Source organism: Salmo salar, chromosome 15 (assembly GCF_965601325.2).
Source record: "Salmo salar chromosome 15, fSalSal1, whole genome shotgun sequence".
NCBI classification, from domain to species: Eukaryota; Metazoa; Chordata; class Actinopteri; order Salmoniformes; family Salmonidae; genus Salmo; species Salmo salar.
Genome location: NC_138305.1, coordinates 109,757,501 through 109,865,000, shown reverse-complemented (window position 1 = coordinate 109,865,000; position 107,500 = coordinate 109,757,501). Strand labels below are relative to the sequence as shown.

At 42.9% G+C, this 107,500-nt stretch overlaps 1 protein-coding gene across 1 annotated transcript; it reads right to left on the bottom strand.

Moving 5' to 3' along the window:
- Positions 1-5,303: 5,303 nt before the first annotated feature.
- On the bottom strand, positions 5,304-56,495 carry LOC106572915 (transcription elongation factor A protein 1). Its single transcript, XM_014147499.2, has 10 exons — positions 56,266-56,495; positions 49,118-49,180; positions 48,845-48,950; positions 39,967-40,063; positions 39,482-39,636; positions 31,972-32,028; positions 31,656-31,810; positions 30,737-30,883; positions 25,264-25,335; positions 5,304-7,453 (listed from the first exon to the last, which is right to left on the bottom strand). Exons 1-10 carry the CDS (start codon positions 56,332-56,334, stop codon positions 7,445-7,447), a joined length of 930 nt encoding a protein of 309 aa, XP_014002974.2. The 5' UTR covers positions 56,335-56,495; the 3' UTR covers positions 5,304-7,444.
- Between the last annotated feature and the right edge of the window lie 51,005 nt (positions 56,496-107,500).

The window sequence follows — 107,500 nt, the reverse complement described above, 5'->3', positions numbered from 1 at the left end:
ACAGAGAGCAGTAGATGTGATAACAGAGAGCAGTAGATGTGATAACAGAGAGCAGGATAACAGAGAGCAGTAGATGTGATAACAGAGAGCAGTAGATGTGAACAGAGAGCAGTAGATGTGATAACAGAGAGCAGTAGATGTGATAACAGAGAGCAGCAGATGTGATAACAGAGAGCAGTAGATGTGATAACAGAGAGCAGTAGATGTGATAACAGAGAGCAGTAGATGTGCTAACAGAGAGCAGTAGATGTGATAACAGAGAGCGGAATAACAGAGAGCAGTAGATGTGAACAGAGAGCAGTAGATGTGATAACAGAGAGCAGTAGATGTGATAACAGAGAGCAGTAGATGTGATAACAGAGAGCAGTAGATGTGCTAACAGAGAGCAGTAGATGTGGTAACAGAGAGCAGAATAACAGAGAGCAGTAGATGTGGTAACAGAGAGCAGTAGATGTGACAACTCCTCACAGAGAACAGAGAAGAGAGGGAGGGCACTTGGCAGCTTCACTGTGTAACCCAGTAATGCTCTCTTACTGTTACCCTGGAACCCAGGACTCCTTGGAAAACAGTGGCAATTTTAACTGAGTGGACTATCCTAGCTAAATACAATTACATGAAGTGTCACCTTTAACTGTAGCAGCTTTGCAACATACAACGGTTTTACTGAATGTAAATTAACCAAGTGTCACAGTTGAAAGTAGGCCCAAGACCTTTATCTAATATTCCATTTGATGTTTTTGGTAGAGATGACAGAGTTCATCTCCTCAGCTTCTGTTGTCAGAGGGCCATCTGTTGGATGCTAGAGGGACAGGACAGGAAGGAGGACAGGCTGGACAGGAAGGAGGACAGGCTGGACAGGAAGGAGGACAGGCTGGACAGGAAGGAGGACAGTCTGGACAGGAAGGAGGACAGGCTGGACAGGAAGGAGGACAGGAAGGAGGACATGCTGGACAGGAAGGAGGACAGGCTGGACAGGAAGGAGGACAGGCTGGACAGGAGTCAATCCTCACATATCTAGATTGAAAAATATATATAAACGCAACATGTAAAGTGTTGGTCCCATGTTTCATAAACTGGAATAAAACATCCCAGAAATGTTCCATGTGCACAAAAAGCTTATTTCTCTCAAATTTTGTGCACAAATTTGTTTACATCCCTGTTAGTGAGCATTTCGCCTTTGCCAAGATAATCCATCCACCTGACAGGTTTGACATATCAAGAAGCTGATTAAACAGCATGATCATTACACAGGTACACCTTTTACTGGGGACAATAAAAGGCCACTCTTACACAACACAATGCCACAGATATCTCAAGTTTCAAGGGAGTGTGCAATTGGCATGCTGAATGCAAGAATGTCCACCAGAGCTGTTGCCAGAGAATTTAATGTTCATTTCTCTACCGTAAGTCGCCTCCAATGTTGTTTTAGAGAATACGGCAGTACGTCCAACTGGCCTCGCAACCGCAGACCACGTAACCACACCAGCCCAGGACCTCCACATCCGGCTTCTTCACCTGCGGGATCAACTGAGACCAGCCACCCCTGACAGTGGATGAAACTGGGGGTTTCGCACAACTGAAGAATTTCTGCACAAACCGTCTCAGGGAAGTTCATCCGTGTGCTAATAATCCTCACCAGGGTCTTGACCTGACTGCAGTTTGGCATCATCACCGACTGCAGTGGGCAAATGCTCACCTTCAATAACCACTTGCATGCTGGAGAAGTGTGCTCTTCGCCGATGAATCCCGGTTTCAACTCTACCGGGCAAATGGTAGACAGCGTGTAGGGTGTCGTGTGGGCAAGTGGTTTGCTGATGTCAATGTTGTGAACAGAGTGCCCCATGGTGGTGATGGGGTTATGGTATGGGCAGGCATAAACTACAGACAACGAACACAATTTAATTTTATCAAAGGCAATTTGAATGCACAGAGATACCGTGCCATTCATTGTCGTGCCATTCATCCGCCACCATCACCTCATGTTTCACTATGATAATGCACAGCCCCATGTCGCAAAGATCTGTACACAATTCCTGGAAGCTGAAAATGTCAGAGTTCTTCCATGACCTGCATACTCACCAGACATGTCACACATTGAGCATGTTTGGGATGCTCTGGATCGATGTGTACGACAGCGTGTTCCAGTTCCTGCCAATATCCAGAAACTACGCACAGCCATTGAAGAGGAGTGGAACAACATTCCACAGGCCACAATCAACAGCCTGATCAACTCTATAAGAAGGAGATGTGTCGCGCTGCATGAGGCAAATGGTAGTCACACCAGATACTGACTGGTTTTCTGATCCACGCCCATATGTAACCGAAGTGAAATGGCTAGCTAGTTAGCGGTGGTGCGCGCTAATAGCGTTTCAATCGGTGACGTCACTCGCTCTGAGACCGTGAAGTAGTTGTTCCCCTTGCTCTGCAAGGGCCGTGGCTTTTGTGGCGCGATGGGTAACAATGCTTCGTGGGGTGACTGTTGTCTGTGTGAGGAGGGTCCCTGGTTCAAGCCCAGGATGGGGCGAGGAGAGGGACGGAAGCTAAACTGTTACACATACCTCTTCTTGGTATATGTGACCAACAGATGCACATCTCTATCCCCAGTCATGTGAAATCCATAGATTAGAGCCTAATGAATTTATTTCAATTGACTGATTTCCTTATGTGAACTGTAACTCAGTAAAATCGTAATTTTTGGTATTCAGTGTAAATGCTTAATGTTATCACCAGAAAGGACGGGGGAATATGTGTCCAGAGAGAGAAAGCACGGAGGAATGTGTCCAGAGAGAGAAAGGGAGGAGGGGAGGGGTAGTGTCACCAGAGAGAAAGACGCTGAATACTTCACCAAAACAAGAGACAGGGGCTAACTGAATATATACACTGAAACCTAATTAAGACTACGGTAATTAAGCATCTAGTCTTGCAGCTCTTTAGACCAAGAAGTCACGTTTCCTCCGAGTGTCTTGTCAGGAGAGGTTGTGTCTAGACTTGACAGTTCATGCAGCTTTACTATTCTGATCATGTTATTCTGTCTACACCTACATTTAAATGTCTACCATGTACACAGTGTGGCCTTTTTCCAGCGCTATATTCAAATGCCAGCATGCATTCCACAAACGGTGGAATAGGCAAAATATCACAAATAACAACAATGACTGATGGTAATAGCTACCTAGCAAACTAACCTCTGTAGCTAGCCAACAACGCTAAAGGGAATGCAAAAGGGTTTAGCATAACTCTGTTAGCACGTTCTTCACACACTAGGCCAAAACACATTTTCAGGAAACTTGTGGGAGGAGTGCTGATAACTGTCATCACTTTCAGTAGCCTGATTACATCCAGACTGAAGTGAAATCTGCACAGAATTTTTAGTTTAACTCAGCAAGTCAGTTAAGAACAAATTCTTATTTACAATGACAGCCTACCAGGGAACAGTGGGTTAACTGCCTTGTTCAGGGTCAGAATGACAGATCTTTACCTTGGCAGCTCAGGGATTCGAACCAGCAACCTTCACACTTACTGGCCCAACACTCTAACCACTAGGCTACCTGCCACACCCGTCGTACCACCCCCTGAAGTGTTCAGGCAGATCTGAATATAATCGGATCACAAAGCGACCTTTTAATGCGATCTTTGTATTCTGAAGTCACATGTAAGTGTCAAGTGTAGACACAAGGGATTTGAAAGGCTGGCCTGGTCCTGCTCCCCGATCCACAGGTATGGAAATAACCTGCTATTGCCAAAATAAACATAGCACTCCACACACACTACCACGAAGCACTCACATTTCAAGTGTAGACACGACCTCACAATCGTGGTCATTGCGGTACACCGTAGCAAAATGTTTTGCAATGTTGTGGAACATAAAACCAAAAACTCACCTCCCACTCTGTTTTGAAGCATTTTGGTCTGTTTCCTACATTGTGAACAGGACTCTAGTCTCGGGCCGGGGAGAGATGGCAGCTGTACCAATCCAAACCCGCTGCGACTACCTCATGACCTCGATGACACTGAACTACAACATTCAGTCATTTATAGATGTTTACAAGTTAATTACAATTAGGTTTCTATTCAAGGATAAGGTCAGCAGCAGATGGACTTTTAGGAATAACTAGTAAGTGCCATGCAAAATGTAGTCGAGCTGAGATATACAAAAACCAAAAAAAGGCAAGTGAATTGGCTAGAGGTTTGTTCCTCTTTTGGGTTTTTCCACAGCAAACTTTTCAGTTGATCTTGTGAGAAGTGATGGGAAATGTACATCAACTTTTGGAAGGTTTTATAATCTATGATGAAGTTAGATGCAGATCTCTAGCACTCTAAAATATTTTATAAGAAAAAGGGTGAGATTTCAGGCGTAACAAGTCAGGTAAAATTGTCAAAAGGGGATACTTCCTTTTTGGGGGGGGGGGGGGGCTTTTCCACAGCAAACATTCCGTCATGTAGATGGACCATCCTTGATTCTTTCACCTTGTTTGAATTGGCGCGTGTTTAGTGGGACATAACGTCGTAGAACGTTCAGACAGAAATATGCTATGTAGAACAAACATGCTTCTCTGACATGGTTCCTTATTCTACATATCTGCTCTAGACAGCTGATTTACTGAACTTCACGTGGCCCAGTTGATTTACTGAACCGCACGTGGCCCAGTTGATTTACTGAACCGCACGTGGCCCAGTTGATTTACTGAACCTCACGTGGCCCAGTTGATTTACTGAACTTCACGTGGCCCAGTTGATTTACTGAACTGCGCATGGCCCAGTTGATTTACTGAACTGCACGTGGCCCAGTTGATTTACTGAACCTCACGTGGCCCAGTTGATTTACTGAACTGCGCGTGGCCCAGTTGATTTACTGAACCTCACGTGGCCCAGTTGATTTACTGAACTGCGCTTGGCCCAGTTGATTTAATGAACCTCACGTGGCCCAGTTGATTTACTGAACAGCACGTGGCCCAGTTGATTTACTGAACTGTACGTGGCCCAGTTGATTTACTGAACCGCACGTGGCCCAGTTGATTTACTGAACTGCACGTGGCCCAGTTGATTTTGGGCTCCCGAGTGGCTTGCGGTCTAAGGCATTTCAGTGCTAGAGGCGCCACTACAAACCCTTGTTCGATTCCAGGCTGTATCACAACTGATCGTGATTGGGAGTCCCATAGGGCGGCGCACAATTGGCCCAGCGTCGTCCGGGTTTGGCCTGAGATAGGCCTTCATTGTAAATAAGAATTTGTTCTTAACTGACTTGCTAGTTAAATAAAAAAGTGTTTTACAAAATGCTAACAAGAACTTACCAGGACCCCCAGTCTCGTTCCACACTCCCTACATCTGTTTTTAATTCAATTGACACAAGTTCCCATTGGGAGGACAAATGTTTACATACAAAATAAATCACTTGCATGACAAAACTTTTCAAACCAGTCGACCGTTTTTGTCAGGATGCCCTCTTCTCCGGTAGCCTGAAATCCAACCAACAGTTTTGATACGTTTTATAATTGTTTCAACAACGGAGAAAGTAGGTTTGGATGTCAGGCTACTTCTCCAGTCCCCGCTAACCCCTTTACTAACATACGATCAGGCTACTTCTCCAGTCCCCGCTAAACCCTTTACTAACATACGATCAGGCTACTTCTCCAGTCGCCGCTAACCCCTTTTACTAACATACGATCAGGCTACTTCTCCAGTCCCCGCTAAACCCTTTACTAACATACGATCAGGCTACTTCTCCAGTCCCCGCTAAACCCTTTACTAACATACGATCAGGCTACTTCTCCAGTCCCCACTAAACCCTTTACTAACATACGATCAGGCTACTTCTCCAGTCCCCGCTAAACCCTTTTACTAGCGTACGATCAGGCTACTTCTCCAGTCCCCGCTAAACCCTTTACTAACATACGATCAGGCTACTTCTCCAGTCCCCGCTAAACCCTTTACTAACATACGATCAGGCTACTTCTCCAGTCCCCGCTAACCCCTTTACTAACATACGATCAGGCTACTTCTCCAGTCCCCGCTAAACCCTTTACTAACATACGATCAGGCTACTTCTCCAGTCCCCGCTAAACCCTTTACTAACATACGATCAGGCTACTTCTCCAGTCCCCGCTAAACCCTTTACTAACATACGATCAGGCTACTTCTCCAGTCCCCGCTAAACCCTTTACTAACATACGATCAGGCTACTTCTCCAGTCCCCGCTAAACCCTTTACTAACATACGATCAGGCTACTTCTCCAGTCCCCGCTAAACCCTTTTTACTAGCGTACGATCAGGCTACTTCTCCAGTCCCCGCTAAACCCTTTACTAACATACGATCAGGCTACTTCTCCAGTCCCCGCTAAACCCTTTTTACTAGCGTACGATCAGGCTACTTCTCCAGTCCCCGCTAAACCCTTTACTAACATACGATCAGGCTACTTCTCCAGTCCCCGCTAAACCCTTTTTACTAGCGTACGATCAGAGAAGGACAAGAGGAGAAACTGACAACTGTCCCGTCTCCTCCTCATCCCATTTCTCATTCCACTCCTCTGCAACTCTACATCTTCTAGCAGAACCTCCAGCTTCATTCATTTGTTCGTTTTAACAGAAGAATTTAAACCTAAATGGAAGTCTTTAAGAACCTGCGCAGCGTGTATGTAAGACAGTAGATTCAGAATATCTCCAAACAACGGCCTGTTCTATATACAGCAGGTGTCTATCCCAAACGGCACCCTATTCCCTTTATAGTGCACTACTTTTAGTGCCCTATATAGTGAATAATGTGCAATTTTGGGACACACATTAAGAGTGCATATACTCTATCTACAGCAAGTGTATAAAACTAATAGCAAAATAATCATTTGTGGCACAGAGAGGCAAAGAAAGGCACCACTATGTTCCCTAATGCCAAAAACAAAAGCTTTTTTTTGTTTGTTAGTTATATAGCTTAAACTAATAAACATCAAACCAAAACCTTGTTTTTAAGAATAAGTCCTTAACTTCAGCCTGGTACCGGGTAGTGCTCTTGTCAACTCGTGTCAAACATGACATTCAATAAGAGGTTGTAGTAAGAGAGCAGAAACAGAAAAGTTACCCAGACTAGCTCCATAATCATAGAAATTAAAATACTAGACTAGCTCCATAATCATAGAAATTAAAATACTAGACTAGGTCCATAATCATAGAAATTAAAATACTCGACTAGCTCCATAATCATAGAAATTAAAATACTAGACTAGCTCCATAATCATAGAAATTAAAATACTAGACTAGCTCCATAATCATAGAAATTAAAATATTAATACACGTCAAACATTTTCTCAAAATATATTCCAGATTTATGAGGATATCAAAACAAAATAAAAACAACAAAAGGAAGAAAAGAAATGAACAATTTGCAGTTGTAACAAAATAGGTCCCAGTTCTTCTTTATCCGTGTCAGCTCATCCCGTAGCAAATCATCTTCTCCTCAACAGAACTGGAGTGGAAGAGACAAAAGGTTTCAGTGAAGGTTATACATGTGGTTGATTTACTTTAGTTGAATGCACTGATTGCAAGTCCTTCTGGATAAGAGCTAAATTACTAAAATGTGAGAATACGTGAGAGATTTAAAAAAAAAAAAAAACGATCTAGTAGGTGTGTTGTATTATCCTGATGTGAGAGAATGTATAACTTCATTAAAAATCTGCATGGTTACCACTACATTAGTAACCAGTAAAGTCACCACTTTTGCTTGACAATGTCTGCTGCCATCTAGTGGTGACACTGTGGTACTGCAAAAAGGGGCTGAGCAGCCAAGCCACAACCATATCACCCTGATTCCACATCCCCTACATCTCCTAGCCCTTATTTACAAATCACAACAAGTCAAGGTTAGGTACCTCTCATTAGTCATATGTTGGATTCCAAATGAACCCCTTACCTCTACCCCTATTCACATGACTACAGATCTGACAGAAGCAAATATGGTCAACATTCCACCTAACCAAATCAGAACGTGAACCACCATACATTCAACTACCGTTCCAATCGTTTAACATCTAGAGAAGAGGGTAGAGGTAAAGGGTCCGTGTGGAACTCAGCAAGATGCCCAAAAACCCTTATCAATCCTAATTCCAACAAGAAAAAGTTGGACCCGTTCCAAAATAGACCCGCTGGTTCTTGGTGACTTCTGATTGGCCAACAACGACAGGCTACACGACTCCACTCTCGTGAAAAGCAAAGAGCGAGAGCAGAAACATAAACGATTAAATGTATCTCGCCGTGTAGCTACTGCAAGTGGTCGCGTTCAGATCTGTACTGGTTCCTTACAGTTAAAATTACACCCGATACCAGTAAAAAATCACATCAGATCAGAACCAGACCCGTGAAATTATTTTGAATTTTTTATTTGGACCCAGGCGGGTCCAGGATCGGGTCTCGGGTATTCAGGAAGACCTCTAACTCCACCACCACTCCAGATCAAGTAAAGAAGGTACTCCCTACTGGGTAGTGTCTATAACTAGGGAGCAGGGTAGTGTCTATAACTAGGGAGCAGGGTAGTGTATATAACTAGGGAACAGGGTAGTGTCTATAACTAGGGAGCAGGGTAGTGTCTATAACTAGGGAGCAGGGTAGTGTCTATAACTAGGGAGCAGGGTAGTGTCTATATCTAGGGAGCAGGGCAGTGTATATAACTAGGGAGCAGGGTAGTGTCTATATCTAGGGAGCAGGGTAGTGTCTATAACTAGGGAGCAGGGTAGTGTCTACAACTAGGGAGCAGGGTAGTGTCTATAACTAGGGAGCAGGGTAGTGTATATAACTAGGGAGCAGGGTAGTGTGTATAACTAGGGAGCAGGGTAGTGTCTATAACTAGGGAGCAGGGTAGTGTCTATAACTAGGGAGCAGGGTAGTGTCTATAACTAGGGAGCAGGGTAGTGTATATAACTAGGGAGCAGGGTAGTGTCTATAACTAGGGAGCAGGGTAGTGTCTATAACTAGGGAGCAGGGTAGTGTCTATATCTAGGGAGCAGGGTAGTGTCTATAACTAGGGAGCAGGGTAGTGTCTATAACTAGGGAGCAGGGTAGTGTCTATAACTAGGGAGCAGGGTAGTGTATATAACTAGGGAGTAGGGTAGTGTATATAACTAGGGAGCAGGGTAGTGTCTATAACTAGGGAGCAGGGTAGTGTATTAACTAGGGAGCAGGGTAGTGTCTATAACTAGGGAGCAGGGTAGTGTATATAACTAGGGAGCAGGGTAGTGTATATAACTAGGGAGCAGGGTAGTGTATATAACTAGGGAGCAGGGTAGTGTCTATATCTAGGGAGCAGGGTAGTGTCTATAACTAGGGAGCAGGGTAGTGTATATAACTAGGGAGCAGGGTAGTGTCTATAACTAGGGAGCAGGGTAGTGTCTATAACTAGGGAGCAGGGTAGTGTATATAACTAGGGAGCAGGGTCGTGTCTATAACTAGGGAGCAGGGTAGTGTCTATGACTAGGGAGCAGGGTAGTGTCTATCTAGGGAGCAGGGTAGTGTATATAACTAGGGAGCAGGGTAGTGTCTATATCTAGGGAGCAGGGTAGTGTATATAACTAGGGAGCAGGGTAGTGTCTATATCTAGGGAGCAGGGTAGTGTCTATAACTAGGGAGCAGGGTAGTGTCTACAACTAGGGAGCAGGGTAGTGTCTATAACTAGGGAGCAGGGTAGTGTCTATAACTAGGGAGCAGGGTAGTGTCTATATCTAGGGAGCAGGGTAGTGTCTATAACTAGGGAGCAGGGTAGTGTCTATAACTAGGGAGCAGGGTAGTGTCTATAACTAGGGAGCAGGGTAGTGTATATAACTAGGGAGTAGGGTAGTGTATATAACTAGGGAGCAGGGTAGTGTCTATAACTAGGGAGCAGGGTAGTGTATTAACTAGGGAGCAGGGTAGTGTCTATAACTAGGGAGCAGGGTAGTGTATATAACTAGGGAGCAGGGTAGTGTATATAACTAGGGAGCAGGGTAGTGTATATAACTATGGAGCAGGGTAGTGTCTATATCTAGGGAGCAGGGTAGTGTCTATAACTAGGGAGCAGGGTAGTGTATATAACTAGGGAGCAGGGTAGTGTCTATAACTAGGGAGCAGGGTAGTGTCTATAACTAGGGAGCAGGGTAGTGTATATAACTAGGGAGCAGGGTCGTGTCTATAACTAGGGAGCAGGGTAGTGTCTATGACTAGGGAGCAGGGTAGTGTCTATATCTAGGGAGCAGGGTAGTGTCTATATCTAGGGAGCAGGGTAGTGTCTATAACTAGGGAGCAGGGTAGTGTCTATATCTAGGGAGCAGGGTAGTGTCTATAACTAGGGAGCAGGGTAGTGTCTATGACTAGGGAGCAGGGTAGTGTCTATAACTAGGGAGCAGGGTAGTGTATATAACTAGGGAGCAGGGTAGTGTCTATAACTAGGGAGCAGGGTAGTGTCTATAACTAGGGAGCAGGGTAGTGTCTATAACTAGGGAGCAGGGTAGTGTCTATATCTAGGGAGCAGGGTAGTGTCTATAACTAGGGAGCAGGGTAGTGTATATATCTAGGGAGCAGGGTAGTGTCTATAACTAGGGAGCAGGGTAGTGTCTATAACTAGGGAGCAGGGTAGTGTATATAACTAGGGAGCAGGGTAGTGTCTATAACTAGGGAGCAGGGTAGTGTCTATAACTAGGGAGCAGGGTAGTGTATATAACTAGGGAGCAGGGTAGTGTCTATAACTAGGGAGCAGGGTAGTGTCTATAACTAGGGAGAAGGGTAGTGTATATAACTAGGGAGCAGGGTAGTGTCTATAACTAGGGAGCAGGGTAGTGTCTATAACTAGGGAGCAGGGTAGTGTATATAACTAGGGAGCAGGGTAGTGTCTATAACTAGGGAGCAGGGTAGTGTCTATAACTAGGGAGCAGGGTAGTGTCTATATCTAGGGAGCAGGGTAGTGTCTATATCTAGGGAGCAGGGTAGTGTCTATAACTAGGGAGCAGGGTAGTGTGTATAACTAGGGAGCAGGGTAGTGTCTATAACTAGGGAGCAGGGTAGTGTCTATAACTAGGGGGCAGGGTAGTGTCTATAACTAGGGAGCAGGGTAGTGTCTATAACTAGGGAGCAGGGTAGTGTATATAACTAGGGAGCAGGGTAGTGTATATAACTAGGGAGCAGGGTAGTGTCTATAACTAGGGAGCAGGGTAGTGTCTATAACTAGGGAGCAGGGTAGTGTCTATAACTAGGGAGCAGGGTAGTGTATATAACTAGGGAGCAGGGTAGTGTCTATAACTAGGGAGCAGGGTAGTGTCTATAACTAGGGAGCAGGGTAGTGTCTATAACTAGGGAGCAGGGTAGTGTCTATAACTAGGGAGCAGGGTAGTGTCTATAACTAGGGAGCAGGGTAGTGTCTATAACTAGGGAGCAGGGTAGTGTCTATAACTAGGGAGCAGGGTAGTGTCTATAACTAGGGAGCAGGGTAGTGTATATAACTAGGGAGCAGGGTAGTGTCTATAACTAGGGAGCAGGGTAGTGTCTATAACTAGGGAGCAGGGCAGTGTCTATAACTAGGGAGCAGGGTAGTGTCTATAACTAGGGAGCAGGGTAGTGTCTATAACTAGGGAGCAGGGTAGTGTCTATAACTAAGGAGCAGGGTAGTGTATATAACTAGGGAGCAGGGTAGTGTCTATAACTAGGGAGCAGGGTAGTGTCTATAACTAGTGTGCAGGGTAGTGTCTATAACTAGGGAGCTGGGTAGTGTCTATAACTAGGGAGCAGGGTAGTGTATATAACTAGGGAGCAGGGTAGTGTCTATAACTAGGGAGCAGGGTAGTGTCTATACCTAGGGAGCAGGGTAGTGTATATAACTAGGGAGCAGGGTAGTGTCTATAACTAGGGAGCAGGGTAGTGTATATATATCTAGGGAGCAGGGTAGTGTCTATAACTAGGGAGCAGGGTAGTGTTTATAACTAGGGAGCAGGGTAGCTATAACTAGGGAGCAGGGTAGTGTCTATAACTAGGGAGCAGGGTAGTGTCTATAACTAGGGAGCAGGGTAGTGTATATAACTAGGGAGCAGGGTAGTGTCTATATCTAGGGAGCAGGGTAGTGTCTATAACTAGGGAGCAGGGTAGTGTCTATATCTAGGGAGCAGGGTAGTGACTATAACTAGGGAGCAGGGTAGTGTATATAACTAGGGAGCAGGGTAGTGTATATAACTAGGGAGCAGGGTAGTGTCTATAACTAGGGAGCAGGGTAGTGTCTATAACTAGTGAGCAGGGTAGTGTCTATAACTAGGGAGCAGGGTAGTGTATATAACTAGGGAGCAGGGTAGTGTCTATAACTAGGGAGCAGGGTAGTGTTTATAACTAGGGAGCAGGGTAGTGTCTATAACTAGGGAGCAGGGTAGTGTATATAACTAGGGAGCAGGGTAGTGTATATAACTAGGGAGCAGGGTAGTGTCTATAACTAGGGAGCAGGGTAGTGTATATAACTAGGGAGCAGGGTAGTGTATATATATCTAGGGAGCAGGGTAGTGTCTATAACTAGGGAGCAGGGTAGTGTCTATATCTAGGGAGCAGGGTAGTGTCTATAACTAGGGAGCAGGGTAGTGTCTATAACTAGGGAGCAGGGTAGTGTATATAACTAGGGAGCAGGGTCGTGTCTATAACTAGGGAGCAGGGTAGTGTATATAACTAGGGAGCAGGGTAGTGTCTATAACTAGGGAGCAGGGTAGTCTCTATAACCAGGGAGCAGGGTAGTGTATATAACCAGGGAGCAGGGTAGTGTATATAACTAGGGAGCAGGGTAGTGTATATAACTAGGGAGCAGGGTAGTGTCTATAACTAGGGAGCAGGCTAGTGTCTATAACTAGGGAGCAGGGTAGTGTCTATAACTAGGGAGCAGGGTAGTGTCTATAACTAGGGAGCAGGGTAGTCTCTATAACCAGGGAGCAGGGTAGTGTCTATAACTAGGGAGCAGGGTAGTGTCTATATCTAGGGAGCAGGGTAGTGTCTATATCTAGGGAGCAGGGTAGTGTCTATAACTAGGGAGCAGGGTAGTGTCTATAACTAGGGAGCAGGGTAGTGTCTATAACTAGGGAGCAGGGTAGTGTCTATAACTAGGGAGCAGGGTATGTTCTATAACTAGGGAGAAGGGTAGTGTATATAACTAGGGAGCAGGGTAGTGTCTATATCTAGGGAGCAGGGTAGTGTCTATAACTAGGGAGCAGGGTAGTGTCTATATCTAGGGAGCAGGGTAGTGACTATAACTAGGGAGCAGGGTAGTGTATATAACTAGGGAGCAGGGTAGTGTATATAACTAGGGAGCAGGGTAGTGTCTATAACTAGGGAGCAGGGTAGTGTCTATAACTAAGGAGCAGGGTAGTGTCTATAACTAGGGAGCAGGGTAGTGTATATAACTAGGGAGCAGGGTAGTGTCTATAACTAGGGAGCAGGGTAGTGTTTATAACTAGGGAGCAGGGTAGTGTCTATAACTAGGGAGCAGGGTAGTGTATATAACTAGGGAGCAGGGTAGTGTATATAACTAAGGAGCAGGGTAGTGTCTAAAACTAGGGAGCAGGGTAGTGTATATAACTAGGGAGCAGGGTAGTGTATATATATCTAGGGAGCAGGGTAGTGTCTATAACTAGGGAGCAGGGTAGTGTCTATATCTAGGGAGCAGGGTAGTGTCTATAACTAGGGAGCAGGGTAGTGTATATAACTAGGGAGTAGGGTAGTGTATATAACTAGGGAGCAGGGTAGTGTCTATAACTAGGGAGCAGGGTAGTGTCTATATCTAGGGAGCAGGGTAGTGTCTATAACTAGGGAGCAGGGTAGTGTATATAACTAGGGAGCAGGGTAGTGTCTATAACTAGGGAGCAGGGTAGTGTCTATAACTAGGGAGCAGGGTAGTGTATATAACTAGGGAGCAGGGTCGTGTCTATAACTAGGGAGCAGGGTAGTGTCTATGACTAGGGAGCAGGGTAGTGTCTATATCTAGGGAGCAGGGTAGTGTCTATATCTAGGGAGCAGGGTAGTGTCTATAACTAGGGAGCAGGGTAGTGTCTATATCTAGGGAGCAGGGTAGTGTCTATAACTAGGGAGCAGGGTAGTGTCTATGACTAGGGAGCAGGGTAGTGTCTATAACTAGGGAGCAGGGTAGTGTATATAACTAGGGAGCAGGGTAGTGTCTATAACTAGGGAGCAGGGTAGTGTCTATAACTAGGGAGCAGGGTAGTGTCTATAACTAGGGAGCAGGGTAGTGTCTATATCTAGGGAGCAGGGTAGTGTCTATAACTAGGGAGCAGGGTAGTGTATATATCTAGGGAGCAGGGTAGTGTCTATAACTAGGGAGCAGGGTAGTGTCTATAACTAGGGAGCAGGGTAGTGTATATAACTAGGGAGCTGGGTAGTGTCTATAACTAGGGAGCAGGGTAGTGTCTATAACTAGGGAGCAGGGTAGTGTATATAACTAGGGAGCAGGGTAGTGTCTATAACTAGGGAGCAGGGTAGTGTCTATAACTAGGGAGAAGGGTAGTGTATATAACTAGGGAGCAGGGTAGTGTCTATAACTAGGGAGCAGGGTAGTGTCTATAACTAGGGAGCAGGGTAGTGTATATAACTAGGGAGCAGGGTAGTGTCTATAACTAGGGAGCAGGGTAGTGTCTATAACTAGGGAGCAGGGTAGTGTCTATATCTAGGGAGCAGGGTAGTGTCTATATCTAGGGAGCAGGGTAGTGTCTATAACTAGGGAGCAGGGTAGTGTGTATAACTAGGGAGCAGGGTAGTGTCTATAACTAGGGAGCAGGGTAGTGTCTATAACTAGGGGGCAGGGTAGTGTCTATAACTAGGGAGCAGGGTAGTGTCTATAACTAGGGAGCAGGGTAGTGTATATAACTAGGGAGCAGGGTAGTGTATATAACTAGGGAGCAGGGTAGTGTCTATAACTAGGGAGCAGGGTAGTGTCTATAACTAGGGAGCAGGGTAGTGTCTATAACTAGGGAGCAGGGTAGTGTATATAACTAGGGAGCAGGGTAGTGTCTATAACTAGGGAGCAGGGTAGTGTCTATAACTAGGGAGCAGGGTAGTGTCTATAACTAGGGAGCAGGGTAGTGTCTATAACTAGGGAGCAGGGTAGTGTCTATAACTAGGGAGCAGGGTAGTGTCTATAACTAGGGAGCAGGGTAGTGTCTATAACTAGGGAGCAGGGTAGTGTATATAACTAGGGAGCAGGGTAGTGTCTATAACTAGGGAGCAGGGTAGTGTCTATAACTAGGGAGCAGGGCAGTGTCTATAACTAGGGAGCAGGGTAGTGTCTATAACTAGGGAGCAGGGTAGTGTCTATAACTAGGGAGCAGGGTAGTGTCTATAACTAAGGAGCAGGGTAGTGTATATAACTAGGGAGCAGGGTAGTGTCTATAACTAGGGAGCAGGGTAGTGTCTATAACTAGTGTGCAGGGTAGTGTCTATAACTAGGGAGCTGGGTAGTGTCTATAACTAGGGAGCAGGGTAGTGTATATAACTAGGGAGCAGGGTAGTGTCTATAACTAGGGAGCAGGGTAGTGTCTATACCTAGGGAGCAGGGTAGTGTATATAACTAGGGAGCAGGGTAGTGTCTATAACTAGGGAGCAGGGTAGTGTATATATATCTAGGGAGCAGGGTAGTGTCTATAACTAGGGAGCAGGGTAGTGTTTATAACTAGGGAGCAGGGTAGCTATAACTAGGGAGCAGGGTAGTGTCTATAACTAGGGAGCAGGGTAGTGTCTATAACTAGGGAGCAGGGTAGTGTATATAACTAGGGAGCAGGGTAGTGTCTATATCTAGGGAGCAGGGTAGTGTCTATAACTAGGGAGCAGGGTAGTGTCTATATCTAGGGAGCAGGGTAGTGACTATAACTAGGGAGCAGGGTAGTGTATATAACTAGGGAGCAGGGTAGTGTATATAACTAGGGAGCAGGGTAGTGTCTATAACTAGGGAGCAGGGTAGTGTCTATAACTAGGGAGCAGGGTAGTGTCTATAACTAGGGAGCAGGGTAGTGTATATAACTAGGGAGCAGGGTAGTGTCTATAACTAGGGAGCAGGGTAGTGTTTATAACTAGGGAGCAGGGTAGTGTCTATAACTAGGGAGCAGGGTAGTGTATATAACTAGGGAGCAGGGTAGTGTATATAACTAGGGAGCAGGGTAGTGTCTATAACTAGGGAGCAGGGTAGTGTATATAACTAGGGAGCAGGGTAGTGTATATATATCTAGGGAGCAGGGTAGTGTCTATAACTAGGGAGCAGGGTAGTGTCTATATCTAGGGAGCAGGGTAGTGTCTATAACTAGGGAGCAGGGTAGTGTCTATAACTAGGGAGCAGGGTAGTGTATATAACTAGGGAGCAGGGTCGTGTCTATAACTAGGGAGCAGGGTAGTGTATATAACTAGGGAGCAGGGTAGTGTCTATAACTAGGGAGCAGGGTAGTCTCTATAACCAGGGAGCAGGGTAGTGTGTATAACCAGGGAGCAGGGTAGTGTATATAACTAGGGAGCAGGGTAGTGTATATAACTAGGGAGCAGGGTAGTGTCTATAACTAGGGAGCAGGCTAGTGTCTATAACTAGGGAGCAGGGTAGTGTCTATAACTAGGGAGCAGGGTAGTGTCTATAACTAGGGAGCAGGGTAGTCTCTATAACCAGGGAGCAGGGTAGTGTCTATAACTAGGGAGCAGGGTAGTGTCTATATCTAGGGAGCAGGGTAGTGTCTATATCTAGGGAGCAGGGTAGTGTCTATAACTAGGGAGCAGGGTAGTGTCTATAACTAGGGAGCAGGGTAGTGTCTATAACTAGGGAGCAGGGTAGTGTCTATAACTAGGGAGCAGGGTATGTTCTATAACTAGGGAGAAGGGTAGTGTATATAACTAGGGAGCAGGGTAGTGTCTATATCTAGGGAGCAGGGTAGTGTCTATAACTAGGGAGCAGGGTAGTGTCTATATCTAGGGAGCAGGGTAGTGACTATAACTAGGGAGCAGGGTAGTGTATATAACTAGGGAGCAGGGTAGTGTATATAACTAGGGAGCAGGGTAGTGTCTATAACTAGGGAGCAGGGTAGTGTCTATAACTAAGGAGCAGGGTAGTGTCTATAACTAGGGAGCAGGGTAGTGTATATAACTAGGGAGCAGGGTAGTGTCTATAACTAGGGAGCAGGGTAGTGTTTATAACTAGGGAGCAGGGTAGTGTCTATAACTAGGGAGCAGGGTAGTGTATATAACTAGGGAGCAGGGTAGTGTATATAACTAAGGAGCAGGGTAGTGTCTAAAACTAGGGAGCAGGGTAGTGTATATAACTAGGGAGCAGGGTAGTGTATATATATCTAGGGAGCAGGGTAGTGTCTATAACTAGGGAGCAGGGTAGTGTCTATATCTAGGGAGCAGGGTAGTGTCTATAACTAGGGAGCAGGGTAGTGTATATAACTAGGGAGCAGGGTAGTGTATATATATCTAGGGAGCAGGGTAGTGTCTATAACTAGGGAGCAGGGTAGTGTCTATATCTAGGGAGCAGGGTAGTGTCTATAACTAGGGAGCAGGGTAGTGTCTATAACTAGGGAGCAGGGTAGTGTATATAACTAGGGAGCAGGGTCGTGTCTATAACTAGGGAGCAGGGTAGTGTATATAACTAGGGAGCAGGGTAGTGTCTATAACTAGGGAGCAGGGTAGTCTCTATAACCAGGGAGCAGGGTAGTGTATATAACCAGGGAGCAGGGTAGTGTATATAACTAGGGAGCAGGGTAGTGTATATAACTAGGGAGCAGGGTAGTGTCTATAACTAGGGAGCAGGCTAGTGTCTATAACTAGGGAGCAGGGTAGTGTCTATAACTAGGGAGCAGGGTAGTGTCTATAACTAGGGAGCAGGGTAGTCTCTATAACCAGGGAGCAGGGTAGTGTCTATAACTAGGGAGCAGGGTAGTGTCTATATCTAGGGAGCAGGGTAGTGTCTATATCTAGGGAGCAGGGTAGTGTCTATAACTAGGGAGCAGGGTAGTGTCTATAACTAGGGAGCAGGGTAGTGTCTATAACTAGGGAGCAGGGTAGTGTCTATAACTAGGGAGCAGGGTATGTTCTATAACTAGGGAGAAGGGTAGTGTATATAACTAGGGAGCAGGGTAGTGTCTATATCTAGGGAGCAGGGTAGTGTCTATAACTAGGGAGCAGGGTAGTATCTATATCTAGGGAGCAGGGTAGTGACTATAACTAGGGAGCAGGGTAGTGTATATAACTAGGGAGCAGGGTAGTGTATATAACTAGGGAGCAGGGTAGTGTCTATAACTAGGGAGCAGGGTAGTGTCTATAACTAAGGAGCAGGGTAGTGTCTATAACTAGGGAGCAGGGTAGTGTATATAACTAGGGAGCAGGGTAGTGTCTATAACTAGGGAGCAGGGTAGTGTTTATAACTAGGGAGCAGGGTAGTGTCTATAACTAGGGAGCAGGGTAGTGTATATAACTAGGGAGCAGGGTAGTGTATATAACTAAGGAGCAGGGTAGTGTCTAAAACTAGGGAGCAGGGTAGTGTATATAACTAGGGAGCAGGGTAGTGTATATATATCTAGGGAGCAGGGTAGTGTCTATAACTAGGGAGCAGGGTAGTGTCTATATCTAGGGAGCAGGGTAGTGTCTATAACTAGGGAGCAGGGTAGTGTATATAACTAGGGAGTAGGGTAGTGTATATAACTAGGGAGCAGGGTAGTGTCTATAACTAGGGAGCAGGGTAGTGTCTATAACTAGGGAGCAGGGTAGTGTCTATAACTAGGGAGCAGGGTAGTGTATATAACTAGGGAGCAGGGTAGTGTCTATAACTAGGGAGCAGGGTAGTGTATATAACTAGGGAGCAGGGTAGTGTCTATAACTAGGGAGCAGGGTAGTGTATATAACTAGGGAGCAGGGTAGTGTATATAACTAGGGAGCAGGGTAGTGTCTATAACTAGGGAGCAGGGTAGTGTATATAACTAGGGAGCAGGGTAGTGTATATATATCTAGGGAGCAGGGTAGTGTCTATAACTAGGGAGCAGGGTAGTGTCTATATCTAGGGAGCAGGGTAGTGTCTATAACTAGGGAGCAGGGTAGTGTATATAACTAGGGAGTAGGGTAGTGTATATAACTAGGGAGCAGGGTAGTGTCTATAACTAGGGAGCAGGGTAGTGTATTAACTAGGGAGCAGGGTAGTGTCTATAACTAGGGAGCAGGGTAGTGTATATAACTAGGGAGCAGGGTAGTGTATATAACTAGGGAGCAGGGTAGTGTGTATAACTAGGGAGCAGGGTAGTGTCTATAACTAGGGAGCAGGGTAGTGTCTATAACTAGGGAGCAGGGTAGTCTCTATAACCAGGGAGCAGGGTAGTCTCTATAACCAGGGAGCAGGGTAGTGTCTATAACTAGGGAGCAGGGTAGTGTCTATAACTAGGGAGCAGGGTAGTGTCTATATCTAGGGAGCAAGGTAGTGTCTATAACTAGGGAGCAGGGTAGTGTCTATAACTAGGGAGCAGGGTAGTGTCTATAACTAGGGAGCAGGGTAGTGTCTATAACTAGGGAGCAGGGTAGTGTCTATAACTAGGGAGCAGGGTAGGTTCTATAACTAGGGAGAAGGGTAGTGTATATAACTAGGGAGCAGGGTAGTGTCTATATCTAGGGAGCAGGGTAGTGTCTATACCTAGGGAGCAGGGTAGTGTCTATATCTAGGGAGCAGGGTAGTGACTATAACTAGGGAGCAGGGTAGTGTATATAACTAGGGAGCAGGGTAGTGTATATAACTAGGGAGCAGGGTAGTGTCTATAACTAGGGAGCAGGGTAGTGTCTATAACTAAGGAGCAGGGTAGTGTCTATAACTAGGGAGCAGGGTAGTGTATATAACTAGGGAGCAGGGTAGTGTCTATAACTAGGGAGCAGGGTAGTGTATATAACTAGGGAGCAGGGTAGTGTATATATATCTAGGGAGCAGGGTAGTGTCTATAACTAGGGAGCAGGGTAGTGTCTATATCTAGGGAGCAGGGTAGTGTCTATAACTAGGGAGCAGGGTAGTGTATATAACTAGGGAGTAGGGTAGTGTATATAACTAGGGAGCAGGGTAGTGTCTATAACTAGGGAGCAGGGTAGTGTCTATAACTAGGGAGCAGGGTAGTGTCTATAACTAGGGAGCAGGGTAGTGTATATAACTAGGGAGCAGGGTAGTGTCTATAACTAGGGAGCAGGGTAGTGTGTATAACTAGGGAGCAGGGTAGTGTCTATAACTAGGGAGCAGGGTAGTGTATATAACTAGGGAGCAGGGTAGTGTATATACCTAGGGAGCAGGGTAGTGTCTATAACTAGGGAGCAGGGTAGTGTATATAACTAGGGAGCAGGGTAGTGTATATATATCTAGGGAGCAGGGTAGTGTCTATAACTAGGGAGCAGGGTAGTGTCTATATCTAGGGAGCAGGGTAGTGTCTATAACTAGGGAGCAGGGTAGTGTATATAACTAGGGAGTAGGGTAGTGTATATAACTAGGGAGCAGGGTAGTGTATTAACTAGGGAGCAGGGTAGTGTCTATAACTAGGGAGCAGTGTAGTGTGTATAACTAGGGAGCAGGGTAGTGTATATAACTAGGGAGCAGGGTAGTGTATATAACTAGGGAGCAGGGTAGTGTCTATATCTAGGTAGCAGGGTAGTGTCTATAACTAGGGAGAAGGGTAGTGTATATAACTAGGGAGCAGGGTAGTGTCTATAACTAGGGAGCAGGGTAGTGTATATAACTAGGGAGCAGGGTAGTGTCTATAACTAGGGAGCAGGGTAGTCTCTATAACCAGGGAGCAGGGTAGTGTCTATAACTAGGGAGCAGGGTAGTGTCTATATCTAGGGAGCAGGGTAGTGTCTATATCTAGGGAGCAGGGTAGTGTCTATAACTAGGGAGCAGGGTAGTGTATATAACTAGGGAGCAGGGTAGTGTATATATATCTAGGGAGCAGGGTAGTGTCTATAACTAGGGAGCAGGGTAGTGTCTATATCTAGGGAGCAGGGTAGTGTCTATAACTAGGGAGCAGGGTAGTGTATATAACTAGGGAGTAGGGTAGTGTATATAACTAGGGAGCAGGGTAGTGTATTAACTAGGGAGCAGGGTAGTGTCTATAACTAGGGAGCAGTGTAGTGTGTATAACTAGGGAGCAGGGTAGTGTATATAACTAGGGAGCAGGGTAGTGTATATAACTAGGGAGCAGGGTAGTGTCTATATCTAGGTAGCAGGGTAGTGTCTATAACTAGGGAGAAGGGTAGTGTATATAACTAGGGAGCAGGGTAGTGTCTATAACTAGGGAGCAGGGTAGTGTCTATAACTAGGGAGCAGGGTAGTGTCTATAACTAGGGAGCAGGGTAGTCTCTATAACCAGGGAGCAGGGTAGTGTCTATAACTAGGGAGCAGGGTAGTGTCTATATCTAGGGAGCAGGGTAGTGTCTATATCTAGGGAGCAGGGTAGTGTCTATAACTAGGGAGCAGGGTAGTGTCTATAACTAGGGAGCAGGGTAGTGTCTATAACTAGGGAGCAGGGTAGTGTCTATAACTAGGGAGCAGGGTAGTGTAATAACTAGGGAGCAGGGTAGTGTCTATAACTAGGGAGCAGGGTAGTGTCTATATCTAGGGAGCAGGGTAGTGTCTATAACTAGGGAGCAGGGTAGTGTCTATAACTAGGGAGCAGGGTAGTGTCTATAACTAGGGAGCAGGGTAGTGTATTAACTAGGGAGCAGGGTAGTGTCTATAACTAGGGAGCAGGGTAGTGTATATAACTAGGGAGCAGGGTAGTGTCTATAACTAGGGAGCAGGGTAGTGTATTAACTAGGGAGCAGGGTAGTGTCTATAACTAGGGAGCAGGGTAGTGTATATAACTAGGGAGCAGGGTAGTGTATATAACTAGGGAGCAGGGTAGTGTGTATAACTAGGGAGCAGGGTAGTGTCTATAACTAGGGAGCAGGGTAGTGTCTATAACTAGGGAGCAGGGTAGTCTCTATAACCAGGGAGCAGGGTAGTCTCTATAACCAGGGAGCAGGGTAGTGTCTATAACTAGGGAGCAGGGTAGTGTCTATAACTAGGGAACAGGGTAGTGTCTATATCTAGGGAGCAAGGTAGTGTCTATAACTAGGGAGCAGGGTAGTGTCTATAACTAGGGAGCAGGGTAGTGTCTATAACTAGGGAGCAGGGTAGTGTCTATAACTAGGGAGCAGGGTAGTGTCTATAACTAGGGAGCAGGGTAGGTTCTATAACTAGGGAGAAGGGTAGTGTATATAACTAGGGAGCAGGGTAGTGTCTATATCTAGGGAGCAGGGTAGTGTCTATAACTAGGGAGCAGGGTAGTGTCTATATCTAGGGAGCAGGGTAGTGACTATAACTAGGGAGCAGGGTAGTGTATATAACTAGGGAGCAGGGTAGTGTATATAACTAGGGAGCAGGGTAGTGTCTATAACTAGGGAGCAGGGTAGTGTCTATAACTAAGGAGCAGGGTAGTGTCTATAACTAGGGAGCAGGGTAGTGTATATAACTAGGGAGCAGGGTAGTGTCTATAACTAGGGAGCAGGGTAGTGTTTATAACTAGGGAGCAGGGTAGTGTCTATAACTAGGGAGCAGGGTAGTGTATATAACTAGGGAGCAGGGTAGTGTATATAACTAGGGAGCAGGGTAGTGTCTATAACTAGGGAGCAGGGTAGTGTATATAACTAGGGAGCAGGGTAGTGTATATATATCTAGGGAGCAGGGTAGTGTCTATAACTAGGGAGCAGGGTAGTGTCTATATCTAGGGAGCAGGGTAGTGTCTATAACTAGGGAGCAGGGTAGTGTATATAACTAGGGAGTAGGGTAGTGTATATAACTAGGGAGCAGGGTAGTGTCTATAACTAGGGAGCAGGGTAGTGTCTATAACTAGGGAGCAGGGTAGTGTCTATAACTAGGGAGCAGGGTAGTGTATATAACTAGGGAGCAGGGTAGTGTCTATAACTAGGGAGCAGGGTAGTGTGTATAACTAGGGAGCAGGGTAGTGTCTATAACTAGGGAGCAGGGTAGTGTATATAACTAGGGAGCAGGGTAGTGTATATACCTAGGGAGCAGGGTAGTGTCTATAACTAGGGAGCAGGGTAGTGTATATAACTAGGGAGCAGGGTAGTGTATATATATCTAGGGAGCAGGGTAGTGTCTATAACTAGGGAGCAGGGTAGTGTCTATATCTAGGGAGCAGGGTAGTGTCTATAACTAGGGAGCAGGGTAGTGTATATAACTAGGGAGTAGGGTAGTGTATATAACTAGGGAGCAGGGTAGTGTATTAACTAGGGAGCAGGGTAGTGTCTATAACTAGGGAGCAGTGTAGTGTGTATAACTAGGGAGCAGGGTAGTGTATATAACTAGGGAGCAGGGTAGTGTATATAACTAGGGAGCAGGGTAGTGTCTATATCTAGGTAGCAGGGTAGTGTCTATAACTAGGGAGAAGGGTAGTGTATATAACTAGGGAGCAGGGTAGTGTCTATAACTAGGGAGCAGGGTAGTGTCTATAACTAGGGAGCAGGGTAGTGTCTATAACTAGGGAGCAGGGTAGTCTCTATAACCAGGGAGCAGGGTAGTGTCTATAACTAGGGAGCAGGGTAGTGTCTATATCTAGGGAGCAGGGTAGTGTCTATATCTAGGGAGCAGGGTAGTGTCTATAACTAGGGAGCAGGGTAGTGTATATAACTAGGGAGCAGGGTAGTGTATATATATCTAGGGAGCAGGGTAGTGTCTATAACTAGGGAGCAGGGTAGTGTCTATATCTAGGGAGCAGGGTAGTGTCTATAACTAGGGAGCAGGGTAGTGTATATAACTAGGGAGTAGGGTAGTGTATATAACTAGGGAGCAGGGTAGTGTATTAACTAGGGAGCAGGGTAGTGTCTATAACTAGGGAGCAGTGTAGTGTGTATAACTAGGGAGCAGGGTAGTGTATATAACTAGGGAGCAGGGTAGTGTATATAACTAGGGAGCAGGGTAGTGTCTATATCTAGGTAGCAGGGTAGTGTCTATAACTAGGGAGAAGGGTAGTGTATATAACTAGGGAGCAGGGTAGTGTCTATAACTAGGGAGCAGGGTAGTGTCTATAACTAGGGAGCAGGGTAGTGTCTATAACTAGGGAGCAGGGTAGTCTCTATAACCAGGGAGCAGGGTAGTGTCTATAACTAGGGAGCAGGGTAGTGTCTATATCTAGGGAGCAGGGTAGTGTCTATATCTAGGGAGCAGGGTAGTGTCTATAACTAGGGAGCAGGGTAGTGTCTATAACTAGGGAGCAGGGTAGTGTCTATAACTAGGGAGCAGGGTAGTGTCTATAACTAGGGAGCAGGGTAGTGTAATAACTAGGGAGCAGGGTAGTGTCTATAACTAGGGAGCAGGGTAGTGTCTATATCTAGGGAGCAGGGTAGTGTCTATAACTAGGGAGCAGGGTAGTGTCTATAACTAGGGAGCAGGGTAGTGTCTATAACTAGGGAGCAGGGTAGTGTATATAACTAGGGAGCAGGGTAGTGTCTATAACTAGGGAGCAGGGTAGTGTATATAACTAGGGAGCAGGGTAGTGTCTATAACTAGGGAGCAGGCTAGTGTCTATAACTAGGGAGCAGGGTAGTGTATATAACTAGGGAGCAGGGTAGTGTCAAAAACTAGGGAGCAGGGTAGTGTCTATAACTAGGGAGCAGGGTAGTGTCAAAAACTAGGGAGCAGGGTAGTGTCTATAACTAGGGAGCAGGGTAGTGTCTATAACTAGGGAGCAGGGTAGTGTATATAACTAGGGAGCAGGGTAGTGTCTATAACTAGGGAGCAGGGTAGTGTATATAACTAGGGAGCAGGGTAGTATATATAACTAGGGAGCAGGGTAGTGTCTATAACTAGGGAGCAGGGTAGTGTATATAACTAGGGAGCAGGGTAGTGTATATATCTAGGGAGCAGGGTAGTCTCTATAACCAGGGAGCAGGGTAGTGTCTATAACTAGGGAGCAGGGTAGTGTATATAACTAGGGAGCAGGGTAGTGTCTATAACTAGGGAGCAGGGTAGTGCATATAACTAGGGAGCAGGGTAGTGTCTATAACTAGGGAGCAGGGTAGTGTCTATAACTAGGGAGCAGGGTAGTGTATATAACTAGGGAGAAGGGTAGTGTATATAACTAGGGAGCAGGGTAGTGTCTATAACTAGGGAGCAGGGTAGTGTCTATAACTAGGGAGCAGGGTAGTGTATATAACTAGGGAGCAGGGTAGTGTCTATAACTAGGGAGCAGGGTAGTGTCTATAACTAGGGAGCAGGGTAGGACAGCCTACCTTCCAGCGGTTGCCACAGCCGTTGCACAGTACGAAGGTTGTCATGGGTTCGTCAGCACTGCGCGTCTGCACCTAGGAAACACAGAGAACGACAGCGTGTACAGCAGGGGTAGGCAACTCAATTCAGCCGCGGGACTATTTTTGTCGGAGCAGATGGTCAGGGGGGAGCGGAACATAACGATAATAATTTGACTACAACTACGCTTAAAAAGAGATTGTATTTGAAAATAACATACATTAAATTTCATTGAGACACGATCACATATTTCTGATGATTTTACAGTCATTTTTTAACCCAAAATAAATATCTAGATCCACACATGTACAATACCAGTCAAAAGTTTGGAAACACCTACTGATTCAAGGGTTGTTCTTTATTGTTACTATTTTCTACATTGTAGAATAATAGTGAAGACATCAAAACTATGAAATAACACATATGGAATCATGTAGCAACCAAAAAAGTGTTAAAACAAATCAAAATATATTTTAGATTCTTCAAAGTAGCCACCCTTTGCCTTGATGACAGTTTTGCACACTCTTGACATTCTCTCAACCAGCTTCATAAAGGTAGTCACCTGGAATGCATTTCAATGATCAGGTGTGCCTTGTTAAAAGTTCATTTGTGGAATGTCTTTCCTTCTTAAATGCATGTGAGCCAATCAGTTGTGTTTTGCCAAGGTAGGGGTGGTATACAGAAGATAGCCCTATTTGGTACAAGTGCATACTGCGCATTCGGTATTCAGACCTCTTGACTTTTTCCACATTTTGTTATTTTACAGCCTTACCCCACAATAACAAAGCGAAAACAGGTTTTTAGAAATGTTTGCTAATTTCATCAAAATAAAAAACAGAAATACCTTATTTACATAAGTATTCAGACCCTTTGCTACAAGACTCCAAATTGAGCTCAGGTGCATCCTGTTTCCATTGATCATCCTTGAGATGTTTCTACAACTTGATTGGAGTCCACCTGTGGTAAATTCAATTGATTGGACATGATTTGGAAAGGCACACACCTGTCTATATAAGGTCCAAGCCATGAGATCGAAGGAATTGTCCGTAGAGCTCAGAGACAGGATTGTGTCAAGGCACAGACCTGGGGAAGGGTACCAAAACATTTCTGCAGCATTGAAGGTCCCCAATAACACAGTGGTCTCCATCATTCTTAAATGGAAGAAGTTTGGAACCACCAAGACTCTTCCTAGAGCTGGCCGCCCGTCCAAACTGAGCAATCGGGGAGAAGAGCCTTGGTCATGGTGGTGACAAAGAACCTGATGGTCACTCTGACAGAGCTCCAGAGTTCCTCTGTGGAGATGGGAGAACCTTCTAGAAGGACAACCATCTCTGCAGCACTCCACCAATCAGGCCTTTATGGTAAATTGGCCAGACGGAAGCCACTCCAGGACTCTCAGACCATGAGAAACAAGATTCTCTGGTCTGATGAAACCAAGATTGAACACTGTGGCCTGAATGCCAAGCGTCACATCTGGAGGAAACTTGGAGGAAACCTCCCTATGGTGAAGCATGGTGGTGGCAGCATCATGCTGTGGGGATGTTTTTCAGCGGCAGGGACTGGGAGACTAGTCAGGATTGAGTGAAGGATGAACGGAGCAAAGTACAGAGAGATCCTTGATTAAAACCTGCTCCTGAGCACTCAGGACCTCAGACTAGGGCGAGGGTTCACCTTCCAATAGGACAACAACCCTAAGCACACAGCCAAGACAACGCAGGAGTCTTGGCTGTGTGCTTATCCAGGGACAAGACTCTGGATATACTAAGACAACCGTGAAGAGGGCACGACAACACCTTTTCCCCCTCAGAAGACTGAAAAGATTTGGCATGGGTCCCCAGATTCTCAAAAAGTTATACAGCTGCAACATCGAGAGCATTCTGATGGGTTGCATCATCGCCTGGTATGGCAACTGCTCGGCATCTGACCGTAAGGCGCTACAGAGGGTAGTGCGTACGGACCAGTACATCCCTGGGGCCAAGCTTCCTACCATCTAGGACCTACATACTATGCTGTGTCAGAGGAAAGCCCCAAAAATGGTCAAAGACTCCAGTCACCCAAGTCATAGACTGTTCTCTTTGCTACCGCACGGCAAGCAGTACCAGAGAGCCAAGTCTAGGACCAAAAGGCTCCTTAACAGCTTCTGCGCCCAAGCCATGAGACTGCAGAACAATTAATGGCCACTCTGACTATTTACATTGACCCCCCTCCATTAGTTTTTCACAGTTCTGCTACTCGCTGTTTATTATCTATGCATAGTCACTTCACCCCTACCTACATGTATAAGTTATCGCTAACCTGTATCTACGAACACTGACTTGGTACCAGTACCCCTGTATATAGCCTCCACATTGACTCTGTACCGGTACCCCCTGTATATAGCCTCCACATTGACTCTGTACCGGTACCCCCTGTATATAGCCTCCACATTGACTCTGTACCGGTACCCCCTGTATATAGCCTCCACATTGACTCTGTACCGTAACACCCTGTATATAGCCTCCACATTGACTCTGTACCGGTACCCCCTGTATATAGCCTCCACATTGACTCTGTACCGGTACCCCCTGTATATAGCCTCGGCATTGACTCTGTACCGGTACCCCCTGTATATAGCCTCCACATTGACTCTGTACCGGTACCCCCTGTATATAGCCTCCACATTGACTCTGTACCGTAACACCCTGTATATAGCCTCCACATTGACTCTGTACCGGTACCCCCTGTATATAGCCTCCACATTGACTCTGTACCGGTACCCCCTGTATATAGCCTCGGCATTGACTCTGTACCGGTACCCCATGTATATAGCCTCCACATTGACTCTGTACCGGTACACCCTGTATATAGCCTCCACACTGACTCGGTAATGGTACCTCCTGTATATAGCCTCCACATTGACTCTGTACCGGTACCCCCTGTATATAGCCTCGGCATTGACTCTGTACCGGTACCCCCTGTATATAGCCTCCACATTGACTCTGTACCGGTACACCCTGTATATAGCCTCCACACTGACTCTGTAATGGTACTCCCTGTATATAGCCTCCACATTGACTCTGTACTGGTACCCCCTGTATATAGCCTCCACATTGACTCTGTACCGGTACCCCCTGTATATAGCCTCCACACTGACTCGGTACCGGTACCCCCCTGTATATAGCCTCCACACTGACTCTGTACCGGTACCCCCTGTATATAGCCTCCACATTGACTCTGTACCGTAACACCCTGTATATAGCCTCTACACTGACTCTGTACCGGTACCCCCTGTATATAGCCTCCACATTGACTCTGTACCGTAACACCCTGTATATAGCCTCCACACTGACTCTGTACCGTAACACCCTGTATATAGCCTCCACATTGACTCTGTACCGTAACACCCTGTAATATAGCCTCCACATTGACTCTGTACCGTAACACCCTGTATATACCCTCCACATTGACTCTGTACCGTAACACCCTGTATATAGCCTCCACATTGACTCTGTACCGTAACACCCTGTATATTGACTCCACATTGACTCTGTACCGTAACACCCTGTATATAGCCTCTACACTGACTCTGTACCGGTACCCCCTGTATATAGCCTCCACATTGACTCTGTACCGGTACCCCCCTGTATATAGCCTCCACATTGACTCTGTACCGTAACACCCTGTATATAGCCTCTACACTGACTCTGTACCGGTACCCCCTGTATATAGCCTCCACATTGACTCTGTACCGTAACACCCTGTATATAGCCTCCACATTGACTCTGTACCGTAACACCCTGTATATAGCCTCTACACTGACTCTGTACCGGTACCCCCTGTATATAGCCTCCACATTGACTCTGTACCGTAACACCCTGTATATAGCCTCCACATTGACTCTGTACCGTAATAGCCTGTATATAGCCTCCACATTGACTCTGTACCGTAACACCCTGTATATACCCTCGTTATTGTTACGTTATTGTGTTACTTTTTATTATTTTCTACTATAGTTTATTTGGTAAATATTTTCTTAACTTTTCTGAAACTGCACTGTTGGTTAAGGACTTGCATGTAAGCATTTCACAGTAAGGTCTACACTTGTATTCGGCGCATTTGACAAATAAAGTTTGATTTGATTTTAATGTCCTTGAGTGGCCCAGCCAGAGCCCGGACTTAAATCCCCATCGAACATCTCTGGAGAGACCTGAAAATAGCTGTGCAGCAACGCTCCCCATCCAACCTGACAGAGCTTGAGAGGATCTGCAGAGAAGAATGAGAGAAACTCCCCAAATACAGGTGTGTCAAGCTTGTAGCGACATACCCAAGAAGACTTGAGGCTGTAATCGCTGCCAAAGGTGCTTCAACAAAGTACTGAGTAAAAGGTCTGAATACTTATGTAAATGTAATTTCAGTAGTTTTTTGTATTTTTTATAAATTTGCAAACATTTCTAAAAACCTGTTTAGGTTATGGTGTGTAGATTGATGAAGAAAACTAACAATTTAATTAATTTTAGAATAACTGTAACGTAACAATGGTGGAAAAAGTCAAGGGGTCTGAATACTTTCTGAATACAATGTATATATAGATATCAAAAAAATTCCCACTAAAATCTTTGGCGGTCCAAATAAACAATACTTTCAGTCCAGTTTTGGCCCGCGGGCCGCCAGTAGCCTACCTCTCGTCTACAGTATCTGTTAGGTGTTTGAATACTTTCTGAAGGCACGGTATGTAAGTACCTGTGTAGAGGTCCAGTTCTCTATGTCAGTACCTGTGTAGAGGTCCAGTTCTCTATGTCAGTACCTGTGTAGAAGTCCAGTTCTCTATGTCAGTACCTGTGTATAGGTGCAGTTCACTGTCAGTACCTGTGTAGAGGTCCAGTTCTCTGTCAGTACCTGTGTAGAGGTCCAGTGAGGTCCAGTTCTCTATGTCAGTACCTGTGTAGAGGTCCAGTTCTCTATGTCAGTACCTGTGTATAGGTCCAGTTCACTGTCAGTACCTGTGTAGAGGTCCAGTTCTCTGTCAGTACCTGTGTAGAGGTCCAGTGAGGTCCAGTTCTCTATGTCAGTACCTGTGTAGAGGTCCAGTTCTCTATGTCAGTACCTGTGTAGAGGTCCAGTTCTCTATGTCAGTACCTGTGTAGAGGTCCAGTTCTCTGTCAGTACCTGTGTAGAGGTCCAGTTCTCTATGTCAGTACCTGTGTAGAGGTCCAGTTCTCTGTCAGTACCTGTGTATAGGTGCAGTTCACTGTCAGTACCTGTGTAGAGGTCCAGTTCTCTGTCAGTACCTGTGTAGAGGTCCAGTTCTCTATGTCAGTACCTGTGTAGAGGTCCAGTTCTCTATGTCAGTACCTGTGTAGAGGTCCAGTTCTCTATGTCAGTACCTGTGTAGAGGTCCAGTTCTCTATGTCAGTACCTGTGTAGAGGTCCAGTTCTCTGTCAGTACCTGTGTAGAGGTCCAGTTCTCTATGTCAGTACCTGTGTATAGGTGCAGTTCTTGCCCCTGCATTTGCCACATTGAAACATGTCCGTCTCGGTCCCGCCCACTTTAGACAGCTGGTGCTCTCTGATGGCGTCCTTGGTCAAAGTCTTCCTCATCTCTTTCAGCTCCGCGCTCGCCATCTCCTGGATGGGTCACACACAGACAGAACCTTACAGGACGGTCTCAGTGTCAGATATGAAACACTATTTTAGAGTAAACCCTTAATATTTCAACGTGTGTAAAAAGGGCGTCCGAATGCTTCGCATCGTTTTTATTATCTCGTGCTGAGCCTTCGTTCTGTGATTGGTCATTAGTAGGGATTCTACAATGATGTTTTTGTTGTCCTTCAACGAGAAGACGACTCGCTTTCATGTAAAAAAAAAAAAAAAAAGAATCCATTGAGAAATACTGCACCAAACATCTCTGTTAGATGTAAAAACTGAATTATCTTAGATTAGTTTGGCTACGGCGTCTTTGTTTTTCAAGCGAAGGTCTGAACTGAAGCATGATGCTTTACTATTAAAACATGAAACACACAGACACCTCTCTCTCTCTCTCTCACACTACACACCCACTCCCCCACACACACACTCCCCCACACACACCTCCCCCACACACACTCCCCCCCACACACACTCCCCCACGCACACCTCCCTACACACAACCCCCCCACCCATTCCCCCACACACACACTCCCCCCCACACACTCCCCCACACACACACTCCCCCACACACACCTCCCCCACACACACCTCCCTACACACAACCCCCCCACCCATTCCCCCACACACACACTCCCCCCCACACACTCCCCCCACGCTCCCCACCACACACACTCCTCCACCCCCCCACTCCCCCACGCTACCCACACACACCTCTCCCCCGCACACACACAGACCCCCCCCCCCCATTTACCTCAGCGGCCATGTTAGCGATGCGGTCAGCTGAGATGTTTCCAGCGAGGACATTGCGTCGGAGGTCTGGGTTCTTCGGGTCCTTCAGGTTGGAGATACGGCTCCTCAGTCTGGACTTGTACTTCTGGTCTGTAGACTTAAACTCCTGGTAGATACGTGGAGCGGGAAAGTAAAGGAGAACGACGCAGAGAAGAAGAAGAAAAAAACCTTTTTGCCACCCAAAAGCACAACCCTGTCCTCACACTATTACAATGTGTCTGGTCCTCACCACACCACTAGAAACAGAACAACAACAATAACACAGGTGGAAAGGATATAGTCCTCAATCTGAGCAGCCAAATTCTCCGTGTCTGCTCCAATGGGCTTGTAGTCATCTGGAATATCAAACAGAATGGTCAGCGTAGGCCAGTGGCCAATCCTCAACAACAACAAAAAAGGGCTTTAGTTTGAGATATCGTTACTCGAGGTATAACAAAACACTACCATGTTTTCCCATCTATCTAAGGTCTCCCTTATATTAAAACGGTGGTTGTATAAAAATATTACACTACAAAAGTGGTTAAATGAATAGATTGTGACACATGTTTAACTTATAAAGTGCAGAATAATAGTTTCTGGCTGAAGAGGGGGCACGGCACATAAGGTCATGTAACCATAGCCTGGTTCCTCTCTAGGTTTCTTCCTAGGTTTTGGCCTTTCGAGGGAGTTTTTCCTAGCCACCGTGCTTCTACACCTGCATTGCTTGCTGTTTGGGGTTTTAGGCTGGGTTTCTGTACAGCACTTTGAGATATCAGCTGATGTAAGAAAGGCTATATAAATAAATTTGAAACCAATATTGCAAGTTGGGATGTTAGCTAAAATGTGGAATACAAGTAGTCATTTGTTTGCACTACACACACAAACAACCAACATTAGGATAGCTTAACGGATCTAGGAAATAGAGACCTGTAAACACAGATAAAAAAAATTAGGTTGGAAATATCAACTATGAATGTTTATGATGAAAGGTAAACTTCACTCTTTGGTAGCTGTTCAATAGACAACTTTCTAAATGTTGCTTTCATTCAGTGCTGTATGGTCCTGCATGATATAAATGCATACAGATACATTATATTTGTTTATGTTGTGGTTATTGTAATCAGCTTTAAGGCAAGTGGGCTCAGACACTTAAAACTGACATTTTTTTCTTCAGTTTTCAGTCAAAAGTTCCTCTGTGGATTTTATATGTTTATCCCCTACTCTTGCAATTACGTTATGGGGCCCCCCGTAGATTTGACTCCAAATCCATTATGGCCTCCAAAATCCAATATGGCTGCCAAACTACCGTTAAAAAGTGGTTTAATCATCTGTGTACACTGAGTATACAAAACATTAAGAACACAAGGCCGCAGACTCAGAGCATACCAGCTGACCAGCTGTCTTCACTGTCATGTTCAACCTCTCCCTGACCGAGTCTGTAAGAACTACATGTTTCAAGCAGACCCACCATAGTCCCTGTGTCCAAGAACACCAAGGTAAACCGACTAAATGACTAGCGACCCGTAGCACTCACATCTGTAGTCATGAAATGGTTTGAAAGGATGATCATGGCTCACATCAACACCATCATCCTAGACACCCCTGGACCCAATCCAATTCTCATATCGCCTCAACACATGAACAGATGACACAATCTCTATGGCCCTCCACACTGCCTTCTTGACGGGCCGCCCCCAGGTGGTGAGGGTAGGCAACAACACATCTCCCACGCTGACCCTCAGGGGCCTCCTTAAGTTTGCTGACGACACAGAGTTGGTAGGCCTGATCAGAGATGACGATGACAGCCTATAGGGAGGAGGTCAGAGACCTGGCAGCATGGTGCCAGGACCAACAACCTCTCCCTCAACGTCAGCAAGACAAAGGAGAGGATTGTGGACTACAAGGAAATGGAGGGCCAAGCACGCCCCTATGGACATTGACGGGGCTGTAGTGGAGCTGGTCGAGAGCGTCAGGTTTCTCTGTGTCCACATCACTAAGGATCTATCATGGTCCATACAGTCGTAAAGAGGGTATGACAATGTTTCTTCCCCCTAAGGAGGCTGAAAAGATTTGGCCTCAGATCCAACAAAAAAAATGTAACTCGATTGAGAGAATCTTGACTGACTACATCACTGCTTGGCATCTGACAGCAAGGCGCTTCAATTGCACCTCTCCAATGTCAATGCCATCCTAAACATCTCCCAGAACTCTCCTTGATATTCCCCCTTCCATCATCAGTCCTCCTCTCAGCCCGTTACTACAGACAGAGACACCGTGGAACTGGACCGCCACATTTTAGGAGGCCATTCAAAAGACAAAAAGCTGTCTAGAAATTGGTGGTGTACATTGTCCTCCTATATATCCATGTACCAACCATGGCTGCCCAGCCCATGTGACACCTGAACTGGACGAGAGCTTATGCTAGGGTGACTCATGCATTGGTCTGTGCAGTAATCCCAACATCCCTAAAAGGACATATGCCATTTATGACAAATAAGAAGCACCCTTAGGATGGTAGAACTTTCTGTATGTGATCGTTTTATGGTGATCGTTTTATGGTGGCTAGGGATTGACTGTGAGAAAGTGGTCTTTATGCATCATGCTTGATCTTCCCTGCGCTTGTCTTCCCGTGTGGCTCAGTTGGTAGAGCATGGTGTTTGCAACGCCAGCATGGTGTGCGCAACGCCAGGGTTGTGGGTTTGATTCCCACAGGGGGCCAGTACAAAAAATAACAAAAAATGCATGAAATGTATGCATTCACTACTGTAAGTCGCTCTGGATAAGAGCGTCTGCTAAATGACTAAAATGTAAATGTGATACACCTCTTCTGCAACTCTTTTACTGTCCAGGGATCATCTTCAGATGTATATGTGTGGAGTTGTACTATGTACCCCACAACCAACACTTCTTAGTCATAGTCTCTGACTTAGCTACACTTTAACTAGCCTCTAAGTAATCTGAGGTCACCTTCCCCCATGTCCTGCTGGCCGTGCCCCCGGTCCATAATCACCCACACTTAATATCGGTCAAATTATCATTATGTAAAGGTACTTCTGTTTTATATTTGTAATACAATTGCAAAACTTTTTTTTAAATCCTCTTTTTTCGCTTTGTCATTATGGGGTATTGTGTGTAGATTGGTGAGGGGGGGGGAATTATTTAAACCATTTTAGAATAAAGCCGTAAGGTAACTGTCACGTCCTGACCCTCGTAAGATGTTATTTTCTATAGTAGAGTAGGTCAGGGCGTGACAGGGGGTGTTTTGTGTTTTTCTATTTCTATGTTTAGTTCTAGTTTTTCTATTTCTATGTTGGGGTTGTTTGGGGTTGATCTCCAATTGGAGGCAGCTGGTCCTCATTACCTCTAATTGGAGATCATATTTAACTTGGGGTTTGTCTATGGGGTTTTTGTGGGTAGTTGTTTTGTGAGTTTCACTTGACGGAACTGTTGGCTGTCGTTTAAAATTATTATTTTTTTAAGTGTTATAATTAAAGTAAATATGAGCACTCTACTCGCCGCGCCTTGGTCCCCTTTATACGACCCGCGTTACAGTAACAAAATGTGGAAAAAAGAGTGAAGGGTCTGAATACTCTCCGAATGAACTGTGTGTGTTTACAGGTCTATATTTCCTAGACGCATTAAGATTTTCTTAATGTTGTTTGTTTGTATTTGTAAGTCAGACAATTGACTATTTGTATTCCAAAGTTTTTAGCAATATCAGAGCTTTCAATATAGGGTTACATGACCTTAATGTTGACCACGGTCCCTCCAGCCAGGCATTATTTGTACCGTTTGAGTTAAATGGGTGTCGCAATATCTATTGAATCACTTTTACAGTAAAATATCTTTACACAACAACATTTATACCTCGGGAAGAGGGGTATCTCAACATTTAACTGGCCTACAGTGCCTTGCAAAAGTATTCATCCCCCTTGGCGTTTTTTCCTATTTTGTTTCATTACAACCTGTAATTTAAATTGATTTTTATTTGGATTTCATGTAATGGACAGACACAAAATAGTACAAATTGGTGAAGTGAAATGAAAAAAATAACTTGTTTAAAAAAATTCGAAAATAGTAAAAAACTGGAAAGTGGTGAGTGCATATGTATTCACCCCCTTTACCATGAAGCCCTAAATAAGATCTGGTGCAACCAATTACCTTCAGAAGTCACATAATTAGTTCAATAAAGTCCTCCTGTGTGCAATCTAAGTGTCACATGATCTGTCACATGATCTCAGTATATATACACCTGTTCTGAAAGGCCCCAGAGTCTGTAACACCACTAAGCAAGCGGCACCATGAAGACCAAGGAGCTCTCCAAACAGGTCAGGGACAAAGTTGTGGAGAAGTACAGATCAGGGTTGGTTATAAAAAAATATCAGAAACTTTGAACATCCCACAGAGCACCATTAAATCCATTATTAAAAAATGGAAAGAATATGGCACCACAACAAACCTGCCAAGAGAGGGCGGCCCACCAAAACTCACAGACCAGGCAAGGAGGGCATTAATCAGAGAGGCAACAAAAAGACCAAAGATAACCCTGAAGGAGCTGCAAAGCTCCACAGCAGAGATTGAAGTATCTGTCCATAGGACCACTTTGAGCCGTACACTCCACAGAGCTGGGCTTTAAGGAAGAGTGGCCAGAAAAAAAAGCCATTGCTTAAAGAAAAAAATAAGCAAACACGTTTGGTGTTCACCAAAAGGCATGTGGGAGACTCCTCAAACATATGAAAGAAGGTACTCTGGTCAGATGAGACTAAAATTGAGCTTTTTGGCCATCAAGGAAAACGCTATGTCTGGCGCAAACCCAACACCTCTCATCACCCCGATAACACCATCCCACAGTGAAGCATGGTGGTGGCAGCATCATGCTGTGGAGATGTTTTTCCATCGGCAGGGACTGGGAAACTGGTCAGTATTGAAGGAATGATAGATGGTGCTAAACACAGGGATATTCTTGAGGGAAACCTGTTTCAGTCTTCCAGAGATTTGAGACTGGGACAGAGGTTCACCTTCCAGCAGGACAATGACCCTAAGCATACTGCTAAAGCAACACTCAAGTGGTTTAAGGGGAAAAATGTAAATGTCTTGGAATGGCCTAGTCAAAGCCCAGACCTCAATCCAATTGAGAATCTGTGGTATGACTTAAAGATTGCTGTACACCAGCGGAACCCATCCAAATTGAAGGAGCTGAAGCAGTTTTGCCTTGAAGAACAGGCAAAAATCCCAGTGGCTAGATGTGCCTGGCTGACAGAGACATACCCCAAGAGACTTGCTGCTGTAATTGCTGCAAAAAGTGGCTCTACAAAGTATTGAGTGTGCAAAGTATTATGCACACTCAAGTTTTCTGTTTTTTTTTGTCTTATTTCTTGTTTGTTTCACAATAAAAAATATTTTGCATCTTCAAAGTGGTAGGCATGTTGTGTAAATCAAATGATACAACCCCCCCCAAAATCTATTTTAATTCCAGGTTGTAAGGCAACAAAATAGGAAAAATGCCAAGGGGGATGAATACTTTCGCAAGCCACTGTATTACTTTTTAGCACAAATTTCACATTCATTTAAAATTGGCCCTCCAGCCACCCCATACCTCAGATCCCCCTTGTGATTGGGCTCTGTTACGCCCACAGAATGCCTTCAGAAAGTATTCATACCCCTTGACTTATTCCACATTGTGTTGTGTTACAGACTGAATTCAAAATGGATTCCATGTTTTATAATTCTACACACGGTGAAAACATGTTTTTATTAACATTTTCAAATGTATTGAAAATTAACTGAAGATCGATCTAATTTCCATGTATTCACACCCCTGAGTCAATACATGTTAGAATAACCTTTGGTAGCGATTACAGCTGTGAGTCTTTCTGGGTAAGTCACTAAGAGCTTTGCACACCTGGATTGTACAATATTTGCACATTATTCTTTTAAAAATTCTCACAAGCTCTGTCAAATTGGTTGTTGATCATTACTAGACAACCATTTTCTGGTCTTGCCATAGATTTTCAAGATGATTTAAGTCAAAACTGTAACTAGGCCACTCCAAAACAGTCAGGGTCTTCTTGGTAAGCAACTCCAGTGTAGATTTGGCCTTGTGTTTTGGGTTGTTGTCCTGCTGAAAGGTGAATAAATCTCCCAGTGTTTGGTGGAAAGCAGACTTTCAGTCTTTTTTCCTCTAGGATTTTGCATGTGCTTAGATCTATTCAGTTTCTTTTTATCCTAAACTCCCTAGTTCTTGCAGTTCTTGCCAATGACAAGCATACCCATAACATGATGCAGCCACCACCACGCTTGAAAATATGACGAGTGATGTGTTATATTTGCCTCAAACATCTTTCTATTCTGGACATAGAGATAATTTCTTTGCAATATTTTCTGCAGTTTTACTTTAGTGCCTTATTGCAAACAGAACGCATGTTTTGTATATTTTTATTCTGTACAGGCTTCCTTCTTTTCACTGTCATTTAGGTTAGTATTGTAGACTAACTACAATTGAACTATGTAACTGTTTTAAAGTCACCATTGGCCTCATGGTGAAATCTCTGAGCGGTTTCCTTCCTCTCCGGCAACCAAGTTAGGAAGGACGCTTGTGTCTTTGTATTGACTGGGTGTATTGATAATGCATCCAAAGTGTAATTAATAACTTCATCATGCTTTTTTTAACCAATAGGTGCCCTTCTTTACGAGACATTGGAAAACCTCCCTGGTATTTGTGATTAAATCTGTGTTTGATATTCACTGCTCGACTGAGGGACCTTACAGATACTTGTATGTGTGGGGTACAGAGATGAGGTATTCGTTAAAAAAATCCTGTTAATCTCTTATTGCGCACAGAGTAAGTCCATGCAACATATGGCCAAAAGTATGTGGACACCCCTTCAAACTATTGCTGACAGGTGTATAAAATCGAGCACAGTCATGCAATCTCCATAGACAAACAGCAGTAGAATGGCCCTACTGAAGAGCTCTGTGACTTTCAAAGTGGCACAGTCCAACAAGTCAGTTCCTCAAATTTCTGCCCTGCTAGAACTGCCCCCGGTCAACTGTAAGTGCTGTTATTGTTAAGTCGAAACGTCCAGGAGCAACAACGGCTCAGCCACAAAGGGGCAGGCCACACCAGCTCACAGAACGGGACCACCGAGTGCTGAAAAATCATCTGTCCTCAGTTGCAACACTCACGACAGAGTTCTAATCTGCCTCTGGAAGCAACATCAGCACTAGAACTGTTCGTCATGATATTATAGACGATTCTGTGCTTCCAACATTGTGGCAACAGTTTGGGGAAGGCCCTTTCCTGTTTCAGCATGACAATGCCCCCTTGCACAACGCGAGGTCCATACAAAAATGGTTTGTCAAGATCGGTGTGGAAGAACTTAACTGGCCTGCACAGAGCCCTGACCTGTAGTGTATACGACTTGTTAAGCACACTTTTACTCCTAAACTTATTTAGGCTTGCCATAACGAAGGGGTTGAATACTTATTCACTCAAGACATTTCAGCTTTTAATTTTTAATTTAAGTGTAAACAATTCTAAAAACATTATTCCACTTTGACATTATGAGGTATTGTGATGTTATTATGGGGTATTGTGATGTCATTATGGGGTATTGTGATGTCATTATGAGGTATTGTTTGTAGGCCAGAGACACAAAATCTCAATGTAATCCATTTTAAATTCAGGCTGTAACAACAAAATGTGGAAAAATGTCAAGGGGTGTGAATACTTTCTGAAGGCACTGTATAAACCTATACAGCTCTGGAATGTGCCGATAATGGCAGCCATCTTGGTAGGGTCTGTCTCACCGTCGGTCTGCAGGGCAGCCACCAGCAGCTCTCTGCACTTTGTGCGTACGCTGTCAGTGGTGACGGGAGTGGGAGGGAAGGAGGTGAACTTTAGGGTGGTGGGAGTCGTAGGTGTGGTGGGAGTCTTCGGGGGCTCTGGCTGTTCTTGTTTCTTACTAGAGGGTAGACAAGAGGGTGACAGCGAGAAGAAAGTGTTACATTGTGTTATGAGTCACCCTGATCCTTCCATTTATTCTGACTGGGTATCAAACCGCCGTCGTCTTACCTACCTGACCCAAGTCTTTTGGGCTCAAGCTAGATTACCCATCACCAACGAGTAGTTCATTGAACCACCTATGCAACATATGACTCCACATTAGCCCGCTGAGCTAAAGCCTAGGCATTAGTTCATGGAGCTCACACAAGTCTTCAGAGCTCAGACAAGGTGATTCACAGGAACTACCTCTGGTAAAGGACTGACACTCGGGTTGGGCACGGCGTCTCACCTCCGGTCGCTGGATCCAGGACTGTCCTTGGACGTCGATGACCTCAGAGGAGAGCCCTCCCTCCTCTTCTCCTCCACAGCTTTCCCCTCAGCACCGTCTGTAGACACACACAGTCAGCTGATTCATATCTCTATAGGTGATGCTTCAACATTTACATAATGGGTACCTGGAGGAAAATTAGGGAGGTTTTTGCTTTTTTAAATTGAAGGTTTAGTATTTTATTTATTTTTTATTTATCATCTAGTCCAATTAATTTGTAATAGATGAAATTTCAAAATGTCAGTGTTTTAGTACTTTAGTTGTTTATGAGGTTATTTATCAATGTGCATAATGCCGCCCTTCTTCTCTGATTCTCCACTGGGCAATATCAAGTGTGCCTATAGGCTAGTTAGAGTGGTCTCAGTCACATGATCCACGGCCTATAGGCCAGTTAGAGTGGTCTCAGTCACGTGATCCACGGCCTATAGGCCAGTTAGAGTGGTCTCAGTCACATGATCCACGGCCTATAGGCCAGTTAGAGTGGTCTCAGTCACGTGATCCACGGCCTATAGGCCAGTTAGAGTGTTCTCAGTCACGTGATCCACGGCCTATAGGCCAGTTAGAGTGGTCTCAGTCACATGATCCACGGCCTATAGGCCAGTTAGAGTGGTCTCAGTCACATGATCCACGGCCTATAGGCCAGTTAGAGTGGTCTCAGTCACATGATCCACGGCCTATAGGCCAGTTAGAGGTAGGTCCTACTCTGGGTGGAAAGGTGGAAAGGTAGGTCCTACTCTGTCTGGGGTGGAAAGGTAGGACTACTCTGTCTGGGGTGGAAAGGTAGGTCCTACTCTGTCTGGGGTGGAAAGGTAGGACTACTCTGTCTGGGGTGGAAAGGTAGGTCCTACTCTGTCTGGGGTGGAAAGGTAGGTCTACTCTGTCTGGGGTGGAAAGGTAGGTCCTACTCTGTCTGGGGTGGAAAGGTAGGACTACTCTGTCTAGGGTGGAAAGGTAGGCCCTACTCTGTCTGGGGTGGAAAGGTAGGTCTACTCTGTCTGGGGTGGAAAGGTAGGTCCTACTCTGTCTGGGGTGGAAAGGTAGGTCCTACTCTGTCTGGGGTGGAAAGGTAGGACTACTCTGTCTAGGGTGGAAAGGTAGGCCCTACTCTGTCTGGGGTGGAAAGGTAGGTCTACTCTGTCTGGGGTGGAAAGGTAGGTCCTACTCTGTCTGGGGTGGAAAGGTAGGTCCTACTCTGTCTGGGGTGGAAAGGTAGGTCCTACTCTGTCTGGGGTGGAAAGGTAGGCCCTACTCTGTCTGGGATGGAAAGGTAGGCCTACTCTGTCTGGGGTGGAAAGGTAGGCCCTACTCTGACTGGGATGGAAAGGTAGGCCTACTCTGTCTGGGGTGGAAAGGTAGATCTACTCTGTCTGGGTTGGAAAGGTAGACCTACTCTGTCTGGGGTGGAAAGGTAGACCTACTCTGTCTGGGGTGGAAAGGTAGACCTACTCTGTCTGGTAGTGGAAAGGTAGGCCTACTCTGTCTGGGGTGGAAAGGTAGACCTACTCTGTCTGGGGTGGAAAGGTAGGCCTACCCTGTCTGGGGTGGAAAGGTAGGCCTACTCTGTCTGGGGTGGAAAGGTAGGCCCTACTCTGTCTGGGGTGTAAAGGTAGATCTACTCTGTCTGGGGTGGAAAGGTAGACCTACTCTGTCTGGGGTGGAAAGGTAGATCTACTCTGTCTGGGGTGGAAAGGTAGACCTACTCTGTCTGGGGTGGAAAGGTAGACCTACTCTGTCTGGGGTGGAAAGGTAGGCCTACCCTGTCTGGGGTGGAAAGGTAGACCTACTCTGTCTGGGGTGGAAAGGTAGACCTACTCTGTCTGGGGTGGAAAGGTAGACCTACTCTGTCTGGGGTGGAAAGGTAGGCCCTACTCTGTCTGGGGTGGAAAGGTTTTTGCTTTTTTAAATTGAAGGTTTAGTATTTTATTTATTTTTTATTTATCATCTAGTCCAATTAATTTGTAATAGATGAAATTTCAAAATGTCAGTGTTTTAGTACTTTAGTTGTTTATGAGGTTATTTATCAATGTGCATAATGCCGCCCTTCTTCTCTGATTCTCCACTGGGCAATATCAAGTGTGCCTATAGGCTAGTTAGAGTGGTCTCAGTCACGTGATCCACGGCCTATAGGCTAGTTAGAGTGGTCTCAGTCACGTGATCCACGGCCTATAGGCCAGTTAGAGTGGTCTCAGTCACGTGATCCACGGCCTATAGGCCAGTTAGAGTGGTCTCAGTCACGTGATCCACGGCCTATAGGCCAGTTAGAGTGGTCTCAGTCACGTGATCCACGGCCTATAGGCCAGTTAGAGTGGTCTCAGTCACGTGATCCACGGACTATAGGCCAGTTAGAGTGGTCTCAGTCACGTGATCCACGGCCTATAGGCCAGTTAGAGTGGTCTCAGTCACGTGATCCACGGACTATAGGCCAGTTAGAGTGGTCTCAGTCACGTGATCCACGGCCTATAGGCCAGTTAGAGTGGTCTCAGTCACGTGATCCACGGCCTATAGGCCAGTTAGAGTGGTCTCAGTCACGTGATCCACGGCCTATAGGCCAGTTAGAGTGGTCTCAGTCACGTGATCCACGGCCTATAGGCCAGTTAGAGTGGTCTCAGTCACGTGATCCACGGCCTATAGGCCAGTTAGAGTGGTCTCAGTCACGTGATCCACGGCCTATAGGCCAGTTAGAGTGGTCTCAGTCACGTGATCCACGGCCTATAGGCCAGTTAGAGTGGTCTCAGTCACGTGATCCACGGCCTATAGGCCAGTTAGAGTGGTCTCAGTCACGTGATCCACGGCCTATAGGCCAGTTAGAGTGGTCTCAGTCACATGATCAACGGCCTATAGGCCAGTTAGAGTGGTCTCAGTCACATGATCCACGGCCTATAGGCCAGTTAGAGTGGTCTCAGTCACATGATCCACGGCCTATAGGCCAGTTAGAGTGGTCTCAGTCACATGATCCACGGCCTATAGGCCAGTTAGAGTGGTCTCAGTCACATGATCCACGGCCTATAGGCCAGTTAGAGTGGTCTCAGTCACATGATCCACGGACTATAGGCCAGTTAGAGTGGTCTCAGTCACATGATCCACGGACTATAGGCCAGTTAGAGTGGTCTCAGTCACATGATCCACGGCCTATAGGCCAGTTAGAGTGGTCTCAGTCACATGATCCACGGCCTATAGGCCAGTTAGAGTGGTCTCAGTCACATGATCCACGGCCTATAGGCCAGTTAGAGTGGTCTCAGTCACATGATCCACGGCCTATAGGCCAGTTAGAGTGGTCTCAGTCACATGATCCACGGCCTATAGGCCAGTTAGAGTGGTCTCAGTCACATGATCCACGGCCTATAGGCCAGTTAGAGTGGTCTCAGTCACATGATCCACGGCCTATAGGCCAGTTAGAGTGGTCTCAGTCACATGATCCACGGCCTATAGGCCAGTTAGAGTGGTCTCAGTCACATGATCCACGGCCTATAGGCCAGTTAGAGTGGTCTCAGTCACATGATCCACGGCCTATAGGCCAGTTAGAGTGGTCTCAGTCACATGATCCACGGACTATAGGCCAGTTAGAGTGGTCTCAGTCACATGATCCACGGCCTATAGGCCAGTTAGAGTGGTCTCAGTCACATGATCCACGGCCTATAGGCCAGTTAGAGTGGTCTCAGTCACATGATCCACGGCCTATAGGCCAGTTAAAGTGGTCTCAGTCACATGATCCACGGCCTATAGGCCAGTTAGAGTGGTCTCAGTCACATGATCCACGGCCTATAGGCCAGTTAGAGTGGTCTCAGTCACATGATCCACGGCCTATAGGCCAGTTAGAGTGGTCTCAGTCACATGATCCACGGCCTATAGGCCAGTTAGAGTGGTCTCAGTCACATGATCCACGGCCTATAGGCCAGTTAGAGTGGTCTCAGTCACATGATCCACGGCCTATAGGCCAGTTAGAGTGGTCTCAGTCACATGATCCACGGACTATAGGCCAGTTAGAGTGGTCTCAGTCACATGATCCACGGCCTATAGGCCAGTTAGAGTGGTCTCAGTCACATGATCCACGGCCTATAGGCCAGTTAGAGTGGTCTCAGTCACATGATCCACGGCCTATAGGCCAGTTAGAGTGGTCTCAGTCACATGATCCACGGCCTATAGGCCAGTTAAAGTGGTCTCAGTCACATGATCCACGGCCTATAGGCCAGTTAGAGTGGTCTCAGTCACATGATCCACGGCCTATAGGCCAGTTAGAGTGGTCTCAGTCACATGATCCACGGCCTATAGGCCAGTTAGAGTGGTCTCAGTCACATGATCAACGGCCTATAGGCCAGTTAGAGTGGTCTCAGTCACATGATCAACGGCCTATAGGCCAGTTAGAGTGGTCTCAGTCACATGATCCACGGCCTATAGGCCAGTTAGAGTGTGGTCTCAGTCACATGATCCACGGCCTATAGGCCAGTTAGAGTGTGGTGTCAGTCACATGATCCACGGCCTATAGGCTAGTTAGAGTGGTCTCAGTCACATGATCCACTGCCTATAGGCCAGTTAGAGTGGTCTCAGTCACATGATCCACGGCCTATAGGCTAGTTAGAGTGGTCTCAGTCACATGATCCACGGACTATAGGCCAGTTAGAGTGGTCTCAGTCACGTGATCCACGGCCTATAGGCCAGTTAGAGTGGTCTCAGTCACGTGATCCACGGCCTATAGGCCAGTTAGAGTGGTCTCAGTCACATGATCCACGGCCTATAGGCCAGTTAGAGTGGTCTCAGTCACATGATCCACGGCCTATAGGCCAGTTAGAGTGGTCTCAGTCACATGATCCACGGCCTATAGGCCAGTTAGAGTGGTCTCAGTCACGTGATCCACGGCCTATAGGCCAGTTAGAGTGGTCTCAGTCACATGATCCACGGCCTATAGGCCAGTTAGAGTGGTCTCAGTCACGTGATCCACGGCCTATAGGCCAGTTAGAGTGGTCCCAGTCACATGATCCACGGCCTATAGGCCAGTTAGAGTGGTCTCAGTCACATGATCCACGGCCTATAGGCCAGTTAGAGTGGTCTCAGTCACATGATCCACGGCCTATAGGCCAGTTAGAGTGGTCCCAGTCACATGATCCACGGCCTATAGGCCAGTTAGAGTGTGGTCTCAGTCACATGATCCACGGCCTATAGGCCAGTTAGAGTGTGGTCTCAGTCACATGATCCACGGCCTATAGGCCAGTTAGAGTGGTCTCAGTCACATGATCCACGGCCTATAGGCCAGTTAGAGTGGTCTCAGTCACATGATCCACAGCCTATAGGACAGTTAGAGTGGTCTCAGTCACATGATCCACGGCCTATAGGCCAGTTAGAGTGGTCTCAGTCACATGATCCACGGCCTATAGGCCAGTTAGAGTGGTCTCAGTCACATGATCCACGGCCTATAGGCCAGTTAGAGTGTGGTCTCAGTCACATGATCCACGGCCTATAGGCTAGTTAGAGTGGTCTCAGTCACGTGATCCACGGCCTATAGGCCAGTTAGAGTGGTCCCAGTCACATGATCCACGGCCTATAGGCCAGTTAGAGTGGTCTCAGTAACATGATCCACGGCCTATAGGCCAGTTAGAGTGGTCTCAGTCACATGATCCACGGCCTATAGGCCAGTTAGAGTGGTCTCAGTCACATGATCCACGGCCTATAGGCTAGGAAGGCCTAGTCCACTAAACTCATTATTTTACAGACGGACTAGCCTGTAGCCTATGTTCTGTTCAGTATGAGAATGAGAGCGCGAAGACGAGGAGGGCCGAAGGTCAACTTTGATAGCTTGCTACTACTATAGTACATTTTTATTAAAAACAATGTTTCTTTCCCATGATGTATTTATCATAGTTATTGACCTCACGATAAAGCCAGATACTTTACACTGAGTATATAAAAACATTAAGAACACCTGCTCTTCTATGACATAGCTTTCACCTGGTCAGTCTGTGATCCCTTACTGATGTCACTTGTTAAATCCTCTTCAAGTCAGTGTAGATGAAGGGGAGGAGACAGGTTAAAGAAGGATTTCTAAGCATTGAGACAATTGAGACATGGATTGTGTATCTGTGCCATTCAGATGGCGAATGGGCAAGACTAAATATTAAAGTGCCTTTGAATGGAGTATAGTAGTAGGTGCCAGACGGACCAGTTTGTGTCAAGAACTGCAAAGCTGCTGGGTTTTTCACGCTCAACAGGTTCTCATGTGTATCAAGAATGGTCCACCACCCAAAGGACATCCAGCCAATTTGACTCTGGGACGCATTGGGAGTCAACATGGGCCAGCATCCCTGTGGAATGCTTTCGACACTTTGTTGAGTCCATACCCCGATGAATGGGTTGTTCTGAGGGGGGTTGCAACTGAATATTAGGAAGGTGTTCCTAATGTTTGGTAAACTCGATCTATATTGTGGTGAAGGAAACTTAAAGCAGCAGCCACGGCACAATCAATCAGAAATGGACAGCTCATGGTGCTGAAAGTAGACATAATTACATTTCGGCAGTCCTCATTTTAACGAAGACTTTACTAAACAACAAGAGGGCTTTTGTGTTGGAGGCTATTTATTTCTACAGGAGAAATAAGAGGAAGTCCGACCCGTTAAAACAGATGAAACTAGGCTATAGGTTGATATATCCATAGATATGTTAGTCAATTCCTCCACCCACCGTGCATTCTTTAACTAGCCTACCTCTGTGTCAGCGAAGGGCTGTAAGTTAAAACCCAAGACTGGTATTGAGGGGGTATGTGGGGGTATGAGGGGGTATGAGAGGGGTATGTGGGGGTATGCCATAGGTCTACCTTTTATCAAAGAAAATGTCAACAAGTACAGGTATAAACCTTGCTAGCGTAAGATTTTTTAAGAAAACAAAAAACAGATCCGATAAATGTATAAAGTGATCTATAACAGTGACTTGGTCCGCGATGCTTCAAGGCTACAAAACAAGTTGTAAAATACCCGGGAAAGACATGACTCCAATGCATATGGGGATATCATTGTTTGGTTTGACATCGAGGCTGAGCTTTACAACCCTTCTAGAGCCAAGGAGACAAAACACGGACTAATTCTGTCACTATCAATTGATTAAAAGCTATTCACTTCCTGTACAATAGAAAACGTTGTGACTGTCTCTCGTTGGGTTAAACCACGGAAGAAGAGTAGCCAGCAGTTAAAGCTGACATTTTCCTGCGTCGGTAGGCCTACCCTGTCTGGGGTGGAAAGGTAGTTCTACTCTGTCTGGGGTGGAAAGGTAGGCCTACTCTGTCTGGGGTGGAAAGGTAGGCCTACTCTGTCTGGGGTGGAAAGGTAGGTCCTACTCTGTCTGGGGTGGAAAGGTAGGCCTACTCTGTCTGGGGTGGAAAGGTAGGTCCTACTCTGTCTGGGGTGGAAAGGTAGGTCTACTCTGTCTGGGGTGGAAAGGTAGGTCCTACTCTGTCTGGGTTGGAAAGGTAGGACTACTCTGTCTAGGGTGGAAAGGTAGGCCCTACTCTGTCTGGGGTGGAAAGGTAGGTCCTACTCTGTCTGGGGTGGAAAGGTAGGTCCTACTCTGTCTGGGGTGGAAAGGTAGGTCCTACTCTGTCTGGGGTGGAAAGGTAGGTCCTACTCTGTCTGGGGTGGAAAGGTAGGCCCTACTCTGTCTGGGGTGGAAAGGTAGGCCCTACTCTGTCTGGGGTGGAAAGGTAGGCCCTACTCTGTCTAGGATGGAAAGGTAGTCCTACTCTGTCTGGGGTGGAAAGGTAGACCTACTCTGTCTGGGGTGGAAAGGTAGGCCTACTCTGTCTGGGGTGGAAAGGTAGGCCCTACTCTGTCTGGGATGGAAAGGTAGGCCTACTCTGTCTGGGGTGGAAAGGTAGATCTACTCTGTCTGGGTTGGAAAGGTAGACCTACTCTGTCTGGGGTGGAAAGGTAGACCTACTCTGTCTGGTAGTGGAAAGGTAGGCCTACTCTGTCTGGGGTGGAAAGGTAGACCTACTCTGTCTGGGGTGGAAAGGTAGGCCCTACTCTGTCTGGGGTGGAAAGGTAGGCCCTACTCTGTCTGGGGTGGAAAGGTAGGCCTACCCTGTCTGGGGTGGAAAGGTAGGTCTACCCTGTCTGGGGTGGAAAGGTAGGCCTACTCTGTCTGGAACACACAGGCCTCTCTCTCCCTCTATTCTTAGCCTGGAATTTCAGTCATTTGTGTGGTATTAAAAAAAGTTTCTGCTAATATGTAAAATGACGTGGAATTGCATGAAATGTTTATAAAAAGCAATTGGGCCTGCAAATACTATGATAGTAAAAGCATTGCATGAATCTATCAAGGAGATCTTTCCAACCTACTCTTGTCCACGGTGGTCTGCAAACCCACAACCTTCTGGCTCTCAGCCATGTGTATTATCAAAATCCCTGTGTTGCCACGTAATGCTTAAAGGACGAAGGACAGTTTCTAAAACTGCATATCCAAGGCTCTAGTCTGTTCAAGAAGTCAGGTTAAATGAAAGACATGTTCTCTGCCATCCACTTTATGTTTTAATTAAAGGGGAGGGTCACTTTGTTTTACCCCAATGCGTTCAGAGAGGATTCAGGTTAAATATATATTGCTGAAGGGAGAGACATCCATTTCCATTTCAGAGAGGTCAGACTTTCTAATCAAGTTCACTCCCTTAGAAACATGCTTCCTGTTTGGACTTCTTAAACTATAGTTGTTGTATTACTGTATTATAATAAGTATCCATCACGGTCTCTCTAGATCAGACAGGATCCCACCTGTCCAGTACAGACACACCAACAGACAGACACCACGTTTCACAGGTATAAGGCAGACCCTACAGGTGTGAGGTAGACCTGCAGGACAGACTTACCCAATAGTTTCTTCCAGGACTTGATGAGTGACTTGGCCAGGGTCTGGACCTCTTCCTCTGAACTCTGCTTCCTCACAGCGTTCACTGACATACCGATCCTGGTGGACTAACAAACACATTGTGTATTAGCTTCATCGTTACAGTTCGTCACAGCGTTCACGGATCCTGGTGGACTGACACCGGCATTGAGGAAAATAGTATTGATCATAGTAATACAATATTATTTTCTTCAGACAGAGGCCTACAGCAAGAGGAGAACAAGCGTAGGTCTACCTGTAGGGTCTCCAGAGACATGTTGGTGATCTGTAACTCCCTCAACAGATATATGGCACCGTCCTGTGAAGAAAGGAGATATTGACACCTGTTGAATTGAATGGATACCGTCTACAATAATGTAAATCTATTTTCAGTGAGCAAGCAGTATGCATATTCCAACACAATATTAGGCTAGAAACTATGATTACAAAAATAAATTAAATCGTTCAGGCCTATTGTGATACGGAAATACGGGAAATAATAATAATAATTTTTTTAAAGGCGGGTGGGGCTTAATTTGTTCCGGTTAATGGTCAGCGGTAACGGCAGGTCATCCATGAGGCAGGACTGAATGTGTATGGATTTATGAGGTTTATCTCCAGGTAAAATATTCTGGTTTCGCCTCCAGGCAGGGGTTGACAGAAGAGGTAGTGGCCTGATAAAAAAATATCCAGGCTCAAGATTAGCTTATACACAGGGCAGCCTTTATGTGCCGGCCTTGGAGGGCTGTCCCGCTTCAGCGTACCTCCTTGGCCTTGGGGGGGCCTGTCCTGCTCCAGCGCACCTCCTTGGATGGCCTGTCCTGCTCCAGCGTACCTCCTTGGAGGCCCTGTCCCGCTCTACCGTACCTCGTTGGAGGGCCTCTACCGTACCTCCTTGCCCATCCAAATAAAATATGTACATTTATTTGTTTGACGGAGATGCGAAGCAGACAGAAAGATACATCAATCTCAGACAAAGCGAAACAGCACCTCTCTGTCTCAGTATGTGTAGGCAGCCCATGAATCTGTATTACTCTGCCATTCTTAAAGACATGCCCCCCTCCATCCTCCATCCTTGACTTTTTCTAAAACAAGTCTAAAAAGACACGGTCATTGTTATAATTGTAATATCACAAACAGTGTTATAACCAGTTATAACCAGTTTTAGGAGGGAATGTCATTTTTTTTATGGTTGCCCCCCTCCTCCCAACAGTAGGGCCTGCTCCCCTCCTCCTCCCAACAGTAGGTCCTGCTCCCCTCCTCCTCCCAACAGTAGGGCCTGCTCCCCTCCTCCTCCCAACAGTAGGGCCTGCTCCCCTCCTCCTCCCAACAGTAGGTCCTGCTCCCCACCTCCTCCCAACAGTAGGGCCTGCTCCCCTCCTCCTCCCAACAGTAGGGCCTGCTCCCCTCCTCCTCCCAACAGTAGGACCTGCTCCCCTCCTCCTCCCAACAGTAGGGCCTGCTCCCCTCCTTCACCCAACAGTAGGGCCTGCTCCCCTCCTCCTCCAAACAGTAGGTCCTGCTCCCCTCCTCCTCCCAACAGTAGGGCCTGCTCCCCTCCTACTCCCAACAGTAGGGCCTGCTCCCCTCCTTCACCCAACAGTAGGGCCTGCTCCCCTCCTCCTCCCAACAGTAGGGCCTGCTCCCCTCCTCCTCCCAACAGTAGGGCCTGCTCCCCTCCTTCTCCCAACAGTAGGGCCTGCTCCCCTCCTTCACCCAACAGTAGGTCCTGCTCCCCTCCTCCACCCAACAGTAGGGCCTGCTCCCCTCCTCCTCCCAACAGTAGGGCCTGCTCCCCTCCTCCACCCAACAGTAGGGCCTGCTCCCCTCCTCCTCCCAACAGTAGGGCCTGCTCCCCTCCTCCTCCCAACAGTAGGGCCTGCTCCCCTCCTCCTCCCAACAGTAGGGCCTGCTCCCCTCCTCCTCCCAACAGTAGGTCCTGCTCCCCTCCTCCACCCAACAGTAGGTCCTGCTCCCCTCCTCCTCCCAACAGTAGGGCCTGCTCCCCTCCTCCTCCCAACAGTAGGGCCTACTCCCCTCCTCCTCCCAACAGTAGGGCCTGCTCCCCTCCTTCACCCAACAGTAGGAACTGCTCCCCTCCTTCTCCCAACAGTAGGGCCTGCTCCCCTCCTTCACCCAACAGTAGGGCCTGCTCCCCTCCTCCTCCCAACAGTAGGGCCTGCTCCCCTCCTCCTCCCAACAGTAGGGCCTGCTCCCCTCCTTCTCCCAACAGTAGGGCCTGCTCCCCTCCTTCACCCAACAGTAGGGCCTGCTCCCCTCCTCCACCCAACAGTAGGACCTGCTCCCCTCCTCCACCCAACAGTAGGGCCTGCTCCCCGCCTCCACCCAACAGTAGGTCCTGCTCCCCTCCTCCTCCCAACAGTAGGGCCTGCTCCCCTCCTTCTCCCAACAGTAGGGCCTGCTTCCCGTCCTCCTCTCTACAGTAGGGCCTGCTCCCCTCCTCCTCCCAAAAGTAGGGCCTACTCCCCTCCTCCTCCCAACACTAGGGCCTGCTCCCCTCCTCCTCCCAACAGTAGGGCCTGCTCCCCTCCTTCACCCAACAGTAGGCCCTGCTCCCCTCCTTCACCCAACAGTAGGGCCTGCTCCCCTCCTTCTCCCAACAGTAGGGCCTGCTCCCCTCCTTCTCCCAACAGTAGGCATGCTCCCCTCCACCTCCCAACAGTAGGGCCTGCTCCCCTCCTCCTCCCAACAGTAGGGCCTGCTCCCCTCCTTCACCCAACAGTAGGGCCTGCTCCCCTCCTTCTCCCAACAGTAGGGCCTGCTCCCCTCCACCTCCCAACAGTAGGGCCTGCTCCCCTCCTTCTCCAACAGTAAGGCCTGCTCCCCTCCTTCTCCCTACAGTAGGGCCTGCTCCCCTCCTTCTCCCAACAGTAGGGCCTGCTCCCCTCCTCCTCCCAACAGTAGGGCCTGCTCCCCTCCTTCTCCCTACAGTATGGCCTGCTCCCCTCCTTCTCCCAACAGTAGGGCCTGCTCCCCTCCTTCTCCCAACAGTAGGGCCTGCTCCCCTCCTTCTCCCAACAGTAGGGCCTGCTCCCCTCCTCCCAACAGTAGGGCCTGCTCCCCTCCTTCTCCCAACAGTAGGGCCTGCTCCCCTCCTTCTCCCAACAGTAGGGCCTGCTCCCCTCCTTCTCCCAACAGTAGGGCCTGCTCCCCTCCTTCTCCCAACAGTAGGGCCTGCTCCCCTCCTTCTCCCAACAGTAGGGCCTGCTCCCCTCCTCCCAACAGTAGGGCCTGCTCCCCTCCTCCTCCCAACAGTAGGGCCTGCTCCCCTCCTTCACCCAACAGTAGGGCCTGCTCCCCTCCTCCTCCCAACAGTAGGGCCTGCTCCCCTCCTCCTCCCAACAGTAGGGCCTGCTCCCCTCCTTCTCCCAACAGTAGGGCCTGCTCCCCTCCTTCACCAAACAGTAGGGCCTGCTCCCCTCCTCCACCCAACAGTAGGACCTGCTCCCCTCCTCCACCCAACAGTAGGGCCTGCTCCCCTCCTTCTCCCAACAGTAGGGCCTGCTCCCCTCCACCTCCCAACAGTAGGGCCTGCTCCCCTCCTTCTCCAACAGTAAGGCCTGCTCCCCTCCTTCTCCCTACAGTAGGGCCTGCTCCCCACCTTCTCCCAACAGTAGGGCCTGCTCCCCTCCTCCTCCCAACAGTAGGGCCTGCTCCCCTCCTTCTCCCAACAGTAGGGCCTGCTCCCCTCCTTCTCCCAACAGTAGGGCCTGCTCCCCTCCTCCCAACAGTAGGGCCTGCTCCCCTCCTTCTCCCAACAGTAGGGCCTGCTCCCCTCCTTCTCCCAACAGTAGGGCCTGCTCCCCTCCTTCTCCCAACAGTAGGGCCTGCTCCCCTCCTTCTCCCAACAGTAGGGCCTGCTCCCCTCCTTCTCCCAACAGTAGGGCCTGCTCCCCTCCTTCTCCCAACAGTAGGGCCTGCTCCCCTCCTCCCAACAGTAGGGCCTGCTCCCCTCCTTCTCCCAACAGTAGGGCCTGCTCCCCTCCTCCTCCCAACAGTAGGGCCTGCTCCCCCCCTCCTCCCAACAGTAGGCCCTGCTCCCCTCCTTCTCCCGATAGTTGAAAGTGCAGTGGCCGGTTCAAATCAAACCTAGTTTTATTCGTCACATGCCTTGTAAACAACAGGTGCAGACTAACTGAAATATAGAGAAATAATAGAAAAGTAAAACACGTGACAATAAAAGACAATTAAAGTAATAATAAATACACAATGAATAATATGTGTACCAGTACTGAGTCAATGTGCAGGGGTACGAGGTAATAACATGGCTATATACCTGGGCTACCAGTACTGAGTCAATGTGCAGGGGTACGAGGTAATAACATGGCTATATACCCAGGGTACCAGTACTGAGTCAATATGCAGGGGTACGAGGTAATAACATGGCTATATACCTGGGCTACCAGTACTGAGTCAATGTGCAGGGGTACGAGGTAATAACATGGCTATATACCTGGGCTACCAGTACTGAGTCAATGTGCAGGGGTACGAGGTAATAACATGGCTATATACCCAGGGTACCAGTACTGAGTCAATATGCAGGGGTACGAGGTAATAACATGGCTATATACCTGGGGTACCAGTACTGAGTCAATGTGCAGGGGTACGAGGTAATAACATGGCTATATACCCAGGGTACCAGTACTGAGTCAATGTGCAGGGGTACGAGGTAATAACATGGCTATATACCCAGGGTACCAGTACTGAGTCAATGTGCAGGGGTACGAGGTAATAACATGGCTATATACCCGGGGTACCAGTACTGAGTCAATGTGCAGGGGTACGAGGTAATAACATGGCTATATACCTGGGGTACCAGTACTGAGTCAATGTGCAGGGGTACGAGGTAATAACATGGCTATATACCCAGGGTACCAGTACTGAGTCAATGTGCAGGGGTACGAGGTAATAACATGGCTATATACCTGGGGTACCAGTACTGAGTCAATATGCAGGGGTACGAGGTAATAACATGGCTATATACCCAGGGTACCAGTACTGAGTCAATGTGCAGGGGTACGAGGTAATAACATGGCTATATACCCAGGGTACCAGTACTGAGTCAATGTGCAGGGGTACGAGGTAATAACATGGCTATATACCCAGGGTACCAGTACTGAGTCAATGTGCAGGGGTACGAGGTAATAACATGGCTATATACCTGGGGTACCAGTACTGAGTCAATGTGCAGGGGTACGAGGTAATAACATGGCTATATACCTGGGGTACCAGTACTGAGTCAATGTGCAGGGGTACGAGGTAATAACATGGCTATATACCTGGGGTACCAGTACTGAGTCAATGTGCAGGGGTACGAGGTAATAACATGGCTATATACCTGGGGTACCAGTACTGAGTCAATGTGCAGGGGTACGAGGTAATTAAGGTAGATATGTAACATATAACTAGGATTAAGGCATTAGGATAGATAATAAACAGTAGATAGTAAAGTTGATAACCAGCCCGTATAATTGCCTGAACCGAAACTAATTTTACGCATATAAACAAAATGAAATAAATAAAGGGGATGATGATGATGATGATGGGGGAGAAAGGGGGAGTTGATGACCCAGGGGAAGCAAACAATGTATAATTATGTAATCACCAATTGTGAATGGAAAAACATGGCGGGCCATTCTATTGTAACGAGCCATTGAAATGATTATCTCTATGTACCCTCTATCAGTCCACCAAATCCAAGTAGTCTTGGATGCCCATATGACCCCCCACCAAATTAAACCTTGAGACAGGAGAGAAGAACGGACTGCTTTGGGCTGATCATCAGCACAAAATGTCATCACTGAGAGCGCAGGATCAAATAATAACAAAAAAAAAACGAAATCAGCAACGCATCAGCTTTCGTTGTTTATGTGACATACTCCAACCGAAAACGGACTATTTTTGACTGCGGTCATATCGACACGGTTATAATGATGTTTAGTCTACTGATGTTTTTATCATTTGACTGGGCGTCTTGCTGACCTGGCGTCTTTGTGGTCGGTGCATTTTATTTTGTGTCGTTATAGAAAGAAGCTGTTACCGCGTTCCAACACATAACACTTTCGCTTTCATAGTTGTAACTAATGCACTCCGCGAATGTAATGTTTTTACATGTCCTACAGTGAAATAAACGAATGAAAATACTTGTGATTTTTAAAATATGTATTCTAATGTTACCTAAGACCTTCAAACACAACCAAATTATATGTTTTTTTTGTTGCTATAGCATATATGAAATGCATTAATTATACTATTAGCTTGAATGTGGGAGCTCCTCTTAGTGTTAATCATTTGATTTGCTTGCACGCATAGGAGTTCCGTGACATGGAAATAAAATGCCCATCCAACTGATTCTTTCCGCTCTATACAGACATCATATCATCCCACTGATTAGCCTGCTTAGCCAAACGCTACACCCATGGACTTTAGTTTATTCTTGAAGTAGGCAATGTAGCGAACAATACAGCAAACGAAATAATTCAGTTTGAGTCGTCAAAACAACGATTGGGCCTGACTAATTCTGAGCACACGAGAGAGGCCGTGGATGTGTTGGTCAACCACTCATAAACAAATCCACCCCGTTAATGTAACACGGTTTCAATATCTATCTATTATTACAACCCACGCTGCAACACCGTAGCAACGTGCAACAATTCATTTTCATTTCAAATCGACCGAGAAAAGAAAATCTGCTTTTTTTTTTTTTTTAGTTCAAAACAACCCGAACAACAAATAGCCAACACCTTTCAGTCGCTTTCCAGAATGTTCGATGGCTACAAATGTGCATCACACCAACACCACTATACTCCTGCTCTACACCTGCTCTACTCCTGCTGTACCCCTGTACCCCTGCTGTACCCCTGCTCTACTCCTGCTGTACCCCTGCTATACCCCTGCTGTACCCCTGTACCCCTGCTATACCTCTGCTCTACTCCTGCTCTACCCCTGCTGTACCCCTGCTGTACCCCTGCTATACCCCTGCTGTACCCCTGCTCTATTCCTGCTCTATTCCTGCTATACCCCTGCCATACCCCTGCTATACCCCTGCCATACCCCTGCTATACTCCTGCCATACCCCTGCCATACTCCTGCCATACCCCTGCTATATCCCTGCTATACTCCTGCTATATCCCTGCTATACCCCTGCTATACTCCTGCTATATCCCTGCTATACTCCTGCTATACCCCTGCTATATTCCTGCTATACTCCTGCTATACCCCTGCTATACTCCTGCCCCTGCTATACTCCTGCCATACCCCTGCTATACTCCTGCCATACCCCTGCCATACTCCTGCATTGCCTGGCCTCTACCTGATGTCTGATGCTGGCTGGGGGCGTTGGTCCAGTGTCCACTACCGCGCTAACTAGCAAACTCAACTTACCGTGTTTTTCTTGTGCACCATTTTGTCCAGCTTTTTAGCAATGCGTTCCACCTCGTGGTCTTTCGCCATTTTGCTTGTATTTTTTTGTTGTTGCTTTTTTTGTATCTGCTCTTCTCTGCCGTTACGGATGAACCTCCATTTATGTTGAGAGACAAAAACAACCTCTACCGTGTCTTTCTTTTCCCTCTCAGCGGCGCTGGTTCCGACGTCTGCTTCTTCTTCTTCGAGGTTTTATGGCAGACTACACCTATTGGTGTATTGCAGCGCCACCTACTGTACGGGGTATTGAAACAACACATTCAGTAATGAATGATCCAATATTCGACATCATACAACAACAACAAAAAATCCCACTCATTCAGTCACAGTTGAAATCACGTCTCTAAATAGACTCAGGATTCCTCCGCTTAGCCGCGCTCACAAATGACACCTGTTTTCTCAGACGTCCTCTCTGTTTGTGTTGTGGAGTTGATAGCCAATGTCATAAAACGCTACAAAATCCACCTTCTTAATAACATGCAACATGTCAGGATCCCTCTGTTGACATGGAAGATTATCTGGTGTATTTACTCCGACTACCATTACTTCCTCAACTTCTCTCCCTTCTTACACTCTTATCACAGCATCTGGATATGAATCATGCTGGACAACGCTTATTCTCAACACCTGTCACCTTCACCCTAACAGAAAACTTCAGAAATTTGGGTACCCATGTGACAGTGTTCGTGCCCAAACCCATGCAGTGTGATAAATGCTATGGTTCCATGACGACCTTGACACATTGTACACTTGACACATTACCAACTATTTAGCATTTATCACACTGCATGGGTTTGGGCACGAAGACTGTCACATGGGTACCTCTCAAAAAAACATAAATACAAGTGAGAAGGGAATGGATGGAGTGGGCGTCCTCAATCCACCCACCATGCAGGTAAGTCAGTGCGCAACAAACACTTGATCCAATAATTTGAATATATCCTTTGCTTTTACTTCTAAAGCCAAACCAACTCTTAGGCGCCCTGCTTCGAAGATCAACACACAACATTGTCACGTCCTGGCCAGTATAAGGGTTAATTGTTATTGTAGTTTGGTCAGGACGTGGCAGAGGGTATTTGTTTTATGTGGTTCGGGGTGGTGTGTTTGTTAAAGGGCGTTTGATTTATTATTTCCGGGTTTTGGTTTATGTTCTATGTTTAGGTATTTCTATGTTTAGTCGAGTGAGTGTATTTCTATGTTTAGGTTAATGGGGGGGTTGGGACTCTCAATTGGAGGCAGGTGCTTCCTCGTTGCCTCTGATTGACAGTCCTATATATGGGTAATTGTTTGGAGTAGGTTTTGTGGGAGATTGTTTCTTGTCTAGCGTGTGTGAGCCTGAGAAGACTGTTTAGTTGATCGTGAGTTCGTTTTGTTATTTTGGTGTTCATTTTGAGTTAATAAAAGTTCAAGATGAGCAACCACATACCTGCTGCATTTTGGTCCTCCTTTCCCAATGACAACCGTGACAAACACGTTACAAACCGATATCTTCTTACACACACAAACAAAAATAAAAAATGAGCCCGCTTCTCTTCACTCTGATCAACGCAGCCTTATTCAAAGCATTCACAATATTTAACAAAGACTTCGATCAGATATCTCAGGTAACAACATCGACCCAAAAGGTTAAATGAATAGAGAAAGTGGGAAAAAATGCAACACCAACCACCATCTATATACCACCATAACATACCACCAAATAACATCTATATACCACTATTACACGCCACCATCTATATACCACTATTACATACCACCATCTATATACCACTATGACACACCACCATCTATATACCACTATTACACACCACCAACTATATACCACTATTACACACCACCAACTATATACCACTATTACACACCACCATCTATATACCACTATTACACACCACCATCTATATACCACTATTACACACCACCACCTATATACCACTATTACACACCACCACCTATATACCACTATTACACACCATCAACTATATACCACTATTACACACCACCACCTATATACCACTATTACACACCACCAACTATATACCACTATTACACACCACCAACTATATACCACTATTACACACCACCACCTATATACCACTATTACACACCACCTATATACCACTATTACACACCACCAACTATATACCACTATTACACACCACCATTTATACAACACTATTACACACCACCATGTATATACCACTATTACACACCACCATCTATATACCACAATTACATACCATCATCTATATACCACTGTTACACACCACCACCTATATACCACTATTACAGCACACCAACTATATACCACAATTACATACCACCAACTATATACCACTATTACACACCACCAACTATATACCACTATTACACACCACCAACTATATACCACTATTACACAACACCATCTATATACCACTATTACACACCATTATCTATATTCCACTATTAGACACCACTATCTATATACCACTATTACATACCACCATCTATATACCACTATTACATACCACGATCTATAAACCATTAATACATACCACCATCTATATACCACTAATACATACCACCATCTATATACCACTATTACACACCACCATCTATATACCACTATTACATACCACCAACTATATACCACTATTACACACCACCAACTAAATACCACTATTACACACCACCAACTATATACCACTATTACAAACCACCATCTATATACCACTATGACACACCACCAACTATATACCACTATTACACACCACCATCTATATACCACTATGACACACCACCAACTATATACCACTATGACACACCACCATCTATATACCACTATTACATACCACCATCTATATACCACTATTACACACCACCATCTATATACCACTATTACATACCACCATCTATATAACACTATTACACACCACCAAATATATACCACTATTACACACCACCAACTATATACCACTATTACACACCACCATCTATATACCACTATTACACACCACCATCTATATACCACTATTACACACATCCAACTACCATCTATATACCACTATTACACACCAACATCTATATACCACTATTACACACCATCCAACTACCATCTATATACCACTATTACACACCACCATCTATATACCACTATTACACACCACCATCTATATACCACTATTACACCACACCAACTATATAAAACAATTACATACCATTATCTATATACCACTGTTACACACCACCACGTATATACCACTATTACACACCACCAACTATATACCACTATTACACACCACCATCGATATACCACTATTATATACCACCATCTATAACCCACTATTAAATACCACCATCTATTTACCAATATTACACAGCAACACCCTGCATCTATATACCACTATTACACACCACCATATATATATCACTATTATACACCACCACCTATATACCACTATTACACACCAACCTGGATCTATATACCACTATTACACACCACCATCTATATACCACTATTACACACCACCAACCTGGATCTATATACCACTATTACACACCACCATCTATATACCACTATTACATACCATCATCTATATACCACTATTGCACACCACCATCTATATACCACTATTACATACCCCCATCTATATACCACTATTACACACCACCATCTATATACCACTATTACACACCACCAACCTGCATCTATATACCACTATTACACACCAACATCTATATAACACTATTAAACACAACCATCTATATACCACTATTACACACCACCAACTATATACAACTATTACACACCACCATCTATATACCACTATGACACACCACCAACTATATACCACTATTACACACCACCATCTATATACCACTATGACACACCACCATCTATATACCAGTATTACATACCAAAATCTATATACCACTATTACACACCACCATCTATATACCACTATTACATACCACCATCTATATACCACTATTACATACCACAATCTATATACCACTATTACATAGCATCATCTATATACCACTGTTACACACCACCACCTATATACCACTATTACTGCACACCAACTATATACCACAATTACATACCATCATCTATATACCACTGTTACACACCACCATCTATATACCACTATTACATACCACCATCTATATACCACTAATACACACCACCAACTATATACCACTACTACACACCACCAACTATATACCACTATTACACACCACCATCTATAACCCACTATTATATACCACCATCTATTTACCACTATTACACACCAACACCCTGCATCTATATACCACTATTACACACCACCAACTATATACAACTATTACACAGCACCATCTATATACCACTATTACACACCAACCTGGATCTATATACCACTATTACACACCACCATCTATATACCACTATTACACACCACCATCTATATACCACTATTACACACCACTATCTATATACCACTATTACATACCACCAACTATATACCACAATTACATACCATTATCTATATACCACTGTTACACACCACCACCTATATACCACTATTACACACCACCATCTATATACCACTATTACACACCACCAACTATTTACCACTATTACACACCACCATCTATATACCACAATTATATACCACCATCTATAACCCACTATTAAATACCACCATCTATTTACCAATATTACACAGCAACACCCTGCATCTATATACCACTATTACACACCACCATATATATATCACTATTATACACCACCAACTATATACCACTATTACACACCACCAACTATATAACACTATTACACACCACCACCTATATATCACTATTACACACCAACCTGGATCTATATACCACTATTACACACCACCATCTATATACCACTATTACACACCACCAACCTGGATCTATATACCACTATTACACACCACCCTCTATATACCACTATTACATACCATCATCTATATACCACTATTGCACACCACCATCTATATACCACTATTACATACCCCCATCTATATACCACTATTACACACCACCATCTATATACCACTATTACACACCACCAACCTGCATCTATATACCACTATTACACACCAACATCTATATAACACTATTAAACACAACCATCTATATACCACTATTACACACCACCAACTATATACAACTTTTACACACCACCATCTATATACCACTATGACACACCACCATCTATATACCAGTATTACATACCACAATCTATATACCACTATTACACACCACCATCTATATACCACTATTACATACCACCATCTATATACCAGTATTACATACCACAATCTATATACCACTATTACACACCACCAACTATATACCACAATTACATACCATCATCTATATACCACTGTTACACACCACCACCTATATACCACTATTACAGCACACCAACTATATACCACAATTACATACCATCATCTATATACCACTGTTACACACCACCATCTATATACCACTATTACATACCACCATCTATATACCACTAATACACACCACCAACTATATACCACTACTACACACCACCAACTATCAACCACTATTACACACCACCATCTATAACCCACTATTACATACCACCATCTATTTACCACTATTACACACCAACACCCTGCATCTATATACCACTATTACACACCACCAACTATATACAACTATTACACAGCACCATCTATATACCACTATTACACACCAACCTGGATCTATATACCACTATTACACACCACCATCTATATACCACTATTACACACCACCATCTATATACCACTATTACACACCACTATCTATGTACCACTATTACATACCACCAACTATATACCACTATTACACACCACCATCTATATACCACTATTACACACCAACCTGGATCTATATACCACTATTACACACCACCATCTATAAACCACTATTACACACCACCATCTATATACCACTATTACACACCACTATCTATATACCACTATTACATACCACCAACTATATACCACTATTACACACCACCATCTATATACCACTATTACACACCAACCTGGATCTATATACCACTATTACACACCACCATCTATATACCACTATTACACACCACCATCTATATACCACTATTACACACCACTATCTATATACCACTATTACACACCACCAACTATATACAACTATTACACACCACCATCTATATTCCACTATTACACACCACCAACCTGGATCTATATACCACTATTACACACCACCATCTATATACCACTATTACATACCACCATCTATATACCACTATTACATACCACCATCTATATACCACTAATACACACCACCAACTATATACCACTACTACACACCACCAACTATCAACCACTATTACACACCACCATCTATAACCCACTATTACATACCACCATCTATTTACCACTATTACACACCAACACCCTGCATCTATATACCACTATTACACACCACCAACTATATACAACTATTACACAGCACCATCTATATACCACTATTACACACCAACCTAGATCTATATACCACTATTACATACCACCATCTATATACCACTAATACACACCACCAAATATATACCACTACTACACACCACCAACTATCAACCACTATTACACACCACCATCTATAACCCACTATTACATACCACCATCTATTTACCACTATTACACACCAACACCCTGCATCTATATACCACTATTACACACCACCAACTATATACAACTATTACACAGCACCATCTATATACCACTATTACACACCAACCTGGATCTATATACCACTATTACACACCACCATCTATATACCACTATTACACACCACCATCTATATACAACTATTACACACCACTATCTATGTACCACTATTACATACCACCAACTATATACCACTATTACACACCACCATCTATATACCACTATTACACACCAACCTGGATCTATATACCACTATTACACACCACCATCTATATACCACTATTACACACCACCATCTATATACCACTATTACACACCACTATCTATATACCACTATTACATACCACCAACTATATACCACTATTACACACCACCATCTATATACCACTATTACACACCAACCTGGATCTATATACCACTATTACACACCACCATCTATATACCACTATTACACACCACCATCTATATACCACTATTACACACCACTATCTATATACCACTATTACACACCACCAACTATATACAACTATTACACACCACCATCTATATACCACTATTACACACCACCAACCTGGATCTATATACCACTATTACACACCACCATCTATATACCACTATTACATACCATCATCTATATACCACTATTGCACACCACCATCTATATACCACTATTACATACCCCCATCTATATACCACTATTACACACCACCATCTATATACCACTATTACACACCACCAACCTGCATCTATATACCACTATTACACCCCAACATCTATATAACACTATTAAACACAACCATCTATATACCACTATTACACACCACCAACTATATACAACTATTACACACCACCATCTATATACCACTATGACACACCACCAACTATATACCACTATTACACACCACCATCTATATACCACTATGACACACCACCATCTATATACCAGTATTACATACCACAATCTATATACCACTATTACACACCACCATCTATATACCACTATTACATACCACCATCTATATACCACTATTACATACCACAATCTATATACCACTATTACATACCATCATCTATATACCACTGTTACACACCACCACCTATATACCACTATTACAGCACACCAAATATATACCACAATTACATACCATCATCTATATACCACTGTTACACACCACCATCATTATACCACTATTACATACCACCATCTATATACCACTAATACACACCACCAACTATATACCACTACTACACACCAGCAACTATATACCACTATTACACACCACCATCTATAACCCACTATTACATACCACCATCTATTTACCACTATTACACACCAACACCCTGCATCTATATACCACTATTAAGCACCACCATCTATATACCACTATTACAAACCACCATCTATATACCACTATTACACACCACCATCTATATACCACTATTACACACCACTATCTATATACCACTATTACATACCACCAACTATATACCACAATTACATACCATTATCTATATACCACTGTTACACACCACCACCTATATACCACTATTACACACCACCATCTATATAACACTATTACACACCACCAACTATTTACCACTATTACAAACCACCATCTATATACCACTATTATATACCACCATCTATAACCCACTATTAAATACCACCATCTATTTACCAATATTACACAGCAACACCCTGCATCTATATACCACTATTACACACCACTATCTATATACCACTATTACACACCACCAACTATATACAACTATTACACACCACCATCTATATACCACTATTACACACCACCAACCTGGATCTATATACCACTATTACACACCACCATCTATATACCACTATTACATACCATCATCTATATACCACTATTGCACACCACCATCTATATACCACTATTACATACCCCCATCTATATACCACTATTACACACCACCATCTATATACCACTATTACACACCACCAACCTGCATCTATATACCACTATTACACCCCAACATCTATATAACACTATTAAACACAACCATCTATATACCACTATTACACACCACCAACTATATACAACTATTACACACCACCATCTATATACCACTATGACACACCACCAACTATATACCACTATTACACACCACCATCTATATACCACTATGACACACCACCATCTATATACCAGTATTACATACCACAATCTATATACCACTATTACACACCACCATCTATATACCACTATTACATACCACCATCTATATACCACTATTACATACCACAATCTATATACCACTATTACATACCATCATCTATATACCACTGTTACACACCACCACCTATATACCACTATTACAGCACACCAAATATATACCACAATTACATACCATCATCTATATACCACTGTTACACACCACCATCATTATACCACTATTACATACCACCATCTATATACCACTAATACACACCACCAACTATATACCACTACTACACACCAGCAACTATATACCACTATTACACACCACCATCTATAACCCACTATTACATACCACCATCTATTTACCACTATTACACACCAACACCCTGCATCTATATACCACTATTAAGCACCACCATCTATATACCACTATTACACACCAACCTGGATCTATATACCACTATTACAAACCACCATCTATATACCACTATTACACACCACCATCTATATACCACTATTACACACCACTATCTATATACCACTATTACATACCACCAACTATATACCACAATTACATACCATTATCTATATACCACTGTTACACACCACCACCTATATACCACTATTACACACCACCATCTATATAACACTATTACACACCACCAACTATTTACCACTATTACACACCACCATCTATATACCACTATTATATACCACCATCTATAACCCACTATTAAATACCACCATCTATTTACCAATATTACACAGCAACACCCTGCATCTATATACCACTATTACACACCACCATATATATATCACTATTATACACCACCAACTATATACCACTATTACACACCACCAACTATATAACACTATTACACACCACCACCTATATACCACTATTACACACCAACCTGGATCTATATACCACTATTACACACCACCATCTATATACCACTATTACACACCACCAACCTGGATCTATATACCACTATTACACACCACCATCTATATACCACTATTACATACCATCATCTATATACCACTATTGCACACCACCATCTATATACCACTATTACATACCCCCATCTATATACCACTATTACACACCACCATCTATATACCACTATTACACACCACCAACCTGCATCTATATACCACTATTACACACCAACATCTATATAACACTATTAAACACAACCATCTATATACCACTATTACACACCACCAACTATATACAACTATTACACACCACCATCTATATAACACTATGACACACCACCAACTATATACCACTATTACACACCACCATCTATATACCACTATGACACACCACCATCTATATACCAGTATTACATACCACAATCTATATACCACTATTACACACCACCATCTATATACCACTATTACATACCACCATCTATATACCACTATTACACACCACCATCAATATACCACTATTACACCACACCAACTATATACCACAATTACATACCATCATCTATATACCACTGTTACACACCACCACCTATATACCACTATTACAGCACACCAACTATATACCACAATTACATACCATCATCTATATACCACTGTTACACACCACCATCTATGTACCACTATTACATACCACCATCTATATACCACTAATACACACCACCAACTATATACCACTACTACACACCACCAACTATCAACCACTATTACACACCACCATCTATAACCCACTATTACATACCACCATCTATTTACCACTATTACACACCAACACCCTGCATCTATATACCACTATTACACACCACCAACTATATACAACTATTACACAGCACCATCTATATACCACTATTACACACCAACCTGGATCTATATACCACTATTACACACCACCATCTATATACCACTATTACACACCACCATCTATATACCACTATTACACACCACTATCTATGTACCACTATTACATACCACCAACTATATACCACTATTACTCACCACCATCTATATACCACTATTACACACCAACCTGGATCTATATACCACTATTACACACCACCATCTATATACCACTATTACACACCACCATCTATATACCACTATTACACACCACTATCTATATACCACTATTACATACCACCAACTATATACCACTATTACACACCACCATCTATATACCACTATTACACACCAACCTGGATCTATATACCACTATTACACACCACCATCTATATATCACTATTACACACCACCATCTATATACCACTATTACACACCACTATCTATATACCACTATTACATACCCCCATCTATATACCACTATTACACACCACCAACCTGCATCTATATACAACTATTACACACCACCACCTATATACCACTATTACACTCCAACCTGGATCTATATACCACTATTACACACCACCATCTATATACCACTATTACACACCACCATCTATATACCACTATTACACACCACCATCTATATACCACTATTACACACCACCAACCTGCATCTATATACAACTATTACACACCAACATCTATATAACACTATTACACACCACCAAATAACATCTATATAGCACTATTACATACCACCAACTATATACCACTATTCAACACCACCACCTATATACCACTATTACACACCACCACCTATATACCACTATTACACACAACCATCTATATACCACTATTAAGCACCACCAACTATATACAACTATTACACAGCACCATCTATATACCACTATTACACACCAACCTGGATCTATATACCACTATTACAAACCACCATCTATATACCACTATTACACACCACCATCTATATACCACTATTACACACCACTATCTATATACCACTATTACATACCACCAACTATATACCACAATTACATACCATTATCTATTTACCACTGTTACACACCACCACCTATATACCACTATTACACAACACCATCTATATAACACTATTACACACCACCAACTATTTACCACTATTACACACCACCATCTATATACCACTATTATATACCACCATCTATAACCCACTATTAAATACCACCATCTATTTACCAATATTACACAGCAACACCCTGCATCTATATACCACTATTACACACCACCATATATATATCACTATTATACACCACCAACTATATACCACTATTACACACCACCAACTATATAACACTATTACACACCACCACCTATATACCACTATTACACACCAACCTGGATCTATATACCACTATTACACACCACCATCTATATACCACTATTACACACCACCAACCTGGATCTATATACCACTATTACACACCACCATCTATATACCACTATTACATACCATCATCTATATACCACTATTGCACACCACCATCTATATACCACTATTACATACCCCCATCTATATACCACTATTACACACCACCATCTATATACCACTATTACACACCACCAACCTGCATCTATATACCACTATTACACACCAACATCTATATAACACTATTAAACACAACCATCTATATACCACTATTACACACCACCAACTATATACAACTATTACACACCACCAACTATATACCACTATTACACACCACCATCTATATAACACTATGACACACCACCAACTATATACCACTATTACACACCACCATCTATATACCACTATGACACACCACCATCTATATACCAGTATTACATACCACAATCTATATACCACTATTACACACCACCATCTATATACCACTATTACATACCACCATCTATATACCACTATTACACACCACCATCAATATACCACTATTACACCACACCAACTATATACCACAATTACATACCATCATCTATATACCACTGTTACAGACCACCACCTATATACCACTATTACAGCACACCAACTATATACCACAATTACATACCATCATCTATATACCACTGTTACACACCACCATCTATGTACCACTATTACATACCACCATCTATATACCACTAATACACACCACCAACTATATACCACTACTACACACCACCAACTATCAACCACTATTACACACCACCATCTATAACCCACTATTACATACCACCATCTATTTACCACTATTACACACCAACACCCTGCATCTATATAGCACTATTACACACCACCAACTATATACAACTATTACACAGCACCATCTATATACCACTATTACACACCAACCTGGATCTATATACCACTATTACACACCACCATCTATATACCACTATTACACACCACCATCTATATACCACTATTACACACCACTATCTATGTACCACTATTACATACCACCAACTATATACCACTATTACTCACCACCATCTATATACCACTATTACACACCAACCTGGATCTATATACCACTATTACACACCACCATCTATATACCACTATTACACACCACCATCTATATACCACTATTACACACCACTATCTATATACCACTATTACATACCACCAACTATATACCACTATTACACACCACCATCTATATACCACTATTACACACCAACCTGGATCTATATACCACTATTACACACCACCATCTATATACCACTATTACACACCACCATCTATATACCACTATTACACACCACTATCTATATACCACTATTACATACCCCCATCTATATACCACTATTACACAACACCAACCTGCATCTATATACAACTATTACACACCACCACCTATATACCACTATTACACTCCAACCTGGATCTATATACCACTATTACACACCACCATCTATATACCACTATTACACACCACCATCTATATACCACTATTACACACCACCATCTATATACCACTATTACACACCACCAACCTGCATCTATATACAACTATTACACACCAACATCTATATAACACTATTACACACCACCAAATAACATCTATATAGCACTATTACATACCACCAACTATATACCACTATTCAACACCACCACCTATATACCACTATTACACACCACCACCTATATACCACTATTACACACAACCATCTATATACCACTATTACACACCACCAACTATATATCACTATTACACATCACCATCTATATACCACTATTACACACCACCAACTATATACCACTATTACACACCACCAGCTATATACCACTATTACACACCACCATCAATATACCAATATTACACACCACCATCTATATACCACTATTACACACCACCATCTATATACCACTATTACACACCACCAACTATATAGCACTATGACACACCACCATCTATATACCACTATTACACACCACCATCTATATACCACTATTACACACCACCACCTATATACCACTATTACACACCACCACCTATACACCACTATTACACACCACCAACTATATACCACTATTACACACCACCATCTATATACCACTTCTACACACCACCAACTATGTACCACTATTACACACCACCATCTATATACCACTATTACACACCACCATCTATATACCACTATTACACACCACCAACTATATACCACAATTACACACCACCATCTATATACCACTATTACACACCACCATCTATATACCACTATTACACACCACCATCTATATACCACTATTACATACCACCATCTATATACCACTAATACACACCACCAACTACCATCTATAAACCACTATTACACACCACCATCTATATACCACTATTACACCACACCAACTGTATACCACAATTACATACCATCATCTATATACCACTGTTACACACCACCACCTATATACCACTATTACAGCACACCAACTATATACCACAATTACACACATCCAACTACCATCTACATACAACTATTACACACCACCATCTATATACCACTATTACATACCACCATCTATATACCACTATTACATACCACCATCTATAAACCACTAATACATACCACCATCTATATACCACTAATACATACCACCATCTATATACCACTATTACACACCACCATCTCTATACCACTATTACATACCACCAACTATATACCACTATTACACACCACCAACTAAATACCACTATGACACACCACCAACTATATACCACTATTACACACCACCATCTATATACCACTATGACACAACACCAACTATATACCACTATGATACACCACCATCTATATACCACTATTACATACCACCATCTATATACCACTATTACACACCACCATCTATATACCACTATTACATACCACCATCTATATAACACTATTACACACCACCAACTATATACCACTATTACACACCACCAACTATATACCACTATTACACACCACCAACTATATACCACTATTACACACCACCATCTATATACCACTATTACACACCACCATCTATATACCACTATTACACAACACCATCTATATACCACTATTACACACCACCATCTATATACCACTATTACATACCACCATCTATATAGCACTATTACACCACACCAACTATATACCACAATTGCATACCATTATCTATATACCACTGTTACACACCACCAACTATATACCACTATTACACACCAACATCTATATACCACTATTACACCACACCAACTATATACCACAATTACATACCCCCATCTATATACCACTATTACACACCACCAACCTGCATCTATATGCCACTATAACACACCACCATGTATATACCACTATTACACACCACCAACCTGCATCTATATACCACTATTACACACCACCATCTATATACAACTATTACACACCACCAACCTGCATCTATATACCACTATTACACACCAACATCTATATAACACTATTACACACAACCATCTATATACCACTATTACATACCACCAACTATATACCACTATTACACACCACCAACTAAATACCACTATGACACACCACCAACTATATACCACTATTACACACCACCATCTATATACCACTATGACACACCACCAACTATATACCACTATGACACACCACCATCTATATACCACTATTACATACCACCATCTATATACCACTATTACACACCACCATCTATATACCACTATTACATACCACCATCTATATGACACTATTACACACCACCAACTATATACCACTATTACACACCACCAACTATATACCAATATTACACACCACCAACTATATACCACTATTACACACCACCATCTATATACCACTATTACATACCACCATCTATATGACACTATTACACACCACCAACTATATACCACTATTACACACCACCAACTATATACCACTATTACATACCATCATCTATATACCACTGTTACACACCACCAACTACCATCTATAAACCACTATTACACACCACCATCTATATACCACTATTACACACCACCATCTATATACCACTATTACACCACACCAACTATATACCACAATTACATACCATCATCTATATACCACTGTTACACACCACCACCTAAATACCACTATTACAGCACACAAACTATATACCACAATTACATACCATCATCTATATACCACTGTTACACACCACCATCTATATACCACTATTACACACCATCATCTATATACCACTATTACACACCATCATCTATATTCCACTATTAGACACCACCATCTATATACCACTATTACACACCACCATCTATATACCACTATTACATACCACCATCTACATACCACTATTACACACCACCAACTATATACCACTAATACACACCACCATCTATATACCACTATTACATACCACCATCTTTATACCACTATTACACACCACCACCTATATACCACTATTACACACCACCAACTATATACCACTATTACACACCACCATCTATATACCACTACGACACACCACCAACTATATACCACTATTACACACCACCATCTATGTACCATTGTTACACACCACCACCTATATAGCACCATTTCAAACCATCAACTATATACCACTATTACAGACATTACCATCAACATACTACTATTACGCACCACCGACTATATACCACTATTACACAACACCAATTATATACCACTATTACACACCACCATCTATATATCACTATTACACAACACCACCTATATACCACTATTACACACCACCAAATAACATCTATATACCACTATTACATACCACCAACTATTACACACCAGCAACTATATACCACTAATACATACCACCATCTACATACCACTATTACACAACACCATTTATATACCACTACTACACACCACCCACTATATACCACTAATACGTACCACCATCTATATACCACTATTACACACCACCATCTATATACCACTATTACACACCACCAACTATATACCACTATTACACACCACCATCTATATACCACTATTACATACCACCATCTAGAACCCACTATTACATACCACCATCTATTTACCACTATTACACACCAACACCCTGCATCTATATACCACTATTACACACCACCATCTATATACCACTATTATACACCACCAACTATATACAACTATTACACACCACCAACTACATAACACTATTACACACCACCACCTATATACCACTATTACACACCAACCTGGATCTATATACCACTATTACACACCACCATCTATATACCACTATTACACACCACCATCTATATACCACTATTACACACCACCATCTATATACCACTATTACATACCACCATCTATATACCAGTATTACACACCACCATCTATATAAGACTATTACATACCCCCATCTATATACCACTATTACACACTACCAACCTGCATCTATATTCCACTATTACACACCACCATCTATATACCACTATTACACACCACCAACCTGCATCTATATACCACTATTACACACCAACATCTATATAACACTATTACACACCACCAACTATATACCACTATTACATACCACCATCTATATACCACTATTATATACCACCATCTATATACCACTATTACACAACACCATCTATATACCACTATTACACACCACCATCCATATACCACTATTACACACCACCCACTATATACCACTAATACGTACCACCATCTATATACCACTATTACACACCACCATCTATATACCACTATTACACACCACCATCTATATACCACTATTACATACCACCAACTATATACCACTATTACACAACACCATCTATATACCACTATTACATACCACCATCTATAACCCACTATTACATACCACCATCTATTTACCACTATTACACACCAACACCCTGCATCTATATACCACTATTACACACCACCATCTATATACCACTATTATACACCACCAACTATATACAACTATTACACACCACCAATTATATAACACTATTACACACCACCACCTATATACCACTATTACACACCACCACCTATATACCACTATTACACACCAACCTGGATCTATATACCACTATTACACACCACCATCTATATACCACTATAACACACCACCATCTATATACCACTATTACACACCACCAACCTGCATCTATATACCACTATTACACACCAACATCTATATAACACTATTACACACCACCATCTATATACCACTATTACACACCACCATCTATATACCACTATTACACACCACCAAATAACATCTATATAGCACTATTACATACCACCAACTATATACCACTGTTCAACACCACCACCTATATACCACTATTACACACCACCAACTATATACCACTATTACACATCCCCATCTAATTACCACTATTACACACCACCAACTATATACCAGTATTACACACCACCATCTATATACCACTATTACATTTGACATTTTTAGTCATTTAGCAGACGCTCTTATCCAGAACGACTTACAGCACATTTTCTCTCCGTACTGGTCCCCCGTGGGAATCGAACCCACAACCCTGGCATTGCAAACACCATGCTCTACCAACTGAGCCACACGAGACTACTATTACACAACACCAACTATATACCACTAATACACACCACCAACTATATACCACTATTACACACCACCAACTATATACCACTATTACACACAACCAACTATATACCACTATTACACAACACCAACTATATACCACTATTACACACCACCATCTATATACCACTATTACACAACACCACCTATATACCACTATTACACACCACCAAATAACATCTATATACCACTATTACATACCACCAACTATTACACACCACCAACTATATACCACTAATACGTACCACCATCTAAATACCACTATTACAAAACACCATCTATATAACACTACTACACACCACCCACTATATACCACTAATACGTACCACCATCTATATACCACTATTACACACCACCATCTATATACCACTATTACACACCACCAACTATATACCACTATTACACACCACCATCTATATACCACTATTATATACCACCATCTATATACCACTAATACACACCACCAACTATATACCACTATTACACACCACCAACTATATACCACTATTACACAACACCATCTATATACCACTATTACATACCACCATCTATAACCCACTATTACATACCACCATCTATTTACCACTATTACACACCAACACCCTGCATCTATATACCACTATTACACACCACCATCTATATACCACTATTATACACCACCAACTATATACAACTATTACACACCACCAACTATATAACACTATTACACACCACCACCTATATGCCACTATTACACACCAACCTGGATCTATATACCACTATTACACACCACCATCTATATACCACTATTACACACCACCATCTATATACCACTATTACACACCACCAACCTGGATCTATATACCACTATTACACACCACCATCTATATACCACTATTACATACCACCATCTATATACCACTATTACACACCACCATCTATATACCACTATTACATACCCCCATCTATATACCACTATTACACACCACCAACCTGCATCTATATACCACTATTACACACCACCATCTATATACCACTATTACACACCACCAACCTGCATCTATATACCACTATTACACACCAACATCTATATAACACTATTACACACCACCAACTATGTACCACTATTACACACCACCAACTATATACCACTATTACATACCACCATCTATATACCACTATTATATACCACCATCTATATACCACTATTACACAACACCATCTATATACCACTTTTACACACCACCATCTATATACCACTATTACACACCACCCACTATATACCACTAATACGTACCACCATCTATATACCACTATTACACACCACCATCTATATACCACTATTACACACCACCAACTATATACCACTATTACACAACACCATCTATATACCACTATTACACACCACCAACCTGCATCTATATACCACTATTACACACCAACATCTATATAACACTATTACACACCACCAACTATATACCACTATTACATACCACCATCTATATACCACTATTATATACCACCATCTATATACCACTATTACACAACACCATCTATATACCACTATTACACACCACCATCCATATACCACTATTACACACCACCCACTATATACCACTAATACGTACCACCATCTATATACCACTATTACACACCACCATCTATATACCACTATTGCACACCACCATCTATATACCACTATTACATACCACCAACTATATACCACTATTACACAACACCATCTATATACCACTATTACATACCACCATCTATAACCCACTATTACATACCACCATCTATTTACCACTATTACACACCAACACCCTGCATCTATATACCACTATTACACACCACCATCTATATACCACTATTATACACCACCAACTATATACAACTATTACACACCACCAATTATATAACACTATTACACACCACCACCTATATACCACTATTACACACCACCACCTATATACCACTATTACACACCAACCTGGATCTATATACCACTATTACACACCACCATCTATATACCACTATAACACACCACCATCTATATACCACTATTACACACCACCAACCTGCATCTATATACCACTATTACACACCAACATCTATATAACACTATTACACACCACCATCTATATACCACTATTACACACCACCATCTATATACCACTATTACACACCACCAAATAACATCTATATAGCACTATTACATACCACCAACTATATACCACTGTTCAACACCACCACCTATATACCACTATTACACACCACCAACTATATACCACTATTACACATCCCCATCTAATTACCACTATTACACACCACCAACTATATACCAGTATTACACACCACCATCTATATACCACTATTACATTTGACATTTTTAGTCATTTAGCAGACGCTCTTATCCAGAACGACTTACAGCACATTTTCTCTCCGTACTGGTCCCCCGTGGGAATCGAACCCACAACCCTGGCATTGCAAACACCATGCTCTACCAACTGAGCCACACGAGACTACTATTACACAACACCAACTATATACCACTAATACACACCACCAACTATATACCACTATTACACACCACCAACTATATACCACTATTACACACAACCAACTATATACCACTATTACACAACACCAACTATATACCACTATTACACACCACCATCTATATACCACTATTACACAACACCACCTATATACCACTATTACACACCACCAAATAACATCTATATACCACTATTACATACCACCAACTATTACACACCACCAACTATATACCACTAATACGTACCACCATCTAAATACCACTATTACAAAACACCATCTATATAACACTACTACACACCACCCACTATATACCACTAATACGTACCACCATCTATATACCACTATTACACACCACCATCTATATACCACTATTACACACCACCAACTATATACCACTATTACACACCACCATCTATATACCACTATTATATACCACCATCTATATACCACTAATACACACCACCAACTATATACCACTATTACACACCACCAACTATATACCACTATTACACAACACCATCTATATACCACTATTACATACCACCATCTATAACCCACTATTACATACCACCATCTATTTACCACTATTACACACCAACACCCTGCATCTATATACCACTATTACACACCACCATCTATATACCACTATTATACACCACCAACTATATACAACTATTACACACCACCAACTATATAACACTATTACACACCACCACCTATATGCCACTATTACACACCAACCTGGATCTATATACCACTATTACACACCACCATCTATATACCACTATTACACACCACCATCTATATACCACTATTACACACCACCAACCTGGATCTATATACCACTATTACACACCACCATCTATATACCACTATTACATACCACCATCTATATACCACTATTACACACCACCATCTATATACCACTATTACATACCCCCATCTATATACCACTATTACACACCACCAACCTGCATCTATATACCACTATTACACACCACCATCTATATACCACTATTACACACCACCAACCTGCATCTATATACCACTATTACACACCAACATCTATATAACACTATTACACACCACCAACTATGTACCACTATTACACACCACCAACTATATACCACTATTACATACCACCATCTATATACCACTATTATATACCACCATCTATATACCACTATTACACAACACCATCTATATACCACTTTTACACACCACCATCTATATACCACTATTACACACCACCCACTATATACCACTAATACGTACCACCATCTATATACCACTATTACACACCACCATCTATATACCACTATTACACACCACCAACTATATACCACTATTACACAACACCATCTATATACCACTATTACATACCCCCTGTCCGGGGGTATCATCGGATGGGGCCACAGTGTCTTCTGATCCCTCCTGTCTCAGCCTCCAGTATTTATGCTGCAGTAGTTTATGTGTCGGGGGGCTAGGGTCAGTCTGTTACATCTGGAGTATTTCTCTTGTCTTATCCGGTGTCCTGTGTGTATTTAAATATGCTCTCTCTAATTCTCTCTTTCTCTCTTTCTGTCTTTCTCTCGGAGGACCTGAGCCCTAGGACCATGCCTCAGGACTACCTGGTATGATGACTCCTTGCTGTCCCCAGTCCACCTGGCCGTGCTGCTGCTCCAGTTTCAACTGTTCTGCCTGCGGCTATGGAACCCTGACCTGTTCACCGGACGTGGTTGTTGCACCCTCGACAACTACTATGATTATTATTATTTGACCATGCTGGTCATTTATGAACATTTTAACATTTTAACATTTTGACCATGTTCTGTTATAATATCCACCCTGCACAGCCAGAAGAGGACTGGCCACCCCTCATAGCCTGGTTCCTCTCTAGGTTTCTTCCTAGGTTTTTGGCCTTTCTAGGGAGTTTTTCCTAGGGAGTTTTTCCTAGCCACCGTGCTTCTTTCACATGCTTTGCTTGCTGTTTGGGGTTTTAGGCTGGGTTTCTGTACAGCACTTTGAGAATATCAGCTGATGTACGAAGGGCTATATAAATAAATTTGATTTGATATAACATACCACCATCTATTTACCACTATTACACACCAACACCCTGCATCTATATACCACTATTACACACCACCATCTATATACCACTATTATACACCACCAACTATATACAACTATTACACACCACCAATTATATAACACTATTACACACCACCACCTATATACCACTATTACACACCACCACCTATATACCACTATTACACACCAACCTGGATCTATATACCACTATTACACACCACCATCTATATAACACTATTACACACCACCATCTATATACCACAATTACATACCACCAACTATATACCACTATGACACACCACCAACTATATACCACTATTACACACCACCACCTATATAGCACTATTACACACCACCAACTATATACCACTATTACACACCACCAACTATATACCACTATTACACACCACCAACTATATACGACTATTCAACACCACCACCTATATACCACTATTACACACCACCACCTATATACCACTATTACACATCCCCATCTATATACCACTATTACACACCACCAACTATATACCACTATTACATTTGACATTTTTAGTCATTTAGCAGACGCTCTTATCCATAACGACTTACAGCACATTTTCTCTCCGTACTGGTCCCCCGTGGGAATCGAACCCACAACCCTGGCATTGCAAACACCATGCTCTACCAACTGAGCCACGCGAGACTACTATTACACAACACCAACTATATACCACTAATACACACCACCAACTATATACCACTATTACACACCACCAACTATATACCACTATTACACACAACCAACTATATACCACTATTACACAACACCAACTATATACCACTATTACACACCACCATCTATATACCACTATTACACAACTCCACCTATATACCACTATTACACACCACCAAATAACATCTATATACCACTATTACATACCACCAACTATTACACACAACCAACTATATACCACTAATACATACCACCATCTACATACCACTATTACAAAACACCATCTATATACCACTACTACACACCACCCACTATATACCACTAATACGTACCACCATCTATATACCACTATTACACACCACCATCTATATACCACTATTACACACCACCAACTATATACCACTATTACACACCACCATCTATATACCACTATTATATACCACCATCTATATACCACTAATACACACCACCAACTATATACCACTATTACACACCACCAACTATATACCACTATTACACAACACCATCTATATACCACTATTACATACCACCACCTATATACCACTATTACACAACACCATCTATATACCACTATTACATACCACCATCTATAACCCACTAATACATACCACCATCTATTTACCACTATTACACACCAACACCCTGCATCTATATACCACTATTACACACCACCATCTATATACCACTATTATACACCACCAACTATATACCACTATTCAACACCACCACCTATATACCACTATTACACACCACCACCTATATACCACTATTACACAACACCAACTATATACCACAATTACACACCACCATCTATATACCACTATTACACACCACCATCTATATACCACTATTACACAACACCATCTATATACCACTATTACACACCACCATTTATATAACACTATAACACACGACCATCTATATACCACTATTACACACCACCATCTATATACCACTATTACATACCACCATCTATATACCACTATTACATACCACCATCTATATACCACTAATACATAACACCATCTATATACCACTAATACATACAACCATCTATATACCACTATTACACACCACCATCTATATACCACTATTACATACCACCATGTATATACCACTATTACACACCCCCATCTATATACAACTATTACACACCACCAACTATATACTACTATTGCACACCAGCATCTATTTACCACTGTTACACACCACCACCTATATACCACTATTACACACCACCAACTATATACCACTATTACACACCACCAACTATATACCACTATTACACAACACCATCTATATACCACTATTACACACCACCAACTATATACCACAATTACACACCACCAACTATATACCACTATTACACACCACCAACTATATACCACTATTACACACCACCATCTATATACCACTATTACATACCACCATCTATATACCACTATTACATACCACCATCTATATATCACTAATATATACCACCATCTATATACCACTATTACACAACACCATCTATATACCACTATTACACACCACCAACTATATACCACAATTACACACCACCATATACCACTATATACCACTATTACATACCACCATCTATATACCACTATTACATACCACCATCTATATACCACTAATACATACCACCATCTATATACCACTAATACATACCACCATCTATATACCACTATTACACACCACCATCTATATACCACTATTACATACCACCATGTATATACCACAATTACACACCACCATATACCACTATTACACACCACCACCTATATACCACTAATACATATCACCATCTATATACCACTGTTACACACCACCACCTATATACCACTATTACACACCACCATCTATATACCACTATTACATACCACCATCTATATACCACTATTACACACCACTATCTATATACCACTATTACACACCACCAACTATATACCACTATTACACACCACCAACTATATACCACTATTATATACCACCATCTGTATACTACTATTACACACCACCAACCTGCATCTATATACCACTATTACACACCACCAACTATATACCACTATTATATACCACCATCTGTATACTACTATTACACACCACCAACCTGCATCTATATACCACTATTACACACCACCATCTATATAACACTATTACACACCACCATCTATATACCACAATTACATACCTCCAACTATATACCACTATTACACACCACCACCTATATAGCACTATTACACACCACCAACTATATACCACTATTACACACCACCAACTATATACCACTATTACACACCACCAACTATATACGACTATTCAACACCACCACCTATATACCACTATTACACACCACCACCTATATACCACTATTACACATCCCCATCTATATACCACTATTACACACCACCAACTATATACCACTATTACATTTGACATTTTTAGTCATTTAGCAGACGCTCTTATCCAGAACGACTTACAGCACATTTTCTCTCCGTACTGGTCCCCCGTGGGAATCGAACCCACAACCCTGGCATTGCAAACACCATGCTCTACCAACTGAGCCACACGAGACTACTATTACACAACACCAACTATATACCACTAATACACACCACCAACTATATACCACTATTACACACCACCAACTATATACCACTATTACACACAACCAACTATATACCACTATTACACAACACCAACTATATACCACTATTACACACCACCATCTATATACCACTATTACACAACTCCACCTATATACCACTATTACACACCACCAAATAACATCTATATACCACTATTACATACCACCAACTATTACACACAACCAACTATATACCACTAATACATACCACCATCTACATACCACTATTACAAAACACCATCTATATACCACTACTACACACCACCCACTATATACCACTAATACGTACCACCATCTATATACCACTATTACACACCACCATCTATATACCACTATTACACACCACCAACTATATACCACTATTACACACCACCAACTATATACCACTATTACACAACACCATCTATATACCACTATTACATACCACCATCTATAACCCACTATTACATACCACCATCTATTTACCACTATTACACACCAACACCCTGCATCTATATACCACTATTACACACCACCATCTATATACCACTATTATACACCACCAACTATATACCACTATTCAACACCACCACCTATATACCACTATTACACACCACCACCTATATACCACTATTACACAACACCAACTATATACCACAATTACACACCACCATCTATATACCACTATTACACACCACCATCTATATACCACTATTACACAACACCATCTATATACCACTATTACACACCACCATTTATATAACACTATAACACACGACCATCTATATACCACTATTACACACCACCATCTATATACCACTATTACATACCACCATCTATATACCACTATTACATACCACCATCTATATACCACTAATACATAACACCATCTATATACCACTAATACATACAACCATCTATATACCACTATTACACACCACCATCTATATACCACTATTACATACCACCATGTATATACCACTATTACACACCCCCATCTATATACAACTATTACACACCACCAACTATATACTACTATTGCACACCAGCATCTATTTACCACTGTTACACACCACCACCTATATACCACTATTACACACCACCAACTATATACCACTATTACACACCACCAACTATATACCACTATTACACAACACCATCTATATACCACTATTACACACCACCAACTATATACCACAATTACACACCACCAACTATATACCACTATTACACACCACCATCTATATACCACTATTACACACCACCATCTATATACCACTATTACATACCACCATCTATATACCACTATTACATACCACCATCTATATATCACTAATATATACCACCATCTATATACCACTATTACACACCACCATGTATATACCACTATTACACACCACCAACTATATACCACAATTACACACCACCATATACCACTATATACCACTATTACATACCACCATCTATATACCACTATTACATACCACCATCTATATACCACTAATACATACCACCATCTATATACCACTAATACATACCACCATCTATATACCACTATTACACACCACCATCTATATACCACTATTACATACCACCATGTATATACCACAATTACACACCACCATATACCACTATTACACACCACCACCTATATACCACTAATACATATCACCATCTATATACCACTGTTACACACCACCACCTATATACCACTATTACACACCACCATCTATATACCACTATTACATACCACCATCTATATACCACTATTACACACCACTATCTATATACCACTATTACACACCACCAACTATATACCACTATTACACACCACCAACTATATACCACTATTATATACCACCATCTGTATACTACTATTACACACCACCAACCTGCATCTATATACCACTATTACACACCACCAACTATATACCACTATTATATACCACCATCTGTATACTACTATTACACACCACCAACCTGCATCTATATACCACTATTACACACCACCATCTATACACCACTATTACACACCACCAACCTGCATCTATCTACCACTATTACACACCACCATCTATATACCACTATTTCACACCACCAACCTGCATCTATATACCACTATTACACATCACCATTAATATACCACTATTACACACCACCATCTATATACCATTATTACACACCACCATCTATATACCACTATGACACACCACCAACTATATACCACTATGACACACCACCAACTATATACCACTATTACACGCCACCAACTGCCTCAGCATAAGACCCACTGTTCCACTCTGACCCTGGTAACTTCAACCTGTCTCTCTCGTACAGGACGAGTCTTCTGATCCTTAGCAACATGAGCACCCCACAATTGACACACACACACACACACACACACACACACACACACACACATATATATATATATATATATACTGCTCAAAAAAAAAAGGGAACACTTAAACAACACATCCTAGATCTGAATGAAATAAATAATCTTATTAAATACTTTTTTCTTTACATAGTTGAATGTGCTGACAACAAAATCACACAAAAATAATCAATGGAAATCCAATTTATCAACCCATGGAGGTCTGGATTTGGAGTCACACTCAAAATTAAAGTGGAAAACCACACTACAGGCTAATCCAACTTTCATGTAATGTCCTTAAAACAAGTCAAAATGAGGCTCAGTAGTGTGTGTGGCCTCCACGTGCCTGTATGACCTCCCTACAATGCCTGGGCATGCTCCTGATGAGGTGGCGGATGGTCTCCTGAGGGATCTCCTCCCAGACCTGGACTAAAGCATCCGCCAACTCCTGGACAGTCTGTGGTGCAACGTAGCGTTGGTGGATGGAGCGAGACATGATGTCCCAGATGTGCTCAATTGGATTCAGGTCTGGGGAACGGGCGGGCCAGTCCATAGCATCAATGCCTTCCTCTTGCAGGAACTGCTGACACACTCCAGCCACATGAGGTCTAGCATTGTCTTGCATTAGGAGGAACCCAGGGCCAATCGCACCAGCATATGGTCTCACAAGGGGTCTGAGGATCTCATCTCGGTACCTAATGGCAGTCAGGCTACCTCTGGCGAGCACATGGAGGCCCCCCAAAGAAATGCCACCCCACACCATGACTGACCCACCGCCAAAGCGGTCATGCTGGAGGATGTTGCAGGCAGCAGAACGTTCTCCACGGCGTCTCCAGACTCTGTCACATCTGTCACATGTGCTCAGTGTGAACCTGCTTTCATCTGTGAAGAGCACAGGGCGCCAGTGGCGAATTTGCCAATCTTGGTGTTCTCTGGCAAATGCCAAACGTCCTGCACGGTGTTGGGCTGTAAGCACAACCCCCACCTGTGGACGTTGGGCCCTCATACCACCCTCATGGAGTCTGTTTCTGACCGTTTGAGCAGACACATGCACATTTGTGGCCTGCTGGAGGTCATTTTGCAGGGCTCTGGCAGTGCTCCTCCTGCTCCTCCTTGCACAAAGGCGGAGGTAGCTGTCCTGCTGCTGGGTTGTTGCCCTCCTACGGCCTCCTCCACGTCTCCTGATGTACTGGCCTGTCTCCTGGTAGCGCCTCCATGCTCTGGACACTACGCTGACAGACACAGTAAACCGTTCTTGCCACAGCTCGCATTGATGTGCCATCCTGGATGAGCTGCACTACCTGAGCCACTTGTGTGGGTTGTAGACTCCGTCTCATGCTACCACTAGAGTGAAAGCACCGCCAGCATTCAAAAGTGACCAAAACATCAGCCAGGAAGCATAGGAACTGAGAAGTTGTCTGTGGTCCCCACGTGCAGAACCACTCCTTTATTGGGGGTGTCTTGCTAATTGCCTATAATTTCCACCTGTTGTCTATTCCATTTGCACAACAGCATGTGAAATTTATTGTCAATCAGTGTTGCTTCCTAAGTGGACAGTTTGATTTCACATAAGTGTGATTGACTTGGAGTTACATTGTGTTGTTTAAGTGTTCCCTTTATTTTTTTGAGCAGTGTATATATATATATATATATATATATATTATTTTTTTTTCCACCAATACTAGGTATTCCTTTGTCCCGTGACCTCTCACACATTCCTCACATGTCTGAATCTCCCTCCTACACACGGCTTCAAGATGACCATAAGCTTGGCATGTAGTGGGTTATTTCTTACCAAAGCTATTTTGGAATAACTGACATATCCATAGATGCAGGAAGTATTTACATTTTGGTCATTTAGCAGGCGCTCTTATCCAGAGCGACTTAGAGTAGAGTGCATACATTTTATTGCATTTTTAAATACTGCCCCCCCCCGTGGGAATCAAACCCACAACCCTGGTGTTGCACACACCATGCTCTACCAACTGAGCTACAGTGGGACTATTATGGGTGCTGAGGGTGCTGTAGCACCCCCTGATAAATAACAAATAAACATTTCTCCACCAAATTCATGCACTAGGCCTTTATCAGTCATGTAAGAGCAGAGTGGAGCAAACTACTCGTCAGCAGAGCGGGAAGAAAGGCCTCTGAGTATTTTGTATGTTGCATTACAATGGGCTGAACAACACGTCAATGTGTTTTTGTAACAAATACTTTCAAAAGCTGTAATTTGTATTTTCAAAATGCAAAATACTTTTCAATACCATTTCTTTATAGAGTTTCACAACTTTGTGGCCCTTTTTCACCAAAACAATGGTATCAAATGTCTGATGGCACTATGGTGTGATAATAGTGGTATGTAATAGTGGTATATTGTAGATGTATACATTTATGTAAAAATTAACAATTGCAAAGCATGCTGAGCATTACTCTGATGAGCTCCGCGCCGAAACAAGAACAATGACAATACCCAGTGTGCTTTGCAGTTGTTAATTTTCATATATACATTTACATTAGATTTTGGTAATTTAGCAGACATTCTTATTCAGAGTGACAGTACATTCAACTAAGGTAGATAAACAACGACATATCACAGTCATAGCAATTAAGAACTGTCTGTAACCATTACTGTGAATGTTGTTGCTGTTCGGCTGGCCACATGCAAATGTATTGTACAATACAAAAATATAGCCTTCCCTGTAGCTCAGTTGGTAGAGCATGGTGTTTGCAATGCCAGGGTTGTGGGTTTGATTCCCACGGGGGGCCAGCACAGGAAAAAAAATGTATGAAATGTATGCATTCACTACTGTAAGTCGCTCTGGATAAGAGTGTCTGCTAAATGACTAAAATGTAAATGTAAAATATTAATTAAATGCAATACTTTGCAAAAGTAGACTTATAAGAAATCCTGCTATGCCCTCAGATGAACCTTCAAACAAGCAAAGCATCAATACAGGATTAAGATTGAATCCTTCTACACCGGCTCTGATGCTCGTCGGACGTGGTAATATCACAAAGCCGCTGGGCCAGACAGATTACCAGGATGTGTACTCAAAGCGTCAAGTGTCTTCACTGACATTTTCAATCTCTCCCTGAGAGATAATCTGTAATATCTACATGTTCCAAGCAGACCACCATAGTCCCTGTGCCCAAGGAAGCGAAGTTAACCTGCCTAAATGATTACCGACCGTGGCACTCACATCGTTAGCCATGAAGTGCTTTGAAAGGCTGGTCATGGCTGACATCAACACCATCATCCCAGAAACCCTAGACCCACTCCAATTTGCATACCGCCCTAACAGATCCACAGATGACACAATCTCAATCGCCCTCCACACTGCCCTTTCCCACTTGGACAAAAGGAAAACCTATGTGAGAATGCTATTCATTGACTACAGCTCAGCGTTCAACACCATATTTTGCTGACGACACAACAGTGGTAGGCCTGTTCTCCGACAACAATGAGACGGCCCATAGGGAGGAGATCAGAGAACTGTCAGTGTGGTGCCAGGACAACAACCTCTCCCTCAATGTGAGCAAGACAAAGGAGCTGATCATGGACTATAGGAAAAGGCGGGCCGAACAGGCCCCCATTAACATTGACTGGGCTGTAGTGGAGCGGGTCGAGAGCTTCAAGTTCCTTGGTGTCCACATCACCAACGATCTATCATGGTCCAAACATACCAAGACAGTAGTGAAGAGGGCACGACAAAACCTTTTCCCCCCCCAGGAGACTGAAAAGATTTGGCATGGGTCCTCAGATCCTCAAAAAGTTCTACAGCTACACCATCGAGAGCATCTGACCGTAAGGCGCTACAGAGGGTAGTGCGTATGGCCCAGTACATCACTGGGGCCAAGCTTCCTGCCATCCAGGACCTATACAATAGGCGGTGTCAGGGGAAAGCCCATAAAATTGTCAGAGACTCCAGTCAAAAGTTATAGACTGTTTTCTCTGCTACCGCACGGCAAATGGTATCGGAGCGCCAAGTCTAGGACCTAAGGACAATTTACATTGACCCCCCCCCTCCCTTTTGTACACTGCTGCTACTCGCTGTTTGTTTGTTATCTATGCATTGTCACTTCGCCCCCACCTACATGTACAGAATATCAACTAGCCTGTAACCCCCGCACACTGACTTGGTACCGTTACCCCCTGTATATAGCCTTGTTATTCTTATTCTTATTGTGTTACTTTTTATTATGACTTTTTATTTTAGACTACTTTGTAAATATTTTCTTAACTCTTCTTGAACTGCGCTTGTTCGAAACCATTTGGGCACAGTTCAGTGCCAGTGGCACTGACGCACAACCAGCTCCATGCAAATGACAACGTTTTGTATGAAACAAATCTTCAGCAATATGTGGTGGACAGTACAGTAGGCCAGCAGGACAGAGGAGAAGAGACTGGGTGTAAAAGACTATTCTTGGATGCTGTCATTGGTTAAACGTTAGAATGATTCAGCGAACGCAACAGCCAACAGCTGGAGGCCCTGTTTGCCCTTGACCCAGAGAGCCATGACGTGCTGTGATGTGATTTTCTTGTTTTAAACCACTGCTGGATCTAAGGGGGGTGCTCGGTCCTCCTTTTCCTATAGTCCATGATCAGCTCCTTTGTCTTGCTCACATTGAGGAAGAGGTTGTTTTCCTGGCACCACACTGCCAGGTCTCTGACCTCCTCCTTATAGGCCATCTCATCGTTGTCGGTGAACAGGCCTACCACTGTTGTGTCGTCAGCAAACTTTATGATGGTGTTGGAGTCATATTTGGCCACGCAGTCGTGGGTGAACAGGAAGTACAGGAGGGGACTAAGGACGTATCCCTGAGTGGCCCCCATGTTGAGGATCATAGTGGCAGACGTGTTGTTGCCTACCCTTAACCACCTGGGGGACGGCCCGTCAGGAAGTCCAGGATCCAGTTGCAGAGGGAGGTGTTTAGTCCCAGGGTCCTTAGCTTAGTGATGAGCTTTGAGGGCACTATAGTGTTGAACGCTGAGCTGTAGTCAATGAATAGCATTCTCACATAGGTGTTCTTTTTGTCCAGGCGGGAAAGGACAGTGTGGAGTGAGTCATCTGTCGATCTCTTGGGACGGTATGCGAATTGATCTCGGGAGTCTCTGCCATTTGAGCTTGTTTATTGTGGTATAGCGTGACAATAAGCAGAATTCAAACATACAAGAACTCACCAACATTGTGCTCCCTCACCGATTTAAACTGCCCCTTTAGTCCGTTTATCGTGATGCCGGGTCTGTTCTGGCCTCTCCATGCTCTTCAAGAACAAACTAAAGTCGGCACCAGACTAAATCACACCTTTTCTTCATCAGCCAGTGGGCGCCGCTGTTTCTCTGTTTAGGGTTGACTCGCAGCGGGTGGGTGGACGCCTGTCAGTTCATTTTATTTCATTCCATGATAGTAAGCCACCCACTGACTACACGGTAGGTGCAGTGTGTGTGTGTGTGTGTGTGTGTGTGTGTGTGTGTGTGTGTGTGTGTGTGTGTGTGTGTGTGTGTGTGTGTGTGTGTGTGTGTGTGTGTGTGTGTGTGTGTGTGTGTGTGTGTGTGTGTGTGTGTTTGCTTTGTTAGGAAACTCCACCTCAGCTACTGGGGGAAGTCCTTCTATGCCACTGTTCAGGCTTCACACACACACACACACACACACACACACACACACACACACACACACACACACACACACACACACACACACACACACACACGCGTTGGGAGGAAGCCCTGCCGCCATAGTGGCAGTGAGGTAGTTTTTTTCAGACCGTTTCCAAGGTTGTATTATTCCTGTCCTTAAACAATGCTCTGCTCCACTGGGGCCCACTGATGAGGACATTGTTGTCATACCAAAGTTATTCAACAGAAAGATTCATCTGTGAACACACAGCCTTCATGCTTTGTGTGTGTCTGTCTTCAACATCTAATAAACGGTAGGCTAAAAGTAAACGTATTATAGTTGTCCTGTAGTATCTTAACTAATAGCACTAAAAGTATTGGACTCCATCAAACAATCTGGTCAAGTAATTGACTTTGTGTTATGTGAACTGTTTTAGCCATTTTACTGTGGGTCATTTATACATGCCACAGTCAAAACTGTTCGCTGCTCTGGCACCCCAATGGTGGAACAAGCTCCCTCACGACGCCAGGACAGCGGAGTCAATCACCCCCCCCCCCCCCCCCAAAAAAAAAAGATATAGATGTACTATTGTAAAGTGGTTGTTCCACTGGATATCATAAGGTGAATGCACCAATTTGTAAGTCGCTCTGGATAAGAGCGTCTGCTAAATGACGTAAATGTAAATGGGAATTACTCCAGGCAGTTGCGTCATTGCACCACTAGATGGCAGTGTTTTCAGATTCTTTCGTTTTTAAAGCTGTCCACTTTACTACGCTGCATAATGAAATACTTCAGATCGCCTACTCACAAAAATACCGATTGTCTTTATTGCGCAAGCCATTACGAAGTTTTTGAATTGTCAATCATGTGTGATTTTTGTATTTAACCTTCAGAGTAGGCTTCTAGTGTTGTTTATAAGATGTTATGAGTTGATATGAGGACAGGTATCAGACTGAGAATGAACAGAGCTCTCTGTCTTACAGACAGTCAGGGTGGGTAAATTGAAATCACATAGCATGACATTTTTCACTGTCACAGAATATATTCGATATTCCACCGCCGATGAAAACCCAAATGCATGGGAGATTGAAGCTTTTGGGGATACAAGGGCTAAAATGTATTTGAAAGAAAAGTAACGTCTTCTGAACTGAACTCAGATGTACGAAGTGTGGTACTGTAGATCACTGTTAGGCATATGGCTATATGATTATACAAATGGTGTTCCTCCAAAGGCCTTTATAGCACAACCAAGTCCTCATACTGCCAATCATGGTACAGAATCATCATCATAATAATGATCAGTAATGACTAGTAATGACTAGTAATTATTATCAACCAAGTCCTCATACTGCCAATCATGGTACAGAATCATCATCATAATAATGATCAGTAATGACTAGTAATGACTAGTAATTATTATCAACCAAGTCCTCATACTGCCAATCATGGTACAGAATCATCATCATAATAATGATCAGTAATGACTAGTAATTATTATCAACCAAGTCCTCATACTGCCAATCATGGTACAGAATCATCATCATAATAATGATCAGTAATGACTAGTAATTATTATCAACCAAGTCCTCATACTGCCAATCATGGTACAGAATCATCATCATAATAATGATCAGTAATGACTAGTAATTATTATCAACCAAGTCCTCATACTGCCAATCATGGTACAGAATCATCATCATAATAATGATCAGTAATGACTAGTAATTATTATCAACCAAGTCCTCATACTGCCAATCATGGTACAGAATCATCATCATAATAATGATCAGTAATGACTAGTAATTATTATCAACCAAGTCCTCATACTGCCAATCATGGTACAGAATCATCATCATAATAATGATCAGTAATGACTAGTAATTATTATCAACCAAGTCCTCATACTGCCAATCATGGTACAGAATCATCATCATAATAATGATCAGTAATGACTAGTAATTATTATCAACCAAGTCCTCATACTGCCAATCATGGTACAGAATCATCATCATAATAATGATCAGTAATGACTAGTAATTATTATCAACCAAGTCCTCATACTGCCAATCATGGTACAGAATCATCATCATAATAATGATCAGTAATGACTAGTAATTATTATCAACCAAGTCCTCATACTGCCAATCATGGTACAGAATCATCATCATAATAATGATCAGTAATGACTAGTAATTATTATCAACCAAGTCCTCATACTGCCAATCATGGTACAGAATCATCATCATAATAATGATCAGTAATGACTAGTAATTATTATCAACCAAGTCCTCATACTGCCAATCATGGTACAGAATCATCATCATAATAATGATCAGTAATGACTAGTAATTATTATCAACCAAGTCCTCATACTGCCAATCATGGTACAGAATCATCATCATAATAATGATCAGTAATGACTAGTAATTATTATCAACCAAGTCCTCATACTGCCAATCATGGTACAGAATCATCATCATAATAATGATCAGTAATGACTAGTAATTATTATCAACCAAGTCCTCATACTGCCAATCATGGTACAGAATCATCATCATAATAATGATCAGTAATGACTAGTAATGACTAGTAATTATTATCAACCAAGTCCTCATACTGCCAATCATGGTACAGAATCATCATCATAATAATGATCAGTAATGACTAGTAATTATTATCAACCAAGTCCTCATACTGCCAATCATGGTACAGAATCATCATCATAATAATGATCAGTAATGACTAGTAATTATTATCAACCAAGTCCTCATACTGCCAATCATGGTACAGAATCATCATCATAATAATGATCAGTAATGACTAGTAATTATTATCAACCAAGTCCTCATACTGCCAATCATGGTACAGAATCATCATCATAATAATGATCAGTAATGACTAGTAATTATTATCAACCAAGTCCTCATACTGCCAATCATGGTACAGAATCATCATCATAATAATGATCAGTAATGACTAGTAATGACTAATAATGATCAGTAATGACTAGTAATGACTAATAATGACTAGTAATGACAGTAATGACTAGTAATTATTATCAACCAAGTCCTCATACTGCCAATCATGGTACAGAATCATCTTGACATATCCACTATGACCAATTTATTGCCTTACCTCCCTAATCTCACTATATTTGCACACACTGTATATAGACTTTTTCTATTGTGTTAATGACTGTATGTTTGTTTATCCCATGTGTAACACTGTAATGACAGTAATGACAGTAATGACTAGTAATGACTAGTAATGACAGTAATGACTAGTAATGACAGTAATGATTAGTAATGACTAGTAATGACTAGTAATGACTAATAATGACAGTAATGACTAGTAATGATTAGTAATTACAGTAATGACTTGTAATGACAGTAATGGCAGTAATGACTAATTAATGACAGTAATGACAGTAATGACTAGTAATGACAGTAATGATTAGTAATGACTAATAATGACAGTAATGACAGTAATGACTAGTAATGACAGTAATGACTAGTAATGACTAGTAATAACTAATGACAGTAATGGCAGTAATGACTAATAATGATTAATAATGACTAATAATGACAGTCATGACTAGTAATGACTACTAATGACAGTAATGACTACTAATGATTAGTAATGACTAGTAATGACAGTAATGACTAGTAATAACTAATGACAGTAATGACAGTAATGACTAGTAATGACTAGTAATGACAGTAATGACTAGTAATGACAGTAATGACTAATAATGACAGTAATGACTAGTAATGACAGTAATGACTAATAATGACAGTAATGACTAGTAATGACAGTAATGACTAGTAATAACTAATGACAGTAATGACTAGTAATGACTAGTTATGACTAGTAATGGCAGTAATGATTAGAAATTACTAGTAATGACAGTAATGACAGCAATGACAGTAATGACTAGTTATGACAGTAATTATTAGTAATGACTAGTAATGACAGTAATGATTAGTAATGACTAGTAATGACAGTAATGATTAGTAATGATTAGTAATGACAGTAATGATTAGTAATGACAGTAATGACTAGTAATGACAAGTAATGACAGTAATGACAGTAATGACTAGTAATGACAGTAATGATAAGTAATGACAGTAATGACAGTAATGACTAGTAATGACTAGTAATGACAGTAATGACTAGTAATGACAGTAATGATTAGCAATGACTAGTAATGACTAGTAATGACTAATAATGACAGTAATGACTAGTAATGATTAGTAATTACAGTAATGACTTGTAATGACAGTAATGACAGTAATGACTAATAATGACAGTAATGACAGGCATGACTAGTAATGACAGTAATGATTAGTAATGACTAATAATGACAGTAATGACAGTAATGTCTAGTAATGACAGTAATGACTAGTAATGACTAGTAATGACAGTAATGATTAGTAATGACTAATAATGACAGTAATTTACATTTAACATTTTACATTTAAGTCATTTAGCAGACGCTCTTATCCAGAGCGACTTACAAAATGGTGCATTCACCTTATGATATCCAGTGGAACAACCACTTTACAATAGTGCATCTAAATATTTTAAGGGGGGGGGGGGGTTAGAAGGATTACTTTATCCTATCCTAGGTATTCCTTAAAGAGGTGGGGTTTCAGGTGTCTCCAGAAGGTGGTGATTGACTCTGCTGTCCTGGCGATGTAATCTAATGATTAATATAATCTAATGACAGTAATGACTAGTAATGACAGTAATGACTAGTAATGACTAGTAATAACTAATGACAGTAATGGCAGTAATGACTGTAATGACTAATAATGATTAGTAATGACTAATAATGACAGTCATGACTAGTAATGACTACTAATGACAGTAATGACTACTAATGATTAGTAATGACTAGTAATGACAGTAATGACTAGTAATTACTAATGACAGTAATGACAGTAATGATTAGTAATGACTAGTAATGACAGTAATGACTAGTAATGACAGTAATGACTAGTAATAACTAATGACAGTAATGACTAGTAATGACTAGTAATGACTAGTAATGACTAGTTATGACTAGTAATGGCAGTAATGATTAGAAATGACTAGTAATGACAGTAATGACAGCAATGACAGTAATGACTAGTTATGACAGTAATTATTAGTAATGACTAGTAATGACAGTAATGATTAGTAATGACTAGTAATGACAGTAATGATTAGTAATGATTAGTAATGACAGTAATGATTAGTAATGACAGTAATGACAGTAATGACTAGTAATGACAAGTAATGACAGTAATGACAGTAATGACTAGTAATGACAGTAATGATAAGTAATGACAGTAATGACAGTAATGACAGTAATGACAGTAATGACAGTAATGACTAGTAATGACTAGTAATGACAGTAATGACTAGTAATGACAGTAATGATTAGCAATGACTAGTAATGACTAGTAATGACTAATAATGACAGTAATGACTAGTAATGATTAGTAATTACAGTAATGACTTGTAATGACAGTAATGACAGTAATGACTAATAATGACAGTAATGACAGGCATGACTAGTAATAACAGTAATGATTAGTAATGACTAATAATGACAGTAATGACAGTAATGACTAGTAATGACAGTAATGACTAGTAATGACTAGTAATGACAGTAATGATTAGTAATGACTAATAATGACAGTAATTTACATTTAACATTTTACATTTAAGTCATTTAGCAGACGCTCTTATCCAGAGCGACTTACAAAATGGTGCATTCACCTTATGATATCCAGTGGAACAACCACTTTACAATAGTGCATCTAAATATTTTAAGGGGGGGGGGGGGTTAGAAGGATTACTTTATCCTATCCTAGGTATTCCTTAAAGAGGTGGGGTTTCAGGTGTCTCCAGAAGGTGGTGATTGACTCTGCTGTCCTGGCGATGTAATCTAATGATTAATATAATCTAATGACAGTAATGACTAGTAATGACAGTAATGACTAGTAATGACTAGTAATAACTAATGACAGTAATGACAGTAATTACTGTAATGACTAATAATGATTAGTAATGACTAATAATGACAGTCATGACTAGTAATGACTACTAATGACAGTAATGACTACTAATGATTAGTAATGACTAGTAATGACAGTAATGACTAGTAATTACTAATGACAGTAATGACAGTAATGACTAGTAATGACTAGTAATGACAGTAATGACTAGTAATTACTAATGACAGTAATGACAGTAATGACTAGTAATGACTAGTAATGACAGTAATGACTAGTAATGACAGTAATGACTAGTAATGACTAGTAATGACAGTAATGATTAGTAATGACTAATGACAGTAATGACTAGTAATGACTAGTTATGACTAGTAATGGCAGTAATGATTAGAAATGACTAGTAATGACAGTAATGCCAGTAATGACAGTAATGACTAGTTATGACAGTAATTATTAGTAATGACTAGTAATGACGGTAGTGATTAGTAATAACTAAAGACAGTAATAACTAATGACAGTAATGACAGTAATGACTATTAATAGCTAATGACAGTAATGACAGTAATGAGTAATGACAGTAATGAGTAATGACTAGTAATGACAGTAAAGAGTAATGACAGTAATGAGTAATGACAGTAATGACAGTAACAACAGTAAGATAATTATTGTACCAGAGCTTTCCTTTCCAGAAAATGACTAGCTATAGCTTCCAACGTCAGTCGACCAAGGAAGTATATATTTTGAATAATTCTAAGGAAGAGAGTGGCTGTAAGACAATGCTGTATCCCTCATCTGAGTGTGTCAAACATTGACTCACTGGTTCACGGTCAGTCTTACCCTGGCAATGGTGGACATTATGTGATACGAGTCAATATTAATAATACAGTATTGTGTTACAGTCCTATCAATGCTGAGGTCATGGGTTACATTCCCACAGGGATGACACACTGAACATTTATGTATTCATGTCTGAGAAATGTCTGCTGGCTCTGAGTCCAGCCTTCAACAACCCTCTCTGCTGCTGGCTCTGAGTCCAGTCTTCAACAACCCTCTCTGCTGCTGGCTCTGAGTCCAGTCTTCAACAACCCTCTCTGCTGCTGGCTCTGAGTCCAGCCTTCAACAACAAGGCAGTTGGTTTATCCCGTGTGTGTGTGTGTGTGTGTGTGTGTGTGTGTGTGTGTGTGTGTGTGTGTGTGTGTGTGTGGTGTGTGTGTGTGTGTGTGTGTGTGTGTGTGTGTGTGTGTGGCTTGCCCCTTGTCCAACCCGTGTCACGACAGATGTTCTCATGTCCTCATTCTGCATGGCCCATAACGATGACATCACCATGTTCCTGTCTCTGAAGCTGAGATTAGAGTCACACTGGCGGAATGTGGTGGGTCTGTGTCTCAAATTGGTACCCTTATTCCCTATGTAGTGCACTACTTTAGACCAGGGTCAATAGAGCTCTGGTAGTACATTATAGGGAAACAGGGTGCCATTTGGGACATAACGGTGGCCGATCTGCTGGACAGTGGCAGGAAATACAGTAATACAAGCAAACAATGGGCTCCACCATCCACCTTACCTCAGACTGACCCGCTCCTATGTAGCTGGCTACCCTGCTGTCAGTAAGTCTCTCCTCTTTCCATGGTCAATCGGTGTTTGCCACACCATATCGTCGTTCTCTAAACGTCCAGAAAGCCAAAACTCTACAAAAGATTGATTACAGCATACTAGAAAATATCCATCCTATCCAAGTGTTTTTGAACATGAAAGTTGTTACTGCCAGAAGCAGCATCTGGAACAGTAGAGGAGCATGGGTAAAATCCCTGGGGGGGGGGAAGTCAAGCCAGGAAAGAAAAGCCATTTTACAACTTATGTATTGTGATAATTGCGTTGTTTGCTCTATAACATGTTAGTTCACATGCATTGACAGTGATATGTAGGCCTAAAGGCAGAAACAATAAGAAAACACAGTGGTAGAATAAATTCAACCACACCTTTGTTTCATCACTAAACCAAAATGTATATATACATTTCTCCTCCATCACGCATTTGTTTGTGGAACAGTTACATTTCAATATAGGCTGCTGAACTACAAAGACCAGAACAGTTACATTTCAATATAGGCTGCTGAACTACAAAGACCAGAACAGTTACATTTCAATATAGGCTGCTGAACTACAAAGACCAGAACAGTTACATTTCAATATAGGCTGCTGAACTACAAAGACCAGAACAGTTACATTTCAATATAGGCTGCTGAACTACAAAGACCAGAACAGTTACATTTCAATATAGACTGCTGAACTACAAAGACCAGAACAGTTACATTTCAATATAGGCTGCTGAACTACAACGACCAGAACAGTTACATTTCAATATAGGCTGCTGAACTACAAAGACCAGAACAGTTACATTTCAATATAGGCTGCTGAACTACAAAGACCAGAACAGTTACATTTCAATATAGGCTGCTGAACTACAACGACCAGAACAGTTACATTTCAGTATAGCCTCTTGCAAATTGAAGGAAATGTATGAAACACAGCGAGATGACAGATACCTTATTTTGAATGTGTTTTTCTTTTTTTCTTGGTCAATTTTTGGGGAAGGCTGGTTCTCTTCACGTCCATGAATACAAATCAAATCAAGTTTGGGGAGGCAGGTAGCCTAGTGGTTAGAGAGTTGAGCCAGTAACCGCAAGGTTGCTAGATTGAATCCCTGAGCTGAGAAGGTAAAAAATCTGTTGTTCTGTCCCTGAACAAGGCAGTTAACCCACTGTTCCTAGGTCGTCATTGTAAATAAGAATTTGTTCTTAATTAACTGACTTTCCTAGTTAAATAAAGGTAAAAAAAAAATGTTTATTGGTCACATATTTAGCAGATGTTATTGCGGGTGTAGCGAAATGCTTGTGTTCCTAGTTCCAACAGTGTTGTAGTATCTAACAATTCACAACAATACTAATTTCACACATACAGTATAGCAGATTAAATGAACGAAGAAGTAAAGTACGGTGGGGGAGAAAGGGTGTGTTGATTACCAAAAGGGGAAGCAAACAATGCATAAATATGTAATCACCAATTGTGAATGAAGAACAGGGAGTGCCATTATATTGTATTGATCCATTCTAACTCTAATCTCAAATCCAATAAGTTTTATCAGTCTACTCTGGCGTACTTGGAATGCACAGTGGGAGCGTGTGTAACTGACAATGGAAGGAAGACCAAGATGAATGAACGCACATGTTGCGTTAGCGTTGCGACATAATCAATGAAAACGACTCAGATGGAGAATAAGTGTATCACTGATGATTATTCTTCTGATTTTGATCCTCAGCCTGAACCCACACCACCGAGTCCTGAACCCAAACCTCCGAGGCCTCAGCCTGAACCCTACACCTCCGAGGCCTGAACCCTACACCACCTCAACCTGAACCCTACACCTCCGAGGCCTGAACCTGAACCCTACACCTCCGAGGCCTGAACCCTACACCTCCGAGGCCTGAACCTGAACCCTACACCTCCGAGGCCTGAACCCTACACCTCCGAGGCCTGACCCCTACACCTCCGAGGCCTGACCCCTACACCACCTCAGCCTGAACCCTACACCTCCTCAACCTGAACCCTACACCTCCGAGGCCTGAACCCTACACCTCCGAGGCCTGACCCCTACACCACCTCAGCCTGAACCCTACACCTCCGAGGCCTCAGCCTGACCCCTACACCTCCGAGGCCTCAGCCTGAACCCTACACCTCCGAGGCCTGAACCCTACACCTCCGAGGCCTGACCCCTACACCTCCTAGGCCTGACCCCTACACCACCTCAGCCTGAACCCTACACCTCCGAGGCCTCAGCCTGAACCCTACACCTCCGAGGCCTGAACCCTACACCTCCGAGGCCTGACCCCTACACCTCCTCAGCCTGAACCCTACACCTCCTCAGCCTGAACCCTACACCTCCTCAGCCTGAACCCTACACCTCCTCAGCCTGAACCCTACACCTCCTCAGCCTGAACTCTACACCTCCAAGGCCTGAACCCTACACCTCCTCAGCCTGAACTCTACACCTCCGAGGCCTGAACCCTACACCTCCTCAGCCTGAACTCTACACCTCCAAGGCCTGACCCCTACACCTCCTCAGCCTGAACCCTACACCTCCTCAGCCTGAACTCTACACCTCCAAGGCCTGAACCCTACACCTCCTCAGCCTGAACCCTACACCTCCTCAGCCTGAACCCTACTCTCCTCAGCCTGAACCCTACACCTCCTCAGCCTGAACTCTACACCTCCAAGGCCTGAACCCTACACCTCCTCAGCCTGAACCCTACACCTCCTCAGCCTGAACCCTACTCTCCTCAGCCTGAACCCTACACCTCCTCAGCCTGAACCCTACACCTCCTCAGCCTGAACTCTACACCTCCTCAGCCTGAACCCTACACCTCCAAGGCCTGAACCCTACACCTCCTCAGCCTGAACCCTACACCTCCTCAGCCTGAACCCTACTCTCCTCAGCCTGAACTCTACACCTCCAAGGCCTGAACCCTACACCTCCAAGGCCTGAGCGCAAAAAAAGCCAGAATGGAGTGCACTGAGCATGAAACTTTGAGACAGGAGAAAATAAAGGACTGCACCGGTTGGATAGAACAAGCCGGTGACAATGCTTTGGGCCAATTATCACTGAGAGCGCAGGCTCAAAACAAAAAAACGAAATCAGCAACGCATCAGCTTTCGTTGTTTATGTGACATACTCCAACCGATAACTGATTATTTTTGACTGCGGTCATATTGACACCTTCATTAAAATGACATTATTAATTTTGTGCCGGTTTTAACCATTATCAAGCATGTGTAACCAATGTGAAATGGCTAGTTAGTTAGCGGTGGTGTAACCAATGTGAAATGGCTAGTTAGTTAGCGGTGGTGCGCGCTAATAGTGTTTCAATCAGTAACGTCACGCGCTCTGAGACTTGAAGTAGGGTTTCCCCTTGCGTTGCAAAGGGCCGTGGCTTTTGTGGCGCGATGGGTAACGATGCTTCGTGGGGTGTCAGTTGTTGATGTGTGCAGAGGGTCCCTGGTTCGAGCCCGGGTTGGGGCGAAGAGAGGGACGGAACCTACACTGTTACACATGTTCGGTGAATTGTTTTGTTTTTGTCATGATAGAAAGAAGCTGTTCCAACACATATACGCTTTCTGTTTTATAGTAACTGATGCGCTCCACGAATAATATAATGTTACGGGCGTCATATAAAAGTGACCAAGGCGCAGCGTGTTGAGTGCTCATCTTGAAGTTTAATGATGAAAAACAAAACACTTTGACAAAAGAAACAAAACGACAGCCAACAGTCCTGTCAGGTTACATTAACGAAACAGAAAACAACTACCCACACAAACCAGGTGGGAAAATGCTGCCTAAGTATGGTTCCCAATCAGAGACAACGATAGACAGCTGCCTCTGATTGGAAACCATACCCGGCCAAAACATAGAAACACAAATATAGAATGCCCACCCCCATCACACCCTGACCTGACTAAACAGAGAAAAAACAGCTGTCTTAGGTCAGGGCGTGACAGTACCCCCCCCCCCCCCCTCAAAGGTGCGGACTCCCGGCCGCAAACAAAAGGGAAAAACAGGCTGCCTAAGTATGGCTATACTAACGATAGACAGCTGCCTCTGATTGGAAACCATACCCGGCCAAAACATAGAAAAACAAAACATAGAATGCACACCCACTTATCACACCCTGACCTAACTAAACAGAGAAGTTCAGAGCGTGACATATAATGTATTGAACACTTGAATGTGTTTACATATCTACTATAGTAACATAAACTAATGAAAAAGCTTGTGATATTTAAAAATACGTATTTTTGTATTTTAAATGTTACCTAAGACCTTCAAACATAACCGAATTATATTTTTTCCCGATAGCATATATGACATGCATTAATTACACTATTAGCTTGAAGAGGAGCTCCCCTTCGCGGTAATCATTTGCTTTACTTGAACACATACTGTAGGAGGTCCCGTGAAAACAAAACCCAATGGAAATCAAACGCCCATCCAACTGATTCCTTCTGGCCCCGGCTATATAGATATCAAATCATAATGGAATGTTATTGGTCACATACACATTTTTAGCAGATGTTATTGCGGGTGTAGTGAAATGCTTGTTGTGTTCCTAGTTCCAACAGCGCAGTAGTATCTAACAACTCACAACAATACACACAAATCTAAAAGTAAACGAATGGATTTAAGAACTATATAAATATTAGGATGAGCAATGTCGAAGTGGCATTGACTAGAATACAGTAGAATAGAATAGAGTACACACATATGAGATGAGTTAAGCAGTATGTAAACGTTGTTAAAAACGTGACTAGTGTTCCATTATTAAAGTGACCTGTGATTCCGTGTCTATGTATACAGGGCAGCAGCCTCTAAGGTTGGAGACGTCCCCCTCCTCAACTCCCTTTCTACCTCATCCCAACTCCCTTCCTACCTCATCCCAACTCCCTTCCTACCTCATCCCAACTCCCTTCCTATCTCATCCCAACTCCCTTCCTATCTCATCCAACTGCCCTTCGATCCTGATCACAACTCCCTTCCTATCTCATCCCAACTCCCTTCCTACCACATCCATCTCCCTTCCTACCTCATCCATTTCTCTTCCTACCTCATCCATCTCCCTTCCTATCTCATCCAACTCCCTTCCCATCTCATCCAACTCCCCTTCCTACCTCATCAAACTCACCCTTCCTACCTCATCCATTTCCCTTCCTACATCATCCATCTCCCTTCCTATCTCATCCAACTCCCTTCCTATCTCATCCAACTCCCTTCCAACCTCATCCAACTCCCCTTCCTACCTCATCCAATTCCCCTTCCTACCTCATCCCTTTCCCTTCCTACCTCATCCATCTTCCTTCCTACCTCATCCAACTCCCTTCCTACCTCATCCAACTCCCCTTCCTACCTCATCCAACTCCCTTCCTCCCTGATTTGATTTGAACCTACCTCATCCATTTCCCATCCTACCTCTTTCATCTCCCATCCTACGTCATTCATCTCCCTTCCTATCTCATCCATCTCCCATCCTACCTCATCCATCTCCCATCCTACCTCATTCATCTCCCTATCTCATCCAATTCTCTTCCTACCTCAGTCATCTCTGTTCCTACCTCATCCATCTCCCTTCCTACCTCATCCTTCTCTGTTCCTACCTCATCCATCTCCCTTTCTACCTCATCCAGCTCCCTTCCTACCTCATTCATCTCTGTTCCTACCTCATCCAACTCTCTTACTACCTCATCCATCTCCATTCCAACTTCATCCATCTCTGTTCTACCTCATCCATCTCTCTTCCTACTTCATCCAACTCTCTTCCTACCTCATCCATCTCTGTTCCTACCTCATCCATCTCTCTTCCTACCTCATCCATCTCCATTCTAACTTCATCCATCTCTGTTCCTACCTCATCCATCTCCATTCTAACTTCATCCATCTCTGTTCCTACCTCATCCATCTCCATTCTAACTTCATCCATCTCTCTTCCTACCTCATCCAACTCTCTTCCTACCTCATCCATCTCTGTTCCTACCTCATCCATCTCTCTTCCTACCTCATCCATCTCCATTCCAACTTCATCTATCTCTGTTCCTACCTCATCCATCTCCATTCTAACTTCATCCATCTCTGTTCCTACCTCATCCATCTCTCTTCCTACCTCATCCAACTCTCTTCCAACCTCATCCATCTCTCTTCCTACCTCATCCATCTCCCTTTTTCATGCTTCTCACTCCTTTCTTAACTCACCTCTTACCACTTAACTCACCTCTCACCTAACTCACCTCTTAACTAACCGCTCTCCTCCCCCCCATCCCTCTCTCCAACCTTGACCTGGCTCAGCTGGGGACTGCAGCACTTCCTGCTTGGCCTGACCACAGCGGGACAGACGGACGGACGGACGGACGGATGGTGGTCCGTTGCTGGCCTCCATGTGCCACACTGCTCTGTTTGACCATTCTGTGGGAAGGACTGGACCGGCCAACTCTCACCCGCCACTCTCTCTCTCTCTCTCTCTTTCTCTCTCTCTCTCTCTCTCTCTCTCTCTCTCTCTCTCTTCCCCCCACAGCCATTTCCTCCTCCTGCCTGCCTGCTTTCTCGTCCGCTTGCTTCTCTCCCTCTCTGCTCCCCAACCAACGAACAGCTTGAGGCTTTTTTATGTTTTGTTTTGTTCTCCCTCTAAGTTGTGTCCCTTGAGGATAGGGAGAAGAATAGGGGGAACAGTGTGAAGCAGAGAAATGTGCTCTCTTCCTGCTGTGGAGTAGAGGGGCTGTAAAGGGGCTGAAGCGGATCTCAGGGGGGTCTGTCTTTCTGTCTGGCTGTCTGTGTCTGGCTGTCTGTGTCTCTGCCTGTCTCTCTGTCTGTCAGTGTCCCTGCCTGCCTGCCTGCCTGCCTGCCTGCCTGCCTGCCTGCCTGCCTGCCTGCCTGCCTGCCTGCCTGCCTGCCTGTCTGTCTGTCTGTCTGTCGGTGTCTCTGTCTGTCTCTCTCGCTCATTTGCAATTTTCGGAGGCACATTTCCAAACTCTTCTCATGCAAGTTGTGGTTTTCAAGACTTGTGTTGTCCTCCAACAGGACTTCATTAGAGCCATTACCCAAGGGATCAATCAATCAGCACACTGAAGCACAAAACTGCAGGCAGCATATATATATATATATATATATACTGCTCAAAAAAATAAAGGGAACACTAAAATATCACATCCTAGATCTGAATGAATGAAATAATCTTATTAAATACTTTTTTCTTTACATAGTTGAATGTGCTGACAACAAAATCACACAAAAATAATCAATGGAAATCCAATTTATCAACCCATGGAGGTCTGGATTTGGAGTCACACTCAAAATTAAAGTGAAAAACCACACTACAGGCTGATCCAACTTTGATGTAATGTCCTTAAAACAAGTCAAAATGAGGCTCAGTAGTGTGTGTGGGCTCCACGTGCCTGTATGACCTCCCTACAATGCCTGGGCATGCTCCTGATGAGGTGGCGGATGGTCTCCTGAGGGATCTCCTCCCAGACCTGGACTAAAGCATCCGCCAACTCCTGGACAGTCTGTGGTGCAACGTGGCGTTGGTGGATGGAGCGAGACATGATGTCCCAGATGTGCTCAATTGGATTCAGGTCTGGGGAATGGGCGGGCCAGTTCATAGCATCAATGCCTTCCTCTTGCAGGAACTGCTGACACGCTCCAGCCACATGAGGTCTAGCATTGTCTTGCATTAGGAGGAACCCAGGGCCAATCGCACCAGCATATGGTCTCACAAGGGGTCTGAGGATCTCATCTCGGTACCTAATGGCAGTCAGGCTACCTCTGGCGAGCACATGGAGGGCTGTGCGGCCCCCCAAATATATACTATTACTACTGTGTATATATATATATATATATATATATATTATACTATTACTACAGTGTATATATATATATATAAATATATTATACTATTACTACTGTGTATATATATATATATATATTATATATATATATATATATTATACTATTACTACAGTGTATATATATATATATATATATTATACTATTACTACTGTTTATATATATATATATATATATATAATACTATTACTACAGTGTATATATATATATACTATTACTACAGTGTATATATATATATTATACTATTACTACTGTGTATATATATATATTATACTATTACAACTGTGTATATATATATATATTATACTATTACTACAGTGTATATATATATATATATATATATAATACTATTACTACAGTGTATATATATATATATATATACTATTACTACTGTGTATATATATATATATATTATACTATTACTACAGTGTATATATATATATATTATACTATTACTACACTGTATATATATATTATACTATTACTACTGTGTATATATATATATTATACTATTACTACTGTGTATATGTATATATATATATATATATATATATATTATACTATTACTACTGTGTGTATATATATATAATACTATTACTACAGTGTATATATATATACTATTACTACTGTGTATATATATATATATATATATATTATACTATTACTACAGTGTATATATATATATTATACTATTATTACACTGTATATATGTATATTATATTATACTATTACTACTGTGTATATAGATATATATATATATTATACTATTACTACTGTGTATATATATATTATACTATTACTACAGTGTATATATATATATATTATACTATTACTAGAGTGTATATATATATATATATATATATATATTATACTATTACTACTGTGTATATAT

Bases quoted from the DNA above. Each gene is read 5' to 3' on its own strand.
- LOC106572915 (XM_014147499.2), bottom strand. From the start codon at position 56,334: ATGGCGAAAGACCACGAGGTGGAACGCATTGCTAAAAAGCTGGACAAA. The intron at 48,951-49,117 runs GTAGACCTACGC...TGTGTTTGTTAG, and splicing joins TGTCTCTGGAGACCCTACAG to TCCACCAGGATCGGTATGTC. The intron at 32,029-39,481 runs GTGAGACAGACC...TTGATATTCCAG, and splicing joins GGCTGCCCTGCAGACCGACG to ATGACTACAAGCCCATTGGA.